The 115,604-nt window shown below is 40.7% G+C and overlaps 2 protein-coding genes across 6 annotated transcripts; both read left to right on the forward strand.

Moving 5' to 3' along the window:
- Nucleotides 1-38,492: 38,492 nt before the first annotated feature.
- map2k5 (mitogen-activated protein kinase kinase 5) lies at nt 38,493-92,724 on the forward strand. 4 transcript variants are annotated; one of them, XM_088992041.1, is made up of 22 exons: nt 38,493-38,904; nt 38,998-39,046; nt 39,297-39,364; nt 51,508-51,577; nt 53,003-53,043; nt 55,019-55,086; nt 55,162-55,210; nt 56,203-56,267; nt 64,649-64,688; nt 65,243-65,311; nt 66,602-66,683; nt 68,470-68,531; nt 71,179-71,227; nt 71,336-71,409; nt 72,070-72,120; nt 72,219-72,290; nt 73,031-73,060; nt 77,324-77,350; nt 77,807-77,839; nt 80,655-80,716; nt 81,053-81,098; nt 91,063-92,724. In XM_088992041.1, exons 1-22 carry the CDS (start codon nt 38,773-38,775, stop codon nt 91,189-91,191), a joined length of 1,368 nt encoding a protein of 455 aa, XP_088848167.1. In that variant the 5' UTR covers nt 38,493-38,772; the 3' UTR covers nt 91,192-92,724. The 4 variants fall into 4 exon arrangements, with proteins under 4 accessions (XP_088848167.1, XP_088848166.1, XP_088848168.1 ...); XM_088992040.1 differs by lacking the exon at nt 81,053-81,098; XM_088992042.1 differs by lacking the exons at nt 55,019-55,086; nt 55,162-55,210; nt 81,053-81,098.
- An 11,073-nt stretch (nt 92,725-103,797) lies between these two features.
- Nucleotides 103,798-111,329, forward strand: LOC148900392 (SKI family transcriptional corepressor 1 homolog-B-like). Of its 2 annotated transcripts, none has more exons than XM_088993233.1 (8): nt 103,798-103,948; nt 104,568-106,329; nt 106,652-106,730; nt 106,834-106,890; nt 106,991-107,053; nt 108,142-108,216; nt 108,353-108,427; nt 110,143-111,329. In XM_088993233.1, the coding sequence occupies exons 2-8, from the start codon at nt 104,608-104,610 to the stop codon at nt 110,238-110,240; spliced, it is 2,169 nt and encodes a 722-aa protein (XP_088849359.1). In that variant the 5' UTR covers nt 103,798-103,948; nt 104,568-104,607; the 3' UTR covers nt 110,241-111,329. The 2 variants fall into 2 exon arrangements, with proteins under 2 accessions (XP_088849359.1, XP_088849360.1); XM_088993234.1 differs by having other exon boundaries at nt 110,146-111,329.
- The last annotated feature ends 4,275 nt before the right edge of the window (nt 111,330-115,604 follow it).

Below are 115,604 nucleotides of genomic sequence, written 5' to 3' on the forward strand. Positions count from 1 at the left end.
CCACGTGGAGGTTCAGGCAAACTGAGAAACCACTGGGAGGATGTTGTTCATACAGTGGTTCGTCAAGTCAGCCAAGACATTCCAGTTTATGAGCTGAAACCTGAGAGGGGGAAGGGCAGATCTAGGATACTCCACCGCAATCTCTTGCTGCCATGTGATCATTTGCCATTAGAGACTTCACTACAGTCCCAGTCCAAGGAAAAGTCCACTCGGCAACGACCGAACAAGATGCCGGAAATGGATCCGGAAGAGGATGATGAGGAGGATGAGTATTATCCAGTGTTGCATCGCCAGAGCACCCGACCAGACTCACCAGAACCGCGGGACGTGAGCTTCGTGGAGACAACCCACCATGATGACAATCAACTGGGGAATGAACTGCCGGGGACAGAGCCGGGAGCTGCGGAAGTTGACCAACCTCAGGAGGGCAACATTGGTCCGGAAAATGATGCACCTGTGACGGTGTGTCCCCCTTTTCCCCAGCCAACCCCCAGTAATCCTGATATTGGGGGAAATCAACGGCCACGACGAGAACACAGGAGACCCAAGGTATTCACGTATGATCGCCTTGGTTCGCCATCTTGTTACAATGTAGGGACAGTACCATATCATGGTGAACAGACAATGCCTTGGATGTATGGCGCACACCCCTATCATGCCACGAAATACTACAGAAATGGTTAATCGACACTTCGGTTTAATAGAACAGTGAGATGGAAACAAGAAGACCCCGATGAGCCCTGTATAAGTAAAACGGAATGTATGAAAAGAGTTCCAGTCTGTGAATTGTTGATTGTTATAATGTAAACAGAATGTATGAAAAGAGTTCCAGTCTGTAAACTGTTCATTATTATAGTTCATATTTGGATGCAGTTCATAATACCGTGCGTCATTGTTTTGGGCACGTCGTCCAGCGTATTTATGTATTTACTAGTACATATGTTGGGGACAACATCTATTTTGAGGGGGAGTATGTGACAGGTTGTAAATTATCGTATTTCCTATTTTGGTTACATTCGCGTAGTTCTATTGGTTTACAAATGATATATATCGAAAATGTTTATTTAAACATGGAACGCCTGCTTCGGTTCATGTTTCGTGTCGGACCGATTTAGATCGTTGGACCGGAAATTGTTGTGCGCGTACGTTTGCATTAGATCGGGGCATTCGAAGTAAACCACTGTTGAGTCAAGACGTATCACATTGCTTGTCTTGTGGTTTTTTCCTGGATCCCACAACACCGTATCTCCCTTACTATAGTGGAGAGCGCAACAACAGCACGCTTCTTTCCCATTGTTGTGAGTTGTTGTCCATTGTTGATGTTTCCAGTGGATGGGATCCACCTGATGCTCATCCTCACAAAAATAACTCATATTGCCATAATTTCCGTTGTATGAGGCGCACCCAAAAATCTTCTTCCAAAGATGACCCTGTGCCTTACACGCAGGTGCGCCTTATATGTGAAGTCATATTGAGTTACAACAGGTCTCACAACTACTGTCAGCAGCCACTGACTCCATTTCCCCTTGTAAAAGAAGTAGTGGGTAACCCCCTCTACGATTACAATGTTCTTTGCCATATATTTGGAAAACCTTTATACAGTGAGACCTCAACTTACGAACTTAATTGGTTCCCAGACAGAGTGTGTAAGGCGAAAAGTGTGTATCTCAAAAAAAATTCCCATAGGAAACCATTAAAATGGGTATAATCCGTTCCCGGGTTTCCATAAAATATACTTTTCAACTAAATAAGCCTTAAAACTACACACAACATACCTTATTCTATGTATAATAAATGTGCTATTGTATTGTAATGAAAGAAATACACTGCATTGTATGATAAAGTCACTTTACATTTGTGATGGTCATTGATGGCTTGATGGAATGGCGTCGGAGGTCGAAGGTCAAAGGGAATTGCTGTTTGGAAGGAGAGGCGCATTACATGAGGACTATAATTAAAGAAATAAACTGTGCTGTAAAATAAAGTTTTATTTCCCTTTTTGATGGTCGTTGATGGCTTATGGAAGGAGAGTCACCTTCCATAAGGACTGTTACTTAACCTAACTTAACCTCTGGTGCTGTTCGGTCTTGTGCTTCCGCCGAAGATCACTCCGCCAGCCGTGATGGGTGTGTATTATGAAAATAGTGCTTATTATAAGGTTTAATTTTCAGAAATTTGACGTTTGTAAGACGAAAAGTTTGTAAGATAAGGTGTTTGTAAGTTGAGGTCTCACTGTATATTTATATATTATTTTTGGATAACTTTTTTTTCATTCATTGAAGTTGCGCCTCTGGTGCACCTTCTATATGGAAAAAGTTTGAAAATACACTATTCATTGGGGGTGCGCCTTATACTCTCGTGTGCCATATACACCGGAAAATAGGGTATATTATACTATATTATATTACATCTTTTATCATACTGAAAACCTGATGTGTTTGAGAGGGAAAAAAAAACATAGCTTAGGAATCAGCACCCAAAAAATGAGTTGAAAAGATAAGTTACATCTCCATTCCAAAAAATTGTACAGATTTGTTGACTTGCGTAATTAGTTGATAGTGTTTTGCGTAGCAAAAAAGGCCTTGGTGCCTTTATAATGATCCCTCATAAAATGTGTTTCCCAATTCATTAACTTCAATAAGATCGACAAAAAGTTAGTCATAACTTGGTATCTTCAAATAAAACACTTCCTTGTTCATTGTATTTTTCCTTCTGTTTGTGTGGCCTGTAGCAGCATGTTGTCTTACAGGTCAGTCGTTGTACTGCAAATGACATCCGCTTTGGGAGAGGGGACTACAAATCTATGGCATGGATGTCAAACACAAGTCCTGGGGGGCATGTTCGGCCCATTACATTGTATGTGGTCGCGAAAGCAAATCAAACATGCCAGCTGCTATGATGTTTGCTCAAATCTCGACCAACATTGAAAATTATAATACATAAATACGAGCTATCAATTGTAAGCATTAAACACTCTTTATCCATTTATTATTCACTCATTTTCCAGGCCGCTTTACCCTCATTAGGGTCGCAGGGGATGCTGGAGCCTATCCCAGCTGTCTTCTGGCAGTAGGCAGCGGACACCCTGAATCGGTTGCCAGCCAATCGCAGGGCACACCGAGAAAAACAACCATTCGCCCTCACACTCAAACCTCGGGACAATTATAGAGTGATCAATCAGCTTGCCATGCATGTTTTTGGAACGTGAGAGGAAACCGGAGGACCCGAAGGAAACCCAGGCGGGCCCGGGGAGAACATGCAAACCCCACACAGGGAGTTCGGCGCAGTACTCAAACTCGCGACGACTCTGAACATTGAAGCTGACCTGCTAACCTGCAATTCCCGAATACATTTGTGAATGGCAGTGAATGAGTGCAATTTGATTATGTGGTGAGATTTTCAGCACATTGTGCCTTTTTTCACCTAAATGCTGATAAACTTGAAATTCATTGCTGGGTGTTATACTTGAAAGTATTTTTTTTTCTTGCTATCTAGCTGCTAGCTATCGAACTTGCTATCTATTTGCTGTCTATATGCTGCCGATCTAACTGGCTATTTATTATCTTTATAGCTATTTGTCTGTCTAGCTAGCTATATAGCTAGCTCTATATTAGCTAGATAGCTAGATAGCTGGGTATCTATTATCTATCTATTAGCTAGCTAGCTTGCTTTCTCTATCTTTGAGTTGCTTCCTGGTTGAGCGAATGTTGGCGTGTGTGGCTGCCGCTGCTCACCCACTGGAAAAAAATATCCTGTGACTGTAAAGTGACCTTTAGAGTTTTGAAAGGAACTTAGAAATGAAATGTATTATTATTATTCATTGCAGTCACTTAAATTCAATGTCATTACGATTGGAGTCCTTCACATTATAAAACTGAGTCGATCCGTATGCACAAACTAGGAACTCAAGGTACACTAAAACAAGTTTTTTGAAACTCAATTGAAGGAAGTATACAGTACGCTCTCTATCAGTAGAGCTTTCGGGTTTTCATGATCCGTCTGCTTGAATGTGCAGTCCTGAGATTTCCTTCGGCCCCAGAGGCTTGTTCGGCAGCAAATAGAAACAATAATTACAGGCCCAGAGCATGCAGACACTCTTCTTTCTTTACTTGCTGCTGTGTTGCAGACTAATGAAAAAGCATATCCATTCTTCCTGTCACAGCCGCACCGCAGGGGTTGGAATATGAATGCAGACTTTGTTCTGATGCCCCCAGGGAAAGAGCGGCTGCACCGCCTTCCAAACCACTTTAGTGTGGGCGCAAATAGTTAGGGTGCTTAAGAAAAAAAAAAAAAAACAGTTCAAAAGGTGAACTTTGTTTAACTTCACTATACTGTATATGTGAAAATTTAATACACATGGCTAGATGGTTTTATTTACAGTACATAAATAATGTAATTAAATATCAAGTGAGTTATGCTGGTTTATTCAAAATAACATACAATTGTTGAGGCTCGGGTTCTGGTCAGAAAAAAAGCAAAATATAAATGATACACTTACCTCTGCTGGCTGTATCTAGTACAATACAGTGCAAGGGAAAAAAAATCATCTTTTTGTATGTTGTTTTCCTACTTCAATGCGAAAGATCATGTTAAATATAAAGATCAACACAGACAATGTAAAATGCAAATTTGAAATGCTGATTTAATTGATTGAAAAGAAATAAAATATTCAAAGCTTCGTGACTTTGTGTCAAACAATACTACAAGCATTTCTTGAATCATAAATTAACTGTTGCTATTAATTGTTTGAGCTCAGTTTTACTAATCACAAAAAAAGATTACTTTCAGAAGTCCTCCATCAGAAAAAAAAATCTCGAAAAGGAGCAGCAAACCCCATTGAACTCAGTCGGGAGTTCATAGAGGAAACCAGGAGACTGTCTAAAGCGCTGCTGGTCTCTCTCGCCAAGGCCAGTGTTCATCAAAAGACAACATGACTGGGCAAAAATGGGATCCATGGCAGTTCCAAAGCCAAAACCACTGCTGACCAAAAAGACCATAGAGACATGTCTTATTTTCAGAGGGAAACAAAAACAACCTGAATTAATCTTTTGTCTTATCTAAACAAATACATTTTCCCTTTTGGCTTTGACTGGACATTAGTAGGAGCGGTGACTTGTTTTTACATGTTTGTCGCCTTTGGTTGCATTGCAACGACAGGTAAAGTTATTTAAGTACTGTATTTTCCGGTGTATAAGGCGCATCCCAAAAACCTTCAAAAGATGACCCTGCGCCATATACGCAGGTGCGCCATATATGTGAAGTCATATTGAGATACAACAGGTCTCGCAACTACTGTCAGCGGCCACGACTGTTTCCCAATGTAGAAGAAGTCGTGCGTAACCCCAGGCTCTATTTGCTATTTGCTATCTACCTGACGAGCTAGCTATCTATTAGCTACGTATATATCTAGCTGGCTAGCTAGTGGTGTAGCTAGCTAGGTATATATCTTTCTAATTAACTGGCTAGCAATCGAGCAATTTCTATCTATTTGAGTTACTTTCGGGTTTAGTGAACGCTACCGCGTGTGACTGCCGCTGCTCACCCACAGAAAAACCTATCCTGCGACTGTAAAGTGACCATGACAGTTTTTAAAGGCGTTAATAAATGAAATGTATTATTATTATTATTATTATTATTATTATTATTATAAAGCAAATGTTTTTGGAAGATATGCATCTCATTACGATTGCCACATTTCAAAAGACAAACATGATGACAGTCAAACATGGCAGTGGCATCATGATGTGTGAGGCTGAACCGCAACTTCATAGCCTGCATGACCTGCTACGTTGATTGAACTATGATTTCTGCTCTTGTGTTTTCAATCTTTGTTTTGTTTGTGACCTGAAGCTAAAGCGCATTTGGGTTCTGCATTACGGCAATTATCAAAAAGTCAACTTCCTCATGTCAAAGTCAAAGTCCAAAATTGCATCTGATCACATCACAGTGAAAAGGCCCTTCATGCTCGAAAACCCTCCAGCGTTGCGGAATCAAAGCAATTCTGCAACAAAGCATAGGCCAGTTTATCTCAGTACTGATCTGAAGGGCTCATCAGTTATAGTAAACGCTTGATGTGGTGGATGTGCTGCTCCCTCCTGCCTGCTTTTTGGGATCCACATCTGCCATCACCACCTTGCAAACCGTGACAGGCTGATTTGTCTGCTGGGAATTCGTGTCAACTCGTAACAAATACCATCGCGTTATTTATGTGTTTTTCTTCTAATTTCGCCATCAACATGCATCAACACGAAGTTTTCAAACGAAATAAAGTACCCAAAATGCATTGTGTATCGCTTTCTCGGTCAGGGGTGTTCCCGACGTAACGTCATGTCAGACATCGTCATCAACTCGAAAACATGACTTCCTGAATAATCAGCACAAGTCTTAAAACGTAAAATATAACTATATGCGGTAGAATCTTTGTAAAATACGCTCCATGATTTTACAAATCATGGACACAACTTGTCCGCAGGCGTCGGTTGTCCTTTAAATAATATTTAAATGTGTTTTATTATTTGAATTGTGTGAGAAAAGTGCACCGCGCAAAAAAAATCAGGAATCAGCAAACTTTTTTCCACAAATATTATATTCATGTATTTTACATTGCAGTCCACACAGAACAAGCAACATTTAGTATGCATTTCCTGTCTCTCCATTTGAACATGAAGCAACTTGTCACAACATGATGGTACCATATTGTCTGGTGTGTATCGTGCAACGGAGTATAAGGTGCACCCCCAGTGAATGGTGTATTTTGAAACTGTTTCCATTATTAAGGCGCAACGTCAACTAATGAAAACTGTTTTCCGAATAAAATACACTTTTTATAAATATCTAAAAGTTTTTCAGATATAATTCCCACCACATTATAAGGCTAGTAGAGGCTGGGTTTACGCACTACAGAGGTTAATGAAGTCGTGGCTGCTGACGGTAGTTGCGAGACCTGTTCTGGCTCAATATTACTTCACATATAAGGAGCACCTGCGTGGAAAGTGGAGAAGTCATCTTTTGGACAGTGTGATTTTGTGACAGTCACTCATATTGAAGATGTTCCACATTCTATAGAAAGGGCAAACGGTTCATCACACGCATTAAATGAATATGGAGAGCCTTTCACCATCATTCATTACTGTAACGACCACAGGCCGATGTTGGTGGCCTGCGTGCACTCTCCCAGGTGATTACAACTGATTGTGATGAAGTGATTACACGTGCATCGGATGTTTCCAGCAGTCTGTGGAATCAATAGAAATAAAGTGGGCACAAAGATAAAGGATATCAGCACACTGTCAACATGAAGGTAATGCAATTCAGAGACACGATGATCTTTCTCGTTTCTCTCTCTTTTGTTCTCTGCTTACTTCTCTGGCATCAACTGATTTATGTATGTATTTGGTGCATAAAAATGCCTTCAAAAATGACCAAAAAAAAAGACATGCCAGATTTTCACAGACCAGTGGATAAGATAGTGATTGACTGGTGGTCAGAAGAAGTTGTTGGCTGACTTTTTTTCAAGTCACTGGGATACTCTCCAGTTCCCCAAAAGCCTGAATGCGATGTGCGGCTACAAAAAATACAACATAAAAATAACAAATGTGTGTATGTATTTTGTTGTTTTTTTTTCCAATGATGAGTGTTTTCTGTGAATCAAACTTGAATCGTAATCATGGTGGGAGTAATGCCTACTACAGTTCACATAATATATTTACAATCTTCTGAAATAAATATAGGAAAATATATTTATTATAAATATCTGAAATAAAATAATGACAAGTGATATTTGTTGGGTTAAATCTTGTTCTTTTCTCCTGCTGGTTCAGTTCTTCATTTGTGTAGTCTAAATATCCAATTAGCAGGAAGCAAGGTGATATACAAAAAAGAATATTTATTAGTCAGGCAGCTAGAGGAAGGGGGAGAGAGTCAGAGCGCCGAGCAAGACAGAGAGCGGGGGGTGGTCGTCTCAAGCAGATATAGACAACAGGAGTGATGTCACTTTGGAAGGACCTATCATCTGCTAGATACAATCATGAATATTAACTAGACTGAAACATGATAGCTTAAGGTCTAAATGGAGCTCAGTACATGTCTATTAAACTAACATATACAAATAACTAAACTATGTACATATATAGACTAAGTAACTGATAAGAATAAGTAGAAATGAAATAACATTGAATGTTGAAGAATGTGCATATGTAAAATAGTCCTATGAATATTACCGTCTTTTCCGGTGTATAAGGTGCACCAGAGTATAAGGCGCACCCCCAATGAATGGTGTATGTTCAAAGTTTTTCCATATATAAGGCACATTAGACTATAAGGTGCACCTTCAATGAATGATAAAAAAGATGGAAATATAATATATAAATAGCTAAGTTTTCCAAATGTAAGACACAACGCCTTATTAGGCGCTCCAGTACAGGCAGGGATTATGTATGATTTCTTCTACAGGGGGCAACGGAGGCAATGGCTGCTGGCAGTAGTTGCAAGACCTGTTGAGGTTCAATATCACTTCACATATACAATAAAGTCTCGTTATATCGATATCGGTTATATGATAGTACTGCTTATTACGATACTATTTCTATGAACGCAAGGAGAAAATTTACATGCCGCAGGATCGGATATATCGATAGTCCGGTTATATCGATATTTTTCCGACTCCCGAGAATATTGATATAACGAGACTTTACTGTATGTAGTAATGCGCACCTGCGTATAAGGCACATGGATATCTTTTGAGGAAAATCAGGCTTTTGGGTGCACGTTATACACCGCAAAATGCAGTATTCTGATAGTTTGTAACATTCATTCATTCATTCATTCATTCATTCATTCATTCATCTTCCAGACCGCTTTATCCTCACGAGGGTCGCGGGTGTGCTGGAGCCGATCCCAGCCGTCTTCGGGCACAAGGCGGGGGACATCCTGAATTGGTTGCCAGCCAATTGCAGGACACACAGAGACCAACACTCACACCCAGAGACAATTTTGAGTGTTTGGCTTGCCATGCATGTTTTTGGAATGTAGGAGGAAACCGGAGAACCCAGAGTAAAACCCACAGGGGCCCGGGGAGAACATGTAAATTCCATACAGGTCGGCTGGAGAGGAGAGGGACTTGAACTCGCAACCTCTGCACTGTGAAGCCGGCGTGCTCAACACTCAACTCCTAGGCCACCTCGATTGTTGCAATGATATTTATAATTATTGCGAGTGTTGTAATGCTGTTTTAATTGTATCTGCTTGCTGAATATGGATCTCGTGAGATCATACACTATAACAAATACTCAATCCGTCCATCTGTTTTCTATCCCCTTTGTCCTCATTTGGGGTGCAAATGAGCCGTAGCTGATCCTTACTGACTTGTGATGAAATCAGCAATGAAAGAAATCAGCAATGAATTGTGATAAGAAACACTCACAGGGTGTGCAATCACAAGAACAATTCAATGAGAGTAAAAACAGATGAAAGAATGTGGGAGCGAAGGAAACATACTTACTGACATCCACGGGCTGTCAACACTCTGATTAATGGTAGGTTGGAATCTGCACTTGGTGAAAAGGTGTTGTTGAGGTAAAGAGAGAGCCACGTACTGAACCAGAACTAATAGCGTTCAACTTGAACAAGCTGTCTCGCCTGCTGCCAGCGCAATGCCGGGCGGTAGAAAAAAACAAAAAAAAAAATAGGAAAAGTTGAGAACAAAAAAGCAGACGGGACAAGATTTCAACTTGGACGCACAGGTGCCTGTCGACTTTGCCTCTGCTACCTCAAACTTAATATTGTTACTGTATATCAGCCTGGAACTGTATATTGTGCATTGGACCATAATTCCACCACTGTGTCCAGCAAATATTGCTACATCCACCAAGGCGTAATGGAGAGCGTAGTAGGACTACACCAAAACTACATCACCAAACTCCTTGAATTCCTTGAAATTATGCAGAAGAGGCAAGGGGTGGGGCCAGTGTTTCATGACTATACACACACACACACACACACACACACACACACACACACACACACACACACACACACACACGCACACACACACACACGCACACACGCACACACACACACACACACACTGTATTTTCCGGACTATAAGTCGCACCCAAAAGCCTTCATTTTCTTCAAAAGTTTGACTGACCTAAATAAGATAAGAAAAAAAAAAAACCTTATTAGTTCCCCAATGGAGACATTTGCGATGTCCAGCAGGAAAAATGAATCAGGTGAGGGTAGAAAAGTAAAAGTATTGCATGCACAAAAATAAATGTCTCAGAAAAAGAACTTTACATAGTACAGAATGCAGTATCAAATATAAAATCTAGATGTAAGCATATATGAAACTGCTTATGTTACATAAGCTGGCTGTGCTATTGAAAATATGGATGGGGTGAGTCCAGATTTTAATGTGATTTTATTTAGCATCTGACTATCTGACTGTTTAGTTGACATTCCTTTTAGCGTAGCACCGTCTAAAGCACAGGTGTCAAAGTCAAGGCCCGCGGGCCAAATCCGACCCGCCACATCATTTTTTTCGGCCCGCGAAAGCAAATCAAACTTGTTAAATTCCATGATAATTGCTAAAATCTGAGCCAAAATTTCATATTTTTGGATGTCAACCACAATGAAAGTCATTATTCTTGACTTCAGATTTGAAAACGAGTTATTCATTAATTTGCTGTGTGCTCTATATGTAATATTAGAAGAGATTTAAACATTCTAATGGGTTCCCCAAATTCATAACGGCCCTCGAGAGGAAACCATAAATAAAATGTGGCCCGCGGCAAAAAAATGACTTTGACACCCCTGGTCTAAAGGATGCATAATGTAACACAAGCCTCTACTGTAGCGACTCATAATGTCATGTGCCTTACTTATATATGAAAAACGTTTGAAAGTACACCATTGATTGGGGGTGCGCCTTCTAGCCCGGTGTGCCTTATAGTCCGGAAAATATGATATATACTGTATGTACATAAATAGAAAAGGTTTTGAAAATGCATTTCATAATAATAATACATGTAATTTACAAGCGCCTTTCAAATTTTCAAATCTCCCAAGGACACTTTACAATAAAACCTTCAATAAAATAAACCAGTTGCATTGTTTTCTCTCTATATTTCAGTTCAGAAAAAAATATGTAAATGGCACAGTCTAAATTGTCACTTTATGTGGGTTTGCATCATTGTTTTACTTGATTTGCCCTGCGATTGGCTGGCAATCAGTTCAGGGGCACTGGGATGAGGTCCAGCATGCCGTGGATGGATGGATGGATGGATGGATGGATGGATGGATGGATGGATAGATAGATAGATGGAGATAGATAGATAGATAGATAGATAGATAGATAGATAGATAGATAGATAGATAGATAGATAGATAGATAGATAGATAGATAGATAGATAGATAGATAGATAGATAGATAGATAGACATTTTATGAATACAGTTCTTGTACTCAGTATGACGTAAGAACTGAAAACGGAAAATAAACTGCATAATCACATAAATGGCGAGATTCATATGCAGACTTTCTTATGTTGACAGAGTGGCCATCACCCGAACAAACAAAATATTAAATAACCCTTGTTGCCTGCTAAACTCTGCGAAACAAAAACTAAAATGTCTGTTTTGATGTAGTCAGTGTCGTATTAGCCAATAAAATCATTCTGTCATCTTTGCTGTTGCTAAAGGCGACAGCGAGTCCAACAGCTGGGACATAATGAAGCTTTCAGGCACTTGTTCTCCCCTTGTGTAGTGCCAGCGTCTGCCGGCTTCTGCCACATGTTCCATCATTTCACTCCAAAGTCCCTGCTGCCAAAAAAGGAGGGTGCCAACATAATAGATACCTGCGAGTTCCACACTGGATTAATGCCTCTCGGGGGATCGTTGGGTTAATTGTTTGTTTCCTGTTTATTGGGAAAATTCTGTTACTGTATGTCATGTTTCGTGCGGAAAATCGCATTTGCCCTCACGTTTGAATTGATTTGGAAGGTAAGAATATGTTTGAAAGGAAATATGCCGTTAAATATGCGAGGACCGCAAAGGGCTGGATCTGTTTTGATCCAGGGAAAGCTTGAGTGTATAACACCGTTAGACTGGGAAAGATAAACAAATGAACTGCAGAGGATGAGTGTGAACAAGCGAAAGGCATCAGGAAAATGAAGTTTTGATTCCTGAGAGGGATTTGCACTCCAAAAGCCTCTTTTAACCACTTATCCTGCGAAATTGACACAGTAGAGTAGTTTTACTGCCCATTAAATATTTGTGGAAGAATTTTCCCCAGTCTGTATCAGTACCGTTTGAACAGAACGTCGACCTGGTAAAAAAGGAGTGAAAGAGAGTGAAAGTTGGAGATCTTGTTTTGTTGATAAAAGTGGTGGAATGAGATTATGCAGATTTTAAAAATCTAGCACACTGCTCATTGTTTCAACTCCATATAGGCACCTTTAAAATACAAAACGTGGTTGTCTCTGAGGTTTTATTGATTTAAGAACTAGCAACATGTTAATAGTTGGGTGGGGAATCCAGTTTCATCAGATTCAGAAAGCCTTTAATACATTTTGATAGGAAGTAGAGCAGGGGTGTCAGTCATTTTTTGCCGCGGGCCACATTGTAGTTATGGTTTCCTCTCGAGGGCCGTTATGAATTTGGGGAACCCATTAGAATGTTTAAATCCCTTCAAATATTACATATAGAGCACACAGCAAATTAATGAATAACTCGTTTTCAAATCTGAAGTCAAGAATAATGACTTTTATTGTGGTTGACATCCAAAAATATGAAATTTTGGCTCAGATTTTAGCAATCATCATGGAATTTAACAAGTTTGATTTGCTTTCACGGGCCGAAAAAAAATGATGTGGCCGGCCGGATTTGGCCCGCGGGCCTTGACTTTGACACCTGTGGAGTAGAGGGTGGAGGTGGGGTGGGGGGTAGAATAGATAAACAAAGTATTCTAAGCTGAATAGAAATGTTAGAGGAATGAAATGTATACTGTAGCTGTGCAAAAATGTTTCATGAGTGCAAGAATAACAGCCTCTTGATGTGTATAGAGTTCCAGAAAAAGAACCTGCACCCGTTTTTGCACAGAGGCCACAAGTTTCTGTCAACCAAAATAGCGCCTGATTTCTGTTTGTAGAGTCTATTCACCTTGGCCATATTGGGCATTTTACACCTTACTTCGAAATAAAATGTTAAAAAAAAACTAGGATAGTTGATTATTTAGTTAGGATTCACGATGTGTTGATGCTCGTTAATTAAATCATTTCATTTATGATTCACTCATAGCCCATTTACACTGTAGGTGTGGAACACTGTCAAAAAGTGCTTTATTTTGAAGTAAATGAGGACATCTCTGAAGCCTTTCTCATCCCGGATCCGTGCTCATTTAGACATTAAACATCTGGAAATTGGCTTTTATGGCAACATGGCTTTGCCATCATCCTCCCATCATTAGGTTTCTGGACTGCCCCGGGGTTCATAATGTCGTTATCTTACGTAGAAGCGCACTATAGTCACATTATGTGAGGGTTTGCAACTACTTTATGGAAGCAGCCTGCCATGTGGCGTGCGCGTCCTATTCCATGGACACCACGGGGAAAGTAAGCCTGATGAGAGCACAGGCTTGATGACAGGCGGTTTAACATTTCTGGCGTCAAACATCATTGAATTTGGAGATTAGGCAGATAAAAAGCAGGAGACGCTCTGTTGCAGCGCTCTGCGCTGGAATTGGGCGATTTAGGAGGTAGCACCATGCCAGGTTGCTGCTTGAGCATTAGTTCATGCGCGATTTTGGAAACAGACACACCGCTTTGTATTTCCCACGTAGATTTTTTTATACTGAATTTCTTTCTAAAAAATGCGCCATCCGAGATCTAGTTTTAATCAAATGTGCAGTCAAAATGATTAGCCACAATGTCTTAAATAATGTAGTTGTAATTACAAACAGATGGGAGGCTTTATTTGCACTTAAGGCGGCTATGTGCATGGGAAATGCGGTGTGAAGAAGAATAATTAAGAAGTTAGAGTTGCCGTTAAATAATTAACACTGTGATGTAAATTGGTTTTAAATTAACTATACAGCTATATTAATACTTTGATTGCAGCCTTTAAGCCTTTGGGGTGACAACAAATATTATTGAGAGTTCCGTTGGAGGCTTTCCGGAGGGAAACAACGATGGTGCAATCGCATCATGCCTCGGTGCTTCGTTTCCTAAGGGCCCATTGGGGAGACATAAGTCGAAGAGCAGCCGTTATTCCCTGCACCCCCAACTGGAGTGTTGGGAGGGGATTACTCAGGTTTGCTTCATATGCCGGCCGTGATCCCATAACATCAATACATCCATCCTCCATCTGTGCTCACCCATCCATCCATCCATCCATCCATCCATCCATCCATCCATCCATCCATCCATCCATCCATCCATCCATCCATCCATCCACCCAGCTCACCGACCCGGCTCACACACCCATAACCCACCCAATTTCATCCATCCACCCATTCCACCCACCCAGCTCACCCACCCTTAACCCATCCAAAACCATCTATGCATCCAACCAACCATGCATCTAACCCAATTCCATCCATCCAACAATCCAACCCACCCAATTCCATCCATCCATCCATCCATCCATCCATGCATTGATCCAACCCCATTCCATCCAGCCATCCATCCATCCACCAACCCAACCACCAAATTCCATTCATCTATCATCCACCCATCCATCCATCCATCCACTCACCCATCCATCCATCCATCCATCCATCCATCCACCTATCTATCAATCCATGCATCCATCCAACCCAATTCCATCCACTCACTCACCCATCCATCCATCCATCCATGCATTGACCCCACCCAATTCCATCCACCCATCCATCCACCCATCCGTCCATCCATCCATCCATCCATCCATATATCCATCCATGCATCCATGCATCCATCCAACCCAATTCCATCCACTCACCCATCCATCCATCCATCCATGCATCCATCCTACCCAATTCCATCCACTCACCCATCCATCCATCCATCCATGCATTGACCCAACCCAATTCCATCCACCCATCCATCCATCCACCAACCCAACCACCAAATTCCATCCATCTATCCATCCACCCATCCGTCCATCCATCCATCCATCCATCCATATATCCATCCATCCATCCATGCATTGATCCAACCCCATTCCATCCACCCAACCCAATTCCATCCACCCATCCATCCATCCACCAACCCAACCACCAAATTCCATCCATCTATCCATCCACTCATCCGTCCATCCATCCATCCATCCATCCATATATCCATCCTTGCATCCATGCATCCATCCAACCCAATTCCATCCACTCACCCATCCATCCATCCATCCATCCATGCATCCATCCTACCCAATTACATCCACTCACCCATCCATCCATCCATCCATCCATCCATCCATCCATGCATTGATCCAACCCCATTCCATCCAGCCATCCATCCATCCACCAACCCAACCACCAAATTCCATCCATCCATCCATCCATCCATCCATCCATCCATCCATCCATCCATCCATCCATCCATCTATCCATCCATGCATCCATCCAACCCAATTCCATCCACTCACCCATCCATCCATCCATGCATCCATCCAACCCAATTCCATCCACTCACTCACCCATCCATCCATCCATCCATCCATGCATTGATCCAACCCAATTCCATCCACCCATCCATCCATCCACCAACCCAACCACCAAATTCCATTCATCTATCCATCCATCCATCCATCCATCCATCCATCCACTCACCCATCCATCCATCCATCCATCCATCCACCTATCTATCAATCCATGCATCCATCCAACCCAATTCTATCCACTCACTCACCCATCCATCCATCCATCCATCCATCCATCCAACCCAATTCCATCCACTCACCCATCTATCCATCCATCCATCCATCCATCCATCCATCCATCCATGCATCCATCCAACCCAATTCCATCCACTCACTCACCCATCCATCCATCCATCCATCCATCCATCCATGCATTGATCCAACCCAATTCCATCCACCCATCCATCCATCCACCAACCCAACCACCAAATTCCATTCATCTATCCATCCACCCATCCATCCATCCATCCATCCATCCATCATCCATCCATCCATCCATCCATCCATCCATCCACTCACCCATCCTTCCATCCATCCATCCATCCATCCATCCATCCACCTATCTATCAATCCATGCATCCATCCAACCCAATTCTATCCACTCAGTCACCCATCCATCCATCCATCCATCCATGCATCCATCCAACCCAATTCCATCCACTCACCCATCCATCCATCCATCCATGCATTGATCCAACCCCATTCCATCCAGCCATCCATCCATCCACCAACCCAACCACCAAATTCCATCCATCCATCCATCCATCCATCCATCCATCCATGCATCCATCTATCTATCCATCCATGCATCCATCCAACCCAATTCCATCCACTCACCCATCCATCCATCCATCCATGCATCCATCCAACCCAATTCCATCCACTCACTCACCCATCCATCCATCCATCCATCCATGCATTGATCCAACCCAATTCCATCCACCCATCCATCCATCCACCAACCCAACCACAAAATTCCATCCATCTATCCATCCACCCATCCGTCCGTCCATCCATCCATCCATCCATCCATCCATCCATCCCTCTATCCATCCATGCATCCATGCATCCATCCAACCCAATTCCATCCACTCACCCATCCATCCATCCATCCATGCATCCATCCAACCCAATTCCATCCACTCACCCATGCATCCATCCAACCCAATTCCATCCACTCACCCATCCATCCACCTATCTATCAATCCATGCATCCATCCAACCCAATTCCATCCACTCACTCACCCATCCATCCATCCATCCATCCATGCATACATCCATCCATCCATCCATCCATCCATCCATGCATTGATCCAACCCAATTCCATCCACCCATCCATCCATCCACCAACCCAACCACCAAATTCCATCCATCATCCATCCATCCATCCATCTATCAATCCATGCATCCATCAAACCCAATTCCATTCACTCACCCATCCATCCATCCATCCATCCATCCATCCATCCATCCATCCATCCATCCATCCATCCATCCATCCATGAATGCATTGATCCAACCTGCCGTGCGGCGAGACAGCAAGCAGGTGGAAAGTTGATAAAAGTTCACTCAGCCAGATGCAGGAAGGGTATTGTGAGTTTTCTTTATTTGAAGTTGATATCAGTTTTCGGAAGACCCCAGGTAACACTGCTCTCCAGGTTGTCCTTTGTCCCTCTTCTTCCTCCTCCTCCTCGAAGTGACTGTCTCAGGCTGGCTTTAAAGGTGCTTCACCTGAGCTTCTGGCCAATCAGGTCCCAGCGGCAATTGGCCATTCCCAGGTGGTTGCAATCACCTTCTCAGAGTCAATTAGTGGTCGCCCAACTCAACTGTTTTGGATGGGGAGAAATGCGCACCTTTCTCCCATCCAAAATCCATGAAACACAAAATTATTTAACATTTCTTTTAGCATCATGACACCATCCATCCACCAACCCAACCACCAAATTCCATCCATCCATCCATCCATCCATCCATCCATCCATCCATCCATCCATCCATCCATCCATCCATCCATCTATCTATCAATCCATGCATCCATCCAACCCAAATCCATCCACTCACCCATCCATCCATGCATCCATCCACCAACCCAACCACCAAATTCCATCCATCCATCCATCCATCCATCCATCCATCCATCCATCCATCCATCCATCTATCTATCCATCCATGCATCCATCCATTGATCCAGTGACGTGCGGTGAGGTTCATGGCTGGTGAGGCACTGACGTCATCAATGACGTCGCCGCTCGTCTCTACTTAGTATTTGAACGGTAAATGTGAAAATTCAGCGATTTTGAAAAAAATCCTAAAACGGTGAAGTTAAATGGACAAGAACTTTAAAGTACAAATCACTAAATACATCTAACTGTTTAATTTATTTTTTTCATTTGATATTTCCATGACAGGTGAGGCACTGCCTCACCTGCCTCCACTGACTGCACGTCACTGCATTGATCCAACCCAATTCCATCCACCCATCCATCCATCCATCCATCCACCAACCCAACCACCAAATTCCATCCATCATACATACATCCATCCATGCATCCATCCAACCCAATTCCATCCATCCATTGTCAAATCCGCTTTAGCCTCACGAAGGTCGCGGGTGTGTTGCAGCCTATACCAGCTGTCATCGAGTATTAAGCAGGGGACACCCTGAACTCATTTCCAGCCAAATCCAGAACACACAGAGACAAACAACCATTTGCGCTCACTCTCGCATCTAGGAACAATTTACTACTAACCAGCCTGAATGTCCGAGGAAACTGGAGTGCCCAGAGAAAAGCCACACAGGCCCAGGGAGAACAGGCAAACACAAGAAAATAGTTGATCTTAATCCAATCCAAGTCTCTGCCGTCGAATGTATTTGTTGCAGTGTTCTTTTTGTACAGTAGAGGACGCAAGAGGCTACACTAGTACTAGATCTCATTCTGAAGCCCCGCTTGAATCTTAATTCACCACTGAGCGACAGGAACATACATATATCCTCAATTATGTTATTTGTTTTTTTGTGAGAAAATAACACACTTACGCGATAATTAGCAAAACAGTTTTTGCGCCATGTTTCAACATGTTGAAATCCAAACATTTTCACACTGCCAAATGAAGTTTAAACGAAAACGTGTATTATAGATTTTGACACAAAAATTTTGTTCATAAAATACAAGACTACCGTGAAATATTTGCATTTAACATCATCAAACTGGTTGTAATGCCGTCAAATACATGAAAAACGTACACAAACTAATTTCAAATCAACTGTCTGTTTTTTGTGTTGTGTCACATTATTGGTTATTTTATTGTTTTGACGTCAAGATGGTGCTGTAAGAGGGACTGCCTTTACAGCAGCTCCTGTATTTTGTTTTTATACTTTATCTTTTACTTTCCTCTTCCTTTCATAACGTGGCTGCTGTGAAACGTTAATGTCTCCACTGTGAGACTAAAAAAGGCTAATCTAATCAAATTGAATGTAATCTAAAAAACAATATTCTGAGAAAGAAGTCAAAATAAAAAAACAAGTTGGAATATTTCAAATGAAGCTGAAAAGGAGGAGTTACCCACAGCAAATAGAAAATGTTTGCAGACCCCTGTTCAAATTTCAAGATCTGCCATCATTTGAAGTGCTCTAAACAAAGTCAAATTCTGTCCGGACGTTCTTGTGGGTTCGCTGGCATCAAAGTGATGTAATTGTTAATTGTCATTGAGCGGATCAGTACAAAACAATTTCCAATGCAATGAACACAGCAACAAGTGAGATGACAAAAATGACAGGATTCAGATTCAAATGTTTGATCAAACTTGTTGAAAGAAACTGAAAGAAAACCACTCAAGCAAATTCTGGCTGGTACTACAGTCCCATGAAGCAAGAATCTCCCGTTTTTATTAAATGCCCTACATTTCAAAAGAAAAGAAAAGCACACTTAAAGGACAACCGACGTAACTTTTTTGTTTCTTAACTGACATCAGAAAAACCTTTTATAGCACATAAATACCCAAAACATGCAGTATGATGTTTTTAATCAAATGCAAAACACCAATAAAAATGACTTAAAGTGTCCAAAATCTGCAAAAAAATTGAGCTGCGAATTGGGCATTTTCAGAAAGTCCCGCCCCCAGTTCGTGACGTCACGCCAGACGTCTTGCATTGCTGGAGAATCAAAACAATGGCTTCAGATTCGGCGAATATGCTTTTTTGTTACACATCCAGTTATGAATATGATTCGAATAGTTCTGAAGAGGAAAGCATACATGTTTGCAATCGATTAAAGAATTTATTCCGTGTCATTTTGAGGCATATAGACTGCAATGTAGCGTTCCAGAAAAGAGGCACAAAATGGTGACCTCCTGTGGCCACCTCCGTTTCCACAGGCTGATAAATTCCCTATATGGAGCTTGGACGACCTCTTCTGGCGGCTTTTGGGTTTAACACAAGGTTTTCTGAACAAACAAGTACAGCAAAATACATTGACGTGATAGAAGGACTGCTACAATGTGTCTTTTTTCGGTCAGGGGCGTTCCTTTAGTGACGTCACATAGGGACTCGTTACCAACTCAAAAACAAGACTTCCTGAATATTCAGCGCGACTCTTAAAACGTAAAATATAGCTATATGCGTTGGAATCTTATTAAATTACGCTCAGTAGAAGTCATTTGAAGCCATTTTACAAATTATGGACATAACTTGTCCGGAGACGTCGGTTGTCCTTTAACTCTCCCATTTGGAATAACGTTTAACAAATGAAAGAAAACAAAGGTTATACTTTTGAATTACCATACAAAGTCACATAAGATGTGTTGGGCCAAGGTTTTGCGCAATGTCCCTATGCTGAGATGAGTGAGCTGAGCAAAGTGAGCAGATGGTTTGTCATGTATCGTTCGTTATATAAGTGGATTTGCCTCACACAGTGGTTTGTGAGCTATTCATTTGGTGAAGGATGCTATGGCAATCCAAGCTAAACATGCTTTGATCATCATTCCATCTGAAACCGCACTTAGCTGATAACAATACGAGTGTGCGTTTAGTACCTAATAGTGTCATTACAATAAATTACTATAAAAGCCATATCCTTGTGAAATTGGAACCCGATATTTGCGCTCTCGCAATTACAGCCTCCTTCAGGAGGGGACGTATTTATGCACGGCAGTTAGCGATGCATTGATTTAATAAGTTTCTAATCAGGACATACAGCTAGAGGGCCCAAAATGTTAATTTTACATGCTGCTTACAAAGTAGCCTTTGATTTTCTGTCAGCGCAGTAATTACACTGTTTTGCCACTAGATAGAGAGAGCGCTTTGTCTCCTCTAATTATGAGATAATCATTGCTGCAGTGCCAACATGTCGTCCTCACCTTTATTCTCAATGAAGTTTGCATTTTTATTTTTTGCCCTACGAGCTATTGCCTTTGCTTCCCTTTCACAGTATGACATTGCTAACGCTGTGGTGTATGTGTGTGTGTGTGCGTGCGCGTGTGTGTGTGTGTGTTTGCATGTGTGTGCGTGTGCTTGTGTGTGCGTGTGTGTGCCAGTGTGTGTGTGTGTGGGGGGGGGGGGGGTTGTGTGTGTGTGTGTGAATGTTGCTCTGTGTTTGTTTGGAGCAGAGAAACCTTGTGCATGGCAGCAATTGTTGGGGTATGGGTGTTGTTAATTACTGGAATAAATGGTTGAATTGCAGCCAGGCCCTACTGTGATTGTGGAGTGGTGTGTAGAAGCAGAAAGCGACAGAGGGCTGGAGAATTGTTTTTACCATCTGGGGATGGAGGGATAGAGATGGGGAAGCAAAAAAAGGAAAGGAGGGGTGAGGCAGTGGCATACAATGGGCTCAATAGGTGGCCACAGCCTTAGGGTGCGTGGGCCCATATGGAAGGCAACACTTTGCCTCGCGCTTTATTGCACACCTTGCTGTTTTAATCATTGGCAAGCCTGTTCACAGAGCCTAGAGCAGCGGTGGCGGTTGTTTGTCTGACTTCCACTTTCCCTGTTCCATCACACTTCTTGTCAAAGCACTACGAGCCACGGTACTTTTGCCATCCTTGTGCCTTGACAACGTTTGCATATGTGTGAGTGATAGAACGTTTATATACACATCCTTAAATATCCTACTTAGTTTAGTCTATATATGGATGTAGTTTAGTAGATAACCTTGCGTATCTGTAGGGTGTACCGTTATTAAACATCTTTATTCTCAGTCTGATATCATGTTCCACCCTCCTCGTCGCTGATAGGCCCGGTTGATATGATGTCACCACTGCTGTATGTATAAAACCAGGTGAAAGGGGCGGCTCCATCTCTTTCGGCTTTCCCACCTTGACCAGACCTGTCTCTCTGTTGTCTACAAGAATAAAGTAATCTTGTTTGTTAACCACTTTGGTCCCTGCTGATGTTTGATCATAAAACTCTGTAAAGCCCAGAACCAGAAAGAGATCCATCATTTATCCCAACAGTGAGTTTGGGACATTATATAATTTTGGCCTCTTATTCACTCTCCGTAACTACTACACAGCAAGGTTTAGAGAACTTTTTCAATCACAACATGAGTTGACATTGAAATAGAAGAATCAACAAATTATGTGAGACGAACCAACAGCGACAATTTATGCTCAGATTCTTGCTATTTGCTCAATGGGCAAAATATCTGGAATGATATCCAAAAGAAGAGCTGGACCCTCCTCCTTCCGCCCAACCCCCCCAAAACACTGCAATTTTGTATTTATTTTTATGGTTGTATGGTTTTAAATGGTGTATAATCAAACTTACCATTCGGAAACCTACCATATTTTCTGGTGTGTACGGCACAATGGAGTGTAAGGTGCACCCCCAATGGACGGTGTATTTTCAAACTTTTTCCAAATATAAGACGCACCGGAGTATAAGTCACACCTTCAATTAATGAACAAAGTTTTCTAAACATAATATATGAATATATAAAAGCGACGGGCACCAAGGCTGACTAATCAGCGCCCAGCTACGCTGAAGGGTTGCAAGTTCAGGCCCCGATCCACCGAGCTCGCTTACGATTGGCTGCGTAGAGAATGTAGGCGGGAAGAAAATCTCTCTTACCAGTTGATGCTCGAGAAGGATGTGATGCATAACAAAAAGTAATGGCTGCCGGCAGCTTCATAATGGCTTAGTGAAGAATACAGTAGGTGTGATTTTTTTGTGACTGTTAGACTGTTAGATGTCTGTGTTTTAAACTTCCCCGTTCACTGTTTGACTTAAACATACATTCCATACAACATATAGCACTGAAGCAATTTACGAAGAAATTCACCTTACGTACGACTGCTCAGAATGTATCTCGTTCGGAAGGTGGGAAGCGTCAAGACACACCTCACTAGAAGACGCTGCAGGAGAGGCTGGGATTACGCACGACTGCTTCTACAGTGGGAAATGGAAGACTGCGGTGGCTGCTGACAGCAGTTACAAGACCTGTTGCGGATCAATATTAATTCACATATAAGTCGCACCTGCGTATAAGGCACAGGCTCATCCTTTGAAGAAAATCAAGGCTTTTGGGTGTGACTCCAGAAAGGTACAGGTACATGAGAGCCTAGATGTGACGAAGAACCTTTAATGCCATTTTTTTGCATTACCATTATTCCTGACTACTTCTGAGATTCATTAACAGTGACTTTTTTTAATACCTTGTATATGTCGTGTTGAGAGCCTCACAGAGAGCAAACTTCACTGGCTGCGTTGACCATAAACCTCTTCCCAGGGAAGGCCACACATGGCAGAATTTTCGCCGTCAAGACAGACAATATTGTGAAAGCGCCATGGAGAAATCAATTAGGTTTTTCTGACTTCAAGATGGAGCCGCGAGAGTGGCTGCCATTCCAGCAGCTCCTGTATTTTGTGTTTTTTGCTTCTTTCTTTCCTTTCTCCTCCTTTCATGTAAATTTGCCCACTGCGAGACGAATAATCCAATCAAATCCAAGTTAGAGTGTGACCATACAAGTTGGTCACCGATGTCTTCACTTCTTCAAGAGCGAGTAAGGCAGCATTATCTTCCTCTTTTTCTTTTGACTTTTCCCTTCAAGGGGTCGCCACAGCAAATCAGTGTCCTCCATCTTTAGAGGTTTGATCTGCATGTTTGTTTTGGCCAAGCTTTTACGTCGGATGCCCTTCCTGACACAACATCAGACCGGGTTATTATAAACGGGCGCACATGAGAGGTGCTTACATGTGATATAAATAGCTCGCAGAATCCTTAGTCAACTGTAAGATTGCATTTTTCTTTATTCTGAGGTCTCTGGTGAGTGTCGACTATATTATTTATTGTTACTCAGCACTTCATTGCAAAATAAGATTCATCTGATGATAAGAAAGCAGGTGTCTCTAGAGGTCTGTGACATGTATTCATCTTTTTTTTTTGTACTGGCTGGAGTCTATTCCAGCTCTCACAGGATGGAAGGCGGACTATGCACCAGTCCACAGTTAACGACATTGAATTACTCTCTGAAGTCGGCTATGTGGACAACTACACAACCAATCATAGACGAGACGTACGTAAATTTACAGAAGAAAAAGTCAAAGGGCAATCAATTTCTCTCCGTCAGTCTGAGCAGTGACGTGCAGTCAGTGGAGGCAGGTGAGGGCGTGCCTCACCTGTCATCATGGAAATATCAAATGAAAAAATAAATTAAACTGTTATATTTATTGAGTGATTTGTACTTTAACGTTCTTTTCCATTTAACTTCACCATTTTTGGATTTGTTTTCAAAATCGCAGAATTTTCACATTTACCGTTCAAATACTAAGTAGAGACGAGCGGTGAGGCAGCAGCCGGTTGAGCCTCACCATGGATTATGCAATGACTATGCTAACTGTGCTGGCTTGCTCTGCAGTGATACCACATTGCTGTCCCACTGCATATCGCTATTAAAGTGTTCAAAAACCTATAGTATATGAACTAAATTTCTACACTTTAGCTGGTGTATACAATGTACAGTCACTGTACATTATAAACATGGTACAACAGTGTTTATTTTATCTTATTTTATTTTTATCAAAACTGTGTGCATAGGTGAGGCACACCGTTCTCCTGCCTCATGACAGGGGGCGCTGGTGATTCCAGGTTTCTTCTTGTGACTCCTCGGCTGCAGAATAATAGAATTAGTGACAGCAAGCTACAGTAAACATTTAGCAAGTTAAGTGCAACCATCCAGTCATTTTTTTGTGTTGCTTGGCCTTATTTTCACAATGGAGGATTACATATCTAAACTGAAAGAATTTTCTAAACTGGATTTTCAATCAAATAATAATTAAAGGAAGACTAACACGGGACTGTATAGCTCACAAACGGTGAGGGATAGATGTAAATCTCCTGGACAGCTTCTCAGCTTTTTGGCCCAGAAGGATCTCATTTAAACTATTCCTGAGGCGACCAAGTTGCTCCAGCTTGTGCTCACTGTTCCAGCTACGACAGCATCAGTGGAGCGGTCATTCTCAGCACTGAAAAGACTGAAAACATACATTCGGAACATGACTGATCTAGGACGACTTTCTTCGCCGGCAGTGATCCCCATTGAGACTGAGAGACTTTTAAAACTGAAGAAAGATAAGGAAGTCTTCCACAAAGAAGTTTTTGATGCCTTTCTTCAGAAGCAGCGGCGCATGGACTTCATTTATTAGTAAAGGTAACACGGATGAGAAGGTTTCTTCAGCCGTCATCTGTACAAAGGTGAAGGTTTCGGACGTTTCGCCTCCTATCCAAGAGGCTTCGTCAGCGAACTAAAGTCTGACTGGTCGTATCGGCCCCATTTATATATCCCTAATGTCCAGACATGGTGGCGCCGGACACAGCTATGTGAGCTTCCAGAAGCAAATCAGAGTTGAGTTCATGTTTGTAAATCTGACTGTGATGACGTCAGTGCCTCACCAGCCATGAACCTCACCGCACGTCACGGAGTCTGAGGCAAGGATGTTGTGTGTGCACATTTTTTCCTTTGACACCACTGCGATAGCCAACTGTGATCACTGTCTCCGTGATTAAATTTAGCAGAGGGTTGCTGATGGCCAAATTGTTTCAGCCACTCCACATTACTGTCTTGGGAGGGTACCTCAGAATGCTTAACACAGCAATTAACAACTTCATTAAGTGCCGCAGCCATTGTGGCACTTCTGGAGCCATGCAACGAGGACCATATTGATGGCGGGGAATTGCCAGTTGGCCCTCAATTGATTGCTCAATTGATTGGCTCAGATAGGTATTCGTCAATGACCCAGAGAAAGACACACACACTCGTTGTGTTTCTTGTCTCAGAGGAAGGAGTCATCATGCAGCTGCTGTGTGACACAGTGATAATGACCTGCCAAAGTCATGCCGAATCCCTCTGGGTATGACACACACACGAACACACACATGTGCTGACATGCACTCGCACACATGTACACACACGGGGCTCGATATATTGCTTATGTTGTTTATTCTAAAAACACCTGACAGGTAAACCACACGTCACCCACAGATCATATAAACATAGTAAAATGTAACCCAGCAACATGGATATATCATTTTAATGTATATACTCTGTTTGAAAAGTTACTTGAGTTGGGTGAACTAACTTACCCAGCGTTGGGTCCCATAAAGGACAAAGACAAATTTAAAGAGCCCAATGGGTTGAGGAGTTCATCCATCACAATGGGTCAAGATTTTGATCCAGCAACAGTTAAAAATATCCAAAATGATGAGCTAAGGCCACTAAAAAGGTTTCACCAGGTTATTAGTATATCTCATTTTGTTCCCAACATTTTCCAAAAAGACGCCTAAACTTTCCACAGGAGTCACCACAGCAAGTCATTTTCATGATATCCTCCAACTTTCTAATCCACTTATCTTCAGAAGTGTTGCAGGGCGTTTCGGAGCCTATCTAAGCTTTCTTTGGGCAGTCGGCGGGGTACATCCTCAAACTACTAGCCATCCAATGCCAAACCACACATAAATGGTTAGGTACAGCAATTGCTGAAGAATGAATGGCTCTATGTCTTTGTGTTGTCATATTATTTGTTATTTACTTTTTTGTTTCCTTTCTTTTCCTCTTCCATTCATAACTTTGCTGCTGTGTTACTTCCTGGTAGAGTGAACGCCGGCGCGCATGGCTGCCGCTGCTCACCCGCACAAAGCAATTATGTGACTGTAAAGCGTCCTTGAGAGTTTTGAAAGGCGCTTATAAATGAAATGTATTATTATTACTATAAACAAACAAACATCACGGTTTGCAACGTGGTGATGGCGGTTGTGGATCCCAAAAAAGAAGGCAGGAGGGAGCAGCAGGTTGTGTTTGACAAATTGTATTAAAATAAAGTCAGCAGGAACAAAATCTAAAACATCAAAATCATCTGAAAAGAGAAATACAAAGTGTCAAAGAAAACAAAGATTAAAAATCTGCCAAAATGAAACAAACCTGACAGGGTGCAGCAAACACATACACACTACAATGACCCAACACCAAATGGTCATGCCGGGAGTCCTTTTTAACTGCCACTGATTGGAACGACCAACACCTGCGCGGCTGCAGGCAGAGCCGACAGCGCTATCCGTTGGTCGCCAGCCAGATCGTGACAGTACCCCCCCCTCCCTCAAGGGACTGCTTCCAAAAGTCCGGACAGTCTCCCAAATGGCCCAACTCGCTAGGGAATAAGGTGGAGACGGCAACCATTGCCTCTCCAGCCAATAAAAGGCGGCGGGAGGAAGGGAACGGGACTCGGCCTGACGTGGACGTGGACGTGGCACAGCTCGTCGTGTGACTCAATTCAAACTCGACGAGGCATGGCACAACATGGACGTGCACTGCCCGGCACAGGGGAAACGAGACCGGTCCTTAGCACGTGCGGAATCCAGCGGTGAGTGGGGTCTCGGCCTGACGTGGACGCGGACGTGGCTCGTCGTGAACGTGAGTGCGACCCTTCTCACACAATCACGTGACGACGCATGGCTCGACGTGGACATCGAACTGCCAGACATTGAGTGTCACCCTGGACGGGCACCTGGAAAGAGGTCTCGGCCTGACGTGGACGTGAGTGTGACCCTTTTTCCACAATCACAGGACAAAGCATCGGCTCGACATGGAGCTTGCACTGCCAGGCATAAGGTGGAAATGCGACCGGTCCGTTGTATCTATCGATGGTTTGTCGGGTCATTCTGTCAAGGTTTGCAAGGTGGTGATGGTGGTGGATCCCAAAATAGCAGGCAGGAGGGAGCAGCAGGTTGTGTTTGACAAATTGAATTAAAATAAAGTCATCAGGAACAAAATCTAAAACATCAAAATCATCTGAACAAAAAATATAAAGTATCAAAGAAAACCAAGAGTAAAACTCTGCCAAGATAAACAAACCTGACAGGGTGCAGCAAAGACATACACACTACAATGACCTGACACGGAATGGTCGTGCCGGGAGTCCTTTTAACTGCCACTGATTGGAACGACCAGTACCTGAGCAGGTGCAGGCGAGGCCGATAGCGCCACCTGTTGGTCGGCAACCAGATAGTGACAGTTTAGAGAGTGTTTTTACCCTGCCACTCATGTGGTTGGAATGTAGGGGGAAACCAGAGTATCTGCAGAAAACCCACGTAGGCACCGGGAGAACCCTCTTCTCTGTATTGTGAGGTCAACACACTAACCAGTCAATCATGTTTGGCACAATTTGAACCCAGACTTGTGATCCAGAGTCCCAACCGAATGATACTATCCATGCCCCAGTCAGTCGGGTGGATGCATTCAGCCACCACCAAAGTTATTGAAAAACTCGCAATTTACTTCCATTTAAGTGACACTAAAATTATAACCGCATTCAACTACTCTTGAACCTATGCTTAGTCAAAATTCCAAACTTGGGTAAATATACTGCAACCCACACTGTTCAAAATCCATAGCTGCTCCACATAGAGTGTCTTAAGAAAAGAACCCAGCATTTTTATATGGAGTATGTGTGTGTGTGTGTGTGTGTGTGTGTGTGTGTGTGTGTGTGTGTGTGTGTGTGTGTGTGTGTGTGTGTGTGTGTGTGTGTGTGTGTGTGTGTGTGTGTGCGTGCGTGCGTGTGTGTGACTGTGTGCGTGTGTGTGGGTGTGTGTGCGCGCGTGTGTGTGTGTGTGCCTGTGTTTGTGCGTGCGTGTGTTTGTACTATTTGGTTTGATCTGTTAATGTTAATGTCTAGGTCATACACACACAGTGCTCCCAAGAGAGCAGTTAAGTATGCAGCGCAGGCCTGGATATAGGAAGGGAGTGAAGTGGTGGTAGAATGGCAAATAAAGTGTCATGTCTTATTGTGTTAGTGAAGTAATTCCCTTTTAAAGGCTTGACCCTTGACCCTGGAGGAGTTGACACAATTCCACAGTGCACAGGAGAGCCAAGAGGTAATAACAAATGACTCAAGTAAAGGGAGCCAGCTGCCACGCCACAATCATTTCAAACCAATTACACCACTTAACCAGGTCGGGCTTATCTCTAATAGATAAAACGTGAAATATATTGGAAGCAGAAATGATTTGACATATGATATACATACAGTAACTAAATCTAACAAAATATATCTTCAATACTGTATCTAAAAAGACCTTTCAATTTTGTAGTTCTATTTCCCACCACTAAGCGGTCGTGTCAGATGCTGAGAGTTGCCTACCATAGTCAATTCTAGGTTAAATTTAATAGATCAGCATTAATGTAAAAAAATGTGTGTGTGTGCACACGTGCGCGTGTGTGTGTGCACGCGTGCCCGTGTGTGTGTGTGCGTGTGTGTGTGTGTGTGTGTGTGTGTGTGTGTGTGTGTGTGTGTGTGTGTGTGTCTGCGTGTGCGTGTGTGTGTGTGTGTAACAATGAGGGTCTCCGTATTATGTGGTGCTGCTATTTGGTTCGAGGTTGTCAACTTATGACCTGTAATTACATTGCAGTAACTTTACCTCGCAGGCTGGTCTCATCCATTTCAACGACCTCGCCTCTGTAGTTCTGCGGCCCAAACGTTCAAATAAAATGATCGGCCAGGGAATGTACTATTTCTGATTTTACTTTGTGAGCACTAGCTTTTTTTTGGTGGGTTTGACAACTGAACAGATTTTACACTTTTCAGCTTATTCCAAGACACAAAGGTATACAGTATAGTGATAACTTGGCTTACAAAGTTAATTGGTTCCCAGAAGGTGTGTGTAGGGCGAAAGGCGTGTCTTCCAAACATTAATTTCCCATAGAAAACCATTACAATGAGAATAATCCGTTGCCAGGTCCCCATAAACATAATTTTCTACTACATAAGCCTTAAAATTACACAAATAGATTTTATTTTATGTATAATAAATGTGATAAGGTATTGTGATTAAAGAAATAAAGTGTACTGTATAATAAAGTCGTTTTATTTACCATTGTGATGGCCATTGATGGCTTGATGGACTGGAGTGGGAGAAGGTGGGAGGGAGAGTAACATTCCATAGGACTGTAGGAAGGAGGATTAGCCTATCTTTCATAGGCTTATGCCCAGGGACGGATTTCTCTTCCTGTGTAATGAAAGTCCAGTTCGGTATATTTTTCCAGAAAAGGAAATTAAACACTTGATGAAGAACGTAGCCTTCTTCTTCCACCATCTTGAGGAATGATTCCTTGTAAGCTTTGGCAGCTTTATTGTCATAATTGGCTACCTCACCATTACGAATGACACTGTGAATCCCTGTACGACGCTTTAAGTTCTCGAACCATCCATGGCTTGCCGTGAAACCATCAATAGATGACGAACTTTCAGGTTGCCTCTTGACGATATCTGAGCCGTGCTTTCTCTGCGATAAGTGCTTCACTTGAGATGTCGCTGGCTAGCTGTTTTTCGTTTATCCATATTAACAGAAGTTTTTCAACCTCTTCTATTGCCCTAAACTGTTGCTTAGACAAAACACACCTTCTTTCTTCCAAAGGAAGGTAGCAATGGTCGACTTTGCATACTGGTACTGGGCTGCGAAGTCACACAAACGCACACCTCGCTCGTGTTTCTCGATGATCTCCTCCTTCTGCTCAACCGTAATTTTGTTTTGTGTCCTCTTTGGCTGAACACTAGCCTGTGGTGGAGTCTTCTTCGGTCCCATAATAGCAAAAGTATCTGTGATCACAAACCCTTGAAGACAAACGACGTATGCACTCAGAGAAAGGGGGTGTGGAAAGTAGTCCAGCAGCCACAGTGGCGCTGTTCGGCCATGTGGTTTGGTGTTGTTCCGCCGAAAACTAGTCTGTCGAAAACAAGTTCACCGAAAACTAATCCGCCGAAAACTAGTCCGCCGAAAACTAGCCCGCCAGCAATTGTGGCGCTCTGTGTGTTTCCCGAAAACTAGTTCGTATGCCAAGATTATATTCTTACGAATTTAATGTTCATAAGGCGAAAAGTTTATTAGCTAAAGTGTTCGTAAGCCGAGGCATCACTATATTAAGAAAACAACGCTGCGAGGTCAACAGTAACACAAATAGAAACACAGAGACAGACATATATACACTCACACACGCACGCACGCGCACACACACACACACGCAAACACGCATGCACACGCATGCACACACACGCACACACGCGCACACACACACACACACACACACACGCACACACACACACACACACACACACACACACACACACACACACACACACACACACACACACACACACACACACACACACACACACACACACACACATACGTACATGCTTTCAAAATGGTCTGCATCCATTTGTATTCAAACACGAGTTGGAGGAGACCAATAGATCTTTTCTAGCAAATCTGAAGGTTGTGTCCAGGTCAAAACGCTTGCCCTTGTGTGGTTTTGCCACATTGTGTAATGGAGCCACAGCTGCATGATTGCAGGTTTTAATGAAAAATTGGGGGCCCACCGTGTCCAGGTAGACCCCAGGAGGTTGTCTTTGCCATGCTTTGTTATATCCCACAATGATACAGCCAGACAAACACACAGACATGCACACATAAACACACACACAAACACACACACACACACACACACACACACACACACACGCGCGCGCACACACACACACACACACACACACACGTGCACACACACACACACACACACACACACATTTGCGCACTATGAATCAGACAATTATTTCAATGACTCTTTAGGACACAGCAATATGAATGTAAATGTGTATTGTACATACAGTACGGTTCAGCATACCTTTGTCACATTTGTTGATAAAGATTATAGTTGTAAAACTTCCGTCATGTATCTAAAAGTGGCTATAATGTTAAATCACCTGTACAGGAGGTTTCCACTGAAATGTACTGTAATCAGGATGGGAGGTAGGGTGGGGAATTAGAAAATAAGTACAGTGAGACCTCAGCTTACGAACACCTTACCTTACGAACCTTTCGGTTTACGAATGTCAAATTTATGAAAATTAAACCTTGAAATATCACTACTTTTCGCGATACACACCCACCACGGTTGGCGGCGTGATCTTCGGATCTGGCGCTGTGATATTCGGATCTTCGGCTGAAGCACACGACCGAACAGTGCATCGTTCCTCGCTGTGTCTTGTGCTGGCAAGTCCAAAAGTTTGCTTTGACGAAGGTGATTGTTAGCCGCGATCGCATAAGTTTAGTTTAGTGCTCTCGCGAATGTGCATGGTGTGCGTGTTGATCATTGACGTGCAGTCAGGAGAGGCTGGTGAGGTAGTGCCTCACCTGTCATCATGGAAACCTGTCATGGAAATATCAAATGAAAAAAATAAATTAAACAGTTACATGTATTTAGTGATTTGTACTTTAAAGTTCTTGTCCATTTAACTTCACCGTTTTTGGATTTTTTTCAAAATGGCTGAATTTTCACATTTACCGTTCAAATTCTAAGTAGAGACGAGCGGTGAGGCAACAGCCGGCTGAACCTCTCGATTGCGCAATCACTATGCTAACTGTGCTGGCTTGATCTTCAGTGAGATCGCATTGCTGTCCTTCTGCATATCGCTATTAAAGCGTTCAAACACGTTTAGTATATGAATTAAATTTCTACAGTTTAACTGGTGTATATAATGTACAGTCACTGTACATTATAAACACTGTACTACAGTGTTTATTTTGTTTTATTTTTATCAAAACTCTGTGTGTAGGTGAGGCACACAGTTCTCCCGCCTCATTACAGGGGGCGCTTGTGATTCCACAGATACTTGCGACTCCACGGCTGCAGAATAATAGAATTAGGGACAACAAGCTACAGTAAACAGTTAGCAAGTAAAGTGCAACCCTCCAGTCATTTTTTCGTGTTGCTTGGCCTCATTTTCAGAATGGAGGATTACATATCTAAATTGAAAGAATTTTCTAAACTGGACTTTCAATCGAAGTCATCATGCTTCATTAAAGGAGAATATTTTTTTAAATTTAAATGTTATCTACAGTATTTTCAGGTGTATAAGGCACATCGGAGTATGAGGCGCACCAGCAATGAATGGTGTATTTTCAAACCTTTTCCATATATAAGGCACACCTGGACTATAAGGCGCACCTCCAATAAATGACAAAGGTTTTCAAAATATAATATATAAACAGTGTCTGAAACAACGTCTGTCCGGACGCCCGGGGCGTGCTACTTTTACGTCGGGCGTACAACTTACAAAACGTCTCCGCCCAGGTGGCTGACAACTTCTTCAAGAAAAAAAACTGCTACAAGTCACATGAACGCCTCTCTGCCAAACGAACCGGAAACGTATACAAACCGGTTCGTTTGGCAATTTGCATACTCGGCACGGCAGCCGATCAGATGCCTGCTTCGTGCTTCAGACTTTCCCGAACGTTATAAGGTCGTGCATTTGCATATAATTTTCCAAAGTAGATGCACAGAACCTCAGCCCCAGAAGAAAGATTCAAAAGAAGCTAACAAAATTTATGACGCTACAAAACGTAAACGTACATTATCCCGTGACTGTAAAGTGTCCTTGAGAGTTTTAAAAGGCGTTTAAAAAGAGGAGTTCGCGTGGCTTGTAGCAGACAACGTAACGCAAACATTGCATTGTCCACCATGACGATCAGTGTATGGACAAACGACAACTGGAGCAAAATCATCTCTCATCTCATCTCATTTTCCGTACCGCTTATTCCTCATTAGGGTCGCGGGGGTTTCTGGAGCCTATCTCAGCTGTCTTCGGGCACGAGGCGGGGGACACCCCGAATTGGTTGCCAACCAATCGCAGGGCAAACATTTGTGGTAGGTACATCCTTAATTAAAAAAAATCCTTTACACTTTTCAACATTTTTTTTGCGATTAGTCGTCTTATTACCTTTTACTGAGCGTGTTGCGTGTTCTTTAGCCACAAGGGGACATAAGTCTTCTTGTGCCGGTCCCAAGCCCGGATAAATACAGAGGGTTGTGTCAGGAAGGGCATCCGACGTAAAAGCTTGGCCAAAACAAACATGAAAATCAAACCTCGCTGTGGCGACCCCTTGAAGGGAAAAGCCGAAAGGAAAAGAAGATTGTTTTTTAAGTTGTGAAAAATGGGGCAGGTATCTTTATGGCCCTTTTCAGAGTTGTCTGCCCTGGTGTCCGCTAACTTTTTGTCATGAGTTTCAGACACTGATATAAATACAGTATATAAAAGTTTTCCAAATATGAGGCAGACCACATGAGAGGCTGTGGCTAGGCAGTACTTCTTCGAAAGGGGGTTAGGGCCTAACAAGGACTGCCTCACCATTAGGCAGTCCTTGTTCTACAGGGGGACTTGGAGTCAGTGGCTTCTGACAGTTGTAGCTCAATATTATTCCATATATAAGGCACACCTGCTTTTAAGGCGCAGGGTCATCTCTTGAAGAAAATGAAGGCTTTTGGATGCGCTTATATACCTGGAAATACGGTATTCATATAGTATCACCCGAATAATCAAATCTGCATTGTTTTAAATGCAAAGGAGTGAGGATAACTTTATTTACATTTTTACAATGCACAGAATATCTTGTTTTTTATTCTTTCACCCCCCCTAACCACATCCCCTTTCAAATTGCTGTCGTGGACTGCAAATTTCCTCATTGAGGGACGATTAAAGGTTTTCTGTTTCTGATTCTGATTATGATAACGAGTAGATTTGGAGGTGCTTTAGGTATCTATATTTCTATTAGGTATGGTACCACACACCATATAGCTTCTACAACACAGCGTCTGAGGAAAAATATGAATTCAAGACATTTGATAGAGTGTGATACGTTTCATACCGTCAACCATTTTGATCCAGTCATTGTATCATGTGTACAAAACAACACATTCAGCATCACTAAAGTCACTTTAGTGGGAGGGGCGGGGGATCATAGCGCCAGTGGAGCTGTGGTGGTCTTGTTATTTATGTTAGACACAGTTCGAAAGCAGCCTCCGTGGAGAGGACACAGCCCATAAATCTTGCTATGGCCCCTGTGAGCAGGTCAGGAAGGCACCAATATTTCCACTTTATTAGAAACAACAGAGAGAACACGTCGCCATAAAGGGGGGTGGGAAGATTTGGGTTAAAGGGGAATCTCAAAAATGAGTAAGAGCAGCTAAAGCATACTTCTCAACAGCTGAGAGTTACTCACAAAACAACTTTAAACATCTGGAACATTTATTAGTGTCACATTTCGGTTTGCGACCAACGGGTGGCATTGTAGGCCCCGGCCTGCAACTGGACAGGTGTTGGTCTTTTTAATCAGTGGCAGTTAAAAGTACTCCCGGCACGACCATTCAGGGTCTGTTCATTGTTTGTTTCACCCTGTCAGATTTGTTTCGTCTTCTCTTTTTTTTAATTAATGGTTTTGTTGGCTACTTTGGACCTTTTTGTTCTGATGGCTTTGAAATTTTGTTCCTGCTGACTTTATTTAAAACAATTTATGAAATACACCCTGCTCCTCAACCTTTCAAATTGTGACAATTATAAATGAAATGTATTATTATTATTATTATTATTATTATTATTATTATTATTATTATTATTATTATTATTATTATTATTATTATTATTATTATTATTATTATTATTATCAGGGCTTTTCCCACTCGTACACTGATACATTCTTCCTCACCTAAGCTGTTTTTACCTGATAATATTTGTTTTTATTCTTTCTTGACAATAGCATATCATTGTCTTCCATTTTATTAGCTGCCCCTGTTTCTATTTTGTGTCTTGCATTCCATAAAGTGAAACGGAGGAGGATGTGAAAATTTCTCTAGCCATTGCCTTCAAATCATTAAAACCGCTCGTGTTCATCACATGTCAACTTTGGGATGAACTTTACAGCAAGGTGTGACAAATGATGGCAGCCTCCATCGGCGATTCATGGCTGACGGCGTGCCATAACCCCTCTACATACCCTGACCTCAATTTGGAGTGTTGGCGTTGAAGGCCCATCTAAGGGAGATGGTATCGATCTGAGTGGCTGCTCAAACAACGTCAATAAACAACAGGCTTCAGGCTTCAAGGCTGAGGAGACACATCTCCATTTTAGGAGAGTTCACGTGTGGACCACAGAGTTTGGACAAGAGAGTTACTTTTGTTCGATTCACAGTCGCTCCTTTACCTCGGTGACAACTTGCTCACAGTTGCTGCCATGGAGGTAAGTAACCGCAAGCACGCATCAGCATGTTGACTTTGAATAATTAATATTTATGTTGAGGGACATGGCCGATTGATGCTGCTGTCAATAACCAGAAGAGTAATCGGTGCTTAAAAGCCGAAGATGAATCGTGTTTCAAGATCTCCTGGATCAGCAATACGGGGAAAGGTGGCAGAAGAAAGAGCTCACTTTGGCTCTTCAATCGATGGACAAAACTATCGAATGCATGTGAAGGAAGTGCATGCAATTAAAAAAAAGCCTGAATCCTAGTTAAATAAAATGCACCTCATATATTTTGAGGCAAACTGGGCTCTCTGTGAATTTATCAGCTTGTCAATACAAAGAAATGAGGTCACATCCAAGAGAGGAGGTCTGATAAAATGACTTGTAATTACCAGACAGTGAACTTTCTCGTCTGCATAGTCAGGAGTTTGATTTCTGATCATTTCGATTGTTGACTGAGCTTCATCCCATTAGCACTTAAAAGCAGAAGGACCCAATGTCGAATGAGCATGTTTGACAGCTAGCTAAATAAACCCTTTGCTGCTCATCAGAGGACCCTGCATTTGAAGGCACTCATCAGCGCACTCGATAGTGTGCGGTGATGTTTTTTGTTGTCTTACCCATGTCACAATTAGAAATGCAATAATTTTGAAGTTAGAGGGAAATCAATGGACTGCAGCCTGGAAGTTTGCATGGGCGAGTGGCATTAGAAGATCAGAGCAGCTAATTGCAATATAACACGCTAAAATCAGTTGGGTTATTTTATGAACTCCAAAGTGTTTTGGTGAGGAAAATAAAAGTTCAGATGCCTTGAAATGGTGAGCAATTGTGAGCTTTTCTTGCGAGATTGACAAGGAGTAGGAGATTCTCGCGTTAAAATCAGGTAAGATTTAGAGAAGCTATTCTGCATACATTACATTTACAATTATTGATGTTTTTAATGTTTTTTTGCCAAATATGTAAATATTTTGAGAAACGCTGTGAACACGTGGCTATGGCCAAATACAGTTGCTCACAAGGCAAGTCAAATGAAGTGTTTCTTTTGCACCTCGCCACCAAGGGGTTGCAGTAAAAATAACAATAAAAAAATCTGCACAGGTTCAAGTGGTGCAGCTTGTGCTGCATCGTGGGATGAACGGTTGATCGAAACGTGCTGCTTTATTTTTTTGTGTCACGGGATCGTGTATTTATTCAAATGATTTATTTACAGTTAACTACTTTCTTACAGGTAGTCAGGAGTTGGAGAGGACCCGTTATTGTTTCATGTATTTTTGAAGTAATGTAAAGTTATGCAGTGGAACCATTTCGATGCAGCTTACAAAACCAAATTAATGATGAGGGCTCTACAAAAATAAAAGGTGATATTTAGAGTGTGGATAAGTAGGTGGTTTGTTAAAAAAAGTCAAATAAATCTTGATGGAGGATGGAGTTCAAATTAAAATTACGAAAAATTCAAGAGTTGGACCGAAACAAAAATTAAGAGACAATGTTAATTAAGGTGAGGTGATGAAACAGTTACCGGACTATCTTAACAACGAAAATTGGTAGTGCATGAACATGAACGCTGGTAGAACCAAAACATGGCAGCCTACACATCACGCTGAAATAGAAAGATAAAACCCTAATCACAACGAATCTACTTTAATCACTGTAAAATAGCTGATTCACAGCAAGCCTAGAATTACGAACACCCGGCGATGGACCAATGCTTGCAGGAGAGTAGATGCTTACAGGACACGTGATGGTCACAGCAAAATAAGCAAAACCTGAGACAATTTAGAATCATACAATCTTTCTTATGAGAATCAGAATCAGAATCAGAAAGCCTTTAATCACAATGAGGAAATGTGCAATTGTTGTATTATTGTTGTTATATTGTTATAGTAACATTTAAAAATCGTTTGGAAGATTGTCGCGTGATATTTGAATGCATATTCTTGTTTTTACATGAATTGATTCCATTCCTTTTTCAGATGTCTTAAAACCCCTTTTGTTACCCAAACGTGCATGCTTTGAAAAGACGGAAGGCAGCCAAAGTATCAAGACAATTGCATATTCATCACAGAAATGCAAAACACAGAACCTGGTTGCTGTGAGAAGCCATAACCAATCTTTTGATTGAGTTAGAACAATGTTTTTTACTCATATGATGCAGTTATTTTCCACATTGACGACTGAGAAGCAAATTTTATCTTCTCCGTATCTAACCTTTAATTTGAAACGATTGGAACGGATGTCGACCCTGTGCTGCTATTCGTAAACTTTTGATTTCCTTCCACAAACATTCATGGGTAAATATCCTAAATTTAACACGGCAAAACTTTACCAGTGCACTTTTCACTGTTCGATTTGTTTATAATATAATTATGACGTGATTCTGACTCACGCGCAGCTACTTTGACTGTCCTTTATGTTTGCGCATGACTTCATGCAAGTATGTGGACTGACTGAGCAGGATGTTAGCGCGTGTTAGCATATCACGACAGGAAATTAGCTCGTTAGCTTGGACAGGTGTTGTGATGACGCTTCTCTCCTCGGCGTCCTTTTAATGATCAACTTTAGCCTTAGTGGCATCTTCGTTATGGACACCGGGCGAGTTGTAATCCGAATAAAAACTCCGTTAGGAGACATGGATTCTTCCGTCGACCGCCCGTCACTGCTGAACTTCAGTGACTTGCTGGTAAGTCATGCAACTCGATTGCTAAAAACGCCTGTTTTCCCCCATCAATGTCACTGATTTGATGTATCATAATTGTCTAATTTCTCTTAATAGGGTGCAATCAGGGATGTTATGCCTGAAGCCACAGTTACTGCATTTGAATGCAAGTATTTTCATTTTTTTTATACCAGTGTTTGTGCGTCCCGAAGTTTTAATATTCAGACCACAGAGCTTTCTCTAATTAGACCAATTCCGTTTTTTTTGTGAGATGAGGTAACTTTTCTTGAATTGGGAGCGTTATGTGGTCAACAACATAACAATTATCATTTAAAATATCAGCCACTTCGATGTGACGCTTACAACTGTTGTTTTCTCCTTCATAAATTTAAACTACTTCCATATCCATCGTTTAGATGAAGATGAGGTTGGTGACAGAATCACAGTAAGAAGCGATGAAGAGCTCAAAGCCATGTTGTCATATGTAAGTCCAAGAATTTTAAAAAATGTCATTTTTTTCTTATTGTGTCCCAAAATAAAACATTATTGCCTATACAGATGTGTGTATATATGTACAAACATGAGTGTCTCTGCCATAATTTAATGTGAATTCTTAGCTATGGGTGATAAAAATAGAACTGCATTCTCATAGAATGTTTGCTCAGATTACAAGAAGTGAAACATGCGGTAATGTCGGGTGACTAGGTTTGACTGCACTACTCATTACTGTAAGTCGGGTGTAGGGAACCTATGGCTCGCGAGCCATATATGGCTCTTTTGATTATTATATGGCTCGCCGATAAAACTAAATACATATTCTCGCTTCTTCGCTGTTCATTTCCTGTTGGGGGCTGCAGTTGGCGGAAAGTGCAATTTTGATTGGATGATATTGGCCGTCATGTTGAAACAAGTAAACGGCCCTTTAAATAAGCTCGATGAATAAAAAAAAATGACGAATCCACTTCAGTTTGAATACACCGGAGGATTCGACTTTGTGGAGAGAAAAGGTTCTGATTCTAATTTGAATGAAACAATACCATCGATGAAACAGTCGAATGTCAGTGGCAATTTAACAAGCCCCATGCTAACGTTAGCATCCATATACTTCTGCGAGAGATAGCAGAAAGCAAGTGTGGAAGCTAATGAGCCGTGTGCAGCTTAGCTAGCAGTAACGTCATCTATGGACCAGGCAAATTGACTTTCATTCCGATCGCTTGGCTGGATTTTTACCAATCATGAGGAACGGATAACAATGTTATCCGTTAACAATCTGTTAACAATGAGTACTATCACAGTTTTTTGAAATAATACATTCTAACATTTTGTTGAAAAGTGGCCCCGCGTGCGTGTTTGTGTGTGTGTGTGTTTGGGTGCGTTTGTGTGTGTGTTTACTTTTATGGCTCTCTTAGTTAAAAAGGTTCCCAACCCCTGCTCTAGGTGAATCAAAATGTGCATTGTTGCTATTTTGAAAACTATCTTAAAGATGATTAAGCTCAACAGTATCACATGCATGTCTGACACAATTACGCAGTGCTGGGAATTGCAGCATTTGAGTATGATGGAATAGAAAAAGGTTAGTAAGTTTGTGACATGGTTTTCATCTACCATTTGACACCGTACAGCAGGGGTCTCAAACTCAATTGACCCGAGGGCCGCTGGAGGCAGAGTCTGGGAGAGGCTGGGCCGCATCAGGATTTCCAGAAGAAAATCACAGATAAAACATTCCAAATTTCTCAAAATCTTTATTAACACACAGAAAACGAATTCAATGAAAAAATGGAAAAATGAATAAAAAATAAATTAACCAATCATAACTAAATAAAATTATTATAATGATCATAAGGCAGATACAGACGACTGAAAAAAAAACACAGGAAAACTAATTATTTTAATAAAGTTTCAAATGTCTGTATTCACAGTTCTTTAACCTTTAACTTTCTTCACATAAAGAAAATATTGAACATGAACTGTCCTAAACATGGCTTCTCTTGCCTACTTGTTCAGCTCCACATACAAGTTTCATTCATATCAATCATGCGGGCCGCACTAACATTAATCTTTCATATCAAGGCGGGCCGCAAAATATTATTTCGGGGGCCGCAGTTGGCCCGTGGGCCGTGAGTTTGAAACCGCTGCCGTACAGCAATTACCATGTACCATGTGTCGAAACATGTGATTATGAGGGTGTGAAATTGGGCCTTGACACTTGCTTCTTTGTTTCAGTCTATCTTGGGCTGAGACATACTGTATACTTTATCAATTTATGTCTTACTTTGAATTTTTTTTTGGGCGAGGGTGGGGGTATTTCAAAAAGCGGCTTCTGTATTCATGCGACATCGTGCATCCTTGCACAGACCATTTCTAATGGCAAAAGAAGACACGGATTTACTTATCTGCCTCTGAGTTATAGGTGCGCAAAGTGCATTCACAAGGAACTGCAAGCAGCTCTCCGTGGGAAGATCATTTTTTTCTATTTGTACTATAGCTATAAAATAGATTGATTGATCCAAGATGGCGCCGCGGATGGCAGCCTCGGTGACACGCTCCCTAGTATTGTTCCTGGTTTTGTCATTTTCATTTGTTTTTTGCGATCCTATGCGACTCAGTTACACGAGGGAAGAGTTACTGAGCATTGGGGAATCCACTCTTGGACTATTTTCACCGACACACCAAAATCTACAAGGTTTTTCGGGGCTGCTCGCGAGCGGTGTAGCAGCTCTGTACGGAGCTTTGAGACGCCGGCGTAGGAGGGGGAAGCGAGCCGGCGTTCTCGTCAAGCTTCGGCAGCGTGGATTTCGAACGCCGCTCCCATCGATCCACCTCGCTAATCTACGCTCACTACCAAACAAGATGGACGAACTTCTGCTTCTCACAAAGACCAATAAAACGTTTGCCCGCTCTGCTGCGCTGTGCTTCACTGAGACTTGGCTCAGTGACCGCCACCCGGATTCCGCACTACACCTACCCGGATTCCGTCTCCTTCGGGCCGACCGTGATACGGAGCAATCGGGGAAATCCAAAGGCGGTGGACTATGCTTCTACATCAACGAAGAATGGTGCACCGATGTCACGATGCTCGACGCACACTGCAGCCCTGGTTTGGAATCGCTGTCTCTCAACTGCAAGCCATTCCACTCGCCACGTGAGTTCGCTTCCTTTATTCTCGTTGCCGTGTACATCGCGCCACAAGCTAATGCTAACGCGTGTATACAAACGCTAGCGGACCATGTAAACCATCTCGAACTAAAATATCCAGAATCACCCCTGATCATTTTGGGCGATTTTAATCAAACACGTTTGAACCGTGAACTTCCCAAATATAAGCAGCATATTGACTGTTTCACCAGAGGAGAAAACATTCTAGATCATTGTTACACAGCACTCAAAGGCGCATACCGGTCTGTTGCGCATGCAGCATTGGGTCTTTCTGACCACTATTTAATCCACTTAATTCCCACATACAAACAGAAACTCAAATGTGTAAAACCGGTAGTCAAGACAGTTAAAACATGGACAGATGAAGCAAAGTTATCGCTACAAGAATGCTTAGACTGCACTGATTGGAGCGTCTTTGAAACTTCAACGGGCACATTGGATAAATACACAGACACTGTAACATCATACATCAGTTTCTGTGAGGACATGTGTGTACCAACAAAGTCCTTCCGCTCATTCAACAACAACAAGCCATGGTTCACTCCCAAACTCAGGCAGCTTAGGAAAGAGAAAGAATCCGCATTTAAAAGCGGCGATCGAGCAGTTTACAAACTCGCCCGAAACAGGCTGACGAAGGAAATTAACATTGCAAAGAAAAGTTATGCGGAGAGGCTTGACAAACAGTTCTCCGCTAACGACTCTGCATCGGTGTGGAATGGCCTGAAAGCAATAACAAATTATCGTTTACCTTCCCCCCAAGCAGTGTACAACAATGGTATGGCTGATGAGTTAAATACATACTTTTGCCGATTTGAAAAGGACACCACCATTTCCCCGGTCTGCCCACCATTACCAGAAACTACCGTATCTCCGCCCTCTGCCCTACAGATCCACGAACTGGACGTTAGACGGCTCTTCAAGCAGCAAAAGATCAAGAAAGCTGCAGGACCTGACAGAGTGTCCCCCTCCTGCCTGAGAGTCTGCGCTGACCAGCTGGCTCCGGTCTTCACACAAATCTTCAACAGATCCCTGGAGCAGTGTGAAGTCCCATCCTGCTTCAAACAGTCTACTATCGTCCCAGTTCCAAAGAAACCAGCACCCTCGGGATTGAACGACTATAGACCTGTCGCTCTGACGTCTGTGGTCATGAAGTCCTTTGAACGCCTCGTGCTGAACCACCTAAAGAACATCACCGGACCTCTGCTAGATCCTCTTCAGTTTGCCTACCGGGCAAACAGGTCTGTGGAGGATGCGGTCAACATTGGACTGCATCACATCCTCGACCACCTTGACAACACAGGAACCTACGCAAGGATCCTGTTTGTGGACTACAGCTCTGCGTTCAATACCATCATCCCAGAACTCCTCATCCCCAAACTTCTCCAGCTTGGTGTGTCCCCCACGATCTGCCAGTGGACCCTCAGCTTCCTGACAGGACGGACACAACAGGTCAGACTGGGAAATATATCATCCACAACACGAACCACGAGCACTGGAGCCCCGCAGGGATGCGTCCTCTCTCCATTGCTCTTCTCTCTCTACACAAACGACTGCACCTCAACGCACCCAGCTGTCAAATTCATAAAGTTCGCAGACGACACCACGGTCATCGGTCTCATCAAAGACGGCGACGAGTCTGCGTACCGACAACAAGTGGAGCAGCTGGAGCTCTGGTGCAGCCGTCACAACCTGGAGCTGAACACGCTCAAGACAGTTGAGATGATGGTGGACTTCAGGAAACATCCATCACACTATCTGACTCGTGTCAACCGTTGAGACCTTCAAGTTCCTGGGAATCACAGTCTCCCAGGACATGAAGTGGGAGGTCAACACCAACTCTATCCTGAAAAAGGCCCAACAGAGAATGTACTTCCTGAGGCTGCTAAAGAAGCATGGCCTGCCACAGGAGGTGCTGCAACATTTCTACACGGCAGTCATCGAATCCATCCTGTGTTCTTCCATCACCGTTTGGTTCGGGGCCGCCACAAAAATGGACAAAATCCGACTTCAACGGACAGTTAGGACGGCGGAAAAAATCATTGGCACCGCCCTACCCACTCTCGAGGACTTGCACACTGCAAGAATCCAAACTAGGGCGCAGAAAATCCTACTGGACCCTCCGCACCCTGCCCACCACCTTTTCCAGCTACTCCCCTCAGGCAGGAGCTACCGATCCATGCGCACAAAATCCAGCAGACATTTAAACAGCTTCTTCCCCCAAGCCATTAACTCTTTGAACTCTTTCAACAGTAGCCAAAATGCAACTGTATAGTGCCACTTAGCAGTTTTTTTTTTTTTTTTTTGACAACGATACTAGTGCAGCGTGTTCTACCGGAAACAAATTCCTTGTGTGTCCTACATACTTGGCAATAAAGATGATTCTGATTCTGAAAATTGGGCAGTTTAAGACAACCTCCACCTGACCGTTGTAGTCAGTGTTTTTTTTTCATGTCTTAGTTCAAAATTGGCTGAAATGAACATTTGTCATATGACCTAAACAGAGACCTCTTATTACTTGCCTGTTGATGCAAGTCAAATTTACCTGCGTGCGCGCACACGCACACGCACACACACACACACACACAGAAAGAATAGGAATACAACAAACAGTGAAACCTCCAATTCTGAGGCCTAGACATGGATGGCACGGATGAAAAATCAATAATACTGTGAAACTGTGAATGTCAGTGGCAGACATTTCTTTGGTAATACTGTATACAATGTCTTCCCACTGCTGTATGCGCTGATCCAATGACACAGGCACTCTATTTAATGTTCATGACAGACAGTAAGTGTAATGATGTGTGATGGGTCTCCCGACAAGGACGACATACTGACAGATAAATAGCTGTCGATTTTTGATTATTTATTAGGGAGTACTTAAAGTTGTGGCTCATTAAGAAACAGGCCCCCAGGCTGCTCCAAATCTGTGTTCATCTGTAGATGTCTTTTACCCCCCATCGTCTCACAATTCTGCAGGACCCACAGGCGAAATTTCTGGCTTTCTGGTCCATGTCTATCCAGCAATGTCCTCCAGTAACTTTTTTCACCATCCTGTAGTATAGTTGCAGGCTGATTATGTAAAATAAGTTAAATATAGTGTAGATTTTACATGCTAAAACCTTTATCACTATGTGCATCTAATAACGGAATCTTATGGCAAAGTCACCGCTATAAGGAGCCCCCTATTGTCCAGTTTCAACCTTGATTTAAAACCCGGTTTTATTTCGAGTATTTCAACTAAGGACGAACCCTTCCTTTGGTGTTTTATCCATTTATTTAGTTTTATCTCAGTATCATTTTTTTGTTTTGAATGTTTTTTTGCGTGTCATCATTTTGGACCACCTAAAAAGTCTCATTGATGAAATCAGATTACTCGAGAAGGATTCACTAAATTCAGCTTTCATTGTGATGGGAAGAGCAAAGTATGGAGTGGAGAAGGAACAACTTCTGACGCAAAGCACACCACGTCATGGTGCAGGCATGGACATGGGTGACGGCGACCACTTCAATTGAATAGGCGCACGGGTGTTTTTTGACCATACAATAGTCCATCTACTTACGAACATCTCTTCATATGAAATTTTCAAGTTACAAAACACCTCAAAATGAAAATATTTCCTCTTGTTATAAAATAAAAGTCAAGATACAAAAGGTTAAAAAAAACAGTATTGATGGCTACTCATAGCTCCGAGTTTTGTGAACGCAACACACTCATCCTTGCTCTGCCATTAACTATGACCGAGCCTGATCCTGCAAACCCATTGGCTAAGAAGGGCCTCTATTTGATTTGGCAGTGTGTGTCAGTTGGTAGATGTGTTTATGCACCACTCTTGTCATTTACCAGTTGGGCCATGAGGTGTTCTGATAGTTTTACTTCAATGTGACTGACCCAGAAAAGTGTTCACCAATAGGGTGATCGCTCACAATGCTGACTTGCCTTGTACATTTTCAAAGGTGTGTTAAAAGCCGACACAAGCAAACATACTTGGATCCGTTCTTTAGAAAACACCAGGCAACCACCACTTCAGAGAGACAACAGAAACTAAAGAGTGAAAAAAAAGGCTGAGTACACATGAATTTTGGGGGGGGGGGGGGGGGGGCTGGAACGGATTAGGGCAGGGGTGTCAAACTCATTTCACATCATGGGCAACATATGGCCTCGGTAGATGTCAAGTGGGCCGGACCATTATAATTATACCATACATGCTATAAATAACCAAACTATCATGTCATTCATTAGTTTTGGTGTAAAGCAGCACAAGAACATTAGGAAAATGATGACATTTCATGACCAAATGTGCAATTTACTTTCATAATTCACATACAGTGAACTTGGCTTTCGAACTTAATTGGTTCCCAGACAGAGTGTGTAAAGCGAAAAGTGTGTATCCCAAAAAATACTTTCCCATAGGAAGCCATTAAAATGAGAATAATCCGTTCCCAGGTCACCATAAAACATAATTTTCTACTTTCTAATTTTATAAGCTTTAAAACTACACGAAATATACTTTATTTTATGTATAATAAATGTGCTATAGTATTATGATTAAAGACAAACTTTACTGTACAATAAAGTCATTTTATTTACCTTTGTGATGGTCATTAATGGCTTGATGGAATGGAGTATCCAGTTTCCTCGGCATTACACACTTGATGAGGAACATTGGCTTCTTTCACCATCTTGAGGAATGATCCCTTGTAGGTGCTTTCTCCGTGATAATTGTATCTAGTTCATCAATTGTGATCTGTTTCGCTGGGTCAGGGGTCGGCAACCTTTACGACTCAAAGAGCCATTTGGACCCATTTCCCACAGAAAAGAAAACACTGTGAGCCACAAAATCCTTTTGACATTTAAAATGAGGACAACACTGCATCTTTTCATCATCGGTTTTTTGCCTTTATATATGCATAAACAAACTATAGTGTGTTGCATTTATGAATCAATGAACTGTTACAGAGAAGCGAAATCAGATTTCTGCACGCAACAAAAATATTTTTAACTCCGAAAAAAAGACGTTGGGTTGAAGATTACTTTCAAATATAATACTCAATGTCTATTTGAAAAAAAAAAACAATAATATTTGCAGAATGGCAAATACAATATTTATCACCTGGTTAATGTGATTTCTGCTCCTGCACCTCAGCGCACAGCCTCTGCACATCAGGGCTGTATGGGCTTCATCTTCACACAGAACTGTAAGCTGTCGTCTGTCAGGCATGAGCGATGTTTGTTTTTAAGGCGAACGAATCTGCCCACGTATCATTAAACGTTCTGTTTTCTTCAGACACTTTTCTTTTCTTAGATTTATCCATAGTTGGCCGACCTGGGGGTCGAAAAATTCAAGAAATCGTGCGCAATTTGGCGGTTGTCACCAGATATACGTCCACTGTCGATGGTTGTGACGTACATTATGAGCGACAAAAAAATTGAATACGTTTTATTTTGTATTATTTATAATCACCTTAATCTTCAAATTTAGAATTACACTTTAAAAACGGACGAACTAAAATAATATACATTGAATTAAATACTCATTATTTATTTTCTAGAGCCGCAGCAGGGGGGATGAAAGAGCCACATGCGGCTCCGGAGCCGCGGGTTGCCGACGCCTGCGCTGGGTTGATAGCTTTTTGCATCAAATGTTCAGATGACTTGTGCGGGTTATTTGTGGAGACTGATTGATGGGATATTTAACTTTCCAGTCTACACTCTGCTTTTGGACTATCAAAGTTGAAATGGGTCCAGATTTCACTGTTTTCTATCCATTTTCTCACCATTTTACTTGTTTTTTTTTTACTTTTTTTTGTTTCAAGCTCTGTCCTCTCCCTTTCGTGTGTGTGTGTGTTCTCACTCTCTGTCTGCCTGTCTCTTTAATGTTTAACCCCCCCCCCACCAAACAATGCTGGGTTCTTGACCAATCACGGCTTTAACCAAAGACGCCATTTTGTTTTTTGGAGAACGGCCTCACTCTCCCTCTGTCTGTATCCCCATCCCCACTGCTGTGTTCTTTACCAATCACTTGGCTCTAACCACGACTGGGGGCGGGGAATAGAGGACAAAAAAGTCAGTTGCCATTTCCTTGTTTGGAGAACTATATCGTTCACGAACGACACATCATTCATTGTGGCAGCTTGGTGTGTGTCCTGAAAAATAGTTTGTATGCCAAGGTAAAATGTTCATAAATGTAAAGTTCGGAAACCGAAAAGTTCATAAGCCAAGGGGTTCGTAAACCGAGGTCCCACTGTATATGCATTGCAACTGATCCCAATGATTCTACAACGGCACAAAATTTCAACAATAAATTGGTATCGAAAAATATAGTAATGCACTTTAAGATTAAATGAGATTTATAAAGAAATGAATTTTTAAACCATTGTTTTTGTTCCTGATATTTGGCATCTTTTGGCCTGTACAAGTGCATCAATACCAGGTGTCATGTCCTAAGCTGACACTTTCAGAATGTCATTTAAAAGACAACCGATGTCTCCGGACAAGTTGTGTCCTTAATTTCTAAAATGACTTCAAATGACTTCTAAGCGTATTTTAATAAGATTCCACCGCATATAGCTATGTTTTACGTTTTAAGACTTGCTCTGAATATTTTTTTATTGATATTCATTACTGAGAAGATTTGTTCACAAAGGTAGGTTGTTCCAAACATGCACAAAACTTTCGCAGCCAGGGCGGTTAATTTGGGCTTTGATGCTCATACTATTTCGCTAGCAATTAGATAGCTGGCTTTTACTGCTGCTTCTCTGACTTCTCGGCTCTGTGTGAAAGTTGACTGCTGCTTCCTCAGACCCACTAGTAATTCGTCGACCTTGTCTCTTCTCAGTTGTCATTGCAAGCTGTCATATTTTTGACTGATGAGTCTCGTAGTGGCATTGAATATTATATTCCTTCAATACCGAAACTTGTTGAAAACACACCAAGCACAAAGGTTTTCCACGCATCTCTGTAAAAAATATGACGTAGTCCCTTTTTCATTGAAAATTCTACACTCCTTATCTACTTTTCTCAGTTTGCATAATGGAATTTTGGCTAATGATTGTAGCATATGTCACACTGCTACAGAATGTTGCGACAGGTCGAAAAGCAGCAGTGACGTTACGACCGCAGGTTGACTAACATGGTGGCACAATAAAGACGTTGACAAAGCAACTCTTCTCCTCTCATTCCTCCGGACACAACAATGAGGGTGTTGAAACCGCGATTGAAAAATAAACACTTGTTTTCTTTGACGTTGATCGAAACAGCACCACTCTACCCCCTAGTGGACTATCCTTGAATTGCACCTCATTAAAAATATGAATTACATGTCGTTTGTGCATTTGTTCCACTTTTAAATTATCCTGCGGACCTGAACAAACCTCCGTGGGGGCTGTTTCTGGCCCGCGTGCCGTATATTTGACACCTTTGGATTAGGGCATCCACCCATCCATCCATCCATTTTCTGTACCGCTTATTCCTCACTAGGGTCGCGGGGGTGCTGGAGCCTATCTCAGCTGTCTTCGGGCACGAAGCGGGGGACACCCTGAATTGGTTGCCAGCCAATCGCAGGGCACACAAAGACGTACAACAGTCACTCTCACACTCACACCTAGGGACAATTTGGAGTGCTCAATCTGCCTCTCATGCATGTTTTTGGAATGGGAGGAAACCGGAGTACCCGGAGAAAACCCACGCGGGAACATGCAAACTCCACACAGGGAGGCAGAACCGGAACACGGACCGGCGACCTCTGCACTGTGAAGCTGGTGTGCTAACCACTCGACTAACGGAAACAAATACATTCATTAGTGTACAATTCATTAGTGCACTCACTGTTCACGTTCTCCCTGACAGCATTGCTTTGTCCACAACATTCAAGTCATTTGTCGAATAAATCTTTAGCAAATGAATACAGCAACTCTGTTTTGTTTTTTTGGTGCCATTGGGACAACCCTCTTTTTTAAAAGCTGCTGACCACCTGCAAAGTCCAATGTGAGCTACATGAATTCAATTCCCATCATATCGAGTGTAATGTTTGCCTCGACAGAATGTTTAGTAATACATGGTATGCACAACAAAAATCTTTTGTCTTTGTTGGCATGGTATCTTTTTTCTTTACTTTTTCATTTAAAAATTGCATTCCATTATTGCTGAATAAAATTAATGCTCAAATTTCATAGTTAATTAACATCAGTCTGCAGAGGACATTTATTGTGAAAACTATCCCCATCAGTGAAAGCACTGATTGCTGCATGCTCCTGTGAGACTCGCTAGTCTTGCAGGCATCCCTAATCATTATTGGACACCTTGAAAGACAGATGCCCCTATTCAAAGTTAAAGACTGGCCTCTGTCAGGTGCTAAAAAACATGTGACCTCATCTGTTCTTCAATCAGCTCCCCCTGGAGGTAATGGCTCTAATTCCACCATTCTTGCTCCCATCGCCCCACAGCCTGCTAATGATGATGAGACCCTCTCCCTCCGCTTGTCCCTTTAGGCTGAGCGATTGTATTTGGGATTGGACACAGTTTAGTTATTGGCCAACAATGGAGAATGTCTTTTGATAACACAGTTTCCACAGATTTGCCGGTAATTGCCGCCTTAATCAATAAACTAGCTGAGCGGAAAATTAAAGGTACGTGAAGACCGCCCTCTCAACACGTACATGTTTTTGGTATTAGGCTTATTGTTCAGACGTGGACGACTGAGAATGCCGGGGGGCAGCAGCAGAGAGCTAGGAGCAAGGAGGGATGTGACAGTGATAAATAGGCCTTTTAATAACAGCTGTGCCACTTGGGCAGCCATTCTGATCCATTTCTCTCTGAGCCGGCCGGCCCATCGTCCTCTGTCCCTCCCCCTAGATGAGGGAATGCATTTACATATCTGTGTAATGACTTGAGGTTTCATGCCGCAGTGTAAATGAAAAGATACAATTAACACATGTACATAAAACCTGCATCAATTTTTGCAACTGTTAACTCCAAGTAAGTTCACAGTGTTAATTGTGGTTGATTTGAAGCCTTATCCAGAAAGGAGACACACACAGACAGAGAGACTCACAAAAACCTGCACCCTCACTTTAACAGATGGTTTGGTTAACTGAAACATCAATTATTGCATTGGTTTGGCAAGTGTCTGAGAGGCTCCCGAGTGTGTCTACACGTGTTAGTCCTGTAGGATATGAGTGTTTGGTGAGCTGTTGACCTGGAGGAGAAAAGGGTAATACTACACTCGTTCACAACAAGCCCACCAGGCATTAATTCTCATCGGCAACAGATTTCAGCACAGCACGCACACATTTTGGAAACACATTGGACAGCATTTGAGCATTTTTACACATTTTTAATGTACTAGTAAAGCAGATATTAATGAATCCATATTGTGTTGTTATGATAGGAGTTTATAGCAATCTCACAAACTTCAAGATAGTGTTTGTAAACAATGAAGTTTGTAACAGTCACTTTATTTTCAACTTTAGTACTGCGCTACGGTGAATGAAGAACGCTTGAACGGACAGCTTCCAGAGCCTCTTCAGATATTTCCACGAGGTATGGAGTGGTTGCAATTAATCGTGAATCCAAATTTGATAAAGATATGGGGTATCTGTGATTCTTATGTTATCTGGAGGACTTCTAAAGCTTTAGCTCTGACTGCCTAATGGACTGTACTTAACATTTTCCGGAATCTCTTGATCAGTGATCAAAACTAAAGCAATAATGACAATGGCTTGAAGTATCAATGACACTACTGCACAGTAGTAAAATTCAACCTATTTTGAAAAAACTCAATGCCTGTGATTCATTTTCATCAAGGGGGGTGCCCTCCACATCCACTCACAAAAGGTTAACATTTCCTTCATAGAGAGACAATGTTCGGAATTCATTTGCCATTATTTAAAGGGGTAGTTTCATTGGTCAATATTGTTTATTATATTAATACTGTTTTAACAAATCAATGTCTTTATTTTACATGATCAAATGAAGTAAATCACCCTTATATCACTTAGAACAAAACCCTCTTTCCAGATAGAAGACGCTCATGTTTCTGCACCATTTTTTCAGCTCCTGCAACTCAAAGGGGACAAATGTAGGTTACTGACTTCTCAAAATAATAAATAAGGCAGTCTGATGAGTGCGTATTTCATCACAATTGATATGGCATTTTGATTCCTAGTCTGCTGAAGAAATTGTGGTAAGCTTGCGAAATGTTGTCTGTCTGCGCCCCTATACCAAAACCAAGCGCTTCATTAGGTCACCATTAGATGGCACTAAATTCTACACACTCTACCATAAGGCCTTGAAATGCCCTCCCCTGATGTTTAAACATGAAACTTTTTAAAGCATCCTTTTAAACAGATTGCAAATGTATTTGAAACACACTGCTACTATGCTGCGTTCCGTTACAAAGACTCTTCCATCGAGCTGGGGAATGCATCGTTCTCATGAAAAGATATGGACGGAATAAACTGCATTTTGAATCGATATTTCTCATATATAAATTAGATCTGTTTAACAGATAATTCTGTAAAGTAGCCGCTTCAAAATTTGTGACCACTGACATAGTAGGTTTAACAGTTTAAGGTAAAGATTTTACTTATGCTCAGAGTTGAAAGCCGCCCCACATTTTCAGTCATGTTGCCAGTATGAATAGCTTTCCAGATTATCTCCGTGTTGTTTGCTCACACATCTAAGCAAGCCCTGAGGTCTTAGTTTAGTGACAAAGAATTGTATTCTGTCTCTCAGTGCTTTGATATTCATATTTTTCTCACCAACGTCTTGTTCATTTCAAGGCCTTTAACTGTTTTCCTTCCGACAAGACAATAGCAGTCTCAAGACACCAGCAGCTTTCACTTTCTTTTCATGAGCTAATTTCAAAGTAACCCTCATTTCATTTCATTTTTTCTTTATAAAACTGAACTGATGCATTTGTAAATGGCCTAGTGTGTTCTTCAATCTAGTCAATTACTGTTTCAGCCGGCAAGACTCCGGGGATCCGGAACATACATGGCCTGAAGGTACCTATCTCAATAATTGTTTCAGCAGCCTTAACGTAGAATGAGAAGGGGGTCTTGAAGTAAATGCATTGGTAACACTGTGTTCCACTTATTGAAATGTCAATTGCAGTCAAGGCATTCCTTCTGTCTCACTCATGTATATTAATTTATTGATGTTTTGTGTGTGCGTGTGTGCGCGCGCGTGTGTGCGTGTGTGTGTGTGTGTGTGTGTGTGTGTGTGTGTGTGTGTGTGTGTGTGTGTGTGTGTGTGTGTGTGTGTGTGTGTGTGTGTGTGTGAGAGAGTGCGCGTGTGTGCATGCATGTGTGTGGTGGCCCCAATGTGGTTGAAATTTGCTGTAGAAGTCATTTGGATTTGCCTTTATTAGTTTCGCAGTGGAGAGGTTTACATTTCACAGCAGCAAAGAAAATTTTCACTCCTTCAGATAATTTCATTTTGCTTTAAACTGTTAATGCAACTGGTTGATTTGTAGTTGGGACATCATCAATCATAATGACCAATAGAATAATAATAATAATACATTTCATTTATAAGCACCTTTCAAAATCTCAAGGACAATTTACAGTCACATGATATTTTTTCTGCGGGTGAGCAGCGAAGAGCCACCCCATCCTCACATACATGGGCTACAACAGTCTTCATGTGCTGTATTCTCTGACACTTGCTCTGGAGATCAAGGGTCGGTTATAATACTAATAATCTCATCTCATTTTCCATACCGCTTATTCCTCATTAGGGTCGCGGGGGTTGCTGGAGCCTATCTCAGCTGTCTTTGGGCACGAGGCGGGGGACACCCTGAAATGGTTGCCAGCCAATCGCAGGGCACGCAAAGACATACAACAGTCACTCTCATACTCACACCTAGGGACGATTTGGAGTGGTCAATCTGCCTGCCATGCATGTTTTTGGAGTGTGGGAGGAAACCGGAGGACCCGGAGAAAACCCACTTTCTCCGGGTCCGGGGAGAACATGCAAACTCCACACAGGGAGGCCGGACCGGGACGCGAACCGGCGACCTCTGCACTGTGAAGCCGGTGTGCTACCCACTCGACTACCGGGCCGCCAAATACTAATAATAATACATTTTATTTATAAGCGCCTTTCAAAGCTCAGATGATACTTTCCCAAAAACTTTGGTAAACATCTGCCTCATGTTTCTCATGTTAATATAAAATTGACAGAGTGCAGTCTTGTGTGCAGTTTAAATTAGGTCTTCTTGGGCACTAAGTAAAGGGAAAATTCCTTTGCATTTGTGGACCAAACGCACCTGCCTTTTGACCTCAATTAAAAGTGTGGTTTTCAGTATTTCCCCCAGTAGAGTCACCTGTCTATTCTTCCATGTCTTTGGAGTAAACTTGGATATGCCTGAAAAGATTTGAAGAACAATATCCCTAGTGAAGCATAACATTTTGATTGCCCTGGCATTGTCGTCCTGCGGTCCTTTGTCATGGTTATTAAAGATTTTAACTCTATATACTTTAATGGCCAATTCTTCAAACGTTGACTGCGCGTTGGGGGAAAAGTGAATTTTACTTTTGAATGGATATCTTTTTATTGAAAATTATGTCAGCGTCCAATCAATTCCATCCATCCTCATTGGGAGGGTTGAAGTATCTAATAAAAATACGGTTATGCAAGGGTTTTCCTGGCTCAAATTGAGGCAGAAGTTGGGCATCCTGACCATGCCGACTGACTTTCTTTTTCAGGAAACATACTATAAGATCTGCTTGAGTCGCTCCTCCTAAAAGTTGCAGCTGCAGTTAAAATACAAAGCTGCCACAGGGGCACATCCATCTCTCAATCAGCACAGCTGGAGCTTTACGCTGTGTTGAATGATATCAAAACTCTGTGATATGACTACTGTATTTTCTGCACCTAAAGCGCTTCTAAGTACAAGGCGCACCATCATTGATATTTTATTTTGTATGTATGAACGGATGCTGCTCCAATTCCTTCTGTTGCTTTGTCAATTCTTAGGTGAATACAAGACCTAATCCCGTCAATGACTGTACACACGGTGTGACAGATGCTATAGCAAACAACAGGTAAACCTCAGGGGAAAAAAAGTTCAGCTGAAGGAGAGTATTTCTGTCAATACAACTGTCTTTTATGTGATTCAGCTTAAAGAAATCATCTGCTGAGTTAAAAAGGATATTGACAACTGGGCAGGTTAGTTTGTTTTGATTTAAGATAATTCATTTTCTTTTCTTTTTGTGTCATACAGACAGACCAAATGAGTTACTTGTAAGGTTTTTGCCATATTTTGCCCTTATTCAACAAAGTGACACCTTGGCTCTGAAACAACCCATGTCACAAATTGCTTTACGGACAATATCTTCAAACGAACATTGCTTCACTCACAGGAATTGCAACACCTTTTCTCATACGTCATAAACATTGTTCATGTCATGTGTCATGTTTTGTTTATTGCTATAAATTAGCCTGCTCAACCCAACCAACCATGTGCATCCTTTCAAGTTGCTAATGACAATGATATCAGAAACAGAATGATCTTTATTGGCCAAGTATGTAGAACACATAAGGAATTTGTCTCCGGTAGAACATGTTGCAATAGTATCATTATAAATAAGGACATGACAATGGAAGGGCGTTCCCTGCGTGATGTCACATAGGGCATCTTCATCAACTCGAAAACAAGACTTCATGAATATTCAGCTTGAGTCTTAAAAAAAAAATAATATATAGCTATATGTGGTGGAATCTTTGTAAAATGCGCTCAGTAGAAGTCATTTGAAGTGATTTATGGAGGCAACTTGTCCGGGGGTGTCGATAGTCCTTTAAAGGGAGAAGGGACAGACACACAAAGTTTCATTTGCAGGTTTGAAGTGAGTGAGATTCGTGCAGCGGTGTGTCACACAATATATACAGTACACATATTTTTAGTTTTACAGTGATACACATTAGCATATTTATTTGTACCAATGGATTGAATAGTGAAGTTTCATCCTAAAAATGCAAGAGAGTGGCACACACCTTGCCAGTCCATTCAAGTGAATGGGAGTGCGCTTTCAATATAGCCATACTTTCCGCTTCATCTTCCTTGACTGACACTAGATGTCGATTTAAAAAAAAATATTTGGCTCTTGCTTTAAATTTGTACCTACTGTATTAGAATGGTATGGCTTGTTATTACCTTTCAGATAAATGCCCATGATATCCAATACCAAGAACAGCTGGGGCAAGGAAACGGAGGCACAGTCTACAAGTAAGTGTTTCCTGGATAGCACGAGATATTGATGCTACACTGTTAATGCTACAAAGTATTGACTCTGACGATAGATGCTGGAGGTGGTTTAAGCATCATGTCTAGTTCTGTCTGTCCATACTAAAGAACTTTTGGACCCTCCACCATCACCCATGTTTTTTTTTTTTGGGGGGGGGGGGGGGGGGGGGGGGGGCTGGAGGGTGTTCTAACAAAAACACAATGTTGTCACTTATTCTGTTGTGGAGTTTCAATTATGCATTGGAATGTGGCTATGTGGTTGACAACGATTGACTTAATTGGCCCATATTTGCCAACCGTTACCTACCATACACTAGAACAGCTCTGTGCTCACTGGCCATGTGGATGTAATTTTTATTCTTTATCTTTTTGGTTGGGCTGCAAAAGTTATGAGAGGAATGTTGCCTTTGTCCTTCTTTCTCCCTCCTTCCTTGTTTTGTCTTTCCATCTATTCACCTACATTGGATTGTTTTATTGAGATTGAAGTATTGATTACTGCTCCTACTAACCTTGACTCAGCCAAGTGTTTTCTCACATCCACCCAGTAAATTTCCAATCGAGCAAGGCCGCAATGCTGTCTATTTATTTTCTCTTGGCTCAGTCCAAACAAATTTGACTCTTTTATTGCTTTGAGATTGTTTCATTAAAGTCCAACCTCTCATAGTTGTAAGACAAACAGAACGTTGATGTTGAGTGGTACAAATGGTTACAGTACACTTGCGAAGGCCAATATTGCAAAACCAACAACTTCTCAGTCAACTTAGCTTTGAAGAAAATCCATATGATTTGGTGATGAAATTTTATGGTTGGGAGAAGAGGTAGAGAAATACATATCTAACTGGTTTTGCTGTTGTACATTGTTTTTTTGAAGAGTACTTAATGGAAGCAAAGAATATTTTTTTTTTACATTGTCAACATACATTTAGTAACATAACACGGAAATAAATACTGTACATGGTACAATTGGAATATTTTTTAATGTTTTTTAAAAATGTCGCAAGTTGAAAAACTTAAAAGTAGACTAGAATTGTAATGAAATCTACATTTTAAAAACTATTACGAATCTCGTGTTATCAAGTGTAAAGGCTTCCCACCTTTTAAACCTTACCCATTTATGACCCAGAGTCATTTAGACTCAATTGGATGTTACAGACACCTCAACTATCGAAAGCCACACAACCTGACCTGGCCATGTATCAGTGTTTGGATTTTTTATGTCTTTATTTTTTTATTAGACACTATCTTGGGAGTCCATCTCATCCACCAATGTAACTCATTTGTTGGCTTAGAAATGCAATTACAAGAATGTATAGACTGTCTATTATACTCTTGAATACAGAAGTACAATTAAACCTGCACTTGAGCAGGGCTGTGACAGTGGTAATATCTACTACTACACTTTTCTCCTAGCATCTACATTTTTTTCTCTTGTGTGAGTTTTGTTACCACATTGATTACTTTTTATGTTCAAGACTCCTAACAGTTTGGTTAGTTTCTTGTTCGCGGGGGGGGGGGGGGTGACTGGTTTAGTTTGCAACTGGATACTTTTGTTGACAATGTACCTGAAGGGCATCTCTTTATATTTAATACATGTGTATGCGAACAAGCACATATTCCAAAGAGACAATCTACTTCTCAAATAGCCACCCGTTAACTTTCTAATCCGGTTATCCCTACGTGGGTTACGGGTGCACTGGAGCCTATTCCAGCTTTCTCTGGACAGTTGGCAGGGTACACCCTGAACTGTTTGCCATTCAGTCACAGAGCTCACATAGACAAACAACCACGATGGTGTACACAATCACACCATGTTCCATTAATATGCCTTGAATGTGTTTGGAGTGTGGGAGGAAACAGGATAACCCAGCGTAAAACCACATAGGCATGGGGAGAACATGCAAACCCCACAGAGAGCCGGAATCGAACCCTGCACCTCCACACTGTGAGGCATTTGTGCTAACCGGTTGATCACTGTGCCATCCCTTCAGAAATATCATCTGATCGCGAAAAAAAAAAAAAAAAATATACCGGTATATTGTCCCTTCAGTCCATACATAAATATCCTAACTTGCTGTGTATTGCTTGGCCTTTTCACAAAGTTTTCTGAATGATGCGTATTGTACTCACATCACTATTTGTGTTGAGGATTTGGCCTCTGTGTCATAAATGAAGCCATAATAGCTGTCAACTTGGGTGCATGGTGGCCCGTCAACCATGCAGCAGTTTAAAAGACTGCATTAGCCCTGATCCAGAAGGCCACTCTTTCTAACATATCGCCCCAACTTGAGACACATTGCAAGAGGGCCTATGAATACTGCATGATGGAGCTTTTATTACAGACGAGCTAGAGTGTAAATAAGATCCAGACAATGAGGCACATTTACTGGGGTCAGATCAGGGAGGAGTGATGGGGAGGGGGTGTGGTATGTAACCTTGTCCCCGTCACAGGCCTGTCACTGTAACTCATAAGAATGTTGCCCTGAGGCGGTCAAGGACAGTCTTCTTTAACCAAGCCGTGCAATATATTTATCTTTATAACATCAACATTTGCTTTTCTACTTTCATTTCTTTCATAACTTTGCTGCTGTGAAATGTAAATTTCTCCACTGCGAGACTAATAAAGGCAAATCCAATCCAATCCAATCCCTGTAAAACACTTACAAATATCCAATGTGTCTCTTCTGCCATTCTTTTGATTAGGATTCTGTCTTTTAGAGTTCATAAAGAGTTTTAATCTTGATTCACCGATATGTAGAACTGTACATTCTGAATTGCTGCCCAGGCTAGAAAGAACATTGCTCCCAGTGTACAATTATAACCACCATGATACTGCAGGGCAACATTTAATTGTAGCAGTTCCTAACAATGTCTTTCTATCAGTACAATAAAACTAAAAGACACTTTTTTTCATAAATTGGAACTGACCACTGAACTTGCAGATATATCGTAAGGATATCCAATCTCGGAGCTGTATCAAATATTCTGCCTTTATGGTTAAGTTAATAAAACATCTGTTTTTAAATTGACATTGTCCAACTAAAATTAATTTAACCATCATTTTTTATTCTTTTTTTTTTTTTTTTTGCTGTGTGCATATCTGCCCTCATTTTTGGTTGGCACACCGGGGTTTCATAATCATAAAATCTGTACTACAGTGATACCACGGCTTATGAACGCTTTTGCTAACAAACCTTTCAGAGGTTACATTCGTGAGAATGTAATCTTGGCATACAAACTATTTTTCGGGAAACACACGGAGTGCCACAATAAGTGATGTGTCGTTTGCGAACGAGCCGGATCTCTGAAGTGAACGAAGAGAGCCGCCCTTAATAAGGAGCTGGAAATGGCAGCCAACTTTTTTTGTCCTTTATTCCCCGCCCCGAGTCTTCGGTTAAAGCCGCGCGTGATTGGTCAAGATCCGTGGTACAGGAGGGAGGGGACACATGCAGCAGGACACACGCAGCAGTGAGGAGGAGTGCCTATTGCACGCTGTGAGCACTCTAACCCCTCCTCCTCCTCACTGCAATCACTTAAATTTGCATATACAGTAAAGTCTCGTTATATCGATATCGGTTATATCGATAGTACCGCTTATTACGATACTATTTTAATTTCCCTTGCACATTTCTAGTCTTTTTATGTATAATTAGTACCGTTTAGTACGATACCCGGTTATTACGATAATCCGGTTATTACGGTGCTCCTTTTCATCCCCCGGCGGCCATTTTTGTTGTTTATATCGATATATCCGTCGCGCCATTGGTGAACTTGGTCACGTGTCTTGTTACGTGAGCCGCCATCGGTCGCGCCATTGGTCGACTTGGTCACATGAGCCGCCATCGGTCGCGCTATTGGTCGACTTGGCCGTGTGACTTTGTCACGTGACACGCCATCGGTCGCGCCATTGGTCAACTTGGTCACGTGTCTTGGTTACGTGTCACGCCATCAGTCGCGCCATTGGTCGACTTGGTCAGGTGACTTGGTTACGTGCCCAGCACCCGTGTAGCAGAGCCATTTTCATTTTCAGACGCTAGCTCGTGTGTAGCAGACGAGATTGAAGTGTTTGTGTTAAAAGGTAAAAATGGGAAGCAGAAGAAGATTGATGACTTTTTTAAATTGTATACATAATACAGTAAGATGTAAGCGTTGCAGTTTCCCTGTTGTTTTATGTACATGCCCACTGTACTGTATATGAATGCAATCGTTTTTTGCAACAATGTTTCTTGTTTTGTCTGCTGAAGCGCGATGATTTTGAAAATTATTAACATTCCATACTGTGTATTAAAGGACAGCCGATGTCACTTTTTATTCAAATGCAAATAAAAATGACTTCACGCCAAGACGTCTTGCATTTCTTGTGAATCCAAACAATGGCTTCAGATTCGGATAATATGCTTTCTTGTTACACATCGAGTTATGAATATGTTTCAAATACACTGTAGTTCTGAAGATTAAACCATACATGTTTACAATCATTAAAGAATTATATGTGCCATTTTGAGGCAACATTGGGGGAACATCTCTCACCCAAAAAAAAAGGGAGCTAATGGCCAGCTCCGTTTCTTATATGGTGCTTGGCTGCCCTCTTTTGGCGGCTTTTGTTTAATGCAGTTCGGCGCAGAATCGGATATATCGATAGTCCCGGTTATATCGATATTTTTTCGGACTCCCTTGAATATCGATATAACGAGACTTTACTGTACTCTCAATAAATAGCTTGGCAGGTGGCTGCAGAATTTCGGCGTCTGTCATGAATGACTACGTTCCCTGCCGGCAGTAAAAGACAATCTTTGTGTCCGAGCCTTTGTCCACAGTGTCCGATCGAACATCCCTGACACGAATAGCACACAAAGAAAAAATAAAAGTCAAAAGGTGAGAAAATGGATAGAAAACAGTGGAATTTGGACTCGTTTCAACTTCATTGATAGTTCAAAGGCAGAGTGTAGACTGCAAGGTTAAAATATCCCATCAATCAGGCTCCACAAATAACCCACACAATCCATCTGTACAATTTGAAGAGAAAAGGCAAGCAAGGGAACCAGCTATTAATGAAGTTTCTTGTGTGTCTGCCTGCAACTGTTGCTGTTGCAATATCACAACTTCCAAGATGTACAACCCAGAGCTCCTTGAGACACTTTATGCAAAAAGATCTCAACCCAGCTAAACAGAACACAATTGATGAGGAACTAGGTAAAATTATCGCAGAGAAAGCACGGCATCTTCACTCGGATATCGTCAACGGGCAACCTGGAAGTTCTTCATCCATTGATGATTTCAAGGCTTGCCACGGATGGTTCGAGAACTTTAAGCGTCATACAGGGATTCATAGTGTCATTCGTCATGGTGAGGCAGCCAGTTCTAACGATAAAGCTGCTGAAGCTTACGAGGAATCATTCCTCAAGATGGTAGAGAAAAAAGGCTACTTTCCTCATCAAGTGTTTAATGCTGATGAAACCGGCCACTCCATTCCATCAAGCCATCAACGACCATCACAAAGGTAAATAAAATGAGTGTTATACAGTACAGTTTATTTCTTTAATTACAATACCAAAGCACATTTATTATACATAAAATAAGGTATAGTTTGTGTAATTTTAAGGCTTATTTAGTAGAAAATTCTGTTTTATGGGGACCTGGGAACGGATTATTCTTATTTTAATGGTTTCCTATGGGAAATTAATGTTTGGAATACACACTTCGCCTTACACACTTTCTTGCAACCAATTAAGTTCGGAAGTCAAGGTATCAATGTACCTGTAATACATTTATTAATTCAAGCAAGGGAGCGTCTTATTTATTTATCTGTGCTTTTTTAAAAATCAACTCCAAAAAATATGTTTGGGAGTACATTAAAGCAACCTCTCATTAAAATTTGTTGTTCACCTGTAAACTGAGACCTGATGTGTATAATATTTTGGTTACTTCTATTAACTGCTTTTGTCACGAATGCTGAATATTTTACACAGCTTTTGTAATGACATAATTGCAGTATATCGTGCAAGCGGGCATTATCGGTTTGGCCTGTTCCGAGATTAATCGTTAGTCCAAACACATTCAAGCAAAATTGTTGAACATTTTCAACACAGAGGTTTCGACACATGGTTACTCAGGCTCGAATAATAGAGGAAGACTCCAGGTCGTTTGTTTGATAGTTTCCACAACCTGCTCATTCAGCATTAACTTTTCTACCCCTCGTTGTAGCCTCAATTAACATCCTCGTTTTAATTACGAGGCAGCAGTCATGCTTAGCTGATATTGATTGTTTAGAACAACACTGAGACATCAACAGGAAAACAAGGACATCAGCCATTTGTGAAAATTGCTCTTTCATGGAGAACATGACAATACTGGTCAAAAACACTCTTGGGGCTAAGATAAATAGCACTGTGTATTCATGTAATGTTGTTTTATGGCACATTGTATACGCTAGGCTACTCGATGTACTCCATTCACGAAAGGACATCACATTTTAAATTAAAGTACACACAATGTTAAATTGAACATTCTTAAAATGTTCGCAACACTCAGTAGCAATACTTAATGCCTAATGCTACACTGGCAATATTGATAAAAATGCTCAGACGGTTTGGCGGTTTCGGCTAAGAAGCAACCTAACAATTGGGTTTCGGTCAGTGTTTTGCACATTTTGCTCAGAACATGAACTGTCAGGTGGGAAGGAATGTATCATGCTCTATTAAATCATGTACTATTTGGATCTACATTCTGGCTGTTTTCACACCATGTTCATTTTTGACACATGTGTGGTGAGGTCATTAGGTATTGTGGCTGGTAAACTATTCATGCAGTATACTGTAACTAATCCTCTTGTGCGGCATGAAGGACTTCAGTCATAAAATCATAATAGGGCTTTGCTTCTCTTGCCACTATAAAAGCTGGGTTCTCTGGAATTGCTCCTGTGTGGACAACTCGATCAACCTCATCAAATGTCCTTTCTTATGCTGTTTTTGCTGCATCTTAACATCACTGTTGGCTTCCTGATTGTAAGCATCGTTTACAAAGAGGGCACAAAGCTTCGACTTTCTAACACCACACAGTGGTTTAAATCCCAATTAATACTCAGGAAATATTTGATCTCAATTGGTGACTTTAAGTCGAAGCAATTAGCGATCACATCTGGAGTTCCCATCCTCGGGCCACTGATATTTCACATGAATGTTTTCCCGTTCCCGCTCAGATAGTAGAGACCAATAAAATAAGTTCCAACAACTATGCAGATGACAATTATACATCACAGTCTCATCTCCAGACTACGGCCCATGTAGGCTCTGATTAAATGCATTGAGCAGTTAAACAAATAGATGTGCAGCTGAACAAGAGCATAACAGATGATTGGTTTTGTAGCCAAAGAAAGAAGATTAGAAGTCTGCAAATGGATCCAATCATTACAGCTTGAAAAACAGAGTTGGTGAAAACATAGTCACAGACTCAGGTCTCACTTTTAAGAAGCACATAAAGACAGTTACAAAGCCTGCCTTATACTGTATAGCTGAAGAATATGTCAAGGGTAAAAATGTTGATGTCTCAGCAGGACCTGGCATACATTTCTCTGTAATAGGCTTGATTATTGTAACAGTGTCTTTACTGGTATGGAAAAAAAAATCCATCAGACAACTGCAATCAATTCAAAATGCTGCTGCTCAAGTTTTAACCCAAACCAAGGAAATGCGTTCCATCACTCCGGTCTTAAAATCATTGCACTGGCTTCCCATCTGTCAAAGGATGGATTTAAAAATCTACCCTTTTGTATATTATGCTCAAAATAGTCTTTGGCCAAAATATATCTGAGACCTCCTGATTGAATGTCAAACACCTAGAACTCTTAGATCATTTGAGACTATTCTGCCCTCTGCCCCTAGAGTCAGACTAAACATGGAAAACCATCATTCAGCTTCTATCACCCGCATATCTGGAACAAACTCCCAGAAAACTGTAGATCAACCGAGACAACTGAATTTCTTTAAATCAAGGTTAAAACACATTTTTTTCACTAATTAAATAATCTACAATGATTTTTGAACCAATGGATCAGAATCGCTGTTGATGCAGAATTCAATGTTTTGGCAATATTTGTATGTCTTTTCTTTTTCCTTTGAATGCATTTATTTTTTCTTATCTTTTTGTAAAGTACTTTGAGTCACTTTGCTGTTGATTTGTGCAATACAAGCACAATACAATGCAAGCAAGTACTTTGAGTTCACGATTTGAAAATGATGATGATGTAAAGTTGCTGTTGATTTGTGCAAGCAATGCACCTTGTTTCAAACATAGGCGCATTCACATTTGAAATCCCTTGCCTTACTGTATGTGACATACAGTACATTTTTTTTTGTTTCTGTTTCTAGAGCATATCATCTACTCGGCAAGCGTGTCTTAGCTGTCAAGGTGAGACTAAATAAAATTCATACCACCACATATATATATGTCTATATATGTACACATTTTTGGTCAGATTTGAAACTTTTTTCGATTAGTTATGTCAATTACCTTCACATTAAAGTTCATTTCATAAATAAAAGTACGAAATGATCAGTTTCAGTTTACCTTCATTTCATAGCCAAATAGCACATGCACGAACGGACCCTGAAGGAGTTGTCCACCCCTTGTTTCAAACATAGGCGCATTCTGAAATTACTGGGAGGGGATCACACTCTTGCATCTCTGATTCACAAAGTTTGAAAGTATTGAACAGGCGTGAGAGTGAATTTCTGAATGCATAGCTAATATTCATATCCAAGGCACCAACTCACCGATGTCACCCAATGGCCTGTTATCCAATAAAATGTTCTACCTCATACATCCATGGCTATGTCTGGTCCGTATATAACTTTAACAAAACTTACTTGATAAGATGCTGGGAAAACTTTCAAATGTGTGTCGAAAAAGCATAAATTGTCACCCTGAATTGCAATATTTTAAATTTTGCATGGTTCAAACAGGTAATTCCTCTGGACATCACTCTGGAGCTACAGAAGCAGATAATGTCGGAGTTAGAAATTCTCTACAAGGTCAGTTTCTGTGAACTTCATTTTACTGAACAATTTGATACCAAAGCCACATTAACCATGCATAATTTGTACTTTTCTTTATTTTTTTTTAAGGGAGCAGTTATTTTATTTTTTTATTATGTTAGAGGTTTGGATAGCTTAATGGATAGCTTCCTAAATATAGAGGACTGTATGAAGACAAATATTTCTATTTGTGAAATTTATTTGACTTGGGCAAAATACAGTTTTGTGCTGGACTGCAAATCTTAAAGGACAACCGACGTCACTTTTTTTGTTTCCTAACTGACATCCGAAAAACGTTTTATAGCATCTAAAATACCCAAAATTTATATATTTATTCAAATGCAAAACACCAATAAAAATGACTTAGTCTCCAAAATCTGCAAAAAATTGAGCTGCGAATTGGGAATTTTCAGAAAGTCACGCCCCCAGTTCGTGACGTCACGCCAAGACGTCTTGCATTGTTGGAGAGGAAAGCATACATGTTTGCAATCGATTAAAGAATTTATTCCGTGCCATTTTGAGGCAACATTGGGGGGAAATATCTCACCCAAAAAGAGGCAGAAAATGGCCACCGAGCTCCTGTAAGGAATGAATCAGCCCGTATCCACAGGCTGATAAATTCCTTACATGGAGCTTGGACGCCCTCTTCTGGCTCTGTCTGGTGCAACACAAGGTTTTCAGACCAAACAAGCATTGACGTGATGGAAGGACTGCTACAATGTGTCCTTTTTTCGGTCAGGGGCATTCCTTCAGTGACGTCACGTACGGACTCGTCACCAACTCAAAAACAAGACTTTCGGAATATTCAGCACGAGTCTTAAAACGTAAAATATAGCTATACGCGGTGGAATCTTTGTAAAACACGCTCAGTAGAAGTAATTTGAAGCCATTTTACAAATTATGGACACAACTTGTCCGGAGATGTCGGTTGTCCTTTAAAGTATACTTGAGACTCCAGAGGTTAAAAAAACTCAAATACTTGCCCGACAATCAGTGGCATTGAAACAGCTACTTATACCATGCAATAAAGTAAACTTTTGCCAAGATATCAAAGAAAGAACCAGTTTATAGTGTGAGGATTTTGTTGTTTGGTGTTTTCAATCCTTTTGCGAGGCTTTGGACTATTCATTCCTTTTTATCAGCATAAACAGATTGTTTTGTAACATTACATATGTTAATAATTTGGAATACCATTAATTTTTTTCTGTCGTTAATTATATTATCCTCATTTGTCCCACAAATTTCCCCATTGCGGGACGATTAAAGGCTTTCTGATTCTGATTGCAGTGTGACTCGCCCTACATCATCACCTTCTTCAGTGCTTTTTTTGTGGAAAACAGAATATCCATATGTACAGAATTCATGGATGGTGAGTTTTTTTCTGCTCCTCCCACCTGACCGCCGTGTCTCTCCCGTGTATCCATTTACACATCTGCTGATCAAAAGAATATCACAGTGTTGTCAGCTGCTTAGCATGCTGGTGTGCTAAAAGCTACAAGGGTGTAATAAATCCAAACTTGAGTGGAATTTGAGGTGTCTGTGTGTGTGTGTGTGTGTGTGTGTGTGTGTGTGTGTGTGTGTGTGCGTGTGCGTGTGCGTGTGCGTGTGCGTGTGCGAGTGCGTGTGTGTGTGTGTGTGTGTGTGTGTGTGTGTGTGTGTGTGTGTGTGTGTGTGTGTGTCAATCCATCTGAGATGTCTGTAGTTGCGTATTTGTATGTGTTCACTGTGTTAATGCATTGAATCCCCCGTTTCACACGTTTGCCAAAGTGTCAACAAAGTATGTTCAAATAGTTCAAAATGTCAATTCTATAAATTTTTGGTTTCTTCCTTAAAAATAGTCCTATTACTTTTCAGATTAAAACAAAGATTGTTAATGTTCTTTTAGAATTCAGAATACATATTATTGAGTGCCTATTTATATGCATACTTAATGAAAATATTTTGGGGTGAATTTGTGACCCATTCAGACAGGCTTTTTTTCCACAAAACTATGACCATTTGTTACATTGTAAAGTATCTCATATTAGTTAAATGGGGTGTTAATTGCCAAGTAAGGGTGGTCAAAAGCCAGTTCTTCAGGTTTGAGACTGAAAAAAATGCAGCCGCCGACAGGCTGCAATAACAGAAACATTTATGTCTGTGTAAGCTCTCAGTCGTACAGAAGTGGTCCATCGATGAGAAGGTTTCTTCAGCCGTCATCTGTACAAATTTGAAGGTTTCGGGCGTTTCGCCTCCTATCCAAGAGGCTTCATCAGCGAACTAAAGTCTGACTGGTCGTATTGGGCTGATGAAGCCTCTTGGATAGGAAGCGAAACGTCCGAAACCTTCAAATTTGTACAGATGACGACTGAAGAAACCTTCTCATCGACAGAAACATTTATCTACAGAAAAATGCACCGACAGTACAAACAGAAATTACTCATCACAAAGTGCCCGGAAAAATAAGGATTATTTTCCTCAAAAAATGTTCCTAGATATTTTGATAACTTTTACAGCATGCGTTTATCAAAACACAGAGAGATGAATAATTTATACCTTGGAGCATATTTTTTGCCACCATGAAATCATCTGATCAGTCTCTATCTTGCTCCTCACCTGCTATTCCAGCACGGCTTTAGTAGGTCAACCAGCGGCTTCCAACTCGCAGGCGTTTTCACACACCATAGTAATGTCACTTGTGAAGACACCTTTTGGCTGTGCGGCGCAAGACATCAACATACGCAATCTATCCAATACATCATTAACGTAGGCGAACTAATTAATCGTTTTCAGAGACTCATGCCAATAGGACTTTTGATGCAACTGCAGATCGGCCGCCACATTATAATGGTTCTCTGACAAGTCGCCGGCAGAGGCACAGTGCTTTGTGTGGTGGTGGTCTTTATGTTAATTAGACCCACTGTTGTCAGGGACATAAGTGCGAAAGGTCTCCCGCACAGACAGAATTTTCATAAACAGGCATATAAAAGAGGATGTCCTTGGTTGTTTAATTTCACACTTGATGGCTGGGCAGGCAGACTGAGCCCAGAGACCCAACTATTTGCATAGAAACAATAAAAAAGCAATTTTACATAATATGCCCCCTTTAAGATATCACTGAAATATAATGGAGTGATTGTTTTGGGATAAATGAAAGAGCTATTTTTCCAATGCAGGTGGTTCACTTGACGTGTATAAAAGGATTCCGGAGCATGTCCTGGGAAGGATTGCTGTAGCAGTAAGTTCGAATACATCAAGCTTTATTATGAAGTTGACAAACATTGGGCTAGTCGATATACTGTATGCATTTGAAATTGTTCATTTCATATATATATATATATATATATATATATATATATATATATATATATATATATATATATATATATATATATATATATATATATATATACAATTACATGCCCGCAGGATCGGATATATCGATAGTCCGGTTATATTGATATTTTTTCCGACTCCGGAGAATATCGATATAACGAGACTTTACTGTATATATATATATATACTCAATAAAATAAAAATAATATCGAAAAATAATATAAAAAAAATAAATCAATAAACTCCTCTTATGCATAGTCTCCTCCATAGGGCTGTGCATTATGGCTGAATAATTTCTGCATTATAAATACAATAATAACTATCAGTCAATGTTGAAAAATATGTCTTTGTTAAATCAGAAAAAAACAATTTACTTGTTTTTGTTTATTTTGAAATGTAGTGTCATGTGCTCACTAAGATGGTAAATATTTATTTGCGTGGGATGCAGCCCAAAAATAACATCATTGATAGTTACACTAGCACACAGGTGTCAAAGTCAAGGCCCAGAGGCCAAATCTGGCTCGCCACATCATTTTATTCGGCCTGCGAAAGCAAATCAAATCGGCATTAAGTGCCATGATGCTTACTAATGTCTGAACGAAAATGTCAAATTATCTTATGGAAACCACGTTAACAGTCATTCTTATTTACTACAGATTTGAAAAATCGTTATTCATTAATTTGTTGTGCATTCTGTATGTAAAATGTGGAGGAGATGAAACATTCTATTGGTTTCGCCAAATTCATAACGGCCCTCAGGAAGAAACAGTAACCACAATGTGGCCCGCGGGAAAAAAAAAAATGAGTTTGACACCCTGGCAATAGCATGTCAACGACAGGGAACTCCTATTCTAACACGTAATGTCTGAGACATTTAATCGGCTTAGTGTGCGTGAGTTGTATTGAGTTGACTGCTCATTAATTTAAACAGTCCTCCAAAGTATGCTAATTTGTTGGTTTGCATCTTTCTAGATTGGTGAATGATTGAATGAATGAATGCTTCACCTTTGTGTTTGGAGGCAACTCCGCACTGCCTATAACACGCACAATCCATCATCGGTCAGGGGCTTTCGGATTTTCTTTTCTCTCAAATCTTTTATTAAATGCATTTTCCATTTCCATTGCAATACATAATGATCTTGATATATCGCCCAGCCCCACATCCACTCATCATGGGCATGAAGGTTATATTATTTCGGAGTAATTGTATATTTGAACCATCCTTTTGCAAGGCGTCAGGATTGTGAAACAATTGTCCAAAGGCGTGGTGGGATCACTCAGTCAATTTCATGTTTTCCATTCGAGATGAAAAATGCTACCATACAGTATTTTTCGCGGCATGCTCCACAATGCTGGTAATCTAGGCCATACCACTCTTTAAAATACTCGGAATTTAAAGGGACAGTGCTTCCCTCCCAATAAAAAAAATATGTCATGAAATATGTCGACCTTGGCACTGAGTGTTTTGTTTGTTATGGACTGCTAAAGTCGCTTTTGGCATTTAAATTAAGACCTATTGTAAAGGAAGGAGTGATTGAGTCAACATCTTTAACCAACTACACAAGATCAGGTGATTTCATCTGAAAAATAAGTTGACCAAGGGCTGTGGTTTCCAATTAAAGTAGAAGAAAGGAAACCCAAGTGTCAAAAGATTAATTAGTCTCTATATAATGCAGTCCTGACAACAGTTATTTGCCTGAAGGACCGCCTTTTTTCAATTTAAATTCCCCGTTTTAGTGTGCCCTGTCCTTTTTATAGTAATGGCCCTGATGTTTTTGAATCCCCCTTAGAACAATCATTACCGTTCCCCTCTCGCTGTTCTTCTATTCTATCCCCTATTTCAAACTGTCATCAATGACAGCTGTTAATTTGGTAATTTACAACTTTGCCATCCTAAAACCATCACAGGTTTTAATTATCACACGAAAGGCACCCAAGAGGATCTGAGTAAAAATCTACCAATCATTCTCACCACTTTTTTGGCTACTTGACCTCAGACAATTTCTTTTGCTTTTCGGATGGTCAAACAGCTTAAGAGAAAGCTCCTGCTGCCGATCGTTGTTTTACTTTTTACAAGTGGTGTACTTTTTCCACTTTGAGCTGTTGAAATGTTGTACGAACTGCACTTTTTTAATGCTATTCAGGAGAGACTCTCTTCAGCTCAATTAACTCTGTGTCTCCACTTTGTGACTAATTCAAGGTTTACAGAGCCAAAAGTTTGACTAATTAACGAGTGGCAATCAGGTGGGAATGGAAACATTTTTATGACACCTTTATGACATCTTGAACCAATAACAATTATTACTTTTTTGGCCACTGCCAGACCAACTAGTCCTCTGATCATCATGGCCAGTGCATGAGACATTCACTGTCAACAAAAGGGACACTCTATCATTGAGTTAGGTTCAAGTTAATTGTTGTTATGAGCCAGTTTTCACAATCATTCCATAAGATACTTGACAAAAATGAATACACCATCACAATTTTATTCGTCTGTATGCCATTGAAAGGTATAACCTTTGCTATTTATGTATTTATTTTTGGAACAGGTTGTGAAAGGCTTAACATACCTGTGGAGCTTGAAGATACTTCACCGAGGTGAGTGAACTTGGGTTTGGGCTTTGTGTTGCGAAAAGGAGCCGAGTTGATAAAGATCCGTGCAAGATTGCTGATGTAGCAGTTGCATCACGTAGTTTCTCTCCGTAGATGTCAAGCCCTCCAATATGCTGGTGAACACCCGAGGACAAGTCAAGCTATGCGACTTTGGTGTCAGCACTCAGGTACACTCATTCATTTGTTGAACACGAGAGAGGTTGGTATTGAGGGAATGAGAGAAGAGTTACTTTTTTATGATTGTTCAGTCCTTTGGGCCCATGGTCAAGCTGTCAATCAATGCATTAATTTTCAGCCCAGTGCTTTCCCAAGAGTCTGTCTTGTGAATTCACATAGCGCCGTCCTATTGTTCTGCACCCTTCCAAAAAAAATCTCGTTATAATTATGACCATTTTCAAAGCCTCATTGATATGCATTCAGAAGAGGTGGAGTAAAGCGTGGGCGACAGACAATAGCCCTTGTCATTGTGTCGTGTGTCTGTTTTTTTTCTTCTTTTTTTTCTCAGTTTCTCTGTCCATGTCTCTACGGAAAATGTTGCAATATGCATGGAAGCATTTCGGACATTTATATGTATACCAAACCTGAATATTTGTTTCTCTTCTTGTATATATACGGAACGGTTGAAACTGTGTTTAAGTTTTACTCTCAAATTTCTTGTTTGTTCCAAGGTGATAGACTCTAGTGATAGGCTTACTGTCTAACATAACACAGTGAACTCCTCTGTTCGAAAATAATAACAGCTCTCAGGGATTGGATTGGATTTGCCTTTATTAGTTTCACAGTGGAGAAATTTACATTTCATTGATTATCACTGTCAATATTTACAGTTGGTGAATTCAATTGCCAAAACATATGTGGGAACAAATGCATACATGGCGGTAAGTAAACTTACTACTACATTTTACGTTCCTTCACAATGTGATCCCAGTTATAACCTATGGGATTTTTTTATCTTCCTTTATATTGCTTTACACAGCCAGAACGTATATCAGGCGAACAATACGGTATCCATGCAGATGTCTGGAGTGTTGGAATCTCTTTCATGGAGGTATGACAATACATTTTATGATTTCCAGAGATTCAAAAATGCTTGCGTGTCTGTCATTCTGCTTCTGAGGGCGTATGCATGTGTGTATTGAGTCGAGTGAGAGCTGATGATGATGCAGTGAAGCAGTGTTCATTGCTCCCCGGGGTCTTGCTAATGTTCCTGATTGACAATGTGTTTTCAAATATAATTTAAATTTCAGTGTCCCAGTCTTGTCACCTGTCTGCCCACTCAGAATATTGATTCTCTTTCGGTTTCTGGGCACGGTACAACAAATGATTTGCACTTCTACCTCTGCTTTTTCTGTCAAGAATGTTTAATACTATTAGAAAGGTAACAATATAGATGAGATTACTGAAAATGAGTCCAATAAAAAAATTGTCATTAAAACTATGCGATTGTTTAACCGGGATAACTTGTCCCCTTTTATTCAATTCATCTTGGCTATGCCTTCAGCTACATGAAAATACTTGCACTCCTAATCAATTTAGATTGAGGTTCACCATCATCACGTTTCAATCAATAAAATCTCCAATGAACAAGTGACTTGACAAATGTCAAGTTACCTGTCACTTACTCCCCCCAATAAGAAGCATACATCCACACATTTAGGGCATATTTATCGTTCCATCTCGCCATCCATGCATGCTCTCCCATTTATTCTGTTCAGGGTCACTGGGGAGTAGGAACATAATAGAATACTTTATCATATTCACTTTCATTTTGTGCTCTTTGTCCTATAGCTGGCCCTTGGAATGTTTCCCTATCCACAGGTGAGTTCGCATGCATACACACAGTGGTTAAATCCACACAAATCCAAAAACATTGATTCTGTTGTTTGAAATCCTATGTAACAGGAAAAAGTAAATAACAAGTATTAAAATTATCTTCTTGCCTGACTCAAACAATGATCTTCTCGTGATTTAAGTCTGTGCAGAATTTCATCAACACAGTCAAACCAATGTTAAATAGAAGTCACCATTTGCAGCATAAAATAAAACCGATCGGGGGATTAATGAACGATTCCAAAATGTCATTAGATATCCTCTCAAAAGCCAGGAATGAAGAGGTTTGTGTCAACTAGATTGTCCTTTTAGTTGTTTTTGTGTGTGCGTGCGTGCGTGCGTGTGTGCGTGTGTGTGTGTGTGTGTGTGTGTGTGTGTGTGTGTGTGTGTGTGTGTGTGTGTGTGTGTGTGTGTGTGTGTGTGTGTGTGTGTGTGTGTGTGTGTGTGTGTGTGTGTGTGTGTCTTGGGATGTGGGGGTCATACACGCTATCTTTGATTTGAGTGCAGCGTTTCTCTCATTACATTACCTTAAGTCCCGCTCAGATGTAATTGCCGACCACAGAAGTAACTTCCCAATCTCATCAAGTCTTAATTAGCCCTTCAAATGGGTTTGTCTCACTAATCTCTAGTTGAGCAATCTGAATCTGGTTACCTCAGATTCCATTTTGAGCCTATGCGCCAAATGATAGCCTGTGGTTTCTATCTAAAAGGTTTAGTCTTTAAACTATGCTTGGTTTTTAAATCATAATAACTTTCACTGTCACATAATAGTAATTATTTGACGAAGGTTTTTAATCGAGTGGGGGTCCGACAGCGGGTCCCTGAAAGGGTTAAAGTATGTATGATTCTGGCTCTCACCAACTGAAGCAAACCTTTCAACGTTTATGGGAAAGCCCGCAGCCTCAGGTCTTCAGGTGAAGAAGACCACTGGTGAAAAGTTGATTGAGCTCTCTCCATTGGGCTGGATTAATGTTGTACCACCCAGTTTGATGAGATATAACATGCAAAATTGGTGACATCCTAAGAATTAATTCTGAACACTCACTTTTGGAGACTGGCTTGAGTGATATCCTGTTCTTCATCCTTAAAAAACAAATAAATTGGCCCTCAGCCCTTTTAGTCTCAATCTGTTGTTGATTTCCGCTACAATTCCTTGATTCTTCAGTCAATTTTATATTGTAGATGGAATGACAGCTGGTATCTCTTTCTCTATTTATACTAAAAACAGTTTTCTGCCAACCCCATTTGAGATCTATTTAGGGTGCTATGGAATCGATGGATTATGTCGATTACATATATCACTATTACTATCTACAAATCCATGATGCAGTCCATGTAATTTGCAGTTCTTAATCATGCCGTTGAAGTGAAGCAAATACGTAAAAGCCCAAAAAGTCTTAGTGAGTGTCTTAGCGTCATGCAGCCTTGTAATCCCTTAATTTTTCTCATCCTCCATATGGTACTGTTGACCGATCACCGGCAGGCTGTTGCAGAGTGTCCTCGCAAGAGGGTCTGGATCGAGCAAGTGAGGCGCAGCTAGAGCCAAAGTCCTCAGGCCTAGGTTGTTGCTTTTACAGACGTTCGCACAGCTGTTCGTATAAACCCCCCACTCCATTTTCCCAGTGAGCCTCCTATTCAAGTATAGACTGAGGATTGATGTTTTCTTCCCAAATGTACTGTAGCGATCGTGATAGAAAAAAAAAAAAACATCCAACAACAACATTATTGTGTGTGTGCGCGCACACGCGCATATTCACATCCGGCAAGTGTGTGCACCAGCGTGCGTGCATGTAAATGGAAGCATGAATTGATACTGGATCAAGGATCTTTGTCAGGAATTAATTGAGGCTTGGCTCCACCAGCCCAAAAGTATTTGACGACACAAGATCTTTTGTTTTTACAGCTAACGCCACATTTGGTCCTGACTGCCTTGTTTGCTAAATGGTATTTTTGTTTCTCATTGTATCGTTGTTGTTTTTTTTTTACACGGAATCTTAGTGTAATGAAGTGTTTGTGATTTTTTTTTTTCATTCTTTTAAAGGACAACCGACGTCACTTTTTTGTTTTTTAACTGACGCCAGAAAAACATTTTATAGCATCTAAAATACCCAAAACATGCAGTATGATATTTTTAGTCAAATGCAAAACACCAATAAAAATGACTTAAAGTGTCCAAAATCTGCAAAAAATTGACCTGCGAATTGGGCATTTTCAGAAAGTCCCGCCCCCATTTCGTGACGTCACGCCAAGACGTCTTGCATTGCTTGCGAATCAAAACAATGGCTTCAGGTTCGGAGAATATGCTTTCTTGTTACACATCCAGTTATGAATTTGATTTAAATAGTCCTGATTATCAAAGCATACATGTTTGCAATAGATTAAAGAATTTATTTGGGCCATTTTGAGGCAAACGGGCGGGGGGGGGTGTCTCAAAAAGAGGCAGAAAAATGGCGACCAGCTCCGGTGAGGAATTAATCAGCTGTTTCCACAGCTCTGATACATTCTTTCCATGGAGCTTGGACTCCCTCCGCTGGCGGCTTTTGGGTGTAAGACATGGTTTAAAAAAAACAGTACAGGAAAATACATTGACGTGATGGAAAGACGCAACAATGCGTCTTTTTTTACGGTGAGGAGGCTGTCCTTTTCTGACGTCACGTACGGACTCGTCACCAACTCAAAAACAAGACTTCCTGAATGTTCAGCGCGAGTCTTAAAACGTAAAATATAGCTATTTGCGGTGGAATCTTCTTAAAATACGCCCAGTAGAAGTCATGTGAAGCCATTTTACAAATTATGGACACAACTCGTCCGGAGACGTCGGTTGTCCTTTAAGGCTTTAGTTCACATGAAAGGCCAGAGAGAGGAGAAGGGAAGACAATGTACAAATGGAGCGTCTTTTAGAGTGAAACATTTGTGCGACAAAATTGCAAAAGGCCTTGCAGAGAAGTCCTTTTCCGTGCAGATGGACTTAATGTTTATATTCCTAACTGATAATCAAGCTCAGCATTCAGGGGGAAAAAAGACATGAGGGAGATCACTTTTGATACTTGGTTAAACTTCCCCATATAAAAATAAGTGTTTGGTTATGCTTGAATTGGTTTGTGTTCTACAATACAATTTCAACCTCTAAAGCAGTATGCAATTTGGTCCAAGTAATTATTTCAGAGCAAATTACTTTTACATTGTTTGCCTTTAATGTGTCTGAATCAGGCAAAAGTGGATATGGAGGCCGTTTAAGCGTCTCTTGATATTTACCGTCTGTGGGAAGCTGTATTTAATTGAGTGAATCAATAAGTGCTGAAATATAGTGTCAAAAAACTTGCAAAATGAACAGTTTTTCAGAGCCTCCATTTTGGAACAACCACTACTCAGTTAATTAGACAAAAGATGAACTTGTTTGACAAAAAAAAAGTTGTTTTACTAAAAAGACCATGAAAATGGAATTTAGTAATTTCATTTTTTCGCTCAACAAATCGCTCAAGCTTGTGTGGTAAGGCACTGCACCTGCTGCCGACATTTTTTTGTACAGTGCAGCCTGCATTCACCACCGTTCAACACTTACCGATTTTACTTTCTTTCTTTTTTGATTAATTTTGGGGTGGAACTGATCCATAGCTATTTGCTGTAAAACCTGTCTTTGCTGTCTTGTGCTCAGGTCAAAACATTACTTCAAAGCTGTCATATTCAATCTTGGTGGTGTAAGTTTTAATTAATTGATGGGGTCGTCTGTTTTCCATGTCCAGTTTTGTTTCTAGTACTTGACCACATTTTGTCTCTTATAAATTTGTCATTGTTAAAACTTCATTGTGTAATTAAAAATATTACTTGTAACACTTTTTTTTAATTAACTCCAAACAAATTGGAGACCAGCATCCTGTATTGACTGTATTGACTGAAGTTTCACCGTGTTATAGAATGGCACTTTGAACATGCTCACTTTGACATCTGGTCATGCCGATTGTCGCAATTATTGTACATCTCAGTACCTCGAGATAACCTGCAGGGTAAGAATAAAGTGCTACTCTGAGGATTCACATTAGTGGATCTTTTATGCCCATTCTCCCAAATGAAAGCAAGGCCATTAACAATTGTGTGTTTTCATTATGTAAATGGTGTTACGCATACCCACAAATTGCCACCAGGAAAGCAATAATTTTCTCCTAGTGATCATAATGTGTCCAAGTGGATCGTCTTGATTATGATATGCTAATTACACATTGCCATATATCCCTTCTCCGATTTGTGTTACAGATCCAAAAAAACCAAGGATCTTTAATGGTAAGTTTTATTATTATGTAGCTGTTTCTTTGCAAACTCTTTGTGTGAGCTCCATTTAAACAGCTTCTTCCCCCAAGCCATTAACTCTTTGAACTATTTCAACAGTAGCCAAAATGGAACTGTATAGTGCCCCTTAGCAGTTTTTTTTTTTTTTTTTTTGACGACGATACTAGTGCAGCGTGTTCTACCGGAAACAAATTCCTTGTGTGTTCTACATACTTGGCAATAAAGATGATTCTGATTCTGATTAGCATGAACATTCTCCTTCATGCTTAAACTGCTCTTATTGTATTTGCTGCTCATATGGCACGATAACATGGTGGCGACGGGGGTGTGAGCTAACTACGACTTTGACTTCCCTGCATTTCGTCTATTTATGCAGCTGAATCACAACACCGATTGTACAGATTGCCAAGAAAATCCCGATCATCTAACGTGTTTATACTACTCTTTCAGCCACTTCAGTTACTGCAATGCATCGTCGATGAGGTGAGTCGTCGTCTTATGTGCTTTTATCTCCAAAGTCAGTCCTAATGGACCAGGAAGCTTATATTTTGTTTTCTAATGAAGCAAACCATTCGGGCCGTTGAGCTCCCCGCTCACTCAGCCTTCCACCCAAAGCCTTAGGCAATACAACACAATATATACTTGCACATTTGAATGGCATTTTATGCACAATGCTGCTTTACAAAGTCAGCAGCACCAAAGCAGATTAAAAAAAATATTTTGAGACAGGAACTCAAAGCACTTGACTCATGTGATGTTTTTAAGATAGGAGCATCCAAGTTTATTCCAATTTTAACCAAACATGTGACTTGGATTGGATTTACCTTTAATTAATTTAACTAATGATGCAATGATGGAATTTCTACAGAAAAATTAACATTCATAGACAATGACAGAATATATATTCATACAGCACATAGTTACAATCTTTTACATTTTATATAATATAGACATACTGATATGATACTGTCTACATTTAATTGATCGTGAACTCAATTCCTATATAGGACATTTCTGTGAATCGAGTCCTCCAACTTTTTCATGAAGTCCTCCAAGTCTTTGCTGGTTGAGGAATATAAATCCGCAAATACTTGTAGTATTGAACTGTATGCCTAACCCCACTTTAATTAAGGAAACATGTTTCCTTCTCACCATTCTTGTGTGCTTACTAAGGTGTGACATTTTAAAGAGAAATTCTTTTAAAGAGAATACTATGACGCCTGGCTGCATTTTGCAAAGTAAGAAATTCTGGTGGTGGTGATTCGATGACTGAAAAATCTAGATTGTTAATGTGATTTGATGGGCTTTGTCTGTTTTATTTCTTGTGGCCCTGATGTAAAGAGTTACTGGACTCAACAATAACATACAACAATATAATGAGTATCTAATTTAATGACTTACAAATGCAATAAATTACTTTAAGTTCTTATTTTTGGAGCAAGTTCCCTCCATTACTGAGTCAGAACAACCTGCTTAAAGAAATTGTTTTCTCCTTCATGTTCTATAGCTGATTGAAAGTGTTTTCAGTTTCTTCCTTGAAGTGGAGCTTCTCTGTAGTTAGCCCACCATCTGCCACTGTTTGCTCTCATTTATGTTCCTCTTTTCTGTTTGGGTAAAAGCAAGCAGTTCAACTGATGAAAAACTCACCCTTTATTTTCAAGCCTGTAATTACTGATCTAATTTTGCCTCATAATTGCTTCCTGGCAATGACATGTATATTTACTCGTACTCTTTTTGTCATGGTGGAACCAGAGGACTAATGCGCATAGATGAGCCACTTTCATCAGCCTTCGTGTCTTTTGTGCTTTTTGCTTGTTGCAACATCAAAGCTACAGCAGTCTTCCTCTCACTGGAAACATGAATACATGCATGAATGTGTGTGTCCGTTTGATACCGCAAAGGTTAAATGTTCCAATAAATGCTACAGGTGGACAGGGTTGATTCATCCTATTTCAGAGACACATTTTATTTATTTTGCATGTCATATCATCGATATATCTGGTACAATCATTTTAACTCATTCGCTGCCATTCCCAAAATTATTCAGGGACTGAAAAGTGTGACGTGGAGCGCCATTCCCGAATTTGTTCGGTTTTGTTTTTCTTTCAGGGGATGCCGATAAAGCGCTGGTCAGACCTCTGGCAATGTTTTTCCCTTCCACGGCGGGGTAGCATTTGCCTTTTGTCCGTGTTAGCGCTTTGTTACAGCTTCAGCTTTTGTTAAAGCGCTAAAAAAATCAATATGTATGTATTGTATTGTATTTTGTGCAGCCACCTCCATTTTGAGCTCAGATAACTCCAGAACCATATAACTTAAGTATTAACTCTTTTTTGCGAAGAAGGAGGAGAGTCTAAGGGTTCCTACGCTGAATTTAATGTTTGTATAGACCTAAAACTCAATATTCTTGGGTCCTGCAATTTGAGTGAAAATGACAAAAATCCCGGCCGTGAAATGGACACATTTTTGCACATCGTCTCGTAGTGAATGAGTTAAGTGTGCACTCCCAGGAGGTTTATAGGGTGCAGTGTTCATGGGTGCACTTGTCCTTGCTTTGATACGTACGTAGTGTAAGTTTACATCCATGATATATCATCCATCCCTGTGATCGTTGCGCTGTAGTGTTGTAAGATTAGATAGTACCCATTTATTTGTTCAGTTTCACACATCATGGTTAGTGCAAGGTTGTCGATCAATATATTTTGCAATTGAGCACAATACCTAGAGTTGGTCTTTGTGTCTCAGCAAGGTTTCAAATGTAAATAAGTTTGATGTATCAGTATTTGAATACACCTCTGTTTTCTGACCCCAGATTCATTTAGTTGTTTTATGTGCCAGAGTCGCTGGTTTCCATATCACCACATCTCTATTTTCCAAGGCTTTAATAAGCACTGTATGCAAAACATCCATCCGTCCATCCATCCATCCTCTTTGCTTATCCATGTTGGGTCACTGCAGCGACATCCAAGCTCATTCAGTACCAGCTGTGTTTATCAAATTGGCCAAAGGCATTTTGGACCATTTTGACTAATTTTTGAAGGCAGAAAATTGTGTTCAGGATCTCAGGAGTCAGCAACCTTTGACACTCAGAGCTTATTTGGTTCCCATAAAATAGACAACGCCTGGAGCCGGATCCACTGTTTGACATCTGAAGTGATGATGTTTGCGTGCACACACACAAGCACACATACAGACACATACAAAATAATAAACATCAATAATAAATATGTACAAACACCACCCATATACTTCATACATCTATATTTATTTATGTGTTTATTTATTTGTTTTATCTTCAAAGGATCCTCCAGTCCTTCCTGCAGGACAGTTTAGCGAGATGTTTGTGCACTTCATCACTCAGTGGTAAGTTGGATGCTTAAAAATATGTCATTGTTGTCATATGAATGCATTCACCACTTTATTCCAGTCTTGAGCACGTGTTCATTGTTCACTTAATGTTCTCCTGTGGGAATTTTTGTTTGTTTTTAGGAATATTAACTAGCTTTGTAATCTAAATTAATAAATATTACCGTATAAAACCTTGCAGCTGACTGGTGATCTGTCCAGCACACGTAACCCTGCCTCGCACCCTTGTGCGATCCATCGTTTTGAAAATGAGTGGATTATTTTAAGGATGAGAACACTCACAGTCCACTGCATATCTTGTATTGAGTAGATTTTGACTGTTAACTCTTCCAGCATGAGAAGACAGCCCAAAGAGAGACCTGCCCCCAATAACTTAATGGTAAGTTAAACCAATTCACTCTATTAAACGTTTGCAACCTTCAAAATAATCACATTGAGACTCTGTATGTAAGGTGTTATCATATCCCTGCACTCCAGTTAAAGTCAATTAAGAGAAGTTACGCCTCTTTCACTTTTGTCTACAAGGGTACTTTTTGAAGTTGTAGGGTTCGCGGTCAAGGACCTTGAAAATTAGTACTGTGGTGGTAAAATTACATCAATGAACTTCTTGCCTGGAATGAAAAATGTCGCACAGGTCTGCAAAAAACCTTGATGGGTTTAAGGTGCACTCCAGCAGTTATTTATTAAATTGGGACTGTGTTGATGATTCCACCCAAAGTACCGGTACTATTCAAGAGTTAATTAAGGGTACGTTGACCGTTTTTAGCAGACATAAGCAAATCTGTCAGCAACATCTTTGCCTGTGTTTATTTGTGAATTAATATGAAAAATAATTCAATGTAAAATTTTTAGTTGGTTGCTCAAATGATGACCAAGTAGCGTTATTTGGTTCTCTTTTTCCAATGCCAGGACCTCATGTGAACTTAAAGCATCGACGAAAGGGTTTCGTCACCTGTCATCTGTACTTCTTTGAAGGTGTCGGACGTTTCGCTTCTTGTCAGCGTACTAAAATTTTTGCTGGTAGCTCTGGCCCTAGCTATTTTTTATTTCATCGATAGACCACTCCTGTATGACTGAGCTCTTACACAGACGTATTGCTGCCAACTTTGGGAGAGACACCCTTCTGCTGGTACATAGCTTAGAAAATGCCACACTTTGGGATATATACGTATTGGGCCAGAGCTACCAGCAAAAAAATTAGTTCACTGACAAAGCCCCTTGGATGAGAAGCGAAACGCCCGAACCTTCAAAGTAGTGCAGATGATGGCTTAAGAAACCTTTTCATCGATGGTCCACTCCCGTACGACTGAGAACTTACACAGACGGACCGACAAAACAGCTAGGCAAAGTTGGGTTCACAACCCACATCTCGGCCTTTTACAGCTTATGACTGGGCCTTGTAGTCTTAAAGAAGTAAAAAAAGAAATAAAAAGAAAACATATTATAGCATCTAAAATACCCAAAACACGCAGTATGATATTTTTATTCAAATGCAAAACATCAATAAAAATGACTTAAAGCCTCCAAAATCTGCAAAAAATTGAGCTGCGAATTGGCCATTTTCAGAAAGTCCCGCCCCCAGTTCATGACATCACGCCAAGACGTCTTGCATTGCTTGTGAATCAAAACAATGGCTTCAGATTCTGAGAATATGCTTTCTTGTTACACATCCAGTTATGAATATGATTCAAATAGTTCTGAAGAAGAAAGCATACATGTTTGCAATTGATTAAAGAATTTATTCCATGTCATTTTGAGGCATCAGGGGTGGGAAATGTCGCACCCAAGGGAGGCAGAAAATATTGACAAAGCCGTGTAGGGAATTAGTCAGCCTGTTTCCACAGGCTGATAAATTCCTTCCATGGAGCTTGGTCGCCCTCTTCTGGTGGCTTTTTGGTACAACACGAGGTTTTCAGACTAAACAAGTACAGCAATATACATTGACGTGATGGAAGGACTGCTACAATGTGTCTTTTTTTCGATCACTGGCGTTACTTTAGTGACGTCACGTACGGACTCGTCACCAACTCAAAAACAAGACTTCCTGAATATTCAGCGCGAGTCTTAAAACGTAAAATATAGCTATATACGGTCGAATCTTTGTAAAATACGCTCAGTAGAAGTCATTTCATGCCATTTTACAAATTATGGGCACAACTTGTCCGGAGACGTCGGTTGTCCTTTAAAATGAGCCTTTATTTGTTTCACAATGGAGAAATTTACATTTCACAGCAGCAAAAACAAAATACAGGAGCTGCTGTAAAGGCAGCATATCGGTCATGAAAACAATATTGTTGTCTTCAGAATTGCCAACTTCGAAAGATACTGTCACTGTTTTGAGTGAGTTTTCCGAAAAACTATTTTAAAAAATCATCACTACTTGTTAATCTGCTTCACCAGTCATGATGTTTAATCAATCATTCTGTGACGGTTTTCACCTTATACAGCACGTTTGGATTTTGCATCTCCTCCTTGTAGATGTCTGCGATCTTTCTAAGTCACCTGCGCAGATTCCCGCACTTAAAAAGTGAATGTTAGGGTTATGTATTTATCTATCCATCCATCCATTCATTATCCATGTTGCTTCTCCTCACAAGGGCTACAGGCGTGCTGGACCTTATCTCAGATGACTTCGGGCAGTAGGCAGGGGACACCCTAAGCCGGTTACCAGTCGATTGCAGCTCAATCATAGACAAACAACCATTCACACTCACAGTCACACCTCGGGCCAATTTTGAGTGCCCCATCAACCGACCATGCATGTTTCTGGAATGTGGAAGGGAACCGGACCACAGTTAAAGGTTCAATCACATCACCACCTTTGTCGCGGTCAAAAATGAATTCAGTTCAACAATATTAACTTCTAAATTAATGCATTTATCAGACCTGTTCTTCCTAAATTGGTACACATGTAGGTAGATGTTTTTATGTACAGTAAAGGAAAAAGCCATTACATTATAGTAGGCCTGTGTTCAACTTTCCCCTTACCTCCCAAAGGAGTTTTACATCCAAAATCTGTCACCTCTATTGTGCACCGCACAACACAACTTTCAAGCAGTGCCTGTGTTCACTGCGCCACAAGGCCATCATTTGTACGAAGCACCTTTAAAGCGCAGAGACATTTTACGGTCTGTTTTAAGGCCAAGGACAAGTGACAGTTAGGTCCTCAGAGAGCTATGAGGGTGACGTTTTACGTTGTCGGGACAGAGCATTGAAGGGTGTAAATGTGGAGCTGCTAACAGATAGCAAGTTTGCAGTCTCACACCAAAGAGAGCTAAATGGAAACCATAGTCTGACACTCATTGGATGTGAATTGTCTCGTGATGAAGAGTTTTTCTTTCAGAATTTAGGTGGAATTAAATTTTTATGGTCGGCTCTTCCTTGGGACAAATGGCACCTGTATCTCTATCTCAAATGCATCCTTGGTATTTAGATTGTTGTTGTTTTTATCTATTTGGATTTTATCTATAGCAGGTCTGTTTGTCTAACAGATAATTTGATTGGAAATGCTACTTATGATAGCCCATCCGTCTCACAATTCAGTGTGGTTGTGGGTTAAAATCTGGGCTCCCTGTTTGAAATTTTAATGTCTTCCCCGCGCCTGCATGGGTTTTCGGTGGAAATTCCGTTTTCTTCTCACATTCCAAATAAATGTCATCGTGGGGTAATTGGTGACAAAATTTCTGTTGCCGTGAATGTGAGGTGGATGGTCGTTTGTGCTCAGTGACTGGGTGGCCATCAGTGCTGGTTCTACCCTGGTGAGGAAAAGCATTACAGAGAAGGAATGTATGCTACTTCCCATCCTTGCGTTGTGGGTTTTTGGGTTTTTTTTAGTCTGTGGTCAATCATTTGGGATATGTGCAAGTAAATGGATGTATAGCATCAGTATAACTAAAATGTTTAGCAAATTAGGTAGTTGTGTTGTTTGCTTTTGTCCTACCAAAGTATCTGTCCATCATCTACTTTTTCCCTTGCCTGTAGTTTTGTCCTCCTGTCGGCATTTTATTTCATTCTTGCTGCTATGAGCCCAGAGATTGAAGGTCATGGATGCCTGCCTTTTGTAATGCCTGTCTGCTGATTGTCTCTCTTTCACTCTCCTCTGCCTCATTCCTTCTTTACTCCCCACTTCGTACTCTGCATCCCCATTCCGTGAGCCTCCTGAGTCCATTAAAACTCTTTTACCTATTCTATCTGTATGTTAATGTGCCAAACGGCATCGGCCTATTTTGCTTTAGTTTTTATCTTAGCTACTTCTTTGTACTGGAAGGCAAACTTCTTAAATACTGTAATAGTACAGTACATATTGGATTTGCATTTATTTGTCTCGCAGTGGTGAAAATTACATTTCACAGCAGCAAAGTTATGTCAGAAATGAAAGTAGAAAAACAAAATACAGGAGCTGCTGGAAAGGCAGCCACACGTCTTAAATTCAAAAGAACAAAAAAAACTACATAACAAATATGCTGGACAAATCAGAATACTGCCTGTGAGTGATCACATCTTGATTGTATGAGGACCATTTTTCATGGGGCTTGGGGGCCTTATTCGAAACAACCTCGTTCTGTGTTCCCAAATATTGATGTTTGGGAGCTTGTTGTAACCTATGGACTGATGTTGGACAATGAAAACACATCCAAGTGTTTTCATTGAATCACCTGTCATTTTTCTCTTTTTGAAATATAACTTGATTTAAACCTTTTGTTCAAGTGTAGCGCTTTTGCATTGAACATATGATGAACTAAGGGGGAGGGGCACAGTGTGTTTTTTTTCTCTCCTAGTACTTGTGGGCAACTGTATACTATCATCCTAAATTAATGTAGCGTATTTTCCGCACACCCAAAAGCCTTCAATTTCTTCAAAAGAAGACGCTGCGTGTGTGTGTGTGTGTGTGTGTGTGTGTGTGTGTGTGTGTGTGTGTGTGTGTGTGTGTGTGTGTGTGTGTGTGTGTGTGTGTGTGTGTGTGTGTGTGTGTATATATATATATATATATATATATATATATATATATATATATATATATATATATATATATATATATATATATAAAGTAATATTGAGCTGCAACAGATGTCAGAAGGCTTAATTGTTCCCCCAATGGGGACCCATTGGGGGAATTAAGTTTTTTTTTTAATCTCCAGCAGCAAAATTGAAGTGCAAGACAACAAGAAATAACAAAAAAAAAGCATAAGATCAAATAACTAAACAGAACAAAAAAACAAAAGTCAACTTAAAATGTTATTAAAAACATAACTAAATAGCAACAAAAACTGTAAATGAAACAGAAACAAATGAAACACAAGAGCAAAACCTAAAAAAACCCGCAAATTACAAAGCACAACAGTGTATCAAAAGAAAAATCTAAAAACAGCAGTGAAAACACACTAAAATAATAGAAAAAAGCTCAATGTAACAATAAATTGAAGATTCACAGTCGCAAATGAAATACAATAATATGAACTTTTGGGGAAAAAGTCGCTGTTTTTTTTTTTATTTTCTGAATTTGCTCTTGTCTTTGTTTTTCCTTTTCATTTGCTGTTACATTCATTTTTTTTTATTATTTTTTTTTAGTTTTTCCTTCACTTTACTGTTGTCTTGCCATTTGTCACTGTCTTTTGCACTTCAAGGCTTTCCCTTAAAAAAATTACACTTGTAAAATTCCCTTCTTTTCGCATTTAGCAGACTTCACTGGTCCGCCTTATTTTGTCCATGTGCTTGTTTTTGTCGATGAAGGCCAGAAAAACAAGTGCAAACATTCAATGCAATTACATTATTTAATTGGGATTTGATTGACATGTCATCTCTCCCTCTTGCTCACCCTCATCATGCCTCATTCCCTAGCCAGCAGCCTTCACGCAGCCTTTTAGCACCCTTGTCAATGAAGCCCCCCCCCACCCCATTCTGCCCCATTCTGCTTTTCTATTCAAAGGTGTGCACAGAAACGCATTCAACCCCAGAGACACCAGATGAGCCCCTCTATTTTTCACAAAAGAATACCTCCCATGTCTGCCTGTTTCCACATTAACCATTAACACATAAATGCTGTTTTAAAATACAGTTGAGTTATATATATATATATATATATATTGATTACAAATATATATATATTATGTGTGTGTGTGTGCGTGTGTGTGTGTGTGTGTGCGTGCGTGCGTGTGTGTGTGTGTGTGTAATTTACTCCACTATTTTTAAAATTGTAATTAATCGTAATTGTTTTTATTTTTATTAATCAGATTTCAGATCATGATTGTTAAAAAAAAGCAAAACATGGAACCTTTTTGCCATGTCGTCCCTACAACAAAAAACTAAAAGTGTCACACAAACATCTTGTATTTTAAGGTGCGATTCATTCTCATTTATATTTCTGCAGTGTTTCTTACTTTCAAGGCGATTTTTTTCACTCATTTGTCACACTGTAAACAAGACAACTAGAAATTAAGGTGTGAACAATTTGTGATACATTGATGGACAACAATCTATAAATTCATTTTAATTTATGTTGCGAAAGGGGTCAATGCCTTTCTCGTGGACACCTCGACATTTGTCAGCCAAGCATGCTGCCAGCATCAAGTTTGCTTTTTGTTTCTGTACGCTGGGCTCAAAGGGTTCTCCTACGGTACCGAAACCCAAATTCTGACAATGAACTTCTACTTCTCCTTGCGCGTTTATGTGGGGGAAATACCGCCTCAATTTAATCAAGAATTTTCCAGTTCAGTTTCATATAAATGTTTCTATCGCAGTGGTTTCTGGGGAGAGTGCAATTTTCACAACCCTACTATGCTTTTGTTTTGGGGCACACCTAAGATGTGCCTACATCTCTTTAAATGATCTGGTCTTTTATGTGACCAGCAACAACTTTTTGTTTGTAAGATGTTTCTGTGACAAATTCGGCTCACTTACAAGGTCAGCATATCATTGCACCTCATTTGGGTTCCTCGTGTGTTGAAGGATGTCTTCAGTCTAGCCTGAACTTTCCTGTCAGCACCTTGACTCCAAAATGCTTTCATGTTCGACCCATGGGTTTTTGTTGACAAATATCCCATTCACACATGCTGCCGTGCTGCAAGATGGCACTGACGGATTGTCAGTCACGCATTGGACCATAATTTAAAGTTTCATCCGCTGTCAAAATTTTTTCCAGAGTTTTTTGAAGCCAACACTTTTCTTTTAGCTTTAGATGACAGACTTAACCCAAATTTTTAAATTAGTTGGAGGAGATTGTAGTGTCAGTCATTAACTAGCACTTGTAAAATTACAGTGTAGTTATTTGTATGAATACACTTTCGGGTACATCTGCATCGATATGTTTAAATGCACACTACCAATCAAAGGTTATAACGCGGTTTATCATTCAGTAGTAATAGAGCTCAGGTGTCACAGTCAAGGCCCGGGGGCCAAATCTGGCCACCACATCATTTTATTAGACCCGCGACAGCAAATCAAGCTTGTCAAGTGCCATGATGCTTGCTGAAGTCCAAACTAAAATTTCAAATTGTCGTATGTAAACCACAATGACAGTCATTCTTGACTTTAGATTCTAAAAGGAGTTGTTTGTTAATTTGTTGTGCACTCTATATGTAATATGTGGGGCAGACGAAGGATTCCAATGATTTCCCCAAATTCATAACGGCCCTCGAGATGAAACCGCAACAACAATGTGGACCGCGGCAAAAATGAGTTTGACACCCCTGTACTAGAGACAGTGTCCAATTGCCTTCCAAACTAACTGATACAAAACAGACGTTACTACATTCTCTTTGCACTTAGCCAAGTTTATAATGGAATTCTAAACCTAAAGTAACCCATATTCCAAAAACGTGTATGTAACGTTAATTGCACCGTCTTTATTGGGGCTGCGCCTTATACACCGGAAAATACAGTATTTTACCGCCTGTCAAGCAGATCAAGTAAGCCAACAATCTTAAAAGGCTTGACGAGACATAATGATAATAAAGTGTTGTCTGTTAGTCCTAACTATTTAGAAGCATTGAGTCATCTTCCAATTTGATTTATTTGGCTTTATTATTATGATGGGCTTCCAAGCTGTTAATAGTAAAACAGATCATAAAATATATTGCACTTTACGAATGAAATAAGAAAATGGGATGTTTGCTTTTATTGCTCTTCCTTTTCTAAGCATCAGTAAATTATTCTGATGTCAACAGGATGAAGTATTGTGCGCCCTATCAAAGGAAATATTAATCACCAGCAAATGAAGATAAAGGAGTCACTCAAGTGCCAATGAGTTTCAAATGTCTGTTGTGTATTGTAATTGTATTCACTACAAGCTGCTGTCTTATAATTCAAGCAGCTTTGTGTAGTCAATAATTATGTACCATTTCACAGACTATTGGTAATTAATAAATATAAATAAGTAATATCATTTGTCATTACTTTCTATCAGATTTTCAGGCGGATTCAGTGTTCAAACCTTTGGTCTTTGCTCACCAATTTCCACTCGTGCAACCTTTTTAAATGCGATGAATTCTTGTGATGCTTGCAAAAGGAAACAAACCGTTGCAACAAATGGCTCACTGCCACAGCTGAAGTCACGCTCAGCCGAGACATATTTACCTGCGACTTCATGCACTGAGGCTTGCCGCTGGGAATGTGAAGCTAACCAGGCCATTGTTGCCATGTTGGAGGTGGCGCTTGTAATGTCATTTTCTCCCAATATCTGTTTCATTGTAGTCTGTTCAGTGTTTATCGTGCATCCCTAAAATGCTCTATAGTCAGAAAGCTGCATTGGCTTTCCTTGCCCAAGTCATTTTCAAATGAACAACAATTGAGCCCCTCAATTAACATTTATGTATGTATTTTCTATCCATTTTTATGTCTGGATTTTTTTTAATCTGATCCCACATTGTGGCATTGTCACAAAACATGTGTTTTAATGGTAGTTTAGCACTATATGTGACTTGTGACCAATTCAGGGTGGAGTCTGCCTTCTGGCCAAAGTCAGCCGGGATAAGCACCAGCACCGCAGACACTGCACTGCGACCCTGTTTCACATAAGCAGTGTTGAAAATGGATGGATTAAAAAAACATATTTTGAGAGCTGAAGATAAATACATTTCAGGTTTTGAGCTTGTGCTCATATTGGGGGATGTCAAAGCAGACATAAGTTGCCCCAGCATGTTGCAATTTATGAAGTGAAACTTAAAACCAACATCAGGCCTCACTCAGCTCACCTTTTTAGCTTATTCATTTGTCATCGCCGCTACACCTTGAGGAGAAGTACATTGAACGGGAAGCAAGGGGTCAGTTGATGCTCACGCTCTTTGTGCCCTAGTCCAAATGTTTTTTTTATTTCCATGAAATAAAATCGATGAGAAGGTTTCTTCAGCCGTCATCTGTACAAAAGTGAAGGTTTCGGACGTTTCGCCTCCTATCCAAGAGGCTTCGTCAGCGAACTAAAGTCTGACTGGTCGTATCGGCCCCATTTATATATCCCTAATGTCCAGACATGGTGGCGCCGGACACAGCTATGATAGGTCCCTACTCTCAGGTTGGGGGGGGGGCAGGGGACCCCTCCCTGTGGCCCCACTGATTGTTCCTACATTCCTGACTAACGACTGGCCTATTACCCCCACTCCCCCCGGTATCACCTCATCAGCATAACGACCCTCATCAGCATTGCGAAAGTTGCCTAACCTGTTTTGCCTAAGCAGGCTATTGTATGAACGATCCAAATTGAACCTCACCCCACCAGACCGGTTTAATGAAGGATTTTGTTGTTTTATAAGAATCGCCTCTTTTACCCCCCTTTCAAACCATCTATGTTCTTTCGCTAAGATTTTAACCTCATTGTCGTCAAATGAGTGGTTGCTAGCTTTTAGGTGCAAATGTACTGCCGATTGAGGCCCACTAGTATTATCCCTGCGATGTTGATAGTCTTTTTTTGAGAATTTGTTGAGTCTCCCCAATGTACTGCTCTTTACAATTTTCATTCTTACAATGTATGGAATAAACTACATTACTTTGTTTTTCATTTGGTAGCCTATCTTTTGGATGCACTAATTTTTGCCTTAACGTGTTTATCGGTTTGAATGAATGAATGAATGAAATAAAATGTATTATTATTATTATTATTTACGTTTGAGGTCAGCTCCAGTTATTTTAACAATTCAATGGTGAAAGAGACAAACTGATTATTTAGTTTATTTTCCCCTTGATAAATTTGTGAAAAATGTCTGTTGATCCATTTTCCATTTTGTGATTATATGGATGCATCAGAACAAAAAAGGATGGGGCTGAGTACTTTCTGAATACAGACTAAATAAATAGTAAACTATACGACCATGCCAAAGGTATTCATGATACGTTTTGCTTTCTCCTGTTTTTAGGATCATTCCTTCATCGTGCAATACAATGATGGAAATGCGGAAGTGGTGTCCATGTGGGTCTGCCGCTGCTTGGAAGCAAGGCGAACACAGCAGGCTCAAGGGTGTAACTTGCGCCTTGAAGGACCATGACACTTTCAGCCAGTCCCATGATCACTGCAAGGCTTCAAGATCATGCACTCTATGTCCATCTGCACTCTGCAATTGACTCACTCGACAAGGTTGCCTGTTATTGGGTGCTTGAGCCTTTTTGCATGACAGAAGCTCACGTTCATTCAACACACTCTTGAGGTTTTTGCATTTATTATGAAGACCACCCCACCACCCAGCGCTATATTCTGAGAGTGATGGTGGTTTTGGCACCCTGCTCGTGAATGTGAAGGTGTTTTTTTCTGGGACCACCACGCCATGTGTGTTCCTCCTTTTCCCAGTGGTGTCATTTCACGCATAACTTGTCTCCTGGTTAGCAATATTTTCTGGCAAAGTATAGCCATTTATAATACCTTTAGAAGAGGATCCGCCCACTGGTGTCCCAAGTCCTTGTTAGTGACAAGAATCGGGGTGTGCTAAACTATTTCAGCTTGACACCCAAATAGGAAACTTGGCTCCTCTGAAGAAACATTTTGCGGCAACAGTATTAACCTACCTATTTATACGAAATCAACGAATGGTAAATAACTTCTATTACATAATTATATCACAGCAGCACAAAACAAAAGACCCTTTGGCAGGATATGTGCACTTGCGTGACAATCAATAAATAGCTTTTTATTCTGACAATCGTTGACCCAATAGAATGTCCAGTCCACGAACACTTAGGTCTTGATCTCGATCCTCATTTTCAGAGTGGCTGATGTCAAAGGATTTTGGATAAGCCTACACCGAGCATATTTTTTAAGAAGTATTTCCCTCAGTTTGGCCATCTTAAATTATAAAGGTCATTTGAGAGAAATTGTTTGTTTTTGCTCACGAGATGCATTTCTGTCACTGGGGAATCAAACATTGTTACATTCAAGACACTGCTTTGTCCTGTGATGCTTCATCAACTGTCTCATAATAAAATTGTAATATGATGAAACGTTACGTTCCTGAAGACATCAATGTAGCACACTATTTCATGCAAATCAAACCTCTGAAGATGGAGGACGCTAATTCGCTGTTGTGACCCCTAAAGAGAAAAACTGAAAGGAAAAGAAGACTGGATTTCCCTTTTAGGAATAGCAATATGGATTCTCCATCAGGGGGGGAAAAAAATCTGATATTTCACCAAATCTACATGCTTTGACTAAATGTTTTCAAGATTCTTTCACTATTCTGAAGATAACGTAAGAGACGTGGAACAGTAGCACCTAGTTTTCCATTTACTGAAACTTGTTTTCAATGTCAACAATTTTGTAATGAGTTTGAGTTCAGACTAAAGTTGACTGGAATACTGATACTCAACGAAAGGAGTTGAAACGGTGTATGAAATTTGCAATGACTTTTTTTTTTTTAATCTTACTCTCAAATATGACATTTGGTTTTCTATCAGCTGCTTGGTCACATTGATGCTGGTTCAGCGTCATTACAAAGTGGCCCTATTTGTATATTCTTAAAAATGTCTCATGTCATGATTGTTTTGCTCTGCAATAAAACAGACATGTTTTGTCATTGATTTGCATCGAATGCCCAAACCTCATTTAATAACGTCTATCATTTCCCCAAACCAAAATCTAAGTCAAGATAGGTGTGTGAGAGAATTAGTTTTGCTGTCAAAGAAATAGTGTTGGATTGTAATATTTTTTTTAATTGTATTGTTTTATAAATTAAAGCCTTTAGAGTGGCAGCCTCATATTTTCATTCATAAAATGACATTTTGGATGTTGTGGCAAAGAATCACCCAAACCTGCAAGCACCTTGCTGTCTGAAATTCACCTTTAATTTGCATTTTGTAATTAATCTGAGTCAACCTTTCGTTAAAAGCAGACCTGTTGGTTATTTTCTTCATTAACCTGGGAACAGGTGGTGAAACTACAAAGTTCATGAAAGAGTAGATGATGTCAGATTTTTTTCAGTTTTGTACTGTAATCTGCCCAGCCGCATATTCCGTCCCCCAATAAAAACATAAAAGCAAGACATTCACGTCAAATGTACAATAAGTGGGAATTTGTAATACCCATGTCAAAGTCCAGCTCAAATCACATCCAGCACTGGCATATACAGTACCTGATAAAAGTAGCTTAAACACACACGGTGGAATTCGGACTGTTTAGGAAATTATAACATTGTCACTTTTTTTTTTGTCCAGAAAGATCAAAAACAATTGATCACGAGGTCCTTCATTATGCAGTAAGCTAACAACAACAAAATGTACTGGCAAAAATAACAGGTCACACTGCAGCCTGAAACACTTAAACAGCCCAAATCTTTTTTTTTCTCCACAATGGGCCAGCTTCCTTTTCAAAACAATATTTCCAGAGGGCCAGCAATAAAGAAACAATACAGTGATAGAAGAAATCAATCCAAAAGAGATCAGAAAAGACACATGTAATCTCTTGGTTTCATTGCTGGTCACATTGCTGAATTGTAAGTCTTTCTGTACCAAGGCTTTTGTTTGTGTATTAGTTTTTTTTTCCCATGACATTGCCTTTTACTAGAATATGTATGACTTCCATGTTTGAATACATACCCGGTTGTGTACAAAGTTTAATTTGTCTCCTACTAATCTTCTAGATTAAATAAAGAGACTGGCCTTACTCTGCCAACCTTTGGAGGCGGTTGTAAATGTCTTTTGTAAATTGTAAATGAAAGGCTTAGATTGAAACAGTTATTCAGATGAAGTTTTAACACCGTGACCTTTTAGAAGCTTAATTATACGAGACAAATGGTTGGTGTTGATGCTGACTGCTTTTCTTAGAAATACTTTTACATTTTCGTTTTCAATGGTGTCAAGTTCACTAATTAATGGAGTCACTGCTGTAACATTGAATTAACCAATGTCATTGTTGTCTTACTTTGACTTCTCTACATATGAACTTTTAAATTTCATCTTTCTTTTACTTACTGCTCCTAAAACGTCGCCTTGTCACTGCTGACCTTAACGCTGTTCTTTATTCAATTAGGCATCTGAATGCATCTCTGAATCTTTGTTCAGACACGCTCAAGTTAATACCTCGCTGTGTGTACAGCGGTCTTTTTCTAAGACCCTGACACGCCCACCACCTGCGAGGAGCCAATTGTTGCCCATTGACTCGTATTCCATGTATCCTTGGCATTTTTCATCATGTACCTCAGCTTAACTCATTCACTGCCATTCCCGAATTTATTTGGGAATTGAAAAGCATGATGTGGAGCAGAGCGCCATTCCTGAATTTGTTTGGGATTTGTTTGTTTTTTTTGCAGGGGGGGTGGGGGGGGTGCGTTTCAAGCTTCAGTCAGATCTCTGGCAACGTTTTCCCTCCCACGAGGGGGCAGCATTTGTCTTTTGTTCCGTCGACCCCACTTTCAATGCAGATAACTCTACAACCAAGTAAGCTTTTTAATTTAATGAAAGAAGAGAGTCTGAGGATTTTTACGCTGCATTGAATGTTTATGTAATCCTAAAACTCAATATTCTGTGCGTCTAACAATTTGAGTGAGAATGACAAAAACCCTGGCACTGGACACATTTGCACATCATCTGGGAGTGAACGAGTTAAAGAGAAACAAATCCCTTGTTTTGAACGTGTCTATCACTCATAGAAGATCTCAAAATTATCTTACAAACGTAGCGCAAAACGGAATTACATTTGTATATGGCAGATGGTTGTTGTAAAAGTGCTTCTTGGAAATAAATGTGACACTTGGAAATGTAATTCATGTTTCCATAAAATTGAGCCACGTTTATAATGAGCATGCAATTATCGAATGAGAAAAAAGAGCACAATATATGCTGGCTGAGGAAGGCCTGGCTCCACATATGCTCTGTCGGACCACTTCCGCTGGACACTCGTATGCCCCCCTCCCCCCTTTCCGACACCTCAGTCAATCTCTATTACGCCTAAAATCTAATATGCTTACTCAAAATCTGAGGCAATCATAGAGCTTTTACCCCGTAAGCCAAAAGAGTAAGCCATTTTAGCACCGTCCACTTAGGTGGAAATATGTATATTATTTGTATTTTCATAATTGTATCGAATTTAATATGCTCATTTTTTTACAAACTCTCATAAAAAGGAATAGGGAATCTATCTCACTTAACTTAAGTTTCTCTGTTGCTCTCTCTCACTCACACGCGCACTTTTTTAACTTTCATGAGGTGTTTCCATAACAAAACAAGGTTAGCTTCGAGATAGAAAAAAACGTATTTGGATTATTCTGAAGAAAAGGGGATTTTTCAAGTTGGTTTGTATGTGCAAACCTTTTGTAACTGATAAGGAGGCACAGAGCTGTAAGACCCCATTTTGTTTTAGATTGGTATTTGCAGCATAAAAAAATTTTTTTGACGAGAAAGTTGCACTAAAGTGTGCACTTTGATTAAAATTAAATGCATATCAAAAGGAAGGAAACATAAAAAAAAACCTATAGCATGTATTATTTTGATTACTTTTCAGTGCAGTGACCATAATTTCCGGACTATAAGCCGCGACTTTTGTCACAAGCTTTCAACCCTGCGGCTTATGCAACGATGCAGCTAATTTATGCATTTTTTCCAACGGCCACCAGAGACGCTCAAGCACTAAAGATAAGAGTGATACAGGGCGAATATATGTGCAGAGGAAGACGCAAGCTTCACGTAACTTTGCATGTGAATCGTGCATTTAAAGTGGCCCTCCGAGTTGAATGGGAGGCTTCGATGACCAGCGGCAAGAAATCTTTACCAAAACTGGCAGCATGCAAAGAACAACTTTTGCACAAGTCTGCCAGTGGACCCTGACAACGTGCCTGACAACGGGTTTCGAAAAGCCAGTCTGCTGCATGACGGAGAGGACAGCACAAGCTCAGGAGTGACTTCACCTCAGGATGAGAGTGACACTTAATGCGACAACGAAAGAAAGAATGAGAGCGTGTGTGGCGAGGAATATCTGACGCTATTGCTATCCAACACCCAGGAGGAAGACTTCCACTGTTTCAGTGCACAGGAGGAAGATGGGGACAGCTCTCAGCGACTTGCTATGGTTTTGTAACCAGCCCTTTTCGTGAGTGCTAACATATTTCTTCCGTGTCTCGTGACTTGGTATGTTTTTGTTCCCAGACCTGTTAGCGGGTGCTAACATTGTGGTGTCTCAGTGACTTATCGGCATGTTTTTAACCAGCCCTTTAGGGCTGTGTTACGCTCATAATTCTTGTTGTGTTACTGCCGCGTTACATGCACTGTTTTGACAGAAAAGTTAAGGTATATTAAAACTTTGAAAATGTTTTCTGTGTACTGTCTTTCTTTATAAACATGCGGCTTATAGACAGGTGCGGTTTATGGATTATGGGTGAGGCTTATTATCTGGTGCGCTCTATCGTCCGGAAATTATGGTACTTTGAGGAAGTAACGTAATCAGTCATACAACACATTACCATTTAGCTTTAAGATCGGCAGCACCCAACGATTGTGTCCTCTTGTACAAACACTACCAAAGGTCAGTGTCCTATTTTCCTTTCACAGGACATGTTTTTATAGCAATGAAAGGGTTTCATTTCATTAAGTTTACAAAACAATGGCAATGCAGCAATCAACCTAGCAAAAATTCATTCACTGCCGTTCACGAATTTATTCGGGAATTGAAACTATGACGGAGAGCGCCATTCCTGAATTTATTTATTAATTCCTGAATTTGGTTTTGTTTTTTCATGCTTGTGTGCCGATAAACGCTGGCCATGGCCTCTGGACTGTTTTTTTTTTCTTTTCCACAAGGGGGTTGCATTTCCCTTTTTCATTCCCCCATGTTGGCACTTTGTTCCAGCTTCACCTGTTGTTAAAACACTATATAATCCAATATGTATTGCATTGAATTTTGGACAGCCACCCTCATTTCAAGCTCATATAACTCCAGACCCATATAATTTAGGAATTAACTATTTCTGATGAAAGAAGAGAGTAAGGTTTCTAACGCTCTATTGAATGTTGATGAAGTCCTAAAACTCAATATTCTGTGCATACTGGAAATCAAATGACAATGGCAAAAACCTTGGAGTGGACATATTTTTGCATGTCTTGCAGTGAATGACTACATGGTGGGCCCGATCAAATGCTTTTAAGGACTATTACTGGCCAACCAGCTATATTTGCTCCACCTCATTTCTTCAACATAAAAGCTATGTATTTGTCTGACTGGCATCTTTTTCAGATGAAAGCTGATATCAACACTGTGCTTCGTAGGGTACAATGTTAAGTACGATGTAAAGTTCAGTTCAAATGGTCTTTCTTTCGTGCATGTCCCTCTTACAAGTGGTTTGGGGTGGAAGTGTCAATCAAGTGGTGTGATGTAAAATCGACTGCAAACGTGTGTGTGTGTGTGTGACAACTCCATCTGCCACGCGTAATTTCCCTCAACAGATGATCTATGGGTCTGCTTGAAGTGACCTATAGTGCTAAACGTTTTGCATTGAGAATGTGGATGTGCCGCATGATCTCATCTGGTAATATTGAGCGTGCATTGTTTGAAGATGCGTCTTCATTTGGCTTCATATTCCCGAATTCCCAGCGATCTCCTTTGAATGGGACGGTGACCTTTTCAACCCCTCACTCCTTCACGCGCGTCAGTCCGACTTGATTAGTACGTCAAGCAGGACAATGAGTGGGTGTCTCGCGTCCTGCCATTAGCCACATCCTTTATCAATGCCCTGTAATTAAAGTGTCACTGTTTAATTTTCGAGCCATCGCTTTGCTCTGAGTGGAATCTTTGCTCCGATTAAAAAAAAAAAACTGCAATCGAAATGCTCTATTCACTGGAAACAAAAACAAAAAATAGAGGCTGAGCATAGATGGATCAATAGGCCCTTTAGTCCAAGAGGAGGATTGATTGCTCTCTAAAATGAGATTTATAGGCTCACTGTTTTATAGGGTGCTGATACAACTGTTAATTATGAAACATTTGGTCTTAGTTGCTACTCTTATTAAAGCTGCCCCATCTGACTTGTCTGTTTACTCGACTCTGCTTACTTTGAGAACTCAGCAATTGGAGTATTGAGTCTGTCATCAGTTAAACCTAAAAGAAGTGCAACAAATTTGCCATTACATGTCCATTGCAAAGACTCAAAACCATTTCGCTCTTCCCCCCTTGGAAAAATCAGAAGAGGCTGCAGAGAGGGAACTCTGGGCTTCTCTGCTAAAGCTACTGGCCCAACGAGGTGACCCCGATCCACGTAGCCGATGCATCACTGAATGGGTGGATCTGATATAGTTTCTCACAACAATAACATCTATATATTGGATGTGGAGAAAAAAACAGGGCTTGTTGATCGCAAAGCGATTCAATATGGCCTATCTTTCTGCTTAGTTTGAATAGTTTAGAATTTAAAGCAGTGGCGGACTGTCACGACCTTCAAAACTTTCTCTGCTGGCCTGAAAATATCTGAACCATAGACTGATGTTAATTATATTTTGCCCATTAATTCTTATTAAATAATTCCAAATTGTCTTTCAGGTTCCTTTCATTATCATTCATTTGTACATTACACTGTTGCCACTGTTGACCAGCGTCAGAAATCTACCTGGACGCCTTCACAACCAGTTCTGCAGGCCCTGGAGTATTAAATGTGGTGTCGATGAAACTGTTGCTTTAACCAACCAGAGTTCCAGTTGGCAATCCAAGGCCTGCTGGAAGGCGCTGGTCTAAGTCAGAGTTTGCGCAAACTATGATTGGCTAGTCACATGATTGCCTAATCACTAGCCAATCATAGTATCACTACCTGCAAGTGGTAGGCACATACTGACCAGAGCTAGCACACTGTATTGTAGCGAGCTGCATAAGCAAATATATAGTATTGATTTAATATCAGTTTTGTCAACCCACAATGGCTGAAGGAGGAGAAGAAATGGATTTGGTTGGACATTTACCGTTTACTCATTTTTAAGATTTGAAGTTTTGAAGTAAAATTGGACATCATTGAGAAAGGTTGGTCAGTTATTTCCTGGCTAATGGTACCCTCTAGTGGACTTGTAGTAAACCACACCACACTTTTTTCAGTCTGGATTGATTCAGACATAGCACTACTGAAGGCAGCGCGCCACTGATTGAAAGTCATACACCCTCAAATGACAAAAACGCAACTACAGTAAAGTCTCGTTATATCGATATTCTCGGGAGTCAGAAAAAATGTCGATATAACCATACTATTGATATATCCATCCTGCGCCGAGAAACCCCTAACCAAATATCGATTCACCTTAAGTAACTTTTGTATCGATATAAGCATAGCAAAATGGCCGGCGGGAGATGGAAAAGAGCACCGTAGTAACCGGATTATCGTAATAACCATGAATCGTACTAAACGAAACTAATCATACATAAAAAGACTAGAAATGAGCACAGGAACTGAAAATAGTATCGTAATAAGCAGTATTATCAATATAACCGATATCAAACAAGACTTTACTGTAATATGTTATCAAAGCAAATATTTTTTTGTTAAGACGTCTCTATCCATTTAATGATGAATCATTAAAACATCTAACAGTGAGACAGTCCTTCAAATCATTTAAAAAAATGTTATGACAAATCATCATCATATGACAGTCATCATCTATCCTCGTAAAGTAATCCCTCAACCTACACACCTTCCGTCCTTCAACCATGCATGCACACATGAATATTTCACGCTACCGGTTTGTTTGGACAATCGGATGTCTGTCCACGAGGCCCCTCCTCATTTGTATCTAACAGATATAAATAAGGGGCTCACTGTAAACAACTGCTTAAAGGGAAACCGATGTCACTTTTTTTGTTTTTAACTGACACCAGAAAAACGTTTTATAGCATCTAAAATACCCAAAACACGCAGTATGATATTTTTATTCGAATGCAAAACACCAATAAAAATGACTTAAAGTGTCCAAAATCTGCAAAAAATTGAGCTGTGAATTGTGCATTTTCAGAAAGTCCTGAGAGTAGGGACCTATCATAGCTGTGTCCGGCGCCACTAGGTCTGGACGCCCCCAGTTCGTGACGTCACGCCAAGACGTCTTGCATTGCTGGAGAATCAAAATAATGGCTTCAGATTCGGATAATATGCTTTCTTGTTACACATCCAGTTGTGAATATGATTCAAATAGTTCTGAAGAGTAAAACATACATGTTTGCAATCGATTAAAGAATTTATTCCGTGTCATTTTGAGGCAAACGGGCGGCGGGGAATTTCTCACCCAAAAAGAGGCAAAAAAATGGCCACCGAGCTGTGAGGAATGAATCAGCCCGTTTCCACAGGCTGATAAATGATTTCCATGGCGCTTGGACTTCCTCTGCTGGCGGCTTTTGGATGTAACACACAGTTTTCAAAAAAACAGTACAGCAAAATACATTGATGTGATGGAAAGTCGCTACAATGCGTCTTTTCCTTTTCTGACGTCGCGTGAGGACTCATCACCAACTCAAAAACAAGACTTCCTGAATGTTCAGCGCGAGTCTTAAAACCTAAAATATAGCTATATGCTGTGGAATCTTATTAAAATACGCCCAGTAGAAGTCATTTGAAGTCATTTTACTAATTATGGACACAACTTGTCCGGGGACGTCGGTTGTCCTTTAAATGTCTCATGAAAAAAACTCCCGGCTGCTCGCGGAGCAGCGGCCGCGTCAGCTCACATTTCCAGCGGAATAAGCAGCCGCGACGGCTGCACTGAGCCGCCCCGTGTAAATAATTAAGAGGAGCGGAATAATTACAGTGTAAAATTGTAATTATTGCTGTGGGCGGCAGGGAAACCTCTTGATGGTGAAAGACGAGATCAAGGATCATGTTTGAAGACATCAATATTTGAAGAGGGGATGAGGGCACAGCTAGGCTAGTTTGTGTCAACTTGGTAGTCACCCAAACATGGCAGCAGATATGCAGAACATGTGCTGCCAGTCGCCATCAGAAGACCACTTAAAACCGCCCGGTGGGGTTTGCACATATTTAGAGACTCGCACCATCGAATGAAATGCACATATCTGATTTTATTATAATGCACACTCTGTTTGATACTGCCAGTGAGTTTTTAGCAACGGGCCCTCCTTGGTGCACACATAATTAAATGCAAAACTTGCATCGTGTCCTTTGCATGTCATTGAATTGCGTGTAGGGTTACCTAATGTGCCTGGTGAGTTATGTCCATTGACTCATAAATGCAAGATTTTTTCCCCCGGTGACACGCCAGTGAATTGATGACTGTCACCTTCATGTTTCACTTTGCGTTTGTTTATTTTTCTTTAAAAATAACTGTGTGGATGAAACGCCTACCGTTCCAATGACAATTTGGATGTTTATTTTTTTTAACTTCATGCTCACTGCACCCATGAATGTAAAATTGGCCTTATCCTCCCCCATGCTCCAGACCGCGACTGCCTCAAGGCTTGGTGACCTGCAGGCAACCCCCCCCCCCCCTCTAATTTTTTTGTGTGTAAAAGCCGGTATGCAGCTGCTGCATTGAACAACAATAAATGTACCAACCCGGCGCCCTACTCACCCAAAAAGGGATACATTTTGGAACTGACCTTTAAAAATCGGGGCTGCTTTTCAACATCAGGATTTAAGATTTATTTTTTCAACCCCTGACCACAAAACAATGCAATTTCAGTGTTGATGTAATGAGTTATTTTTAATAATAATAATAATGTATTGACGCTAACTCTGGATTTATAGCCGAATGATTTCAAAGTGACTCGTGAGCCCACGTGACTATAATCAATATAACGGGTTTATTTGTTAATCCAGAACATTTTGAATAAAATGTAACAGTATCTGCTTCAGGCCTTTCTTTGTCATCATTATGTATGCCATCTCTTGACTCTGTGAATGCACCTGCTGCAGGTATCCACAATGTTTACACTGTCTCAAATCGCAAAATCACACAACCACCCCATCGCCCCTGGCTAACATTCATACGATTGAAAACACGTTGGAAACGGCATCTCTTAACCCCCCAGCCCCCACCCCCATCTCGACCCTCTGCCACATTTCCGTTCACTGAGGCCTCAGTTTGATTTGCGTGGCCGTGGAAGCCGAGCAGATGGTGGTGTAACTTGATAAACGATCAGGGACAATTGTCGTTCCGGGTGCAGCCATCAATGCGCATCAAGCGCTGTGTTTTTTTTATGTTTTGTTTTTTGTTTGTTTTTTGTTTTCTTTTTTTTTTTGGGAGGGGGGTAGGAAAAAAACTGCTGCCGACCAAGTTAAAGTAACACAGTAGGTCTACTCTTGTGTATGTCAATGTGGCGCCTGAGGGCATCCTTGCGGGTTCTAGATGGGGCATTTTTATAATAATAATAATAATAATTATTATTATTATTATTATTATTATTATTATTTTATATTATTATTATAATACATTTGACTTCTAAGCGCCTTTCAAAACTCTCAAGGGCACTTTACAGTCACGGGATAATATTTTTTCTGCGGGTGAGCAGCAAGCAGCCATTTGCATCAGCGTTCACTCAACCCGGAAGTAACACAAACTCACGCCACTATATGTGAGTGTGTATATAGACAGACAATACAATACAATACAATACAATACATCCTTATTTGGGGGTGGGGCGGCTTTAATGTACTAACACTATCCCAGAAGGCACTACAATAGCTGCTCTTTGTGTTTTTATGACCCAAATCTGCTTTTTAAAATACTTTTATATTTATATATTTTTATACTTTGGACTATATACAGTTCTTTTATGATACTTTTTTTGTGCAGTTGTACATTTCAATCTCCAGATATTTTCTTTTGTGCATAGAATACTTGGTTTTATCTTTTAAACTCCCATCAGCCACCCCTTTCAATTTTGCTGCTAGATTGCAAATGTGGGACTATTAAAGGCGTTCCTATTCTGATTGACTTCTCTATAAAAAGTTATTTCGCTGTACGTTTTGAGTCTGCAGAGGTGCGTATTTGATAAATATAATGTGAGACGGCTTATGGTGCCCACCCCATGACCAAATGTGTTTGTTTAGCAATGCATTTAGCTTCAAAATTAACATGTCATGAATTGGGTGAGCTATCGGTTCATGGCTCACGTTTGACTGCATGTCACTTGCATCGACTTGTGAATAACCTTTTTAAAGTTGAATGCAGATTTCAGGAAAGAAGTCGACTAGTGCATGATTATGCAGCTATTCTTTGTTATTTTGAGAGAAACTTCAAGAGAACAAGCTGACTCATTACAGGTTCATTTGAAAAGTTCTACTTTTTTATTTTACCGATAATATCAATTGGGAAGGCATGCACACAATTCAGTGAGTATAAATACAATAATAATTGATGGGTTTGACTATTTTTAGCATTGTCGCTCTATTCTGGTGCAATGTGTTTTATATTGTGAATGATGGCATCCATACTTCTTCTCAAGGGCCCCAATAAACGTGTTGGGGCATTGGTGGCCTAAAATGCGCGTGACACGCTTTACCCAATCGTGCGTCATTGCCGCACAATTATTTCAACCGGGCCTTTGTTGCTCGTCGCGACTGCAAGAAAGAATCCTTATTTTAAGAGCGAGAGAGAAGGCAGGAGAGGGAGCGAAAGAGAGAGAGAGAGAGGTGCCATGTGTTCGCTCTCCACCCGCCATTCAAGTCCCTGCTGGCCAACAGGATGGAGGCGCCTTGCCTGCTGCAGCGCGTGTCCGTGTAAGGTCAAATAACGCACGCAGCAGCTTTTATACTGTCTGCGACCAAGCTGCTCGTTTGCCGAGTATTTTTTATTTGGTGTTATATTTTCTTAATCGCTGTTTTGGGAGGTGTCGTGGAACAAGAGGTAAGAATTATATTATTTATTTGTATGATTATAGTTTGTTTTTTGTTGTATGCTTAATCCCTATTTGTGGACTATGTCTTATTATTTTTATCACACGTTGAATGCTGTGCGTTTTCCCCTCAAGAGCCTTGTCGGCTCTTGGAAAAGCGCGCTAAAGAGTAAATATTTGTGGGTGAAGGTAAAGTGGACCCGCTTCCTTCCAGTTTAAGGCTAATCCGCGCTGATGCTTTAATTATATCGGGTTGGTCTTTTATTAACATTGCGAAGTCGCACGGTTGGATCTGTGTAATTACCAACAAAGGAGCTTACACTTGTTCTTTTCCTCCTTGCTAAGCGCATTGGTGCAGCTCAGGCGGCATTTTCCTGCTGTCCTTATCTGCCTCTAAAGGTCTTATGTGGTTCTTTAAGTAGTTGGCACATAATTGCTGAGCCGACTTGGAGATAAGAGGAGCAGAGCATCCACTCCTCAGCACACTAGGAAGGCAGAAGACGAATGTACAAGTTCACTTGATAGCAACTTCCGTTGACATCATTCGACCTTTTATTTCCTTGCCCCTCGAGTATGATCCTGCTTTTCGTTGTGGCGTTTTATTTGTGACATATGCTGTTTTGTGTGCAGCCTCACTCAAGTTTTCCACGTGAATGACAGACTTCCAGCTATGGAGCCAGTAGCCGGAGCGCTTGGAGAGCCTGGGAGAGAAACCAGGTCCACCCCCAGCCCCAAACGGGATGCGCCGGCCCTTTCCGGCCCACTCAAAGCCAATCAAGTCAGCGAGACCTCCTTGTACGGGGTGCCCATCGTCTCCCTCGTCATCGACGGCAGGGAACGACTCTGCCTGGCCCAGATTTCCAACACCCTGCTGAAAAACTACAGCTACAATGAAATCCACAACCGCAGAGTGGCGTTGGGCATCACGTGCGTGCAGTGCACCCCCGTGCAGTTGGAGCTCCTGCGACGCGCCGGCGCCATGCCCATCTCGTCCAGGCGATGCGGCATGATCACCAAACGGGAGGCCGAGCGGCTTTGCAAGTCCTTTCTGGGGGCGCACAGCCCCCCAAAGCTGCCCGAGAATTTCGCATTCGACGTTTCCCACGAGTGCGCGTGGGGCTGTCGGGGCAGCTTCATCCCGGCCCGGTACAACAGCTCCCGGGCCAAGTGCATCAAATGCACCTTTTGCAACATGTATTTCTCCCCGAATAAATTCATTTTCCACTCGCATCGCACCCCGGAGTCCAAGTACCTGCAGCCGGACGCGGCCAACTTCAACTCGTGGAGGCGCCACTTGAAGCTGACGGAGAAGAAACCATCGGATGACATCAACCACGCGTGGGAGGACGTCAAAGCTATGTTCAACGGGGGCAGCAGAAAGAGGACCCTTCCAATGGGGAGCTCCAGGGAGCAGTCGCCCATGAAAGCGCAAGTTTCCTCCGCCCTCGGGCGCACCGCGTCGCCGGAAGTCACTCGCAAAAGTTTACGGTGCGACGAGGAGCAGGGCAATCATAACATCACGTTGACGAGCAGCGCGAGGAGCTACCCACTCATCCCGGTCCCCAGTAAAAACTTTGGCATGCTCCCCAAAATCCCCCCGCCCCTATTCCCGCCCCACCCGTATAGTTTCGCCAGCTACGGCCTGTGCCCGAAAAAAAGTGAGCAAGATGTGACCAAGACCAACGTCCCCGGTGTGTTTTGGCCTTCCACCAAGGAGGCCCTTTACCCCGCCTTCCCGGTGTTTTGGCCCACGGCCAGCAGCCTCCACATGCCGCCCTATGCGCACAAACCCCCCGAGCCACCCGGGGTCCGCCAGGCTGACCTCGACCTATCAGACCAAAGCGAAAGAAGCGCGACCACCCCCAAAGAACCCCATCCGCACCAGCAGCAGGTAGCGGGAGCGACCTCTCCCAGTTCATCCATCAACTGCAGGAACAACGAGGACAGGTCTGAGGACGAGACGACTTCACAGCGGAAAATCAGCTACATCTCCGCCTTCAGACCTGTCGTCAAAGACGCCGAGGCCATCGCCAAGTTGTACGGGACCCGAGATGGCTTTGGCGTCAGGCCAGGCTACCTCTCCCCGGACTTTGTCAGCGAGACGTCCAGCTATAGGTCCATGTCACCGGACAGAGATATCGTGGAAGACGACGACGAGGACGAAGACCCAGACGTGGACGTGGAATCCAGCAGAGGGGGGGAGGATGAAGAACCCATCCGGATATCGCCGAGAGGGACCCGCCGTGAGTCCCCCCCATCTGGGGAGACTCACGAAGAAATACGGGAGAAGGTTTTGCGTCGCAGCCCCGTCGGAGCATCACCGGAGTACACGGCGCACACAGGATCGTCCGACGAAGGCGGGCTCACCCGGGACGGATCGCCTCTTCATCACGTAAGATGACTTTCTACTCGTGCATGGCCACAATTGCTATATTTGCGCTTATATCTCGTCAAATGTTCGACTCATTTAGTTAAAATCAAATAAACATCACCTACAAACATTTACACACAAAAAAGTCATTTTAAACTATATTTTCAATAAATCCATGTGGCGTAAATGCACCATCAAATCTTGTAAATGTTATTTTATCCAGATAAACACACTGTTATCCCGTCGTTGAATGCTACTTTATTTGATGACAGACACAAGCTCCCCTGTTGTGTTAAAAGTGGAAATAATTTCATTCACCGTGCGCGTTTGCATCATTTTGCAGGTGCACGTGCACGAAAAGAACAGTCAAGTGCAGGTATATGAGACGTTCGAGTCGCCGAGCAGCCCCGGCAGATCAAACGGTGATTATTTCTGTTCATTTCCCTGACATGTGCTGGCAGATGAGGCATTTACGGCTTCCGTTACAAAACACGGGTTTTTAATATTAGCATTTTTTATTTCCAGGAATTCACCACGATCGACAAAACACAAAATCCAATCACGACCAAATGGACAGACACGGTATTTATAGTAACGATCGCCAAAATATATAAATCAATTTGAATTGCATTGTATTGTATTATAAAAAAATACAATTTCTAACATAACGCCTTTTCCTCAGCTGAAGGAGCTCTTCGCATTGACATCAGCGTGCACGAAAGAAATCTGGAAAACATGGCAAAAGGTAAAATTATATTCAAAATACCTCATTTTGATATGAATAATGGTGGCAGCAAAAAACGGAGGTCCCGCGTCCCAGTGTATGATGTATGTGCAATTATAATTTCTTATCCGCTTTAAAATGTGTTCAATGCATTCATTGTATTAATTTACACACAAAACAAGCATTCTGTTGCTGACTCCTGATTTATGACGCCCCCCCACACACACACATCCTTCAAATGCACGAATCTGCCCTGCTAAATATCATATGGCACATGATGCAAATTTGCATCTTGTGAGGCTAAAATCGTTCCCATAGGTGTTGCGCACTAAATCACGAAACATGGTCGTTTGGACTTATTATTGTAAGAGGAAATCGTTTAGAGGCTATTAATATTTTAACGAACACAGCTATAACCCCGAGGCGTGGCAGCTAATTATTTTTGAACGCTTGGAAAAACCCCAAGACCCAAATATCATGGCCTCGCGTTGCCTGCGGCGACGCTGTGCGACAATAGTTATGGCACACACACACACACACACACACACACACACACACACACACACACACACACACACACACACACACACACACACACACACACACACACACACACACACACACACACACACACACACACACACACACACACACACACACGGAGGCACACATTCAAGACACCGGGAGGCAACGCATGTTGTAAATTCATCCCATTTCGCGGTTTGCTTTGCCTTCTAATCATGTTATATATTCAATTCATATTGTAAATCAGTGGTGTGACTATAGAAGAGATTACCTGATTATGCACGTAATCGAGAGTTACGCTTGGGCAGTCTGCTTTATAATTTCAATCAGATTTGACAGCAATAAAGCAGCAATATTGTGTATGTTGAGGTTGTATCGGCACAGCACTGTAACATATACTTTATATCTTGCTACACGGGATAATCAGAATATTCCAATAGTCAACTATTTGGGTGCATGGCAGTGCATTAAATATGATATGAATTTAATTCTGCATCCAGCGGTCAGGTGTGCGAGTGTTTGCAAAACAAGTATCAAGCATAGTGTTTTTTTAGCTGAGTTTGGTGTATTGTTTGGTTCGACAGCGGAGTTGCAGAAGCAGCTAGTGGAACAAATGGAGTTGAGGAAAAAGCTGGAGAGAGAATTTCAACATTTGAAAGGTAAACCATGAGAGCAGAGGAACGACCACCTTGACATTTCCACACTCAATTGCATGTTTAACCATCGTTTCACGTCTTGGATGCACTTAAAAACAGGACAGAGACTTATATTTCCACAATATCTGGTGTCCCTCAGATAATTTTCAGGATCAAATGAAGCGTGAGCTGTCCTACAGAGAAGAAATGGTCCAGCAGCTGCAGATTGTTCGAGGTTGGTGTCACCCTGCTTTTTGCGTCAGAATACAACTTTTGGCGTGCTCTTTAATTTAATCTTAAAAAAAAGCTGGAACCATATTTTCAAACCGCTGTAAACGCGAAAAAAGGGTACACTGAGCGCTTGCATTTACCTGTACATATAAAAAACCCATGACTCAATTTGTACCAGGATTTGGACATCGTTGCATTGCACCGTTTACAATAAATAAATAAATAAATAAATAAATAAATAAATAAATAAATAAATAAATACAATAAAATACATTAAAAAAAACTTTACACCATGTAGGAATCGATGGCGATCGCCAGTGATCTCCAAGGCCCCATTGGTAGATCGAATGACAAGGTGATGTGACATTGTCATGAACTGACTATAGAAATAAAGTTTTTTGTTGTTTTGAAAAAAAACTAGATGTCAGCCTATTAACCATCCCTTCACTTGATTGATACAACGGACAACCAATAAGATGACATTTTATTATTAGTATACTGCTGCTCAAACAACGCCCCTTAACAGTTAACAAGCTCGTCGTTAGTCACATCCTAATTTTTCGCTCAGTTTTTTTCCTCTTAGTATAGTAATATATGGTATAAAAATAAGTGGCCGAGCTGAACCAATTAAGACGAAAAATGTATAATTTCATATGAAACGGGAGTAGGACTTTTTCTTCACGATGATCTTTTCAAAGCGCGTTTGTTTCGTCTGCCAGTTATCAGAGTAAACTCGGGTAATGGAAAAAATGGACATAATTGTGTTGTGCAACATATGCGGTTATACATCAATATAAGTTCCAAGAATCCTCAATAGATTTCTCAATAAATATAATGGTTGGATCATTTTGACTTGGTCATTTCAAAAGCAGCGCCCATGCTGAAAATGTGTGAGCACCCCTGCTTCACACGATCCAATATTTTAATTGAAACAATGTAACCGAAAGAGTCAACTATAATTTCAGCGATTTCGCCAAAATTATGCTATTCATTTAGGACTAATAAATACCTCAAAAGTACAATAAGAAATTTCACCCAGTTATTAAAATTTCTGGCTGTACTGTACTTCCATATATTGTAGCAATTGTCTGTATACATTTGAACCTTTGCAAAAGCGGCATGGACAAATTAAAAATCTGTCAGTGTCCCAATATATTTGGTACCAAGTGCACGTGCCCGCTGTTTGACTTTCCAACTGCAAGCATATATTTCACAAAAGTGAAACCGAAACCACATTGTTTTGTTTGTCGAGGTTATTCTCTCCTAAATCATAGCCTGGAAAATTGAATCGACAGCCCATTATGTGCTCCTGGATCGGTTACACGCACGAGACAACAAGCAACCCAAGCCACCCGATAAAGGATCGGATTCGTATTACACTTGTTTAAGTACACAAAGGCGGATCACTGTAAATATCACAAAGGCAAACATCATGTTTGTACACGATCCCTAATATAGTTTTACATTTATTTTATTTTTAATAGACACTTTGTGCGACGAGTTGGGACAATAGAGAAAGAAAGGTTCTTGCAACACACCACAGGCTAAAAGGCCATTTAAATCGCTTTTTGTTTTATCTAACGAGCTACTTGTTTTATCATTAGACGGATGACATCTTAAAACCGGGGTATCAATGACAATTATTTGAGTGAAAATTGACCAAGATACATATTTGAATGCAAGCAAACATGTTTCTTACTGATGCTCGTTCCCTCCTAGAAGCTCACGACGCCCTTCATCATTTCTCCTGCAAGATGTTGACCCCACGTCAGTGTACTGGAACCTGCAACTTCAAACCCCCTCTGCTGCCACCCTAAATTCCAACAAAAATAATTGACCCTTACGCACAGTCACACTGTATACTGACACGCGCACTAAGTACTCAAGATCACTGACACTCAGAGAAATCAGAATTCATTTCAACAATGTTTTTGGTTCAGACTCCAACGATCGGATATGAACGCTCATATCAAGAATCAGCCTGCTCTTTCTCTGGTCTTAAAACGGATGAGGGGAGTAAGCACTCAATACAAAATACTGTAAACCACGTGACAATGTGCAATTGCATGTATCATTGTGAAAAAAATGAAAACCTGGCATATTTGAGCCTTTTTGTTGCTTGTTTAAATAACTTCAGTTGGAGATTCATCGTTTCTTTTCAATATTATTTGTATCACCGTATGTGTCGTAAAGCACTTTAAATGGGCAACATGTCTGCTTTTGTCGTCCTTTATATACCAAATAGTCATATCATTTAAAAAACGAAGGATATTTATGTTGGAAGCACTTAATTCAACAGTGGCTGAGATTATCAGAATATATGTTTGTGATCATGCAATAAAAGATTTTCTCATAGTGTGACATGACGCTTTCGTACACTTTAAACGGGGTGCACGTTTTTTTTGTCAATACAATAGTCTTTATCTGACACCTACTGGAGCAGGAAAGAAGAACACCCGATGCGTCTTAGTCAATTTGACTTCAACAAGATCTCTTTCATTTGGCACTAACATCAGCGAGTCAATTTATAATGTTTGACACGGTGTCAAGGGAGCAGGGTGATCTAATAGTGAAATCTAATTCTTCTGAAGGGAGTCCTAATAGATATTGATTGTTCTGCTGCAAGTCCCTGGATGCTTCATGCTGAGACATAATGTCAACTGAAGTGACGCACAATGAATGTCAATGTTCTGTGATTGTGGATTGTGAATGCCTGCCTTTTCTTTATGCATGCTAAAATATCCACGGCGGATGAATTAGTCATTTTATTGCATTGATTTTCACGCAATGCGTTTCTCAAGGTCATTTGGTGGTCATTCAAAGAAACGATACGTGAACACCACTTTTGAGAATTAATTGACTGATCCTTTCATTACAATGAACTTTGCACTGAAATATTTTTTATCTGTTCCTTTTTTTAAGAACGCCAGAGAAGGCTTCCAGTAATTACAAAGACGAAAAGCAAGGTGACCAAATGACTGAGTGCACTTTTTTATTTTAAACATTTGTGATGGAGTCCATCATGCAGAGTGATATATATCTATATAGATATCTACATATCTATATATCTATATATCTATATATCTATATATCTACTAAATCTATATATCTATATATCTACATATCTATATATCTATATATCTATATATCTATATTAGACCTCTTCTTCAAACATATGGAAACTGATATTATTCCCATTCTCCAAGGTCTAAATTAGCTAAATATACCAGATACTGATATCCTGGACCTTGGCTATGCCTGCCTCAAGAGCCATGTAATTTTATTGTTGACATTTTTCAAAAACGCTGCAAAATTCGGGATATTATGTCCTTATTTTCATTGTAGCTTTCCAGAGGTTGATGCTTTAGCATTGAAAGTGGTACCAAATGAAAGCTAAAAAATAAAAATAAAAAAAATAAAAAAACACATGAACACCTGTGTTAATTTTAATTAATTTTAATGCACAAACATATATATTTTTTATGCTTGGAAAGGATGCCATCATATAATACATAACTTTATCTCAAAAATGTTACTGTTAATGCATGTATATAATTTATTATCACTAATTATGTTTTATCTCTTCATTTCATATTGTAAGTGAAAGCTGATTTGTTAGGATTTGTGACCTGCTGACAACATGGCATCTGGAAGACAACTACGCTGTGGGAAAGTGGTCAGCGATACAAGTGAACGGGATGAACCAATTGAAAAGAGAAAAAAGGTGGCAACTCCTGCCACAAGGTAATTCAGTGATGTGTATCTCATTGGGAAACCCATCTCCAGCATCAGAGGCTCTCAACTTCCTACTAATTGTCAGGTGTTCCAGTATTTCAGTGACAATAGGTCTTTAGCCCATGATACAGTGGATGTCGTTTTGCCACTCTGGAATATGGCGAGGATTAAAACACTAACTAGACCAAATGCAGTGAACCGTTTCCGAAAAGTACAGGAAAATTGTTAAAAACAAGGGAAGAATTGACAAACCAGAGGAAGAGAAACTAGCTAACTTTCTGAATGACTTAGACAAGTTATTTGATATTCTATCCATCCATCCATCTATCTATCTATCTATCTATCTATCTATCTATCTATCTATCTATCTATCTATCTATCTATCTATCTATCTATCTATCTATCTATCTATCTATCTATCTATCTATCTATCTATCTATCTATCTATCTATCTATCTATCTATCTATCTATCTATCTATCTATCTATCTATCTCAGCCATTATTCACTCCTCGCTAACAACAGGAATCGTCTCTGTCCCCTTCAAAACGCGACCAACTGAATTTTAGACAAAATCTTCACAAATCTTTGTAAGATCGGTTCACATTTTTTCGCATAAAAGTTATAGTACGCCGTACATTATTTGAAATGCTAAAAAAAAAAAAAAAAATACAATATGGGGAAAACGTATAAATTGACAGGTATGAATCAGATTTATTCTCCACTGGACGCACCCTTCACAACGAAAAAGACAACATCCATTGTCTGGGATCATTTTGAGCAGATCTCTGCTAAAAGGGTAGAAATTACAATAACCAGTGTGATTATATAATGTAAACTACTGTGACAACAAGGTGTATCACTGCTTTTAATGTATTCTACTTGCTGATATTTTAAAGGACAACCGACGTCTCCGGACAGGTTATGTCCATAAATGTAAAATGTCTTCAAATGGCTTCTACTGAGCGTATTTTACAAAGATTCCATCGCATATAGCTATTTTTTACTGTTAGGGTAATTCACCATACAAACATCTCTAAACATCGCTCTGCAGTCTTTGTTTACATTTTAAACTTTCTCATACGTCATATCTTGCCTTCCCTCACACGATGTCGCATTTTCATTACGTCACATCCTGTCGCGTCATTACTATGCGCCGCATAAATACTCCTGCAGCCCGTTCGTCTCTCTCTCTCTCTGCATGCTCTTTCCGCGCGGCCGACACCGCGATGCCCCGTGCTCTCCCCAATTAAATCAACTTTCTGTTCAAGACCTGGCTCCCTGATGATATAACCATCGGATTCCATCAACACTCGTCGAAGCAAAGAACCAAGGGCGAACGATAAAAAATAACCCAACATTTACGTTTTAAGAGTCGCGCTGAATATTCCGGAAGTCTTGTTTTTGAGTTGGTGACGAGTCCGTACGTGACGTCACTGAAGGAACGCCCTTGACCCAAAAAAAGGACACATTGTAGTAGTCCTTCCATCACGTCAATGCATTTTGCTCTACTTTGGTCTGAAAACGTCATGTAGGACCACAAAGAGGCAGAAGAGGGCGACAAATTTCCATATAAGGAATTAATCAGCCTGTGGAAAGGGCTGATTAATTCCTGACACGGCTTTGTCCCCATGTTCTGCCTTTTTTGGGTGCAACATTTCCCACCCCTGATGGCTCGAATTGATATGGGAGGACTCCTTTCATCGATTGCAAAAATGTATGCTTTCTTCTTCAGAACTATTTGAATCATATTCATAACTGGATGAGTAACAAAAAGCATATTCTCCGAATCTGAAGCCATTGTTTTGTTTCTCGAGCAAGGCAAGAAGTCTTGCCCTGACACCACGAACATGGGGGTGTGACCTTGTGAAACTGGCCACTTCCGGTTTCAAATTGAAGTACTTTTTAGACACTTTAAGTCATTTTTATTGGTGTTTTGCATTGGATTAAAAATATCGTACTGCGTGTTTTGGGTATTTTAGATGCTATAAAACGTTTTTCTGATGTCAGTTAGGAAACAAAAACGTGACGTTGGTTGTCCTTGAAAAGGTGAAGTGTAAACTTTGTTCCAAAGAACTTGGGTAACAACTTTCCCCCAACAAAAATGAATGAAAGGTGTGTGTTGTTCCTTGTTTTTGTGTCAATGTCTAAAGTAAAGCAATTATTCTTTCAAATAACACATGCACAGTCATTCCCATCAAAACTCCCTGCTTTTTATCACTGTCTGTCACAACATTATTATGCACATGATGACGCAGTAGAGCAAGTGAGGCCAGATCATGTGTCGGCCAAAAAGTGAACCATTTGGGTGGAAAGCCTCATTGCTTCAATTATGTCTCATATTTCCATCACTACTTCCATGACACGAATCTGATGCCAGTGATAACCTTTTCCAGCAAGATGGTGCACTGCCACACCGACATAAAATTGTCATTATTTTAAACGAGTTGTATCACATATTTTTTAATGGGCAGCACAGTGTATTTGTGGTTAGACTGTGTGCCTTACACTTTGGAGGTCAGGGGTTTAAATCTTGACTCACTTCCTGCTTGGAATTTGCATGTTCTCAAATTGTGTGACTTCTGGAGTTTACGTTGGGATCCTCCCAAAAACATGTATGCTAAATTCATTAAAGACTTGACATTGTCAAGATGAATCCGACCTTAACTAAGGTCAGTTTGGGTGAACTGCAGCTCCCCCATGAGCATAGTTAGGAACACTCTGTGTCCAAAAACAAACAAACAAAATAACAAAAAAATAAATAACTTTTGTGTCAATTAAGCAGGTTATTCTGTGTTGGATGAATTGGCACTGATTGAGAAGTACTTCTGTGGTATGTTACATCAGATATGCGTGGTCACAATATGTGATTGACATACCTTTATATTATTATTATTAATAATACTAATAATAATAATACATTTCATTTTTAAGCGCCTTTCAAAACTCTCAAGGTCAATTTACAGTCACAGGATTAGTTTTTCTGTGGGTGAGCAGCGGCAGCCACACGCGCCAGTGTTCACTCAATCCGGAAGTAACTCGGATAGAATAGTAAGACAAATAGATAGAAAGCTAGATAGCTAGCCAGCCAGACAGATGGCTATTGTACGGCATTACAGAAAAGACAAAGCGAATTGATTTAGCACAATATTTCTTACGAATGTCTATATATTGTGTGATAGTTAATAATACATCCATGAAAAGGTTTCTTCAGCCGTCATCTGTACTTCTTTGAGATGTCGGACCTTTCGCTTGTCATCCAAGAGGCTTTGTCAGTGAACTAAAAACCGAACTAATTATACTGTATTCAAATGCTACATAGAAGTTTGCTTGTCTTTGATTGATAGCGCTTATGATGTTGGCGGTTTGACAATGACTTTTGTGTGCGCAACATCATTGATTTGACCTTATATCCATGTGAATGTATGAAATAATAACGTTGTTACT

The sequence above is a fragment of the Hippocampus bargibanti genome, linkage group LG03 (genome assembly GCF_051943395.1).
Source record: "Hippocampus bargibanti isolate YZ-2025 linkage group LG03, ASM5194339v1, whole genome shotgun sequence".
Classification (NCBI taxonomy): domain Eukaryota; kingdom Metazoa; phylum Chordata; class Actinopteri; order Syngnathiformes; family Syngnathidae; genus Hippocampus; species Hippocampus bargibanti.

Coding starts and splice junctions, on each gene's coding strand:
- map2k5 (XM_088992040.1), top strand. CDS start 38,773: ATGATCAACTTTAGCCTTAGTGGCATCTTCGTTATGGACACCGGGCGA. Junction 53,044..55,018: donor GGAACATACATGGCCTGAAG/GTACCTATCTCA, acceptor GTCAATTCTTAG/GTGAATACAAGACCTAATCC. Junction 56,268..64,648: donor AACGGAGGCACAGTCTACAA/GTAAGTGTTTCC, acceptor TTCTGTTTCTAG/AGCATATCATCTACTCGGCA.
- LOC148900392 (XM_088993233.1), top strand. CDS start 104,608: ATGGAGCCAGTAGCCGGAGCGCTTGGAGAGCCTGGGAGAGAAACCAGG. Junction 106,731..106,833: donor CAGCCCCGGCAGATCAAACG/GTGATTATTTCT, acceptor TTTTATTTCCAG/GAATTCACCACGATCGACAA. Junction 107,054..108,141: donor TCTGGAAAACATGGCAAAAG/GTAAAATTATAT, acceptor TTGGTTCGACAG/CGGAGTTGCAGAAGCAGCTA.